The 144,179-nt window shown below is 45.4% G+C and overlaps 1 protein-coding gene across 5 annotated transcripts; it reads left to right on the top strand.

The window, feature by feature from the left end:
• Positions 1 to 42,329: 42,329 nt before the first annotated feature.
• Positions 42,330 to 108,437, top strand: LOC119177395 (oxytocin-neurophysin 1). Of its 5 annotated transcripts, none has more exons than XM_037428876.2 (4): positions 42,330 to 42,396; positions 54,960 to 55,073; positions 63,854 to 64,061; positions 108,143 to 108,326. In XM_037428876.2, exons 1-4 carry the CDS (start codon positions 42,373 to 42,375, stop codon positions 108,238 to 108,240), a joined length of 444 nt encoding a protein of 147 aa, XP_037284773.2. In that variant the 5' UTR covers positions 42,330 to 42,372; the 3' UTR covers positions 108,241 to 108,326. The 5 variants fall into 5 exon arrangements, 2 of the variants coding, with proteins under 2 accessions (XP_037284773.2, XP_075733157.1); XR_012886794.1 differs by lacking the exons at positions 42,330 to 42,396; positions 54,960 to 55,073; positions 63,854 to 64,061 and adding exons at positions 94,359 to 94,540; positions 98,951 to 99,780; positions 100,101 to 101,826; XR_012886795.1 differs by lacking the exons at positions 42,330 to 42,396; positions 54,960 to 55,073; positions 63,854 to 64,061 and adding exons at positions 94,359 to 94,540; positions 98,945 to 99,780; positions 100,101 to 101,826.
• Positions 108,438 to 144,179: the final 35,742 nt, after the last annotated feature.

The following is a 144,179-nucleotide window of genomic DNA, read 5'->3' as shown; positions in this document are numbered from 1 at the left end:
AATGGACCCCTGCGGAACACCTTGATTGGTAATCTTAATGTTAGAGTAAGAGCCACCTGTAAAGACCACATTTTTTCGGTTAAACAGGTAACTTTTCAGAAAATTTAAAGCTGGTCCAGTAATACCATAAGAATCTAACTTATTGAAAAGAATGGAGTGATTGAGCGTGTCAAAGGCTTTAGTTAAATCCAAAAAGACTGAACCCGAGAAGTTACCAGTATCAATGGAATGTTTGATGAAGTCTGTCAAAGAAAGCAGAGCAAGGTTAGTGGAGCTTCCATGACGAAAACCAAACTGGGAAGGTTTTATAACATTAAATTTCGAAAGGTAAGAACTAAGACGCTTTACAAACAGTTGTTCAATTAGTTTACTTAATGATGGAAGAATAGAGATAGGCCTATAATTTTTAATATCATCTTTATCGCCTTTCTTGAAAATTGGTATAATTTTTGCACGCTTTAATGAGTCAGGAAAAGAACCTTTAGAAAAAATGAGATTGATTATATGGGTTAAGGGCTGAGAAATTATATGAGCCACCATCTTTAAATGGTGTGCACAAATGTTATCCAGACCGGGAGAAGTATTTTTAAGATTACGAATAGCTGATACTATTTCGTCAGAGGAAGAGGGAAAGAGAAAAAATGAGTGAGGTAAGCGCGGCAAACTAGGTGAAGGAACATTTTTTGAGGAATTGGATGACGAACAAAAATACTCAGAAAACGCATTAGCAATGTCGTCAGAGTGACAATAAGTAGCGTTATGGTGAGTGATTTTCGTTATGGGCGAGTTAATTGTAGGCGAATTCAAGAATTCATTGAGCAGTTTCCACTGTTTTTTATGATTATTTTTGTTCTTTATAAATTCCTCATTATAATAGCGTTTCTTGGCAAGTTTTAGCAAAGAGTTAAGAGTATTACAGTAACTTTTATAGCGAAGTGCCAAGGCGATATTAAAGGGTTGTCTCTTAACTTTCCTATAGAGGTTATCCTTCTTTCTGAGACTGGTTAATAAGGCAGATGTCATCCAAGGGCTTTGAGGCTCTTGGTATTTCTTGTTATAAGCAATAGTGTGAGTACTAGAAGAAACAGCTTCTGAGAATAAAGAAGAAAATGTATCAACCGCTGATTGTGGATCAGCTTGCGAGCTAACTTTGGACCAGTCACAGTTTGAAATTGCACTGATGAAATTGTCTTTGTCAAATCGCAGTGCAGTAAAAATTGTGTTGATTTGAGTTATAGGGCTATCAAATGTGATGAAGATGGGATAATGATCGGTAATATCGACATCAACCACCCCGGACACTCTAGGATTAAAGTTACAAAAAGCATGATCCAAAAGAGTGTTAGAGCCACGTGGGTTGGATCTAGTGTACGAATCGATGAGGCACGTTAACCCGTACCCTAGAAGGCAATCATTATAGGCACTTGTAGTTCTTGAATGAGAATCTAATAGGTTAATGTTGATATCGCCTACCAACAATACATTTTTGTTCTCCATTGATAGAGTGTTCAGGACAGTCTCAAGAGCCGATAAGAACTGGATAAATGAGGAGGAAGGTGAGCGATAGATGCAAGCGAGTATTAAATTTTTTTGATTATGAGTAACCTGTGGCTGTTCAATTTCTATCCAAACTGATTCGCAATAGGGGATGGTAATATGAAGGTCCAATCTGCGAATATAATTAATGCCAGAAGAAATGAAAATGGCTGAGCCACCATAGTTGTCAGATGCACGATGACAGTATTCAGATTTGTACGACGTAAAACCATATAGATTAGCATCCACATCGGAAAGCCAGGTTTCTGATATACATATAAATGAAAAAGAGTGTCTGGTAGAGTGAATGAAACTATTAATGTTGTCGTGATTCCTTCGCAAGCTACGTGCATTGAAATGAACTAGAGAGCGTTGATTGTCAGATAGAAACGAAATAAATTCTTCAGCAGAAAAGGACATGATTGACAAGTACTCGTCAAGGACAAAAAAAAAAATTAGAAAAAGAGAGAGAGAGAGAGAATTGTCCCTAGAATCGAATAACACGCGACTTAGTAGAAAAGATGGCAGTCTCAGGTGATGGCATAGAGTTTCTTAAAATCAACTAGAGGCGACTCTGTCGCTGCAATCGTTCAGCGACCATGGGAATGATGCGTACACACACTTGCCCAGTCTTCGTACTTGCTGATGACAAATCGTACTTTTGGGTTCGTTTACTGCTGTGTTTCGGTTTTGTTTTGAAGCAAACAAAGAAGTCATTTAAAGTTCGTGTCTCGATTTAAAATTGTTAGCCTAAAGGAAAAAGGTGGTCAAGCGCAACCACTGAACGTTTGCTGATTTTGTTTCGGGAGAAAACAACTCCAAGCCAAACGAACACACACGGAGCCAAAAGCAGGCCAGGAGTACGAAAATTACACAAATGTGTGTACTACCCATCATTCGCATGCTCGCTGAAGCGTTGCGCGTTGCAGTTCCCTCAGACACTAGCGCCACAGTTTGCTTTAGTGTATATTAGGAAATTCTATGGGTGCTGGTAAACGGAAGAAATCTCCCCGCGGTCTCACGTGACAGCAGTTGGCAAATGCTGACGCAGCGGCAGCTTAGGAGAGGTCGGGGGAAAGAAAGAAGAGAGGAGGCGCGTGGTTAACCACGTACGTCGCTACTTTGCGAAGTTCCAGGGCCTTTAGTCGAACCACGGAGGAAGAAAACGTAGGAGGCCCTGAATCACTCGTTGTGAAGCCGCAATGAAGCCGGAAGTCGGATATATTGACTGGGCAAATTTTCCTCTCTTGTTTACACCCGAATGTAAAGCAGAAGGCACGAATGGCTCGGAAAGTACGTGAGCTGCGCAGCGCGCGTGTCGTGACGATCCCAAACTAATGAAACGGGGCTCAACACTCTGCGCCAGCGCGACACCTTTAGCGAAATCATTTCGTCCAAGTATTAACAGTGAGTAACAGCTCACCGACAACGAAGCAAGTACAAGAGAACCCGCGCTAGATGCACTGACAGCGGCAAGTGTTTTCACGTCATTATTTTAGCAACTGTGCAGACAACAAGATCGGTCGTGCGCCTTCTGCGGTTGCATTACGCCACGCATCCGACGCAGCGTCCGGCCACTGTGTCCGTGTTCCGCGTGAAACTCACCGTCGTCAGCATTCTGCGACCGTGGTGACTTTGAGCATGGTGCAAGTGACACTTGAACACGGTTGCTGTTACGTTGAGATTACATGCAATGCTGGGGGAGAGTATACGAAACGGAACAGAAAAGGTGTTTTAATACGCACATGCAAGTTGTCACTGTACACACACAACACGAAACTACGTATGTGCACATGGTCCTCATCGTTTTGCTGGGCTCAACAGCGTCGTCTGTTGTCACAAGCAGGAGCACTGCCCAACCGTCCCTGACCTGCAAGGCATTCGTCGTCATTCCGCTTCGTCATGGGGCCCAACGCAACTTCACTGAACACTAATTGCTTCATCCACGTCATCCGCCACACGACACATGGATATGCACTCGCTCTACGCACTGTTGAAACCCCGTGATGGACAAAAGTATTTGTAAACATTGCTAAGAGTACAGTAACTGCCAGTGTTCTCCTGGCATCCGTGCTCTGCGCCGCGTTATTGCCAGGAGAACAATAACGCGGCACACAGCGTGTTCTCCTGGCAATAACGCGGCGCAGAACACGGATATTGTCCGCCACGGCTCAGTACGAGACCAGGGGAGGCACACATGCCGCCGCCAGCCGCGGCCACTCACTGCTAAACCAGCTCCGCTGCGCAACACGTAACCATAGCAACGCCGCCATTGTGCCCAGTGAATATGGTCGCCATGATGTCGTTTCCGCCACACTTTTCACGTAGCGCGCCGGCTGGGCATGCCCTCTGCTACCTTTCCTTCCTCCGTGAGTCAGACGATGTCACGGCTCCAGCGTCGGCAGCGCCGTCCACACCTCCACTGCGCATGCTCTCGTCTTTGGCCACGTCTCGTGCCAACTGTCGCTTTCCTTCCCCTCTCTCGCCACAGTACGCTGACATAGACAGCGTCTGCTAGTAAAAAAAGAAAAGAAAGAGAACTGCCCGTGCTGCAAAATCATTAACTGGCCACCCCATATAGGCATTGGATCGTGCATTCGTAATTATGTCAAGGATGCCTTTACTTCACTTTCGCTTGACTCGAGTAGGTGCGATGGAAGTAACAGTACCCTCAACCAGTGGTTCGGCACAACCCAACATCAGCGTCCAACCAATCATTGAAGGGTACGTTTCTCCTTCATTCAATAAATGAGGATAATTCGAAGTAGTTTTATGGCCTCCCAAATGTGCCTACAAATCACCGAATGGGCTCGTTTTCGTCGTGACACCTGTCAAACAAAATGCGTTAAGGAGACTTCTTCCCCTACATGGCATTTATGTAGTGTCGTTTCCTGGTGCTGCTGCAAGTAACATTGTGGTAGGACACCTGCTTGCCACGTGAATAGGTCGGGTTCGATCCTCACAGGGGCCGAAAATTTTATTCTATATTTTATTTGCTCCTTTCTTGATTTTTCGCTCACCGACAATTTTTCGCTCATAACCAATGGTGCCGACGCTGACGGCGAAATTTCTGCGGCACGAGCTCCCTAACGCTATCGCGTTACTAAAGAAGAAATAACAGTTAAACATTCCCAAACCATAGCCGTTTTACGCAACATTCACACGATACCCCTAGCACTATGTGCCGCATTTACTAGAGTTCCCATCATGGGAAGATGCGGGCGGCTTTGTCTTTCTTTTTTCAGCGCTTAGTGTCCTATTGCTTCTCCATTGCCCTCCTTTCCTTCATTGCATGCAATCAGAATGCGCTCGTGCCTTTTTTAAGGTCCGCTGGCTGTTTGGGCGATGCGGCCATTTGTAAAATTTTCTTCCTTATTCTTCTTTTTAAATTTTAATTGGGTTTTTTGAAGAGGCGTAAGGAAGAGCGAACTTGATTCGCACAAATATAATCAGCTATTTTATTGTGCGTTTTGTATGAAAAAAAAGAGACATGCACGTAGTCACAAAGTGTCAGTCTATAAAAGCAGCTTCAACTTACAACTGACATACGGACATAGTGAGCGAACGTGGAAGCCAAAATATCCAAACCAGTGCGGAATTTATCAACAATGGCGAGTACAACAAGCCATATTTGACTTAATAACGTTTATTAGGACGGCACGAATAGTTTTCTTTGAGAACTTGGGTACCAAACGAAACTGAAGTTAAGAAGCATCCACGGAGAGGCTAGAAACGATCAGAAGTTTTTCGAGAAAAAACGTGAGTGTTTCGAGAAGTTGACTTCCCTTCGTCAGAGCAACAGCGTTGCCTTGACAAAGAAAAGTCCACTTGTCAGAACGTTGGCTCCATCCACATTCTCTATAATAATTATTGGAAACATTTAGTCCATTGTGTACCTGAGTCACACTATCAGAAGTAAAGGCTCGCGAATTTTCGAGCCATGGCTACAAAAATTTCATGAGCACTACGCAGCCTATAATTACATGACGTCATTTCATCTACGCGCCGAAAGTAAGAGAGCCTAGCCAGCTCGAGTTCAAGTCTTTAAATGAACGCATTTTCTCGACAGAAGCTTGACTGCCGTCTTCACCAATCAGTCAAAAGACACTCCGCCCCGTCGCGGTGGTCTAGTGGCTAAGGTACTCGGCTGCTGACCCGCAGGTCACGGGTTCGAATCCCGGCTGCGGCGGCGGCATTTCTGATGGTAGCGAAAATGTTGTAGGCCCGTGTGCTCAGATTTGGGAGCACGTTAAAGAACCCCAGGTGGTCGAAATTTCCGGAGCCCCCCACTACGGCGTCTCTCATAATCATATGGTGGTTTTGGGACGTTAAACCCGACACATCATCATAAGACACTGCACCAGGCCCCGGAAACTCATAGCTAGTTCTGGTTTCAAGGAACATGAAAGCTAGTAGCGGTTCCCAGACATTTCAAGATTCAATTAAACTGAGTGAGGCTGATGTGAATGTTCGTATTTATTGCCTTTCACGAGATTTTACAAATAAAGAAAGTTGATATATACCCCTGTAAAGAACTTGTCTTAATTTTGTTGATATGTTTTTTCTTAATCCTTATTTTGTGAATTTTAAATCAGGCGAACGTGGGAAGTGACTGACTTGCGTTCGTAGCACTTGCCTCCGCTCCTTTTCACCCTTCACTCAGCAATATTAAAAGTTGGATCGCGCTCAGTCATTTCGCTTGGTTTGCGTGTCAACTATGAGAAGATGAATACAGTTGTGGCGGGCAGAGAACGAAAGCCACTGTGAGCTACACGGAACTACCATAGAGTAAGAGAAAATTAAGAGTGGTCACTATGGCCTAAAGCGGCGGCGCTATACGCATATAGACGTCGACCGTATAAGATGGCAACACACCACTCACTGCTTTCAAGGAAACGTGCGTACTAGTTATCTACTACAATATCTTTTGCTATTTGCTGAGATTCAATTATTTCGTCCAACGTGTTGTGGACCTCCAACTGCAGCAATCTTTCCTTGCTGGTGAACGAAGGGAGATTTGAAGCTGAATTGTAGGCCTTAAACAAGATTTCGTACTGTGCTGTTCCGCACGAAGTTTTTTTGGGCTTTTCACTTCGCGTATTATTTTCGTAGATTGAGTCACACTAAAAAGAAATCAAAGAAACAACTGTTTCGAATGCTGACCAGCACTTTTGTGAGAAAAACGTTTAATGGCTCAACAAAGTGAGTCACCGCTCACGTTGATAGGTTTTCTTTGTGCCGGTACGCGTATTTTGATTCAATGCATCAGTGAGAATTTCTGAAAGTGCAGTTGTGCTTAGTATCGTTATGTATGGCGTACGAACGCAATAAGAGAGAAGTGGTGAATCTAGAAAAAAGTGTTTGTTAACGAAAACTAGAACGTATTTCAGCAAACACTCTTGCCTCGTTAACAGCTTGCATATGGCACCTAAAATTGCTTTGTTTGTGCTGCAGCAACTGGTTGTGACTGTTTTTCGCGAAATAATGACGTGAGTGACTAGATGAATATTTGGGTAACGACTACAAAGAAAACTAGCCAACATTTTTATTTTCTTCGTTCGGTTTATGCTTGTTATGACTTGCAGAGCAAGGACATAGCCCTGCAAGAGACAGTCGTCAGTGACCTCTGCTAACACGGTCCGCGTTCTCCAGCAACGCAACAGGCGTCCGTGTGCGCCACATCAAACGCGCATCGGCGTCACTGAGACGCGCAGGCGGCGTCGGGCAAGGAGCACGTGCACGGACGAGGGCATTAAAAGAGCGTCGCGTGTTCGCTCAGTGCTCTCTCCCTGGCTCTCGCTCTGGCCTGTCGTGCCATGTAAAGGCGCGTCTGCTCGCCTAGTTTGCCAAGTATTGTAAATATGTAAATAAATCGTCTGTCCTTTGTGTGAGCAAGAAGACTCGCAAGAGTTACTCCTTCCCCGGGACATGGGTGACTGTTTGTAGCCCACTCCTCGGTCTTATCAACTGGTGGCAGCGGCGGAATGCAGTTGGATCTGGTTGTCTTTTTTCATGGTGCCGATGCTGGTGAGTGCTCATTTAACGTAGAGATTCCACCGGGTGTCTTGGTTAGATTGTGATGTCTTTCCAAAAGGGTAGATTGGTTGCTGCTTTGTGAAGGCAGTGTTTATTGAGGTACCTTCACAGCAGCTTGAGAAACGGAAGTCTGCACTGGGTGACCATGGAGTTGGATAAGTTAAAAAAAACGGATTTTGTAATTTTGTGTGACGAGCTAGGTATTGAGGTGGCGAGGATACACAGGAAGCCGCATTTATTACAGGCTATTGAAGATTTCGGTGTCGATGAGCAGAGGCTTTGCGATGGTTGGGAGCGCGTACAGGCCAGGCGTAAGGAAGCCGAACTACTAGAGCGGCTTGCGCTTGAGAGACAGACCGCCAGGCGGAAAGAGGAATCTGCAGCTCATGGAAGTGAAATGGAGCGATTGAGGTTTGAGCAGCGCAGTCTCCTGGCGAAACGTGCGGTGGTCAGGCCACAGTAAACGAAGAGATTCTAGATAGAACCGGCACGATAAACTTGAAGGCGCAGCTGGGCTAGCTGGTGAGTGCAGCGCCCGTTGCCAGTCGTGGTTCACAGGTGGCCCAAGCGTGTCAGAATGTCAAGATAACTTGGTCGTAAATGAAGGGTTTTTTTTTTTGGCTTGGGACAGATGCAGTATCTCCGACTGAGCAGGAAGAGTGTGCAGACCCACTCGTCGAACCAGAAACCCAGCCGGAGGTGCTATCATCATTAGATAGCAACGTGCATAGGCAGGATTGCCGTAATGAAACATCAAGTGGTAAAGACAGTCCCGTGGGTATCGTTGAGAAGTTTTAGTGAGAAATAAATCTGTTGGACATATAGCTCTATAAAAAGCAGTGATGAAATGGCAAAACGTAGCGTAGCAGGTAATAAGAACTTGCCAGTGCGCAGCTTCTTAAGCGGTGTGAAGGCCGATTCATTTCCAGTGGTGTCTCTGGTTGCATCGGGCACTTCCTCAAAGATCATGAGTGTGTTAACTTTTAATCCAGAGGAAAGTGTTCGCATGCAAGTAGGGGTTGGTCGGCCGCTCCGGTCCCCATGCATCCGAAAACCAACATTTCCGTTTGAACACCTTACCTACAAAGTCGATAGAGATCTCGAAAAGCATCAGGGGGTTTCCCTGTGGAAATTCACACATGCGTTTAAGAGATGTAGTTTCGTTTCCTGTACAGGCTCTGGTCGGCATTCGGAAGTTTTCCCTCGCATGGTTTGGGACGCAAACACTTAAGGGTCATCTGGTCACCACCGCACCGTAGGCTTCCATGTGCCAAAACTCTAGTATGGAGCCCAGAAATAACTTCACACCTGGTAATCTTCGGGAAAGCGAGGGCTTCTCGGCATCGGTATTAGGTTTGAGTGCATTGCTTTCCGCTTAAGCCAAAGTGCAGTTACGCCTACTCGCCCCACAGCTGATCAAGGAGGGCACGATGAACCAGACTGTGAACTGCGGCCTTTCTGTTTGTCCTCGGGCCATGGGCTGTGTTCCAACTCTTAGCACGAATGGACAGTCTACGCAGACTGCTTAGAAGACAGCACTGAGCCCACGCTGTCTGAGAATCGGAACACCTCTGGACGGCTTTTAAGCGACAATGCGCCACCTCATGTCGAAAAGAAAAAGCTAAAATAAGCAACCGTAACAGTTGTATCTTCTCGCTTATTTTGTGTGTAGAGCAAAAACAAATAAATGTTACTCACATTGAGCGTCTGAGAAAGCGTCTGCTTGCACGCAGACGACCATTCCGGCGAGATTTGATCTATCTGAGCGATTCGCAGAGCCGCCATTTTGTTTAGACAGCAAGGTAGCCTGCATCGTATTTGTCTACGATGCGGTCTTCTCGGAGCTGTCTACTTTGCCGGCTACGTGAGAATTGGAATGGGACTTAAAATGGCCGCCGTCCATTTAGTTGTCTATTTAGCCGTCTACGGTGAGTACTGGAACACACCCATGGTCGAGCAAGGAACAGCTAGGCAGCAGTGACCGGGCCGGTGCAGCTGTGGAGCTGCATGCCGGAACCCAGTGAGCTAGGGTGTGTGGTGGATTGTGGGGAGTTATAAATGCGATTGTTGAACGACGGGCTTTGTGCTGTGCTATGTGAAGGTGTGCTAGGTGGTGTGCGTATATGAGTTGTGGTTGATAGTCAGTGCGACGCCCGAAATACGCACAAGGACCACGTACAAGGATCACTTCAGGGAGCAGCGGTACTCCAACCCTTACGTGACCTCTTCGGGTGGCAGACGAGCTGTTATGACTGGGAGAGCAAGGACATAGCCCTGAAAGAGACAGTCATCGGTGAGCTCTGCTAACGCGGTCCGCGTCCTCCAGCAAAGCGAGGGGTGTCCGTGTGCGCCACATCGAACGCGCATCGGCGTCGCTGAGACGCGCAGTCAGCGTCGTACAAGCAGCGCGTGCACGGACGAGGGTATGAAAAGTGCGTCGCGTGTTGGCTCAGTGCTCTCCCTCTGACCTTCGCTTGGGCCTGTCATGCTATGTAAAGGCACGTCTGCTGGCAAAGTTTGCCAAGTATTGTAAATATGTAAATAAATCATCTGCCCTTTGTGTGAGCAAGAAGCCTCGCAAGAGTTCCTCCTTTCCCGGCGCCTGCGTGACTGCCTGTAGCCCGCTTCTCGGTCTCATCATGCCGGAATAAAGTGTTGCGGCAATGCTGCATTGTTGCGTGGACAATGTATGTGTAGTTGCGCGCACCTATTGAAGTTTTACTATTTTCTGTGTCTTCTCACAATGTTGCCTATAGGTTTATTTCTTGTGTGTAATTTTCACTCACAATATGCCAGCTGTATTACTGCGCCTTGCAGTGAAATAAACCTATCTCTTCGTGCCCGCGTTCATCAAACATTAACAAAGTGGGCATGTGCATACTCAAAATGTCACTTCAAAGTAAAAAAGTAAAAAATATTGCTCCTATAACAATTTTCATATTTCAATAGAAATGAATGCATATATATACACACAGTGGCATCGTGTGCTTGGCGCCCTGGTGGTGCAGCTTACCTGAAGATAATCGATGATGAAACGAGATAAAATAAATTACGGCCTCAGAGACGAGCAAGCAGATATATGCAGTCTCGGAGGCTGTGTAATATTCCTATTCGCTAGGAGATAGCCTTTGAGACATCGTTTACTGTGGCCACTCATCTCTTAGGGTACGAAAGTTCCCAATGACCGTTTGGAGCACAGTGAACCCAAATCAGCCGCTGGGGCCTATGAGAGTGCCCCCTTTTAATATTTTGTATATTGCTCTATGAAGCTAAGCCGAACAAGTCAACCATGCATTCGTCGAAGATGGCTTATTCAGGCAACACATGCTTTCCGCGGCTCTGCTGTGTGTTAAACCAGGGATTTCTAGTTCCGCGTAGGTTCTTCAACGTTTCCTAAAGGCAACGGGTGAGCACAAAAATTCAGACCCATTATTTGAGCAGGTATTGAGCATTATTTGAGCATTATTTTGCACGAGTACATATGAGTAAACCAAGTTCTCTGCAAGCCTAACTGGACTGACAGAAGTGCAGTGTCGCTTGACTAATTGGTGAAGATGGCAACCAAGCTCCTGTCGAGAAAATGCGTTTATCTAAAGGCTTAAAGTCGAGTTGGCTATACTCTCTTGCTTTTAGCGTGTAGTTCAAATGACGTCAAGTGATTATAGGCTGCTTATTCCTCATGGAATTCTTGTAGCTGTGGTTTGCTGATTTGTGACTCTACTTCTTATAGTGTGACCCAAGTGCAAGTGATAGACTAAATGCTTCTAAAATATATTACAAAGATTATAGATGGAGCCAACGTTTTGACAACTGAACTTTTCTTCGTCAAGGCCACGCTATTGCTTTGACGAAGAGAAGTCCACTTGCTTACACGCTGTTTCTCGCGACGTTCTTTCTCAAAAAACTTGTCATCGCTTCAAGCCTCTCCCTGCCTCAGAGCTTCAGTCTCGTTTGGTACTCAAATTCGGGAAGAAACATATGCGCGCTGTCATAATAAACGTGATTAGGGAACTGATTGAGTCTGAAGGGTCACTGTTCTCGCTTTCGCTGTTACTGTGCTGCGCCTTCCACGCAAGCCGGGCATTTTAGGGACGAAGCTCTTTAAAGCAGCGCCTGTTCGTCCCTCGTCGTAGTACGTAACATGTCTTACGCTTTGACCTGCAAGGTGGTGCCGGTGGGAGATTTCTCCTGTGCATTGTTGAGCAAGGAAGAATTCGCAGCATGCGCGTTAACTACAAGCCGAATTCTCCTGTCTTTCATTCCCCATTAGCAGCCATTGGCATGTACATAGAGCACTATATCTGACAAGAAAGGGTTGCTACGTTATACTCGCTGGGCGTAACCTCCTTGGTTTTAGAAAGGTTTAGCGAGCGTTGGACCGCATTGCCATGAATACAGTTAACTAGTATATACCATGAACTCGAGGTGGTTAAAGGTGGGAAGTAGACACGAAGCGCAAGCCGTAAGAAAGTGTGCGCGTGCCACCTCTCGTTTAGTCCTTGGAATGTCCGCTGAATGGAGGTGCTTCTATATGTGGAATATTTGATGAAAAGATGCGAAATGGTGGTACTTGGAGTGTTGACTAGATGGACGAACGGACACACAGACGGATGCATGGATGGACGCACGGATGGCTGCACTGACGGATGGATGCATGGACGAACGCAGGAACGGACGCACGGATGGATGTGCAGACGCACGAACAGACGCACACACGGACGGGCGGATGGACGCCAGGACGGTCACACAGAAGGACGCATGGACGGACGGATGCTTCGCCCCACTCTCCATCATACACCCCGTGGATATGCTGCCTTTTTTTCTAATCCAGTTATTTAACTGTAACCGGCAGGCGAATCGATTGCTATGCGTTCACCAGAGGGCAGAATGAAGAAAGAATTGGCGATTCTGTGGTGATAGAATAAACTGCCAAAGAAAGCCAGGTTTACTTTAAAAAAAATTAATCAGTGCGCCCAGAAAACTCATCGGTGGTGGTGGCAGCGGCGGCGTGCCGATCAGTTGGCGTCGGCGGCGTAGCGAAAACTGTCGGCGGCGGCGCGCCGAAGTCTCGGCGCACACCTCTATTACGGAATGCGGAATAGAAATATGCTATACGGCCACAGTGTTGCCAACCTGCGGAGCTAATTTTACTCTCTCTGGACTAAAAAAATTCCTAGATTTTCCTATATTTTTATAAAGAGCGGTTTTTCCAAGACTAATGTGTTTGTGCTGTGTAAAATGATTTCAGAGTTCGCTTTTATGATATAATGGTGCATTCGTTTCAAAATATTCACAAAAATCACCGCGCTGAAGGTGAAAAAAATGTAGTAGTACAAATTGAAAAGCTCTAAACAACATTTAATTCCACAGAATCACAAACGTAAGCGGTCATCAAAATGGGGGGGGGGGACTGAATGAACTGAAATGAAGTGGAGGAGAGGAGAGCGCTGACACAGCGTTGGGGGCGCAGACCGGCCCTATCGCCCCTTGGCACCCCTCGGAACCGCTACTGGGCATGGTACAGCGCTTTTGGGTGAGTGTAGAGGGGTTGTAAAAAAGAAAAAGTGGAAAAAGGAACGAAAACGAGGTTGTGGGTGGGAGGTCCCGCCGTCGATCTGCTTGCTTTACGTGGAAGAGAAAATTTTTCCTAGATGTTGACAAATTTCTCTTTTTTCCCTAAGTACAACCAAAATTTTCTAGATATAGAAAAATTTTCCTCAAGTTGGTAGTACTGCGCAGCACTCTCGTTACAGTGTACTTGAAGGGGGCAGTGAAATAAAGGCCAAACCACGGTACGGCCACACGCCCGGTTCCACTCCGTTTTTTCTGGACCGTTTCGGTTTTCAGCCGGTCTGAAGACGGAGGCTGTTCACGGTGGGGCCTCATGAGCGGAATGCATGAGCACGCTGATTGGCCAACGCGATGTTCGTGAAGTGCTGGCAACCGTTCGGCGAAACAGAGGTGTTCGGTGGCGACTATAATCAGCAGACGACACAAAACGTGTACTTTTGCCCTTGCGGGTTCCATTTAAACGAAGTACGTGCACTGTTACGTTCTGTTCTGCAGCGGCATGAGTTGCATGGTTGCGGTCATGGTCGCTAGAAACTCTACAGAGGGGCCTTAACCTGCGTGATTCTTGATATTCGCTTAAGCTGCCGTATCTATCATGTGATCAGCCCATCTGCACTAGGTGCGTTCTGCTTGACATCGCCGTGCTTGAACGTGCTCGCGCTTAAGCTTGTTAGAACAGCACGTTCCCGCAAACGTTTCAAACCAGATTATTCAGGTAGGCACGCTGACGACGATCAGGCCATCGATCTCTAGGTTACAGACATGTAGGTCGAGAAAGACAGACACAAATCTTTCTTTGACACAATTCTTTGACACCAAGGTCAGAGTGTGAAGAAAACAGCATGCTGTACTGTTCATGTTTATTTCAAACCACATGTACATAGTTCTTCGCAATGTGCACATTGTAACAGATGTCGATCGATGTGATACTAAATGAGCACTGAAAACACCAAGGGAGGTGACGAATCACCCGTTTCTTTTATTTTTACACGAGCCAACTATGTAATCAATAAAGGGGAATTCAAAGGGCTTGTTTTTCTGTTTAACTCAACCTTAATGAAAACCAGAAGATAAGTAAGCCGATAAAGGTATGGGGAATGTTAACTGTACTGTTTTAAGTGTATCGTAGCCAATGTGATATAGATGTACATAACAACAAAGTGGACGAAAGGCAAGTTCCACTGACAAGCACCAAACCTGCAACCTTCAAATGATGCACCTCGTGCTCTACCGTAGCTCAAGTTGTATAGCATTGCCCACATTATCCAAAGGTGGCAGGTTCAATCCCTGTTGGGGGCAAGTTGTCTTCTTATACACTTTGCTTTATGTACATACATATCACAATTATACATTTACAACGGTGCTATTTAGGTCCCCCGTACCTTTCCGTAGCTTCACTATTTTGTGGTTTTCATTATATTGCATAAGTGAAACTGAAAATTTTGCAAGAAGAATGCACCAGCACCCGAATGATTTCATGAAGCGCAATGCAAGCTTGATTGCCACAACAGATAATCACTTGAACACTAACTGTGTCTGAATAAAATAATCAGAGAGTCATCACATCTTACTAAATTATCATGTCCAGCCACTAATAATGCAAATGAACGATGACAAATTGAATTCTACACATTCAACAAATACCTCTTTAATTAGATGGTTTTTACAACTATACATGTTACTTCAATTGTTTATATTTGGTATCATATTTTCACCAAGCATACAACTACGATGTCATTTTGTCTTCCCTTGGTGTTTTTATGCATATAATTGCGACGCTATACATGGTAATGCTATCTTTTGTACAAGTGTACGTATTAATGATTGGTATTTTCCTTGTGTAGTTACCTCATAAACTATTTTTCTTTTTGCTAGTACGTACAGTTATTTGCTTTTGCTGGTACATATCCCTGTATTGTTCCTAAATTGGTTGGTGCAAGCTTTTACCCCATCTCCTGTTTTTCATTACTGCAGTTGATTCAGTGAAAAGTAAGCAGCAACGGACTTACTAGGTGTCAATAAACAAATTTTGCAACTCCATATGACACACTGATTGTGAAATTTCGAAATGATATGAGGATTGGTTATGTCACCAAAATAAATATAGTTTTCCTTCACATCCATCTACGAATATTCAGTCAAACTAATTCAACCTCTGCAGTTCCAGACTATATGCAAGAAAGAGAAAAACTACATTATTGAAATAAGGACTGTTCGGTTACTATGGAAGGAGCCAGGGCCAGGGGAGAGTTGAGCCGGTTCTGAGACCCTCTACAGCTTCTTCATGCTTGAACTTTTTGGGTTGCACTAAAGTATTTACATGCCTTCACATCAGCCACCAGTGGCTAAAGTTAGCCGTTCACCACATAAACACTGCCCAAAAAAATTCTAGGGTTTAGCCATTGATCGAGCCCCTTTTGCAGGGCCCTGTTGGCTATTGCTGCTGAACGGTTGCCAATTGGTTTCCAATTACAGATTGCAAAGCCACATCTCCCGTTGCCATATGTCGGGCCTCTTGTTAAATGATCGCAAGACGACTCTTGCCGGAAGCTGCGTGCACAGGTAGTTAAAAGTATTGTCTCACTATCCCGTATCAGTTAAGGAGGAGTTTGGATCCTACTGGCTTCTGCGCAGGGCAACTGTTCAGGCTTGTTGCTATTTTGTGTACACGTAAGAGTTCATGGGATGAGGTCCACATGGATTCTTGCTCCTAGATCAGGTGGCTTGTGTGTTGTTCTATTTTCACATACCTAAGGCATTGAATGGTAACATAGTCACATCAAGACGGAGGGCCGTGCTGAGTCAATTTCTCGTGCTGAGTCAATTTCACAGATCGGTTCCCATTGGCTATAGCTCACTTGCATACCCCTGCTTTGGTGCACTAAATCCTGCTGTGTCGGCCAAACCAGCACACCTATCTGCGAGTGCTTTACTGAATTAGTAGAAATGCAATATAGTGCATGTCATCAAGTCACACTACTCATGCACTAGTATTTACTAATTTATTCCTTAGTTCGTTGCCTGCGTTGCACCCGAGGGTATTGCAGAACGAGAGTTTCAGCAAAGTAACGTGTGCACTGCAAAAGACAGTGCATACAATCTCAGCCTTACGAATCCAAAGACATTGCTTGTGGAACAAAGTAAATGGTCCAAACGTTATGTGTCCATTCTGAAAAAAAAAACATGTAGCATAGAAATGGTAATAAACACAAAATACACTCAGATACATTGTTGATTACGGTAGTGGATGCTCATAAAATACATAAATATTCTGCCATGGGATCATCTCCAGATATTTTAGGGTAAACAAAATATGAGTGACATGTAGCTCGCACAACTTCAATCAGCAGTTTTTCTATTGATTGAGAGCATGAAAGCACAACTAATTTGGCTAAGCCATGGTCAGATGAGTTTGTTGGCTTTAACGTGATGAAAGCGATGAAAGCTTTCACCTTTTTTTAGTTAACAATCGTAGTAGGTTGAGACAATCCTCAAAGCATGAAGTTATCGACCTCTTTTAATTGCATGGCCATTTCAAAATGAGTCTTATAACAAAGAAAAAAAAACATGGAAATAAATTATGTGGGCACTTAGGCGGCTGGGGTAGTTTTCTAATTTACAACTCATTTCTTGGAGCGTAGCTATGTATACTAACTGGCAAGTATGTTCAGTCACACTCATTCAAAAGGCATGAGTCAGTATGAGCGCATGAAGAGTGAGTAAGTGTGAGCGAGTACTCACAAGGGGGAGTAAGCATGATGGAAATTAAATTAAAATATTTTCATTCTGTAATATGGAAAATAATGCGATGAAAATTTGTCTTCATAGCAAATACTATTAAAAATTTTGATCCCAAGCGGACTTAACAGCGATTAACAGGGCACTGTGTGAGCACAGGAACACCCACATGAGCTGACAAGCTCCTGCACTGATATTTTAGGTCCACAATATACTCAACAATTTGGTGCTATGAAGTATGAAGTTCAGCCTCATGACATGATGCAATTGTAGCCGCGCTAAACATGGCTTGAAGTCTTTTATGTATTGAAGCTTAAACCTTACTGTGTGTGCTGATGGACTATGGGCATCACTTTGGCACCTGCTTTTTAAATTCATATGATTGCATGCATTCACAATTTCACATTGCTCGTAGCACTTGGAGTATGTTTTTTCGGAGTTGGTTACTAACACGTGCACTAATTCTTTGTGTTTACTGTTATTGCGTTCACTAAATCCTTACTGTTGCACGCTTTCACTCGTAGGAAGCCATACATTCATGTACCACAACATTCTTAAACGTTGTCCATCATTTTATCACTCACTGTAACAGAGACGAGCTGAGCTCATCAACATAGTTATACGTCTCATACAGAAAACGAGTAGGGCTCATCCACAATGAACGAAGTGTTTGGGATTCCACATTAAGCTACTCTGAATAAGTTATCCTAGTTTTTTGTGGCTCAGTTTAAACAAACAGTGCAATGAAAAACTTTAAATACGCTCAAAGCATGTATTTTGATAAAGATAGGAAAGAATTATGGCAACTGCAAATTAAAAATAGCTGCAGCTCTGTTTAGAAAAAGAGGGCAAAGAAAACGCATCATTGCCTGAGCATTGTGAAATGTCGAAGTTCACTTCTGCTCAGAGTGTGGCTCCAACTACACAAAAAAGCCTGTTTTTTCTAAATTTTATAATTTAGATTATCACCGCTTTTTAACGTGTACCAGCAGTGAATGCTGGTAGATGTAAACAAACCCCCACAGGCTTTATTCACATTCTCAATGGTCCCCTGCACAGTCTTTTTAAAATTTCAGTTGGACAATTTCTGCGCTGAAGGCCGGAGACGTTAAGGCACTTTCTGTGGTGCAATGGAGTGAAATCAATCCTCTGCACATTCACAAAAAATTTCCTTGTTGTATAAAGACACATAGAATAAAATATTGAAATAAAAAAGCAGTATTTTTTTATCGCTTCCAGCAAGACGTGTGGTTGAAAAAGGGGTGATACCAATTACAAGCATGATAAAAATAGCACAGTATATAACCAAACACTTAAGTAGTGCTGAAATGTACAGTGACTTATTATAGAAAACCTAGAATAATTGTTTGCTATATCAGACTCTTTGATAACTGTACTCATCACCATAACGTGGGTGTCTGGGTAGCTTAGCAGGCCAAACTTTGTGCTGCTAAGCACGAGGAAAGAGTTTTGATTCCTGGTGATGCTGCCCGCATTTTGATAGGAGCGCAGAGCAAGATCACCAGTGTATTATTGTGAGCAGTATGAGAGAGAACCCGAGTGAATAGGAATGGCTGTCGCCGCACTATGCTTCATTATCACATTAAATTCACAAGCAGCTAGTGATACAATCAGCTGCTGTTTTGTATCAGCACTAACAAGGTAGCAGTAGCAACGCTTAGTAGAACCATGGTGCCCTTTGTTAAAAACAGTGAACATAGCGCACGCTAAAAGAACAGAAAAACGAGGGATGAAGCATGGCACGAGGATCTTTGTGCTTTTTCACTGGAATAAATGACAGAGTTGAGATGCACTGCTTGATCTCTCCAGGTCTATTCGTCCAGGAAGCTCGTTCATCTACGAATGAAGTCTTCAGATTTTACACCCTTTCCAGTGTTTCCATCAGCTGCTGCCATGAACCATGCAACAGTGTGTTCAAGGCTATTCGCCATGCACCTCCGTATTCCCTGCCAAAAGTGCTCAAAATAGTATTATTTTAGGTTGATATTATAGAACACGAGAAGATTAATCCGTAATATCTCTTTAAAGTATGTAGTAAACATACTATGCCTTTTGCGCATAATGTCCAGGATGATATGCTTCTTTAATGGGCTTAGATTTGTCCGGCAAAGACATCGAATATACTTTACAAGTTCGGATGCTGCATTATTTGCAATGAGAACCTAATGAAAGTATAAAACTTCCATGAAACGACCGTCTAGTTTGGGCTCCTCTATGAATATGATCATCCGAACACAGCTGATCCTGTTATCAAAATAAGGGTAGTAGCCCAGCTATTCAAGTTACTTATTTGGATGCTTACACATACATAGCTTTCTACCAGAACATAAAGATAAGTAAAACATCAAAATCAACTTTACAGTCCTCACCAAATATGTGTTCACTAGTAATCTGCTCTCACGAATGCCTGTTCTGAAAACGCATGCATTTAGACACCGGCAAGAACCGAGAAATTATGATTCTTTAGTGTGTAAAATGTTCCAGTCTCAACAAACCATGTGCATGCATATCGTCCAGTTGCATAACGTCCTCGTATAAAAAATGAAGGCACCCAAGATTCAAATGAAAGCACCCCTACAAGTAGTGTATAGACCTGTCAGCATATGCAAATTAAGCCACTTTGTAGTTGCACCTCACCAAAAGATGCGCTTGAAGCCCACAGGTAACTATGTGAAAGATGCAAATAAATCCAGCTTTTATAGTTTGATCAAGAAGAACACATGACTGATTACCTGCATGGTTGAATTAGCAATGCAAACACATTGCACGATGCACAACACACAAAACAGCGCCTAAAGCTGCTGCAACCCACTGCAGGTATATACGCCAAAGGACACTATTGGTCCTTCAAAATCTATGGCGTCACCTTAGAGCAAAACAAAGAGCAAAATAGCTCAGAAACACTAAAACATGCATGACAGTGATGAAGAGGCAATGAAACTAATGCTGTTCACTCTGGACACCGAATGCAGCAATCCAATACGTTCCACGTGTGTGTTCAATGAGCATGAGTCATATGTAGATTTCACCTGCTTGGTATTACTTGAGAAGTTAACAATGGCGTGAAACACACACAATCAACAGCACCTGACACTCACGTACAAAGCACACTTTGTGCCTTTCCATGGATGATATTACATCCAAAACCTATCACTACATTGCTCTTTTTCGATGAATAATTCCACAAATGCTGATTAACTCTCGTACTAAAAACACAATAACACCCATATTAGCTTCTTTTATGAAGATGGCAATTAGGCCTCAGCTCATGCTCCGTTACTTTATGTATGCGTCATGTTTCAAGTCGAACACACTTGAAGACATCTATTGTCAGTGCCATTTTCTCAGCCTGTTAGCGACAGCGCAAAAATAGCTCATGGGAATATTTTACTGGCATGAGTAGTTTCAGGACACGGTATTCAGCACCAGGTGCAAACAAAATTGGTAATCAAAACGTACTAGAAGGGGCCTCCAGGAAAACTGTTTGCTTAATATGGGTCAATTTTTGTTTGCAATAAATAAAAGGCTCATGGCAAAAAAGATATGCCAATAACAATAGAATGAGAAAAAGCCAATCTGCGAGGTACTGCAAAGCTACAATTTCGGCAACTCGGTTGGCTTTTGTAATTATCATCATAACTGCCATGAAAGTCTGACACAAGCTGTTGTGACAGTTGTACGTTAACATATCTATATTGAACACACAATTTCGGTTAGTTATACATTCTTTTTCTTTATAAGCATATAACCTTCGAATATAATGTGGAAATGTGTAGGGAACGGCAGCATTTCTTTTTCAGTTGACTATCGATGAGCTTTCTTTGTGGTTGGGAACATGAAGAACACTTTCGCATCACGACTTCTCTTATGTGGAATTTTCTGTGCGTATTATTTCCACACGTTAGACATAAACGCTACCTGAAGTTATCATTTATGACTCCAACATTCTTTCACGTATCTAATACAGCACTGTATGAAAGCAAAGCGTGCAAGTTCGGAAAGAACTTGAAGCAACCATACGCCAGCTAGACAGCAAGTTCAAGTTTGATTAAATTCCTGATTAATTGATTGATTGATTTATATGTGAGGTTTAACGTCTCAAAACCCCATATGATTTCGAGAGACGCCGTAGTGGAGGGCTCCTGAAATTTCGACCACTTGGGGTTCTTTAACGTGCGCCAAAATTTGAGCACACGGGCCTCAATCATTTTTGTCTTCACCGAAAATGCCACCGCCGCGGCCGGGATGCGATCCCGCGACCTGCGGATCAGCAGCCGAGTACCTAGCCACTAGACAACTGCGGCGGGGCTGATGAAATTCCTGTATCAAGATGCCAGATACACAATAAATCTGCACTGACAACACCTATTCACGGCACATTTCAGAGCACACACACGCCGCAAATAACTTGTGCGTCCAGCACTACCGCAGAACATCGCAGGCCTATACTCCGACCGGTATCTGGTGAGCAAGCTTAGTCAACTAGGGACACGATAGATCACTTCGGGCACGACGGGGTCACCGCAGCATATTGCCAGCGGCAAAGCAGCGCACATGCCGCAGAACCTGTCGAATGACGGTGATAAAGTTTAAGACCGTAGATTGTGTCATCGCCCAGCACTCCTAACACACACACACACACACACACACACACACACATACACACACACGCACACACACACCCACACTCACACACACACACACACACACACACACACACACACACACACACACACACACACACACACGTTAAAGAGCACCAGGTGGTCGAAATGTCCGGAGCCCTCCACTACGGCATCTCTCATAATCATATGGCGGTTTTGAGACGTTAAACCTTACATATCAATCAATCAAAAAAAAGACCCACAGAGTATATATATATATATATATATATATATATATACATATATATATATATATATATATATATAATGAGATATAACAGACAGTAATGCCAAGGAATGTACAGGGGAAGTTATTAACATTAATGGAATGTAAATAAGAAGAAAGAAAAGTGGATGAAAAAATTACCAACTGTAAGCAGGAATCGAACCTACGACCTTCGAATTACGCGTTCGATGCTCTAACCACTGAGCTATTACAGCGGCACTCCCTCCACCCACTTTTTTGGGTTTATCTGTGAATTTAGAAGTAGGAGCGACAGTCAGCGCCATCTATAAGCCAAACAACGAGTGTGAAAACACTCTTATGCGCATGTTTGGCGTCACGTAGCACGTGAACTTTATTATGAGCGGGCAGCTGATTAATTGTCCCTCTTATACAACCTAAACACACCAAGTCTGCCAGTACGAGACCCTCGTTCAATGAAAATAAGGGAAAGAAGTGTATACCTAAGGGCTCGTTTTTCCGTGTTTTTAACACAATAATAATGAGATATAACAGACAGTAATGCCAAGGAATGTACAGGGGAAGTTATTAACATTAATGGAATGTAAATAAGAAGAAAGAAAAGTGGATGAAAAAATTACCAACTGTAAGCAGGAATCGAACCTACGACCTTCGACCTTCGAATTACGCGTTCGAACGCGTAATTCGAAGGTCGTAGGTTCGATTCCTGCTTACAGTTGGTAATTTTTTCATCCACTTTTCTTTCTTCTTATTTACATTCCATTAATGTTAATAACTTCCCCTGTACATTCCTTGGCATTACTGTCTGTTATATCTCATTATTATTGTGTTAAAAACACGGAAAAACGAGCCCTTAGGTATACACTTCTTTCCCTTATATATATATATATATATATATATATATATTCTAACTTAGTCCTCTGCACGTATTTATTATGCCTGCAAGACGACAGTCACGTCCGAGGCACAGAACAGACTAAAGCGCTATCTCCATTAGTCCACTAACAATAAAGATGAGGAACGCTATGTGATGACGGTTATGTAAAGATAATGAAGAAGCGTGTTGCAAATGCCCACACTACATAATTCCCCGCGCAGGAGAGCAGCCATCCTGACCGCAACACGTCACTGCCACATTAACAATATCCATGTTATACCCAGCTACTATATATAAACAGTTGTTTTTTCTATCTTATCGACCTTGGTTTTATACACTGTGGATGGTAATCGTAGAAGCAATTGTTGCACCATTGCATGTTAAACTGACAGACGTTCCTTGCATCGGTTATGAAAGATGTTTTTCACGATATATAGGCTGATCATAGAAAAATTTTGCCTAACGATATAATAAACTAGCTTCTGCAGAGGCATTTAGAGCAGATAAATATAAAAAAATATTATAGCTATAGATGCCTCACATTCTGAAGAAAAATACGCCATCGGTGTCGTTTCCGAGACTTTCAGTTGTTCAATCTCATTAAACCTTTCCGATTTCTTATCAGTTTCTTCGGCGGAATGGCATTGCGCAAGCTCAGCCCATCAACCTCAAGAGGAGCCGCAGTTACAGATGTTTTTTTGTGTGTACGGCTTTCGCTAAAATTAGCTGCTCTAATTTATCACGTGACTTTGGGACGTAAAACCATATATGTTACTATTATTATTTTCAATTATCACGGACTTTTAATTTTCTGTTGCCTACCCCCACAATTCTAATCAGAATAATCTAGGTATTGGGCTACAATGTGACAAAAATCAACGAAAAGGACGAAATCGTGAACGCTCCGTCGAAAGGCGCTCTCAGTAGACCGATATTCTCAATTATGCTAACAGCCCTCATGATTCGTGACAAATTGAAAACGCGAGAAAAAACTTCACACTGTAATGTCATTAATCCTTCACGTATACAAGTATTGGCACCTCTTGTTTCCTTGGCGTAGGACTTTCTGTTCAACACTAAAAGCGGTATAGTGACGTTCATGTAATTACGCTGTCGCGTTTCAAAATCGAACTATTATACGCACAGAGCTGGCCTATCTCTTTTCCCTCTTTGCTAGTTTCGTAAAAAGGGCGAAACAACTGAAAATTATCCTTTATCATGCATCTGCTTCAATTTGCTGAGGGGAAACATTCTGAAGGTGGTGTTTAATCGAATCAGATTGGATTTCGTCTTTTCAAACATTCTATCCTTGGGAGCCCCTCATTCATCGTCATTGTCACTGAGAGCTCCGTTCCACGGTATAGAATTTTTTTATTGAATCAGGGTCGTGTTGACCTGAAGTATCTAAAGTAGCGTCATTATATTAGTTTAAATATTGCATAGTTCATTAGTCATGCAATATTATGTGCTCACCTTTTCTTATATATAATTAGTTTCTTGGTCAGTGCAGAAAAGTGGGCGTGAGCCATACATATAGGTAATCATCTCATCATCAGAAGGTGCAACGGCCCCACATGAAAACAAAATACACAGGAGTTATGATGATAAGAAACAATAGCAAAAGTAAAAGTGGCTCCGTCCCCCACTTATGTACACCTAGGGAAGAAGGGACCAGTAAGAGTGTAAGCACCGCTCGGCGCAGGCAGCACCAGAATGTGTGGCCAGTTTTGCGATTGTTATATATTGTTCTGCTTAGGATTACACGCTGGACACGAGTAGTCAAGCTTGTTCTCTAACTTACGTGAGCACTAAAATTTACACTGGAAAGTTTGATCACTGATGTATAGAGGACTTTTCATTAGATATATGGGCAGTGCCACTTCTTGCGATTAAGAATGTTTTTGTGTGTGAGCTTCGGGACGCGTATTACAGATAAGAGAAAAAAGCGTCAAGTGCACCGAGCCAATCGTATGATATACCTCCACTGTAGCGCTGTTCGTTTAGTTGTTCAATCTACAAAATTACTCTGGTTGAAAAAAATATTAGGGGTTTCATATACCGAAACCAACATATGGTTATGAGAGATGCCACTGGAAGGTTGTGGAAATTTCGATGACCTGGTTGTGCTGAGTGTGCACTGAAGTCTACGTATAGTATGTCGCGTCCACCGAAATCACCGCGGCCGACATTCGATGACATTTGAGACAGCACTCGAGTACCACTGCCACTACACCATCACGACAACGGTGAAGTTGTCAACTGAATATGGTCGCATCAAAACCTGTTCAGAGAGAGACTGCAAGCGCTGATTGTGAACCATAGACCGTAATTTTTTTCATTATATGTTCGGGCGCAAATTCATCCTAGCAACATATATAAACGTAGATGACTTCGAAGTACACTCTAAAGCAAAAACGTGTTAAAAGGGTGTGTGGTTCGTCCTTTTGGGGACTAATGAGTCTGCCACAACCATTAATTGTTTTAAGGACTAACGGCACCGGGTCTAACAGTTAGTCCCCACAGACGAGCTCAAGGGACTAACATTTAGTCCTCACATTTACACCTTAGTGAGTAACCGTTAGTCCCACAATTCACCGCAACGCACTAACATTTAGTCCTCACATTTGCACCTTATAGGGCAACCGTAATCCCCTCATTTACACCTTACCGGGCAACCGTTAGTCCTCTGAGTTGCACCTCGCTGGACAAATGGTTGATCCACTCAAATACTCCAATCGGATGAACTTTTTATCCTCAGTTCAAACATTGTTTTTTGTTTATTTTCCACCAAGCCTAATACTTTTTTCGCCTGTTTTTCTGCGCAGTGAGCAACAAATTGCGCAGAAAAGAACAAGCAGTAAAGTAGTTCGCCACCTATGAACTGCTTTCGCAGTCACGGCCACAACGAAAGACAAAAGTGAGACATCGAAATCTTTTATTTTTCTACATACACATGAAGTTTCCCCATTCTTTTAAGTGAATACATGGTGAAGTGTACAAGTCAAGTCTCGGTGTAACATCTTGTTCACTCCTTGTGGAGCTCTTCCGACGGAAGCAATAGATGACAGGCATCGCAGACGCCAGCGCACGCAGCCTTCTGCCTGTTGTGTTCCCATGGCTTCACATACAATATTATAGTAAAAATAGTTAAACACACGTGGCAGAAGATGAAGATGTGCGCATATGAGAAGTACGTGCACGTTAACATAAAACATGCGTGTAAAATATGACACACAAATAACTTTACCTTCAGATCTCGCACAATCCTTCTGAAGCTGCTCTGACGAAAGAGATGGATGACAGGCATCGCAGACGCCAGCGCACACAGTCTTTAGCACCATGTGCGCCCAAGGCTGCACAATAAGTATATTAAATAGTGAGTCAGACGTGACAGAGGATGAGCACGAATGCATATGAGAAGTACGTGCAAGGTGAAATAAAAACTTACGTGAGATATGACATGCTAATAATTTCATCGTGATGTCACCCATTGTTAGACTCATTTTGATCCCTGTAGCGCGACAGCTTAGGAGCGGCGGCCGCAGCCACAGCTCCGTGAACCACCGTGCCGCCAATAAGTCGGCGAGTCCTAATTGAGCGACGTCGTTCAGCTCGAGCAAGCAAACACGGCGCTGAACGCGTAGTGCCTGCCGCCAGCGAACTTCAAACAGGATAGCGAGCGTACGCTTGGCCGCTGCCACGAACAGCGCCGAGCTGGTTTAAGGCTAGCACCGAAGAAATCGATGGTAATGCAGCCCTTTTCCACAAACTCTAGCAAGTGCAGCGCGCAAACGCGAGTCCGCCGCCTCGGCCAACGGACGACACCGATCCGCTTGCGACCGACTGACGGGAAAGCCGACTGTAATTGCGCCCAATTTTCACTGAGTTCTGACGCTAGCGAAAGCCCCTTCAGCCCGTGCTGGTGCACTTACAGCGCGTGACATACTACAACAAGCTCATTACGAGAACCCGCAACGTGTTTCTGACGGCTCCCAACACAGCGACGAGGTCTCAGTTCAATATCGGGAGCCGCAGCTCATCGCGGCGGCGAAGACAGGCGAGCACTCGATGAGCGAGTGTACGGGAGGCCGATGGCAATGACGGCCAATTTCCAGGTGGTCGCAAAGCACAGGCCAACTGCAGACGCCCAAGCTGACCTTCGCGGTGCATTTCGTGCGTGCGATATACAACACGACCAAGCCCGTTGCCGGCAAGCACGATCCGTATCACACACGCGACAAGTAGAGTAGAATAAAGAATGATAACCCACTTGCTTAAGAATCCGGCGCTGATTTCTGCCTTGAGGCGGACTGAAGTATATATCGTTTAGGCCTGCTGTCTTCTCGGCCGCCATATCGGCCTTCTCAACTGTTGCTGTTTTGTGTTGGTCGTGACTATCTTGAAGCCAGAGATATACAGCGTGGCGTGGTGACGTGTCGAGACTTGCTTCAGACTTCATGGGTGCAGAGAAACGTAGAAGCAGCAGCCCACGCTCATCCAAGCGTACACACAAGCACCACGTCGTAATTCCTAGATCGTCGAATCCAGGCGACCGTGGTCGAATACTCCGAGCGCGACGCAACGCGAACCGTCGCCAGCAAAATGCGAGGAAAGACTGAGCCAGCAGAGGAGGAGAAGGACGGCTAGTCACCTTGGCCACGCTTTTCGCACTGCGTGTCATCTCCGGGCGGTTCATCCCTTTGGAGCGTGTTTGGAGACTAAGTGGTTCGCGTGGCACGCTTTCCTCTGTTGTTGCTCCTCAACGGTCTATCCGTTCATCGCGCGCGCCTATTGGGGTCCGTTACTCCCTTTTCGGGTAATTTTGCCTTAGAGTGTAATTACTCAAGTATACAGTTTGTCCGGTTGATTATCGCGCTACAAGAATGTGATTTTGACGTGCTTCATCCCGCCATGGTGTCGATTAATATCACCGTTGCCATCTCCCGCAACCCTTTCGTGTCATGAAAACAACAAGTAAATCGCATACGTTTCACCGATTATGTATTCTAGAAGGCCAACATCTGAACAAATAGTTGGCGCCAATCATTACCTGCCTAACGACAGCAGCTACAAACCCGATGTTTGCAATACGCTACCATGCACATAGATACCATACCGCCATGAATAGGTGCACTCTAAGGCAAAATTACCCGAAAAAAGAGTAATGGAGCCCAATAGGCGTGTGCGATGAACAGATAGACCGTTGAGGAGCAACCACAGAGGGATCCGTGCGGCACGAAACCACTTAGTCTCTACTCGTATGAACCACCCAGGCATTGCCGGCACGACGAAAAGCGTTGCCAAGGTGGCCAGCCCTCTTCTCCGTGGTGCTTGTGTGTGCTTGTGTGTACGCCTGGATGAGCGTGGGCTGCTGCTTTAGCGTTTCGCTGCACCCATTAAGTCTGGAGCAAGCCTCGACAGGTCACCACGCCACGCTGTATATCTCTGACTTCAAGATAGTCACGACCAACACACGACAGCAACAGTTGGGAAGGCCCACATGGCGACCGAAAAAAACAACAGGCCTCTCGGATATATTCTTCAGTCCGACTCAGGGCAGACAACAGTGCTGGATTCTAAGGCAAGTAGGTTATCATTCTTTATTCTACTCTACTTGTCGCGTGTGCGATACGGATCGCGTTTGCCGGTAACGGGCTCGGTCATGTTGTATATGGCACGCTCGAAATGCATCGCGAAGGTCAGCTTCGGCGTCTTCAGTTCGGCTGTGCTTCAGTCCGCCATTGCCGTCGGCCTCCCGTATGCTCGCTCATCGAGTGCTCGCCTGTCTTCGCCGCCGTGATGAGCTCCGTATTGACGATATTGGGTTGAGACCTCGTCGCTGTGTTGGGAGTCGTCGAAAGCACGTTGCGGGTTCTCGTAAAGAGCTTGGTTGTAGTGTGTCGCGCGCTATAAGTGCACCAGCACGGGCTGGCGGGGTTTTCGCTAGCGTCGGAACTCACTGAAAATCGGTCGCCATTACAGTCGGTCGCAAGCAGCTCGGCGCCGTCCGCTGGCCACGGCGGCGGACTCGTGTTTGCGCGCTGCACTCGCTCGAGTTTGTGGAAAAGGGCCGCATTACCGTCGATTTCTTCGGCGCTAGCTCCAAACCAGCTCCGCGCTGTTCGTGGCGGCGGCGAAGCGTACGCTCGCTTTCCTGTTCGAAGTTCGCTGGCGGCAGTCACTCCACGTGCAACGCCGTGTTTGGCCTCGCGTTCGCTTGCTCGAGCTGAACGACATCGCTCACTTAGGACTCGCCGACTCGTTAGCGGCACGGTGGTTCGCGGAGTTGTGACTGCGGCCGCCGCTCCTAAGCTGTTGCGCTACGGGGATCGAAATGAGTCTTTGACGATGTGTGACATCGCGGTGAAATTATTAGCATGTCTTATCTCACACATGATTTTATTTCACCTTACACGTATTTCTCATATGCATTTGTATTCATCCTCTGTCACGTGTGACTCACTATTTTACATACTTATGGTGCAGCCGTGGACACACACCATGCTGAAGACTGTGCGCTGGCGTCTGCGATGCCCGTCATCCATCTCTTTCGTCAGAGCAGCTTCAGAAGGACTGTGCGAGATGTGAAGGTAAAGTTATTTGTGTGTCATGTTTTAACGCTTGTTTTTATATTAACGTGCACGTACTTGTCTTGTCTTGTCTTGTCTCCTAGATCTTGGCTCATACCCACATGGGGGATTGGCCACACTGTACCTCTTGATAGATCATTTTTTTACAACGCTTGCTAAAAAAATAAAGAGAAATTAGATAGAAACAATAATAATGTTCTTTTGAAAAAACGTGAAAAAATTGCAGAAGAATACGATAAACCAGAATATATAAAACAAATGAACAAGAATGAGGAAGGGGAAGAAAGAATTAGATATATCTGGCAGTACCACTAGCAGCGTATCCTTCCGGTTGCCTGAATGAATTTATGTAGCGCTGACAGAATAGCACTGTGGCCCACACCCAACTGACTGGCTTCAAACGATAATAGGGTGGATGTATTGACTGGCAATCTGAGCATACCAATCGGTCTTTCAAGAATTATTCGGCGCAGTGAGGCGAAGCGGCGGCATGTGAGAAGAAAGTGATCTATTGTTTCCGGTTCATTGCAAACTACACATAGGTTAGTTAATGAAAATCCTAATTTGTTTAGATAAAAATTTAACAGAGGAACTCTACAGCGAAAGCTTGTGAGGGTCACCTCACATTGACGGGAAAGGCATTTTGCGGTGTTCCATGTGAATTGCAAGTGCCGAAATTCTTCAGATTGTAGAATTTCGTACTTGTCATATGCGTGCATCTTCATCTTCTTTGACATGCACCTGACTATTTTACTATATTGTACTTGCAGCCATGGGAACACAACAAGCAGGAGGCTGCGTGCGCTGGCGTCTGCAATGCCTGTCTATCGTTTCCGTCGGAGGAGCTCCCCAAGGTGTGACCAAATTTGTCAACGAGACTGGACTTGTACACTTCACCGTGAATTCACTTAACAGAATAAAGAAACTTCATGTGTATGTAGAAAAATAAAAGATTTCTATGTGTCTTTTCTTTCTTTCGTTGTTGCCGTGACTGCGAAAGCAGTTACACATAGGTGGCTAACTACTTTTTCGCGTGTTCATTTCTGCGGAATTTGTTGCTCACTGCGCAGAAAAACAGGCGAAAAAGTATTAGGCGTGGCGAAAAATAAACAAAAAACAATGTTTGAACTGGGGACAAAAAGTTCATTCGATAGGAGTATTTGAGTGGATCAATCGTTTGTCCGGTAAGGTGCAACTGTGAGGACTAACGGTTGCCCGGTAAGGTGTAAATGTGGAGACTGACGATTGCTCTCATCATCATCATCATCATCATCATCATCATCAGCCTGACTACGTCCACTGCAGGACAAAGGCCTCTCCCATGTTCCGCCAGTTAACCCGGTCCTGTGCTTGCTGCTGCCAATTTATACCCGCAGATTTCTTAATCTCATCTGCCCACCTAACCTTCTGTATCGCCCTAACCCGCTTGTCTTCTCTTGGAAGCCAGTTAGTTACCCTTAACGACCAGCCGTTATCCTGTCTACGCGCTACATGTCCGGACCATGTCCATTTCTTCTTTTTGATTTCAGCTATGATATCCTTAACCCCCGTTTGTTCCCTAATCCACTCTGCTCTCTTCTTGTCTCTTAAGGTTACACCTACCATTTTTCTTTCCATTGCTCGCAGGGTCACCCTCGATTTAAGCTGAACCCTCTTTGTAAGTCTCCAGGTTTCTGCTCCGTAGCTAAGTACCGGCAAGATACAGCTGTTATATACATTCCTCTTGAGGGATAGTGGCAATCTACCTGTCATAATTTGAGAGTGCTTGCCAAATGTGCCCCACCGCATTCTTATTCTTCTAGTTACTTCAATCTCGTGGTTCGGTTCCGCGGTTATTACCTGCCCTAAGTAGACATAGTCTTTTACAACTTGAAGTGCACTATTACCTATCTCGAAGCGCTGCTCTTTTCCGAGGTTGTTGTACATTACTTTCGTTTTCTGCAGATTGATTTTAAGGCCCACCTTTCTGCTCTCCTTGTCTGACTCCGTAATCATGAGTTGCAATTCGTCCCCTGAGTTAGTCAGCAATGCAATGTCATTGGCGAAGCGCAGGTTACTAAGGTACTCTCCATTAACTCTTATCCTTAACTGTTCCCATTCTAGGCTTCTGAAAACTTCCTGTAAGCACGCGTGTAAATAGCATTGGGGAGATTGTGTCCCCCTGCCTTACACCCTTCTTGATTGGTATTCTGTTGCTTTCTTTATGAAGCACTATCGTAGCAGTTGATCCCCTGTAGATTTCTTCCAGAATGTTTATATATACTTCATCGACACCCTGATTCCGCAGTGTCTGCATGACGACTGATATTTCTACTGAATCAAACGCCTTCTCGTAAGCTATGAAGGCTATGTATAGTGGTTGGTTATATTGTAAGACAGTAGCAGCGTTGGAGTCTCGACGGAGTTTATTAGGCCGAATCGCCTGATCAACCTTTCGAACGAAGACGAGGTTTTTCGTGATGATGATTATACACAGATGAAGAAGATGAAGGTCAAACTTTGTCAATATTGTGCTTACACTAATTTCTCCCTCGCGCGGAAGCGTTTAATTAGGCCGCTGTTTATGACGGTGGTGTACGGCGCACGAATGGTTTTAAGCGCGACACGTGAACAACCTCCGTGCCACGAAAACGGCTGTAGGAAGGCATGACAACAGGGGTTACTCGATAGTTAACAGGAGACGTCTGCTCGACTATAGCGTAGGGGCCGATGAAACGTCAGTGAAACTTATCACACATGCCGGGAACCCGCGTTGGGTCCACAACAGTACTTCGTCTCCAGTATTGAAGTGAACTACGCGGTGGACACCATCGCAGCGAGTCTTCCGCTCTTGTTGGCTTGCCTGTGTATTGAGGTGGGCGCGTCGGCGACAATCGGCCAGGCGAGAGATTAAGTGCTCCCTCGATGACGATGACGAGTTCACAGGACGTCAAAAAAAGGAAATGTCGAGCGGAGATGTTGGTTGACGGCCATAGACGAGAAAGAATGGGGAATAGCCCGTGGTGCGCTGCGTAGCGGTATTGTACGCAAAAGTCACGAATGGCAGGATGGTATCCCAGTTGCTGTGGTCGGCGTTGGTATACATAGATATCATGTCGGTCAAAGTTCGATGGAAGCGCTCTGTGAGGCCGTTAGTCTGGGGATGGTAGCAGGATGTCGTCTTATGAATCGTATTACATGCGTGTGGGACTTGATCGAGTAGTTTCGAGAGAAACGCCTTACCGCGATCACTCAATAAGATGCGTGGTGCATCAGGTCTTGGAAAGATTGCCTCCAGAAATAATGTGGCAATGTCCTCTGCTGATCCTGAAGGAAGTGCAGCTGTTTCGGCGCACCTTGTTAAGTGATCAACTGCTGTGACAATCCAGCGCTTGCCGCTAGCTGATATTGGTAGCGGTCCGTAGAGGACAATGCTAATGACATCGAAGGGAGCGTCAGGACACGGAAGAGGTTGTAGAAGACCGGCCGGAAAGGAAGTGGGGCACTTGCGGCGTTGGCATAGCGAGCATGATGCAACATATCGCGCTACGCAATTAGAAAGGTCAGGCCAGGCAAAACGACTGCGGATGCGTTCATAGGTTTTTGAAAACCGAGATGACCAGCCTTGTAGTCATCGTGAAACGCCTCCAAAATCTGCGCCCTTAGAGAACGAGGAGCAACAGGAACCCAGCGCTGTCCTTCGGGGTGGAAGACAAAGTGGTAAAGGATTGAGTTTTCAGTCTTGAAGTTCCGCAGCTGTCGATGGGCGCGAGCGTTGGGAGGACGAGAGGAGCCTTGAAGGCGGTGCATTATAGAGCGACAGTAAGTGTCGCTGCGTTGGTGGGATGCAAACGTCTCGTTGTTGAAGGTAGAAAGAAAATCGACAGCGGCGAGTGAATGAACTGACGGAGATACTTTGATGGGTTGACTCACAGTTGGCGACAGGCCAGGAGTGCCTGATGAGGATTGTAGAGGACAGCGGCTAAGGGCATCGGCATCGTTGTGTTTCTTGCCGAATTTGTAGATAACGTCAAACTCGTATTCTTGGAGACGAAGTATCTAGCGACCGAGACGTCCAGACAAGTTCTTTTACGTCGACAGCCAGCACAAAGCGTGGTGGTCAGTGACGACTGTAAAGTGGTGGCCGTGAAGATATGGTCGAAACTTCTGGATGGTCCAGAAAACGGCGAGACACTCCTGCTTGGTGATGGTGTAGTTTTTCTCTGCTGCTGTGAGGGTGCGACTTGCGTATGCGAGCACACGTTCATCATAACGCTCTGTTCGTTGCAGAAGTACAGCGCCGAGTTCGTGCCCACTGGCATCAGTATGGAGGAGAGTGGGTGCGGCGTTATCGAAATTACAAAGCACTGGCTCAGACGTGAGTGCACGTTTCAAGGTGTCAAAAGCCATTTGGCACTCGTCCGACCATACGTATGACGCTTCCGAAGAAAGGAGTTAGGGAAGTGGCGCAGCAATGGTGGCAAAGTCTCGTATAAAGCGCCGGAAGTACGACGCAAGGCCAAGAAAGCTTCGGAGCTCTTTGACGCGTTGAGCCACCGAGAAGTGAAGAACGGCGGTAATCTTGTCGTGATCAAGCCGGATTCCATCTTTGCTGACGAGATGTCCGAGTACTTTAATACTTTTGCTAGCAGAGTGGCACTTCTTGGTGTTGAGTTGATGGCCAGCAGCTGCGAGATACGTCAGAACCTCATCTAGGCGCTGCAAGTGCTTTTCGAAGGTTGAAGAAAATATGACGATGTCGTCAAGGTAACATAAGCATGTTTTCCACTTAAGGCCCCGCATTACAGTGCCTATCAGTCGTTCAACCGTTGCTGGTGCATTGCAGAGGCCGAAAGGCCTGATGTTAAATTCGTAAAGTCCGTTGGGTGTGGCAAAGGCCGTTTTTTCCTTGTCATTCTCGTGCATTGGAATTCGCCAATAACCGGAGCGCAGGTCAAGGCTCGAAAAATATTCTGCTCCTTGTAAGGAATCTAAGGCATCATCAATGCGAGGCAAGGGGTATACGTCTTTTCTGGTTACATTGTTTGATGCGTGGTAGTCAACGCAGAATCGCACCGAACCGTCTTTTTTTCTTACGAGAACGACAGGTGACGACCAAGGGCTTGAGGATGGGCGGATGATGTTTTGCTTGAGCATATCAGCAACGTGCTTGTCGATGATCTCGCGTTCGCTGGAAGAAACACGGTATGATCGACGACGGACAATAGAAGTTCCGTCGGTGTGTATGCGATGAGCCAACGCAGAAGTCTGGCTCAGAGCAGTGGAATGTACGTCGAAAGATAATTTATGCTTAGACAACAACGCCAGTAGTTCGTCTGCTTGCGGGGGAGTGAGATCCGTGCTGATGGCATTGACCAGAGCCGTAGTAGGTGGAGCATCTGTTGGTATTGAACGTGATTCCACCAGACTGGCATCCGAAGCCACTACAGCGATAGGTTGTGTGTCCACGCTGGAAACTACAACAGTGCCCTTGGTCAGCAGAATCGGCTCATTGGTGATATTCAGCACTGCGAGAAATGCGGTGCCGTTGGAGAAGCGGACAAGACTCAATGAAGGGCAATCCCTCTCGATAGACAACGGGCTGATGGACTGACTAGGACGTTACCGTGGTCAATGGAGTCAGACATAACCGTGATAACGTGCTCGTGGTTAGGTGGTACAAGGAAGTCATTGGCTGTTCGAAGCCGGTCACGTGATAATTTCGGGGAAATATCATCCGTCTCTCGCATATGTATGAGTCGTTGTCGACAAGAAATGGAAGCAGCAGCATCAGAAAGTCCCATCCTAAAATAAGCATAAAAGCACAAGAAGCCAGCACAGCAAACTGAATATGATGCCTGATCCCATCAATGAAAACTCTAACGGTGCACTGTGCTGATGGCCGTATCTGCGAGTCATTTGCGCTACGTAAGAGAGTGCCAGTATAAGGTGTGGTAACCTTACGTAGACGAGTACACAAATCTGCAAGAATAACAGAAATAGCAGCCCCCGTGTCCACCAATGCCTGAACTGATACCCCTTCCGCATACACTAATAACAAGTTGGCTGGGCCCTCTGGAGGTCTTGGTGTTTGTTCGAGCGATGCAGCTTTCCCTCCAAAAACTGCACCAGCTAGTTTTCCGAGTGGTAGTCAGAAGTAGGTACAGTCTGTCTCAGAGGAGATGTTGAGTGTCGTAGAGGTGAAGGGGACCGGCGGCGTCCGGGATAGCAGGGGCGAGGTGCGGCGAGTGGAGAAGTCGGAGAGAAGGAACATGTCGTAGGGCGTCGCTGGTACTGGTTGGGGGATGGCTCCGACTCCCTTTCGTAAACATCGTAGCCACGGCGTTCGTCCTGTTGGCGCTTGCGGCAAAATCGTGAAATATGGCTCCGAATGCCACAATAGTAACATATTGGGCGAGGTGAGCGCCAGGGGGCGTAGTGTGCTGGAGCTGTCACAGGAGCTGGTACTGGTGCTGCGACAGGCGAGTGTGGTGCAAATGTTGCTACGTTGGACTGCGCAGGAACAGGATGCGCGTGCTGAAGCAAGGCAGGTTGCATGGCAGCGACTTGCGCATACGTCATGGGTGGTGTTGGTGGCGCCGTAGTGTTCGATAGGAGAGCGCCAGCAATAGATGAGAGCTCCTCTTTGATGATGTGGCACAGACCAGCGGATTGAGAGTGAGGCCGAGGGGTGGGTGCACATGACAACCCTTGCGTTTGAAGTTTCTCGTGAATCAGAGTGCGAATCAGCGCGCGCAAATCCGCATCCGAGGAAGGCCGGCTGTCACTGGCGTCTGGGTAGTCTGGGTGCAATCGTATGGCTTGACGTTCATCAAGATGCTGACATGTCGTGATGACGTCCTCAACGGTGGTGGGGTTTTTAACAGCCAGAGCGTTAAACGCGACATGGCCTATCCCTTTGATGATGTGGCGAACACGATCAGCTTCTGTCATCGCCGAGTTCACGCGGTGGCGAAGGGCAAGGACATCTTCAATGTACGAAGTGTATGTCACCCCGAGAAGTTGGGCACACCCATTGAGCTTTCGTTTCGACACTTCGGAATAGATGTTCGGTTTTCCAAAAATCCTACGGACTTGTTGAGCAAAAGTAGGCCAATCCGGGAAGCTGCTCTCGTAGTTAAAAAACCACGTTTTCGCAACATCGGACGATAGAAGGCGATGTGACGAAGTTTTCGAGGCTCATCCCATTGGTTATAAACACTGGGCATGTCGTATTCTTTTAGCAATACCTCGACGTCGTCGTGTGGAAGACGAGAGGAGATGGGTGGGTCGCGCTGCCGGGCGTTGACGATCCACGCAGGAATGATTTGTTGGATAGGGATGCTGGATGTTCCGGGTAGTGGTTCTCGAGCCATGACAGCGGACGGGGGAAGCAAGCGGCGACCCGAACGAAGCTCCAGGGGAACGTGACGTCGGAGAGGACTTGGGGATCGAAGCACCTCCACCACTCTGTAAGACAGCAGCAGCGTTGGAGTCTCGACGGCGTTTATTAGGCCGAATCGCCTGATCAACCCTTCAAACGAAGACGACGTTTTTCGTGATGATGATTATACACAGATGAAGAAGAAGGTCCAACGTTGTCAATATTGTGCTTACAATATTTTTACAATATTTGCTTACAATATTTGCTTGCAATAATTTCTATTACCTGATTGATAGTATGAATGTGGTCGATTGTTCAGTAGCCTGTTCGAAATCCTGCTTGTTCCTTAGGTTGATTGAATTCTAATGTTTTCTTTACTATGTTAGCAATGTAAATTTACCTTTGTAAATAGCTTGTATACTACAGAGAGCAAGCTAATCGGCCTGTAATTCTTCAAGTCCTTGTCATCTTCTTTCTTATGTATTAAGATGATGTTAGCGTTCTTCCAAAACTCTGGTACCCTTCCCGTCAGGAGACACCTCGTAAACAGGGTGGCTAGTTTTTCTAACACAATTTGTACTCCATCTTTCAGCAGATCTGATGTTACCTGATCCTCACCAGCAGCTTTGCCTCTTTGCATGCTCTCCAAAGCTTTTCTGACTTCTTCTATCATCACTGGTGGGGTGTCATCTGGGTTACTGCTAGTTCTTATAGTATTAAAGTCGTGGTTGTCCCGGCTACTGTACAGATCTCTGTAAAACTCCACCGCTATTTTAACTATCCAATCCATATTGGTAGTTATTTTGCCTTCTTTGTCCCTTAGTGCATACATACGAATTTTGCCTATCCCAAGTTTCCTCTTCACTGCTTTGACGCTTCCTCCGTTTTTCAGAGCGTGTCCAATTCTCTCTATGTTATACCTTCTTACATCAGATACCTTACGCCTATTAATCAGCTTTGAAAGCTCTGCCAGTTCTATTCTGTCTTTTGTACTTGAGACTTTCATGATTTGATGCTTCTTAATGGCCCCACCATGGTGGTCTAGTGGCTAAGGTACTCGGCTGCTGACCCGCAGGTCGCGGGATCGAATCCCGGCTGCGGCGGCTGCATTGCCGATGGAGGCGGAAATGTTGTAGGCCCGTGCGCTCAGATTTGGGTGCACGTTAAAGAACCCCAGGTGGTCAAAATTTCCGGAGCCCTCCACTACGGCGTCTCTCATAATCATATGGTGGTTTTGGGACGTTAAACCCCACAAATCAATCAATCATGCTTCTTAATGAGATTCTTCGTTTCCTGGGAAAGCTTGCCAGTGTCCTGTCTAACTACCCTGCCTCCAGCTTCCACTGCACACTCCGTAATGATACTCGTCAGATTATCATTCATTGTATCTATGCTAAGGTTGGTTTCCTCACTAAGAGCCGAGTACCTGTTCTGAAGCGAGACTCTGAATTCCTGTACTTTCCCTCTCAGTGCTAGCTCATTGATAGGCTCCTTGCGTATCAGTTTCTGTCGTTCCTTCCTCAAATCTAGGCGAATTCGAGACCGTACAATTCTATGGTCACTGCATTGTACCTTGCCAACCACTTCCACGTCCTTCACGATGCCTGGGTGTGCACTCATTATAAAGTCTATTTCGTTTTTATTTTCGCCATTAGGGCTCCTCCATGTCCACTTGCGGTTTCCTCGTTTTCGGTAGAAGGTATTCAAAATCCGTAAATTATTGCGTTCTGCGAATTTAGCTCTCCTCTGGCGTTTCTAGTACCGATACCATAATCTCCTACTGCCTGGTCTCTCGCCTGCTTCTTCCCTACCTTTGCATTAAAGTCTCCCATCAGTATTGTATACTGTGTTTTTACGTTACTCACTGCCGATTCCACGTCTTCATAAAAGCTTTCAACTGAAGCGTCATCAAGGCTGGATGTAAGCGCGTAAGCCTGTACCACCTTCATCTTGTATCTCTTATTCAGTTTAATTACAATACCTACCACCCTTTCATTAATGCTATAGTCTTCCTCTATGTTGCCAGCTATGTTTCTGTGAATTAGGAACCCCACTCACAGTTCTCTTCTGTCAGCCAAGCCCCGATGCAAAGGACATGCCCATTCTGTTGCACCGTATAGGCTTCATCTGTCCTCCTAACCTCCTTGAGCCCTATTATGTCCCATTTAACACCGTCCAGCTCCTCGAAAAGTACAGCTAGACTTCCCTCACTAGATAAGGTTCTAGCGTTAAACTTTGCAAAGTTCAGGTTTCAATGGCGGCCTGTTCGTATCCAGAGATTCTTAGCACACTCTGCTGCGTTGCAGATCTGACCGCCGCCGTGGTCAGTTGCTTCGCAGCTGCTGGGGACTAAGGGCCGTGAGTTATTTGACGTATGCATGTGAGAGGTAGTGGCCAGATACTGCACCAGGGTGGCCAATCCTTCTCTGGTGAGGGAGTGCGTTTCCGGCGGTGGTTACCGGTGAGGCCGCACCCCAGGCCTCGTAATGCAGTTCTATCACCACGCGGATTTTTTCTTTATCCGGTTGGGAACTGCGAGGCACCGGGATTTGAACCACGGACCTTTTGCTTGCGAGGCGGATCCTCTAACCACTATGCCATCACTGCGGTCTACAGTTGCTATACAAGGTGCAAATAGGAGGACTAAATGTCAGTCCTTTCGGGTGAACTGTGGGACTAACGGTCACTTACTAAGGTGTAAATGCGTGGACTTAATGTTAGTCTCTTGAGGGGACTAACTGTTATACCCGGTGCCGTTAGTCCTTAAAAGAATAATGGTTTCGGCAGCCCCATTAGTCCCCAAAAGGACGTACCACACACTCTTTTAACACCATTTTGCCTTAGAGTGTGGTGCTATCATTCCTCGGAGGAACGATATAACTCCTAGCCGTTCCGAAATGTTTTTGTACAGAAATGCTATCAGCAGTTGATAATCACTCCGACAGAGGACACATCGGTCGATGGTGCATGCTCGATGAGCCACAAGAACGCTTCAGAAGGCTGAAGATGCAAAGCACGCCAATGCAAGCTGTGTTCGGTTATGTCGCCTGCTGCGAAGCGTATACGCGTCAACAATTTAAGCGACTTCCGGAGCGCGCGTCATGCTGGGCTGTCAGCATCTGTTCTGATGATACCCGATCAGATGTTCTTGAGGTTGGCAGTATCTACATAAATTAGGCCGTTAACTACTCTCCCTCCTCAGCTGAAAACCACTACATCATTGTATACCAGACTGTGCGTCCAGATATGTGGAAGTGGTAGCCATACATTCCCTCAACGACGTTCATTTTATCAATTTACTGAAACTCAGATTTGATTAGAGACGTCGTTTGCCGATAGCATTTATATCTGATCACTATCTATCTGATCTGAACAACATTCCGTCACAATAAACGACACCTAAACCTTTACAAAGATGAGTGCCGCAACACTTCGAATACGCGTTTCATCCGCAGGCAAACGACCTTACCAAGTAAACTAAAAAATACCCAGGGAAGAGTCGCTTCGTATGCTAAAGTAAAGCACAAAAGGAAAGGCGACTGAAATGTCCACCCGCTGGCAGCTGGCATTGCGGTTAACACATCACTGCAAACGTCTACTTGTGTAATGTCGTACATATAAATGTATACGAAAATCTGTACATATAGAAAGCGCTTCTCAGGCTGGATACTCCTGTTAGTGTCACATTTAGATTCACCTTAAAGAACCCTAGGTGGTGGAAATTTTCCGGAGCCTTCTACTATACAGCATACGTAATAACCATGCTATGATTGCGAGGCGTTACACCCCAAGTATTAATATTAATGTTAGGACAGCCGCAGAGGAGAAAGACGCACGTACGAAATGTGGGGTTTTATTATCTTGGCGGGGGGAGGGGGGCAAGTCTTCGTCCGCATAGAAGTACTACATTTTACCGGCTCTATATATTAGTAAGTAAATGTACACCAAGTGCTGTGCACAATCAGAATATATGCGCATCAAGAACAATTTAGCGGTGCATGGTGGACAGAATACTCCACGGCAAATCACAACAGAATAAGAAGTTCGCATTGTATACCGTCTGGTTGTTCTTTTGCTGCTCTAAAACGCTTTATTACTCATATTAACGAGATTTCTTTTCTGACATCAAGATTGCCTAAAGAAAATTTGCGATCAAGTGCCACGCATTGGCCTGGATCAGTGGTAGAATACGGGGCTGGCACGCAGTGGACCCTGGTTCGAGCCCCACTCAATACCAATGACCTATCCCTCGGATTGAGTTGTTTTTTTTAATATTTCGTGTAATGTGGTCACGGACACCGGCGATGGCAGCGTACAACTACGGCGCCACGCCTAACCCTATAGTTGTAACCTCCCTCTCATAATAGATTTCGCTGTAAAATCATCGAACAAACTGTTTTAAGTTCAGTGCTGTGGGTGCTTCCTTCGTGCATCGCCGTTCTTATGTGTACCGGGTTTCACTATGTGCAAATGCCATCACAAAATGAGACCAGCGCCTTACATACAGAAACACTATCACAAATATAATCACATTGTCAATGCAAACATTATCATGAAATCAAACCAGTGCTTACACAGATGAGGAAAAAAAGAAGGAAAAAAAAGAGTAATGTGAGAGCCTATACCTAGCTTTCATAATGTTTAAGGCGATATAACGTTGATGATTTTAAAAACTGTGAATTATGAACGCTAAACCACATACCTTATGAATGATTTTTTATTTACTTTAAAAACGCCGGAGGGATGTTACGTAAGGTGTGGTTATGCAACAAAAAAATACATTATTTGTCGACACACACAAAAATATCTTATTTCTTCAATGAGAGAAGGTGAGGTAGCGACGGAAGTGATGAGGTGGGGAATGTTGGCTGTGCAATCGATTTTCTTCAATATTTCCGAACGAAACCGGAAATATAAGCGAATGTCACGGAAAGAAAACATCATTTCAATGAAAGCACACCGAGTACACGTCCAGCATCCGCACATACAAAGAACGAGATGGGGGCATATGCAAGCGCAGCAGTTCCTAGATTGTTTTTGTTCATTTTTTTTCTGCAGCAGAACGCGGACGGCTGGATTCGCGTTCCTCTCTTTATTTATTAAAAAGAAAAGAAAAGTGCGGAAAAGCGGCAGTGCTACTTCCCACGATGTCCGCACTTTCGCAGCGTCTTCATACGTCAGCTGCGTGAGAGGGTGGCGATGCTAGCCGCAACCGAAGAAGAAATAGATCATTACGAGCAGTGCAATTGAAGCGCTGAATTCCATTTGGCGATAAAACTCAACGACGGGCCAAATACACCCCCGCGAGATACGGGGCGAAGAAAAAAACGAACGAACGGAGGAGTCTCGGCATTTGCAGTGAAAACGCTCGCGGTCCTAATCCGGGGACCCCGAGCACCGCGCTCAGTGGGGGATAAGCGGCGCGAAATGTCGCGGCAAACAAATCAATCACCTAAGAAGCATGGCCAACCGGTGCTGAGTGGGAGGGCGAATTCAATTTTTCACTGTGACGATTCGCGAAGCAAAGAAACTTAGTTGTCACCAGTCGTGAACAGGGAAAAAATGAAAAAGAAGGAAGCCCGCTGTGGCGACTGAAAGGGGGTGGCTGGTACGCGTTTCTTAAACGCTTGTCACTTCCACCGGGTCCGATTCAGTCTTCCTCGCCTGATGGATGCTCGCGATGGGATTTGCGACCAAGGCGGCCTATAAAGGGGCCACACTAGCCTCTTCGGCCTGCCGAAAAGGAACGTCCTCTACTGGTGAAAGGACTCATGGAACGACGTCGGTACCTTAAGGTAAGAGCAACGGTTGCCGTGCAACAGGTGGTCCTCGGAGTGCAAAGGAACAAGTTAACAAGGCGCCGTATGTGACGCTTCGCCGGGAAGTCATTATGGTAGCTAATTGTTTTTATATAAAGCTCAGCAGTTGCACCACACAGTGCTATCGCTATTGTTTTAGACAGTGCATCGCACAAGGCCATTATACTTTAGACCACCAACTACAACATCACTATGAAATTTAAATGGGTGAAACAGCGATCGAATGATAATTTTATTGAGATAAATATTTACAAAATCGGTCCGAGTCATGTGTGTTCTGAGGGAAGCGTAGCTGCTCAGAAGCTCCAAGCATGCATGAAGTGCTAACAATGAACGGCTATGGGTATTGTAGGGGCGCAGTGCGAAAGACGGCAGAAAAAAAAGGTACGCAAATGGGCATGCACCCGTAGCGTGGTTTGTGTGCCTTTTTCAGTATTTGTGTTTCACGCTGCTCCCTATCAGTATGTTCAACAAACTATGCGGCAGGTTTGCCCTTAAAGTCTGTGGCACATATCCAAGAGAATGGTATTGAGGTAATCAGAGGTATTTAATCAAATTTGATTTTTTATTTGTTCATCATCATAGATACCCAACGTACAGCCTACAGCAATAGCCATTTAGTCAGTGTCTATACGCATTTATGACGATTCCGAAACGTCCATGCAGTAATGGAGGCCAAAACTCTTGTGATCAAAGCTTTGAAGTATATTTATGCACGGTCGATATCAGCACTGCATTGCATGTCAAGACGAAAATGTGGCCCGTAAGAAGGACTTTCTAACGTTTGTGGCCAGGAGGGAAATGTGATCACGCAAAAAAAAGGGGGGGGGGGGGAAGTGTTGGACCAGAACAACCCTGCCCTCCCATTTCTAACAGCTATGTTTTCAAATCTAAACTCCACCATCTCCACTGGGTAGATCTCAAATTTACAACGTTAATGACCGTAGTCATAACATAAACAGCTGTACGTATTTTGTATATGTATCACTTCGTCTTTTCTTCAGCCATCATCATCAAAGAAAAAACTAATTACCGAGCTATTAAGGTTGTAATTCATACCATTGGTAAATTAAAAATAAACGACTAAGCCGCATCTTCGACTCCTAACAGCGAAATGGTCGCGTACACGCTTGTCAGAACGAAGTCTTAAGCATGGTGGTCTAGAGTAAACATGGGTGAAGATGCCCAATACCTACTTTTAGGGTTTTTGTTTGTTTTTCTTTTAGCTAAAGATAATCAGCGCCTTTGAAGCTATCTATAGCTACTTGCCCACTGGCCAAAATGAAACTGTGAGCAACGAGTGGTGCCGACAAAGTGATTTCCCGCCACAAAGGGGGGAAAGATTTTAACGGCATGATTGCCGTTTTGATCCTAACAATAGAAAGCGTCCGCCACGGTCGCGTAGCAATTACGTTGCTCGGCTGCTATAACCGCGAAGTGTCATGGACTCGATCCCGGCCTTGGCGGTCGCATTTCGGGGAAAGCGAAATGGAAGACGCCCGTGAAGTGCGTCATTTCAGTGCACATTAAAGAACTACAGATGGGCGAATCTTCCGAAGTCGCCCACTATATACGACGTTCCTCATATGATTTTCAGACGTAAAACCCGATATGTTACTATGAACACTTGAAAAAAAAAAACTTAACACTTACCTACCATCTGCATTTAGCTCATCTCTCCGGTATGCGTATAACCCAAAATGTTTTTTTTTGGGGGGGGGGTAATTATACTTTCTTTATGTATGTTCGCTGCTGACCCGGAGGTCGCGGGTTCAAATCCCGGCTGCGGCTGCTGCATTTCCGATGGAGGCGGAAATGTCGTAGGCCCGTGTACTCAGATTTGGGTGCACGTTAAACAACCCCAGGTGGTCAAAATTTCCGGAGCCCTCCACTACGGCGTCTCTCATAATCATATGGTGGTTTTGGGACGTTAAACCCCACAAATCTATCTAATCTATCTATGTATGTTCGCGTGTACATTTTTATGTGTGTCACACGCCAAACTGAGAGATCGCAGGGGGCTTCAACACCCGTAACTTTCCGGTTACTCTAGTGCTCCAGAATATACGTAAAGTGTGCATCGGTCGAACTTGCAAGATAATACTGACTATCCAAGCAACACTCGAGGAAAACAAGTCCGCGTCTCGAGACGTCGGCTCGAAACAACGCCTGTTTACGGATTTTACGTCAGCTTCTAATAAAGTAATTCTTGTCTTCTGACAAGCTTTCTTTTATAACATTTTCTGTCTCAAGCATTTATTTGAGCACTTATTTGTTTCATGTACAAAGTCTAAGATATGAACCAAAATCTCTAGTCTTAAAAGATCGGCGGGACAGGGGTTTTCTCCTCCACAGTATGTTTGGCAGCAGACAGTTCACACATGACCTCCCAAAAATAGATTTTATGGACGCAGGGAATGTATACACTTTGAAAACCAGGCTTATGGTACACAAACAACATACTTTTTGCAGCGAATGCCTTCAACAAAGTACTTTTTTTTGTTTTTTATTTGTTTTTGTTACTTTCACGTGGCTCGTTGTTTACAAATGCTTTAAAAACCCACTCAACCTGTGTTTAGTGGCCAGTAGAGGATAAAATATTCTGCGGTTATCTCAATCCAACAAAGCGAAACTATCACATCCACTTTTCAGCAGGGTTTGATGCTGTTGCGCGTCGTCGACCTATGCCTGTGCGTCGCCTTTGATGGGATGTGCGCTGTCCGCAACCATCTTCAATGCTCAGGCGTGGACAGTGTAGATGCAAGGCTCTAAGAGCCTTCTACAGCAAAATATGTTATGAGATCAAAACTCGGGTGACGCGCGGTGCCTTAGTTGTCTGCCACCGCCGGCGTCTGTAACCACTATCACGAAATAAGAAGACAAACCTAGTAACAAGGACACAGTGGGGCTCGAACCCGCGTCCACTGCGTGCCAGCCCAGTATTCTACCACTGAGCCCCACCAGTGCTTGGGACTTGTTCGCAAACTTGCTTTAGGCAGGCTTGAAGTCGGCAAAGGAATCGCGGGAATATGAGTAATAATGCGTTTCATCACAGCAAAAAAAAAAAAAACAACGAGGCATCACACAATGCAAATAGCGTAACCAGTGGGTCGTCTAATGCTCCAACCCATTACAAAAGCTTGTTCTTGTTGCCCTATAGACTGTGGCGCATGCTCACTTCAGGCATAATTCCTCATCGTCGTCAGCCACTGCATGAACAATTGGCACAAAACTCTTTGCAAGTGTTTAGCGGATACAACGCTTCTCAGAAGAATGGGGGAAAATAGCATAGTGAATGCCGGCGATGGCGTGGCGGCGATGGCGTAGTGGTTAGTGCCTCCGCCTCGCATGCAAGAGGTCCGTGGTTCAAATCCCGGTGCCACGCAGTTCCCAACCGGATAAAAAAATTTCCGCGTGTTGATGGAACTGCATAAAGAGGCCTGGGGTGCGGCATCACCGGTAACCACCGCCGGGAACGCACTCCCTCACCAGAGAAGGATTGGCCACCCTGGTGCAGTATCTGACCACTACCTCCCACATGCTTACGTCAAATAACTCACGGCCCTCAGTCCCCAGCAGCTACGAAGCAACTGACCACGGTGGCGGTCAGATCTGCAACGCAGCAGAGGGTTCTAAGAATCTCTGGATCCGGACAGGCCGCCATTGGAACCTGAAATTTGCAAAGTTTAACGCTAGAACCTTATCTAGTGAGGGAAGTCTAGCTGTACTGTTAGAGGAGCTGGAGAGTGTTAAATGGGACATAATAGGGCTCAAGGAGGTTAGGAGGACAGATGAGGCCTATACGGTGCTACAGAATGGGCACGTCCTTTGCTATCGGGGCTTGGCAGACAGAAGAGAACTGGGAGTGGGGTTCATAATTCACAGAAACATAGCTGGCAACATAGAGGAATACTATAGCATTAATGAAAGGGTGGTAGGTATCGTAATTAAACTGAATAAAAGATACAAGATGAAGATAGTACAGGCTTACGCGCCTACATCCAGCCATGATGACGCTTCAGTTGAAAGCTTCTATGAAGACGTGGAATCGGCAATGAATAAGGTAAAAACACAGTATACTATAGTGATGGGCGACTTTAATGCAAAGGTAGGGAAGAAGCAGGCTGGAGACCAGGCAGTAGGAGATTATGGCATCGGTACTAGAAACGCCAGAGGAGAGCTACTAGTAGAATTCGCAGAACGCAATAATTTACGGCTTTTGAATACCTTCTACCGAAAACGAGAAAACCGCAAGTGGACATGGAGGAGCCCTAATGGCGAAAATAAGAACGAAATAGACTTTATAATGAGTGCACACCCAGGAATCGTGCAGGATGTGGAAGTGGTTGGCAAAGTACGATGCAGTGACCATAGAATGGTACGGTCTCGAATTCGCCTAGACTTGAAGAAAGAACGACAGAAACTGATACGCAAGGAGCCTATCAATGAGCTAGCACTGAGAGGGAAAGTACAGGAATTCAGAGTGTCGCTGCAGAACAGGTACTCGGCTCTTAGTGAGGAAACCAACCTTAGCGTAGATACAATGAATGATAATCTGACGAGTATTATTACGGAGTGTGCAGTGGAACTTGGAGGCAGGGTAGTTAGACAGGACACTGGCAAGCTTTCCCTGGAAACGAAGAACCTAATTAAGAAGCGTCAAATCATGAAAGTGTCAAGTACAACAGACAAAATAGAACTGGCAGAGCTTTCGAAGTTGATAAATAGACGTAAGGTATGCGATGTAAGAAGGTATAACATGGAGAGAATTGAACACGCTCTGAAAAACGGAGGAAGCGCCAAAGCAGTGAAGAGGAAACTTGGGCTAGGCAAAAGTCGGATGTATGCACTAAGGGACAAAGAAGGCAAAATAACTACCAATATGGATAGGACAGTTAAAATAACGGAAGAGTTTTACAGAGATCTGTACAGTAGCGGAGACAACCACAACCTTAATACTATAAGAACTAGCAGCAACCCAGATGACACCCCACCAGTAATGATAGAAGAAGTCAGAAAAACCTTGGAGAGCATGCAAAGAGGCAAAGCTGCTGGTGAGCATCAGGTAACATCAGATCTGCTGAAAGATGGAGGACAGATTGTGTTAGAAAAACTAGCCACCCTGTTTACGAGGTGTCTCCTGACAGGAAGAGTACCAGAGTCTTGGAAGAACGCTAACATCATCTTATTACATAAGAAAGGAGATGACAAGGACTTGAAGAATTACAGGCCGATCAGCTTGCTCTCTGTAGTATACAAGCTATTTACAAAGGTAATTGCTAACAGAGTAAAGAAAACATTAGAATTCAATCAACCAAAGGAACAAGCAGGATTTCGAACAGGCTACTCAACAATTGACCACATTTATACTATCAACCAGGTGATAGAGAAATCCTCAGAGTATAACCAACCACTATACATAGCCTTCATAGATTACCAGAAGGCGTTTGATTCAGTAGAACTATCAGCTATCATGCAGACACTGCGGAATCAGGGCGTAGATGAAGTATATGTAAACATTCTGGAAGAAATCTACAGGGGATCAACTGCTACCATAGTGCCTCATAAAGAAAGCAAGAGAATACCAATCAAGAAGGGTGTAAGGCAGGGGGACACTACCTCCCCAATGCTATTTACCGCGTGCTTACAGGAGGTTTTCAGTAGCCTAGAATGGGAGCAGTTAGGGATAAGAGTTAATGGAGAATACCTTAGTAACCTGCGCTTCGCCGATGACATTGCATTGCTGAGTAACTCAGGGGACGAATTGCAACTCATGATTAGGGAGTTGAACAGGGACAGCAGAAAGGTGGGTCTTTCAATTAATCTGTAGAAAACGAAAGTAATGTACAACAACCTCGGAAAGGAGCAGCGCTTCGAGATAGGTAATAGTGCACTTGAAGTTGTAAAAGACTATGTCTACTTAGGGCAGGTAATAACCGCAGAGCCGAACAACGAGATTGAAGTAACTAGAAGAATAAGAATGGGGTGGAGCACATTCGGCAAGCACTCTCAAGTTATGACAGGTAGATTGCCACTATCCCTCAAGAGGAAGGTATATAACAGCTGTATCTTGCCAGTACTTAGCTACGGAGCAGAAACCTGGAGACTTACAAAGAGGGTTCAGCTTAAATTGAGGACGACGCAGCGAGCAGTGGAAAGAAAAATGGTAGGTGTAACCTTAAGAGACAAGAAGAGAGCAGAGTGGATTAGGGGACAAACGGGGGTTAAGGATATCATAGTTGAAATAAAGAAGAGGAAATGGACGTGGGCCGGGCATGTAGCGCGTAGACAGGATAACCGCTGGTCATTAAGGGTAACTAACTGGATTCCCAGAGAAGGAAAGCGGGTTAGGGGGAGACAGAAGGTTAGGTGGGCAGATGAGATTAAGAAGTTTGCGGGTATAAATTGGCAGCAGCATGCACAGGACCGGGTTAACTGGCGGAACATTGGAGAGGCCTTTGTCCTGCAGTGGACGTAGTCAGGCTGATGATGATGATGATGATGATGATGATGATGATGATGATGATGAATGCCGGCCTACTACCTTAAAATTTTCATTTTTAATGCCGTGGTGGGTATCAAGAAAGTGTACTTGCAGAAGTTACCCAATGAGTGTTTAGAAAAGGTTCTGAAAGGCCGCTCTTCTGGCTCTCAATGTGACTGTGCTGCGCCTTCCACGCAGGCCTGGCGTTTTTCTTTTTTCTTCTCTAGTGCTGCCTGAGTTGACTGCAGGGTTCAATGAAATTCTGCCCAGTTCCCGAACCACCCGTGCCCAGACTGCTTAGAGAAGCGGTGAGATATTTACCGGTACACGCGCCCCTTTACAAGCGCAGAGTTGTCGTTGGACGCGCGGCTTCAAGGATAAACACGCAGGGATAATTTTTATTTAACAAAACTCTGGAAGAACACCGAGTGCGCGTGAGGATACCGACTTGTGGGAAAGGGTGTTGCTCTTTATACGCACAATTGTTTCCTAATGTATGTGGCAAACACTTGGTGCAACCAAGTCACAGTTTGCTATTCACAGCGCAGTCGGTTGCTTCATGACCGGCAAGCGATCGGCGAAAAGCGGTGCTGTGATCTACCCTTTGTTGAACCATTGTTAGCGACCGCTTGGTGTCATAACAGCTGGATGTAAAAAAAAGAGTAACCAAAACTATAAGCTGAGATTTCTTAGTGTCACGTGTCTTGGTCATAAGTAACGCAGCGCTGGTTCTGACATTGATCTGATATGTGGGGTTTAACGTCCCAAAACCACCATATGATTATGAGAGACGCCGTAGTGGAGGGCTCCGGAAGTTTCAACCACCTGGGGTTCTTTAACGTGCACCCAAATCTGAGCACACGGGCCTACAACATTTCCGCCTCCATCGGAAATGCAGCCGCCGCAGCCGGGATTCCATCCCGCGACCTGCGGGTGAGCAGCCGAGTACCTTAGCCACTATACCACCACGGCGGGGCCTGGTTCTGACATTAGACAGAAAGAATAAAGAGAAAGGCGGGGAGGTTAACCAGGGCTGAGCCCCGGTGGGGTACCCTGCACTGGGGAAGGGGAGAGTGGGCAGGAAAGTTATAGAGGTTCTGACATGTGTCATTATATAACCTTCGTGCCCTGACACCATGATGGCCTACCAAAAATAATAATGCTAACAAAAATTAGGGGACCCTTAAACTTCGCGTTTAAAAGCTTAACACGATAACGAAATCTGGCCCCTAGTGCACCCTTCAGCCGCTAAGTGCATACTTATTCATGTTTAGTTACATACACACGCACGCACACAAACACGCACACAGTATATTGGACCAGCGCGCGCTATTATCCCCGAATAGGCTAGTTTTCGTCGTGACACCTGTCGAACAAAATGCGTTAAAGGGGCCCTGAAACACTTTTTCAAGTAACCATGGAATGAATTCACTAGAAGAGCTTATTGCCTCACGAATTCAACGCCGCAAAAGTTTTTCTCTGAATCCGTCCAGTGGGAGTGGGTTTACAAAGGTTTGGCGCATGCTGCAATTGCATAATCTCTTCTCTTGTCCCGATGAAAGCGCTGGAAGCTAAGCAGGGAGGGGTAGCAGAGCAAAAAACCTACCACGCCTGGTGACCTTGAGCACTTGTTTTTCTTCAAATGTGCGGCTTTTTCAGTGCGATCGCGCGTGCCCACATGGACAAGTAGCGGCCTTTCGCGGATATCTCGGTAACTTGATTTTTTGATCACAGACACACAGACGATTTTTCGCTCACAACCTATGGGTCCGACGTGGCGGCGGATTTTCGGCGACACTAGCTCTTTAACGCTATTGCGTTAAAAAGTGAATGACATTGTTTGGAAGCTACGCTTTCGCACTTACAAATCGCATGCCTGTTATAGCGTCATCCATTGGCAGATTTGGAGCACTTCCGGTAATACTTTCTTCTTTCTGCTCCACGAGGAGCAAGTTTGTTCCATTGGCACATTGAGAGTGCGGCCTATTTGTTCCAGTGGCAGATCCGCGGCTGCTTCGTCGTGAGATCCACTTCATGGAGCAACTTTTTCTGATCCGCGAAAATCAGCGGATTCGAACGCAAGTCGCAAGCACCTTGCGCCTTGAAACGGTGCCAATTTTGGGCGTGCCAAGGGACGCTGGTCCCATCAGTTGCGCTTCGTGTCGGAGCTCACCTTTTGCCAGCGTAACGTCCCTGCGCCGATCATGCCCGCTCATGCAAGAAGAGAGACGCGTGCATCGCGTTCCATTCTGACACTGCCCTTTGCTCCAGAGGGACCATGTGTGTTCCATTGGTGGATTCCGTCTTGTTGCCCTTCACCCCCCTCCGCCAGAGTAGAGGGCTTCGGCGCGGAGTTCGTCAGCCACTCCGAATCCTGGAATCGATGACATCATTAGACTTTTTGTGCAATTGACAATTTTTGAAGACACGTGCTCGAAGACATCCTTATAACGGATGTCAGACTCTTCGTGCAGTGTAACGGACATCGCTATAGCTTCATTTAAATGACCGATGATAGGCGTTGTAAATATGCTAACTTTGACAAAGGTTAAGATTGTTACACCCACAGTTAACTGCCACTCTTATACAATAAATAGTGAGAAACACCACGCGAATATTGATACTTACTTACTTGTTATAGGTACACTGGCCCTGCGAACGAGCCGCACTAGCCTGTTCACGCAGCACCCATTTACAACGAAGAAAAAGAAACCGCGAAATATAGACTAAATGATTATCTTAACAGAAGGGGGCAGAGACAGATTTTCGCGCGAGCATCTTTGCTCGCCTTAAAAAATATGTATCGAGTTACCCTAATAATAACAATACCCGGGCTTTAACGTCCCAAAACTACGATATGATTATGAGGCATGCTGCAGTTGAGGGCTCTTAAAATTTGAACAACCTGGTAATCTTTGACGTTCACTGGCATATGCACAGTGCACAGGCCTCTGGAATTTCGCCTTCACCGAAATTATCTCTAGTTATCCTACCCTTGCAGGTGACATAAAACGCTCTCATAAATCTTTTTTGCTGTTCACATGCTTTGAACTTTCTAATTCGCACAGCACACACACAGGTGTGACAACGTACAGGTTTTCGCGCAACATCTGTTTCTGTTCAAATGGGTGTTGGTGGCTTCTCCTCGCAAAGGATGGAACTATGAGCCATCTTCTTGAATTGACACTTAGCTTACTTCTAAGGACGCCTGCATCATTGAGAGAGACCTCTCTTGGCACTTTTATGTGACCCAGTACGGAAAACGGTGCATTTCAATAATTTCCGCCAGGGGCGTAGCCACGGGGTGATACCCAGGCCCATGCATGCCCCCCCCCCCCTCCTTTCCAAAGCTTTTGCCATGGCGTACAGAACACAATATGATACTCGACCAGACCTCCTGCCCGGCCCCCTTCAGATTGAGGCGATGCCTTCTCTCCACCCCCCCTTTCCCGAAAACATTTTCTGCCAATGCCCCTTATTTCCATTCAGCCTAACTTTCGAAAAACTCGTTTTTATGCTATGAAACCTAAGTGATGTTAGTGTAATATATTTATTAAATGTACAGGGCCCTCTTCTTTCGTCCTATTTTAACATGGAAGCCGCTTAGACGCGCCATAAAAACTTTGGTCTGTAAAAAAATTGTCATTTATGGGCAAGCGCCACAGAAATTATCGTTGGTCCACTAAAAATGAAGAAGGGCGGAAACACCAATTAAGATTTATATACAGACGTAACCAGTAATCGGGAAAAAAAGCTTTGATAAACCATTGGTATTAACCGAGTGACAAATACGCATTTAAGCTTTGCCGAAGCATCCGTACGGAGTGATTAAGCGGCGCGTACAGCAAGAGAATACTAGGGAACGGCAAAGACAATGGCGGCTGCAGAACACCATGAAGCGATGAATGCCGTAAATAAGGACGACGTGCCCATATATTAATGGGAGGCGCGAATGCTCGATTTCGGCTTGTGATGGCGGGTAGTGAATGGTCGTCTCCTGACAGGGTCCCGCAGCAGGCAGCAACCGCGGGTCGTGCCCCGCGGGTCCCTTGCGGTGAGTCAAACATCAGCGACGCCTTCTAAGAGTTACCTTGTATTTTTAGGTTGATTTAGTGTGTTGCAACATTGTATAAGGTAGTTTTAGTGCGCCACTACTGACGTATGTGATTCGTCTGGCGTTACAGTCGACGTAAAAGTAGTAGGATAAATGTACACGATGTTTTGGTTTGCCCGATCTTGCCTACTGTCTTCGTGAGTTTCGAGGGTGACGTTCTCATTGAGAGACTGCACGAGCTCCAGTTTCTGTTTTGGTATCGTGTCGTGCCGATGACTGTTCATGGTTTAACTGGAACCTCTCTGCGCTGAACTTTGAAACAACTTAGCATCGGCTAGCTTAGCAGTTACCTCGAAGCAACCAGATTAAACTTCAGAATCGTCTCGCTTCACAGTTTCAAGCTTTTCGCGACTTAATGCAAGCTTCGTCTTATTTTCTTTCATGTACAGCTTCCCGTACTGTTTTAAAATTAGGTGCAAAACGAAATTCGGGCATTTCCGGTTCTTAAACAATAGGCTATCAGGATTTACCTCAGCTTTCAACAGTGACAGCTATTCAAATCGGTTAGGATCACCGACTACAAACACACACTTTGGTGAGGCGTTGAGAGTACAGTTCGCTTAGTGAGCAAAGCAAAACAGCAAGGCTGTTTGCAGTCTGTGATTCCGAAGCTCTTCAATCAATGAGCTGCACTGTTCACACGTACGATGTGTTCGAGACTAGTAGCTGATTTGTGCGTGCTTTGACGGACTGATGCCACCACATCCCACTTCACTGGCTGTATTGGGGGCAACGAACCCTTTGATGACACTTCTTGGTCTGTCCTTGTACAGCGATAGGGAGTACACTGGCCCTGCGTACAAATTTACTTGCGCACCGCTCACTTAAACATCGATATGTGCGAACAAGCCTGCTTCACAGAATTGGTGACTTGTCATTACATAATAATTGTTAAGGTGTTACGTCTCAAAAACCCTATATATTTATGAGGTACGTCGCTGTGGAGGGCTTAGAAAATTTTTACCATCTGGTGTTGTTCAACGTGTACTGACATCACAAAGTACACGGTCATTCCAAGCAATTGGAGACATCTGGAGCTGGCGCCATCTCTCGGCGGTGGGAATGGTAGCCTGTCATAACAGAACGGGAAAAAGACAAGAAAAATCATTTATCTTGAAAAAATCTACTTATCAAAAATGACTCCGAGATATATGTAGCAGATACCCACTGGTACATTTTGATAGAATTGCAGTATCGCACTACAAAGTATGTGGCTACGCAGGACAATCGAACACTGCCCATAGAAACACATGGGGCCCCATTGCTAATTATTAAACTTTCCGGAAAACCTCGCGATTTGTAGTGCGGCATTGTAACTTTCCCAGACTCTTCAAATAAGTCTGTGGTGCATAGAACGGGGAGACGTTTCCTGATAACAAGCTTTGTTCGTGAAATCTTACTTTTCCCGCCTATTTCCTAATCAGTTACTGCAAGCCACCGTGACCGACGACAGATGACGCTATTCATGCAGATGATCCCAAGTTCTGGTCATGTCCTTTATCATTTCGTGTCCTTCGAAATGTGACCGCTACAGCCGGAATTAGTTCCTGTGACCTTTGGGTCAGCAGTCGAGTGCCATAGCTGCTAGACCACCGCGGCGGGCTGAGTTTTCGACTTCAGTGTTGGAAGGGGTGCCACAACGCTGCTTGTAACTGTGGTCTCGGGAAGACGCCCGAACATACTTTTCGTGGTCTGTCTTGGTGCATTGCAGCGAGACAATTGCTTTCGACTACGCTAGCTCATACTGATGACCGGCTGTTGTTAGCACAAGTAACTCTAGCCTACTGACCTCATGAGCAAACGAATGCATCGTTGCAATACTTATGCACAACAAACAAGCGAGATTAGCACTGCAAACGGCAACCTCTTCCCGAAACCACCTTATAACAGCTGCTGTTGATGTATCTGTTTTGAGATTATGTAGCGGGGGTTTCCACGCAGATGACACCTCTGAACTTCCTTATGCTGGGCTTGGTGGGCATGACCAGCGCCTGTTTCATAACAAATTGCCCTCCAGGAGGCAAGCGGTCTTCAGAACCGGCCGCCGTCCGAATGGTGAGTCGGTGATCCTACGGACGAAACACAAAGAGGGCCCACCGTATTTATATTTTGAAAGGAATTTTATATACATCTGTACGCTGGCAACCCATCACTTTATTGCAGAAATAAGCTTAATTAGGTGTATGCACGATTGACAGGTATACGGCAGATAAACCAGTGATGATGACTTTACAGCTTGGGATATGCACTAACTTTATATATATGTTGTTGATCGCAGAGACCAGATGTGACAACTTCGCTACCCTAAATTAGTTAAGGAACTGTGACCGCAGCGTTGTCGGTCTGATTCTCTCGAATTCATCTCACGCCTCTTGTGGCTGTCATTTGTTCATGAGTGCTGCCTTCAAATAAGAAGGCGATTACATTCGCCCTGGTGGTAACCGGTGAACACGGAAGCAATCTCTCACCCTCGAATCTACAACATGAAAAAATAAAACTTCACCTCCATCCCCGGTATGCCTGTATTAACCCTCATTATGCTGCTAAACGTATTCGTTAGGGATGATGCCGCAATGAAATAATTCTAACCGCTCTTCTCAAGGCATCTCTACGTCAACTGAATTTTAAGCCAATTTCGAAGTACGACGATGCATGAACTCTCACATTAAGCTTTAAGAATGAACACACTTTTTGGCATCTTCCTTCTATTTTAGAACTGCATGAGCAACGTACCCAAAGACGTTTATGCAAGAATTTGACAGTTTGACAATATGCGACTCTATATTGCCATTTTTTACTTGAATAGTACAGTGCCGAAGGTGGCGTTTTCGTGTACTTTCATAGCTGCAGTCGGATCTAACTGTGGCGTGTAATGAGGGACAGTGTTGGAACATGGCTCAATTTATTGAAAACGTCGTAGCAGGCAAACGATCACAAGGAGACATCAGTTGTGTCTGCCTTAGCAGCAATAATAGATGGGAAGTTGTGGATAAGACATCGTAAGTAAGAACATGGACAAAAAAAATATGGAGCTTTCGATGGTTGTAGTTTTCGGGAGCAGACTGACGGCGCACTTTTTGCCGGGTAAAGTGACAATCGTTTAGGTTTGGTTGTAGGTTAGCAGCAGTAAAAAGCAGTCGTGTCAAATGCGTCGTATACATATATGTGGCGAAATCAGGAGCATACAGCGATACGTTGTCCAAGTAACCCGAACCTGTTGTCTGTAGTTCTGGCCACGCCGTATATGATTCATCATTATTTCGAAGTTGAGTGCACCGTTGCACAGGTCACAAAGAGCACAACTAAACTCGTATAAGCCAACGGAAGTAATAACCGCAGTTGTGGCGCGATTGACCCCCGCCGTGGGCATTTGCCAGTATCCAATCGCGAGTCCGAAAATAAGAACTGCTTGCCTCTAAAGGGGTCAAATGCACCGGCGATCTGAGATGAAATCAATCTACCACAGAGGATGATAATGAATGCAAATAAAATCAATCCGCTCATTTTTAATTGTGAAGTATTTCTTAGCTCACCAAGGAAACTACGAGCGTCTTTTTAATAAATGTCGGTCTATATAGCCGCCATCGCCTAGGTGTCCTCGGGACCACCTCCTCGACTTGGAAGAGACCAAGATTGGTAAAGAAGGGCATGCCGCGTATGACTCTCTGCTCATGACATGAGTAAGGTGAAAATCCTGCCGCGTGCATTATGAAACACTATATCCTCCAGCGACATGTGACCCAAACCCGCATACCACGGGCCGAAGTACACGCCAGAAGTTATTGACAGATCATATTTGCTAATGGCAGCGTATATTTGGGAGGCCAACAACGGCGAGAACAGACATTGATAATTTAACCGCAAGAACCCAAAAGAAGGAAAAATACATCTGGCATGAGCTGCGGCGCTGACTCAACGTATATAAAAAGAATAAAAATCGGAATCTTTGCAAACATCGAACCCTGGATTACACGTGGCAGCAAAATATTCCACCACAGAGCCATGCTAGGTCTTGAAAATGCTTTGAAAAACGATGCTATAGGTATGCCATGTCGCTGTAATCTTGATTATGGCTGTAGTGCTGGTTAATAATATAACAACGTATTAACATTACATGTGTACTCCTATAATTCAGGTGTCATGTCGGATTAATGTTAGTTGTGGTTTCAGTGTGCTGGTGTCGCATCACGCAGTACCAATTTTGGTGTATACATCAAGCTAGCGAACAGGCGCGAGCACACCATGAGCGTGGCAAGTGTGGGCCCATTCCATGTTTGTAAACACAAGTAGGCCAAAGTCGACATTATGGATAAAATTATAGCGACGTCCGCACGTAACTTCCACCATAACTTAGAAGTGTGGCAGCTTTGGCTAGTTGGTATAGCATGACGATAGTTATAGCGCGAGAACAAAACGACGACACAGAGACTTTCGTGTCCTTCTTGTCTCTGTGTCGTCGTTTTGTTCTCGCGCTATAAACTATCGTCATTCCGCCATAAGCGCTGAGGGCTGTGATGGGTGCTAAAAAAAACGACGTTGTGAGACGCCATAAGCATTGTGAAAGCCATAAGCGCTGAGGGCGGTGATGTGCGCCAACAAACAAAACTAAGTTGTGAGACGCGACTCGCATCCAACCGCGACGCAGCTCGTCGGCATACCGTTTTTTTTTCTTGTTGCTTGACTAATAACACAACATGCACCATTGAAAACCCAGCAGAAACTGCGGTAGGCAGAGCGTCTTTTGCATACCAAGACAGTGCCACCGCATTTTCGTGACGTAAGTCCGGTGGAATTTGTCTATACATCAGGCAATACAGGACATGCAACTCATGATTTTCATGTAACCACCTGTCGTTTACGTTCGTCAAACGAATGTATCTCGTCACAGCGATGCTGCTATGTATAAATTTATGAAACGACCATGCACGAGCGCCCCAAGGCACTAGTGAGGCGAGCGAGCAGGACCATTTATGCGGCAAAATCTATAGAACTGCTCCGATACAGGTTATTGCTTCAATTCGAGCTATAAAAGAGCAAGCAAGGCTTTAAGTAAGATCTTGCTAGGCTTCCGAGCTTTCGTTATAAGTGTGACGTCCTGCTTACTAAATACAGCTAGTGCACATTTTCACAAGCTGAAGCAATATGCCTATGTGGGTGGTGAAATAGGGCCAATCTCATGACCCTTTGGACTGCAAGTGCATTCAGTGATTCAGTACAGTGCTGTACCGCAAAGGTGTGCACTACTTCCGGTGAGTCATGATTCTCTATAAAATTGAGGTGACTTGTACAGACGAGTGTCCGTAATTAACGGCGCTAGCAACCTGTCCTTTCAAGTGTGCGCATATAATTTTCTATAGCTTGAGGACGAGTGTCGCACCTTCGCATGTTAGTTCTCCACGTGTCAGGCAGCTATAGAATGCCCCCAGCTTGTGCAGAATTCCGCGTTCCCACATGTGCTCAGCATCAGGAAAAAAAAAGGCTCTTTAATGCCACGAGCGCATTTATTAAGCAAAGCCGCGTTACGCAAAACACAAGGATTCTATGCCAGCTATTCCAATGCTTATTTCAAAGTGCTCCGTGCACAAGGGATCGCAGCTGCATGAGCACGTGCACACATGCATCGTTGCCTTTGTTTTTTACGGCTGGCACAAGTCAATAGGTTCAGTAGGTGTGTCGCAGAAACGTTTGCGGAGTTTGTCATTTGTTCTTTGCGCTGCGTGCTTATCGCGGAGAATCGCACCACCGTCCTCTTACACTTGATAGCTAAATTGGCGTAATTGTTGCCAAGGCTTAATTGACGGTGCCTGACGAAGTACACTGAGAAAGTCGATGGACGACATCCCACTTCAAGACAAAAACAGAAAAAAAGAGAAAAAGCCAAGGAGGCTGTCCCTTCTATTTTGCAACACGGTGTCCTCGTTCAGGGACGCGACTTACGTTTGTCATTTTTAAGTACCAGGAAGGGATCACAAGCTTCGAGAATATGAGAACTTAAGCGTTCTTGTTGCTTGAACTAGTTTACACCATTTCTGGCTGAAATATTGTGCTACGTAAAGTAAGGGCAGTGCCGTGTTTAACAAAATGTTGGACGTTGGGTGTTACGACACGAATTTCAACTCACACATTTTTTGCCCTTTTTAGGAATTCTCGCTGCCCGCAGATAACTTCCACATGTACTTTGAGACGGTCTTTGAATTCGGTTTATGAAGAAATAAAGCATGATTGACTGTACAATAATTGGTAATCGTTTGCGTCGCCATTATACAAATTGCTGTTGAATACACAGAAAATTTTAAACATTTCCAGATGCCTTGAATTCTGTCCCCAGAACCTTGGCAACAAATTAGGCTATGTAAATTTCATGCAGTTATAGACAGTCCATAATAACGCGTGTCGCAAAAAGATACGTAAGCGACTTTTCAGCACTTGGCAGAAAGTACGTTCAACTTCTAAGAATTTGAAGGTGCTTAAACGTGGAAAATAACTTTTTTTAAACATGCTGTGTGCACGCATTACTTTTTTCAGTGGCTCATGATCAAATAAAATAGCGCTAGTTCCTTATGTGGGGGATTACAGATCACTTTCATATGCACAACGACTGCGCAGAAAGATTGCTCGCTTTACCTCACACAAAAAACACTTTCTGATAGTTCCGCCTTCGCTAAATGAACAGAAAACAAGAAGCAAGCAGCATCTACAGCTCCAAGGCCGATGTGATGTAACCCCACGCATCTGGCATTGCAATGCACGAAAGAGCTGCAGCGCGTCTCACTGCTTTAAAGGCAGTTTCTCGCAGACCTAGTATGCGCCTATGCTTCAGTCAGGACCGCAAAAAAAAAAAGAAAAGAAAACGAAATGGCGTGCGCAGAATGCACGAATACTTGTGCGTAGGAGGTACTCGCATTTTAAAACAGTGATGGGAAGGCGACTCGCTGGCACAGCTCGTGTGTCGATCTCCAACCGGCCGGGAGGTGGAAAACGCCGGTGCATGTACAATCAGCGCGAGGGTGTAGCTTTACGCGCGGCAACCGCCAAGAGAGGCCAGGCGAGGACGTGGCTCTCATCCAAGGCCAGACGGGGGCCTGATTATAGCCGCCGCTCTTATCCGGCGCTCATTGATTCCCAAGCAATGTTTTCGTTGTCCTGGCATTGGCGAGTGCGTTGCTCCGGCAGGTAAAAAAGAAGCTCAAAGAGCCAAGCTTCTTCAACTCAACCCTCCCCCAAAAAAGGTTTCCCTGAAAAAATCGGGACGCCATGTCGTATAGAGTACATACGTGGGCCGTTCTTATCTCGCCGTAGTACTTTTACAGTTTTTTTTAAAGCGGAACCGCAAACGGCGGTGATCTCCCAAGGACGTGCTTGCAGCCTTCCTCTCGTCTGCTTATCGCGTCCAGCTTACAGTATGCTGCTGGAGTTTTTGTGCTATTGGGCAAGCGACCGCACAGATTCACCTCAAGGCAGTTGCCGTGAGTATTGAGGAGTATACAAGAATTATCGTGGCGTTACGTTGGGCTAACGTTCAAGCTGCTGCACGCCAGTCTTGCTTGAAGTCCCTTCATGGTGGATGCTTACCGGACGTTAATATCTTCAGACGTGTTGCGCGTCATGCTTGGGAGATATAATGGCGATGACAACACTACGATATTTCATTCCTAAGAGTTTAGCCAAACACTACGACCCGATGAAAAGGAGAATTCTCGACGTGTTTTAGCATCATTGCGTCAGGTGTCGATATCCTATTTCCCAATTCCTATAGCGTAGAACATACCTGTACACGCATTTCTTCGGCTTCGACATGTGGTGAATGCGAAATCACGCGATTGAATAGAAGTATATGCGCAATGCCTCGCGAGAATGAAAGAGTGCCGCCTACCCTGTAAAAGAAATAATAATTAGGGGAGTCGGTATATGCACTGCCTAGTGTCTTTGTGCACGCTTGAGGGGTCCTTTATTTAAATAAATGCAGAATCCGTCAGTTTCCTCGGCTCTTGTTGCATAATGCAGGCATACATTGATGACTGGTTACTCATCGTCCTGAGCTCACACATAATCAGCGAGTGCAATGCCATTATCTTCCACAGTGTTTGAGAAGATTCGAGCAACTAAAACACACAAAATACGCAATTTCCTGGCTTTTACTTGGAACATTATTTCCTTTGGACGTGATGAAACACAAGGGCACCAAATAAATAAATAAATAAACAGGCAAAGAAAACAAACAAATATATTTTAAAGGGCCGTCAGAGCTATAGATAACGCAAGTATCCGTGGCAGAATGAAACTAGAGATTAGATCACGTTAGCATAACTAAGAATTGGGCAAGTATTGTAAGTTTCATCTGTGGTGAAAGCGGTGGAAGGACAAGGACATAACGAGTGACGTGGCCACCTGACACGCTTTTTCCTTACATTTTGTCGTCTTACCGACACCGTTATCCTAAATTAGATCGTACAGTTCTAGCGAGCACTGCAGAGACCAGAATTGAATGCTTCTGTTCAAATAATAAACACAATCGAATAATATGATCTATTTTTATTTATTTAAAGATAATGTCAACGCTTTCTCGAGTGTCATTGTAAGGGGCAGAAAAATAAATATGCTGTACTACCTTCACAAAGGGTAGATATGGAGAAATATTTATGAAAAAAAAAATACAGTAGTGAACGCACGAGTAAACCCAACATCGCATTCGCAAGAAACACATCGAACGCTGAGCAGTACATACATTCTCTTTAAAAACACGGTGGAGTAAGCAGGGAATTTTTGTCACGACGAGAGACGGCATATTATTTTAGCGCTCAATTAACCCAGGAATAAATTAGTAACAGAGGAGGCCTGGTCCATAGAAATAAACTTGGATGAATCTAGTGTGTTTCTTTTGTTCGAATCACTCCTTCTTTATAAAAATTTACTTGTCTACTCAATAAACAAACGACAAAAATAGAGGCATATTCCTAGATTTATGTGAATCATGCAGATTTAACGCCTGAGTAAGGAAATCAACCCTTGTGTAAAACGCTCCTCAATTTTTTTATTCTGCTTGTTGTATCCATTAGCACCCCTTTGTGAATTCTTACGCAACTACATATGTACCGACCATTTCATTCTGGTGTAAGCAACAAGACTTGTATCTCTTCTTTCAATTTTTTCCTCATAAAAATGACTTATGGAGCACTAAAAAATCATTATATAGGGTGGGGATGTCGCTCTAAATTGCGCATTATTGTGACGTCCAGTTGCCTGAACTATTTACAACAGTTTTTCCCCTGCCCCTGACTTTTTGTACAGTAAAGATGGGGAAGCCGGTTACTTCTTAGTTGCCTGTAAGTCTCGTAAGTAAGACAATTAGCGACGAAAAACTTCACAGGACTGTCGTATACCAGGTGCATCTTTATTCTTTACGTTATGACTCTTTTAGTGTGTAGGGTACTATAGAGCGATGCACCCGCTGTCTTCGATTGTAGACAAACTATTCCGTGATACAAAAACACTTTCTCGCTGCTAGCACCTACTTTGAAACGATCAAATAACGAGACTGGTAATTAACTTATTTAGTGCGAACTTGAAGACAGGTTTTTATGATATGGGAAAGTCGTAGAACATCATAATTCATATAGTTATATCAATGGTGGTGCGCGAAAAATACAATAGCACAAAAGAAAGAAAAACAAACAAAGCGCACGCTAACAACTGAGACTTTATTGCAACAACATACATATATAAGCGGTTACACGAACACGCATTGAAGAAACAGTTAGATGAGCAGACAAAGATGGTATTAATGAGGCTCATCAGGGAAAGCTATAGCTCAGCGGTGAGTAACGCGACCGAGGGTATCGCGACACACGCATCACCTGCTTTGTTCATAAAACACACTTCTTCAATTTCACGCGCTACCCAATCTCTAAATTTATATTTCACTGTCGTATCCTTTGCCGAACAAGGGAGCGCAGCCGCGTTCACTACAATTCAAAGAAAGGTTGGAGCACATTTGTCTCTTTAGCGAAGCTTTCTCCAACATAACGCTTCCCACACGAAAGCGGAATGTCATGCGCCACCACAACAATGGCGCATTCAAGCTCTTTGACCTTTCGTCATTCCTCGAAATCGACATCTCTGCCGCGCAAACGTTGCCTGAGTGGTTGCCAAACGCAAGCGTTATGTTGAGCAAACCGAGCGTTGTGTAATTAATAGACTAATAATGGAGAAACGCTGTAATCGGTAATTTGATCTGCGCAAAAGGCGCGTCGGCACTTAGGCGTCTGGCGACAATGATCCTAGCCTTTTAGTTGGTGGTCTCGTTAATACGAGGATAAACTCTACTGTTCTCGTTGCATGTTCAGGCTCATAATAAGAGTATAATATAATCTGAAAGATCCCCAGATGTTGTTTGCACCAGCCAGTGGGTATACGTGTAATGGACCGGTTATATAAAAATATGAAACTAAGCGCACGTGGCAATATTACTGAATAAATGTCCGTTGTCCCTACTTAAAATATTACGTTTATTCAAGCAGTGATGCCAGAATTTATGCTGAAATTTACCGGGAAGTTCAAACTTTAAAGCAAAAACAAACGACACGAACGTGCGAAAATCACCGACCAGAAATAAACGCAAGGCGCTTGACGTCACGGAAATGAGCAATTGCACCTGTCCAAAATATATCTGGGTGGTACAGCGCCGGCTGTGGGTGGAGCTTGAATTTATTCTTAGGTTGTAACTATAGCTCGAATTCACACTTTGGTGAAACACTTTTTGTGCGTGCATTACTTTAGAATACGCACTTCCAGGTGTTACTTGGTATGAATAACTGAACAAGGCTTCCCTTTGCAAGTGTCCCCGGTGCGGTCCCGGAGGTCGCGGAGTGTGCTACAGCGCGGACGTGTGCTGCACGAACAGCGCTTGCGTGATCAACGACCCGCTGCTGGCGCTGCCGTGCCGTGCCGAGAGCCTGCACAGCCACGCCTGCCAGGTGCCCGGAAAGCGCTGCGGAGCCGTCGCACAGGGACGATGCGCCATGCGGGGATTCTGCTGTGGTGCAGGTACGCGCCGCCCTTTTTTTCTTCGCAGTGGATTATCCAGCATGAGTTCTGCTTCCGAGCAATTGATCCGCAGGGGGAAAAACAACGAAAAAAAAAGTCACAGCTTTGCCGCAAAGGCGAAGCCATGAACGCGATAGCAACAAATCGGAAGGTCACGCGAAGAATGGAAGCAGATCGAAACGTGCCCCGCGTTGCTTACGCACAAATGGCGCACGAAACGTACTCACGAGTACAGCACTGCACGGGCAAATTTTTTCGGCCCGAGCCCGGCCCGCCCCGAAAACTTCATGCTACGGCCCGCTTAAGCCTGGTCCACTGTTTTTAAATACGGCCAGTACCCGGCAACGGCCCGAAAGGCCTGGGCCCGGCCCGTTTCAGTCAATTATGCCTTGAGCATTCATGAAGCACTGTCCGATATTCGGTAACTGTGACAATGTTTGCCACAAACAAGATATTTTCTAAAGTGTCTTGAGAACTTTTTTGAGTGTCAGGAATTTATTTTGTGTATTTTTAGGTAATCACTCCCGTTACGCTTCTGGGAAATAATTGCAGGGTAATTAAAATGTAATTGGGATGTATCGTGTACGCAGTGCGAACCACAAAATCTTGTTTTGTTTTCATTTCAGAGAATGACTACAAAATACAATGCAACCATAAATTGGAAAAAAAGTCAGACATTTGTAGATTGAGTTTACATATTCTGCATGGAAGCCGCGCTTATCGAGTAAATTTAACAAGTCTCTTGCAAACGTCATTTATTACACCATGCAATTAAAAAACACGCTTCAAATAAGTCTGAGAGGACCACCATGGGGCAGAAACTCCCTATACCTCTCAGATATTCGCTCTCGGCAGAGACAGCACCACTCTTACCACTGGCGGTTGCCTGGCAGCCGACTAGAAATGAACCATGAACAGAAAATTTCTTTCATGATGTCACTGGTGGCGTCCCTAAAATTGAGGAAAAAGGACGAAAAAATGAGAGGAGGAAGGTCGGCGCGGAAGTCCTACATTCTCCACTTCGCGTGCACGCGCAATGCGCTCGTGCCTTTTTTTCAGGTGCACTGGCCACTTTGCCATAGCGACCTTAAAATTTTGTTATTTTTTAAATCTTGTTTGTGTTTTCTGAATAGGTGAAAGTTAAGCTGACTAATTTCTCATGAAGATGAAACTCGTTTGGCACCAATAGAAAAAACTTTTTATTGCACGTTTGTATAAAAAAAGACAAACTTTGAGTGAAAGTGTCAATTCATAAAATCAGCTTTAATTAACAATTGACATACCAACATAATGAGCAAACGTTGAACCCAGAATACCAGAACCAACAACGTATCAGCAATCGCGAGTACGACACGTCGTATTTGACTCAATTCACGTTTTTTCACGATGGTGCGCATATTTTCTTTGCAATTATGCAGCTTGCGAAACTGCACGACGCAAGCAGGTTGGTTTTCTGCAGACGCCAAGGAAAGATAAGCTAAGAGCGTGCAACCTGTATACATTAAATCTTTTACATAAGTAGGGGCTTATGCTTCCATTTTTCATGTGTCTTACTTATCCGTTAATATCCAAAAAAAACGGCAGAAATTTTGGGAAGAAGTCAGAAGGGATGCAAAACTCCTGAACTCCGCGTGCCGCAGGAGCCGTCGCACATTTATCCGGTAAAAAGTGCCAATGCACCGCTGCCTATACACCCGCGCTCCCCTGTTTCAAGGTGTACAGCAGCAAATCAAAATTATAATCATGAGCTTCCTTATACTGAACTCTTACTTCCCCCGTGGAAGTGCTTGCACGTTTTTGAGCGCCGTGAGAACACTTGCGCTTCGACATATGAGGATGCTTATGAATTACTGTCGAAATACAGAAAACACATTGTCCATGAAAATAAGCAAAAACTTGTTCTATATGATGGGCAATATAGTAAATCCTCAACAATTTTTTGGGTATTTACCAAAAGCTAAATATTTGCAACTGCTCTGCTAGCACAAAAAATTGCGAGCACTTCTATCAATTGGCGTGCCTGTCATAAGACTCACGTCGAATCTCGCAGTTAAGGAGCATCAACAACTGCTCTTGAGATATTCATGACTCACGAGTCGCGTAATACGCCGGCGGAAAAAGGCTTGGCGAGCATGTGTGTGTATATGAATGCTCGAAATTTTCACCTAGTTAGCAGCGCGCACATATTATATACACTATTATAACATTAGCAGCGTACCGTTGCTGTTGCAGCAGTACCACCTGGCAATCTTTCCTTATACAGCATGAAAATAATAGTGAAAACATATATTACGTGTTTATTAAAAAAACGTTTAGCATACCGACGGAGCCAAATGCACGACGTCATGTGCAAGCTGGAGTGCATGCTAATGCTCTCCACCTGGTCTAAATTAGCCGAAGCCCTCTGCTACGCGCTATGTGAGGTGCCGGATAATGAACGGCACATAGGCGGCGTGCTCCTGCGTACTGAATAAAATCCTGTCTATAGGGAGTCCAGCAATAAAAATGCCCGTGACAACCGCGCGGCACGAAGTCACGGATACAGCCGGTGAGAGCAGGCACAAGAAGAAAAAAAAAGAAAAAAAAGGGGAGAGCCGCCGCCTCCGTCGCGCTAGCTTGCCGCCAGGAGCCGGCATCAACTTACGCAGAACCGTTCAGCCACAAGCGTGAGCACACACACAAAAAAAGAATCCCCCCCCCCCTGCCGTCGCCACGCCAGCTGGGCGCCCAGCGTCCGCGTCACGTTCACCACCGCCTGCATGCCGTGGCATTTGTGCATCGCCGTTTTCTCCCGCTGTCTTGTGATGGTCATTTTTCTACAAGGTTGTTTGAGAAGGAAACATTTCCCAGTGCTATATGGCACACCTTATTCAAGATATCATACATCTCTCTGCATTTGGGCATGCACTGCGATGTGGAGACTCATTGGTACTCTTTTGACTTCAATAAAAAAAGCACAAACTACTTTCCGTACATCAATTGTCGAGGTATGACACTGTGTCATGCGTTAAATAAAAGTACTAGTGCATGCACGACAGCTTTCTGATATACTGGCCTATGTATGATGATGCTCATGTTCTACCAAACAAGTTGAACTGATGATTGTAGGAAAGCATGGCAAAAAAGAAACAAACCGAGGGACACGAGACAGAAAAATATCAAAATTGAAAATCTATTGGTCGACCTTTGATTAGTCGTTGCGTAATTTGATGATGAACATCAAGTACAGAAGTCAGAAGTCAGGTGCAGAAGTCAGTAGGAGAGCCTTGCCGCAGTGGTCTAGTGGTTAAGGTACTTGGCTGCTGACCCGCAGGTCGCGGCGAATCGCGGTTGCGGCGGTTGCATTTCCGATGAAGGCGGAAATGTTGTAGGCCCGTGTGCTCAGATTTGGGTGCACATTAAAGAACTCCAGGTGGTCGAAATTTCCGGAGCCCTCCACTGCGGCGTCTCTAATAATCATATGGTGGTTTTTGGACGTTAAACACCACACATCAATCAATCAATCGAAGTCGGGGGGAGAGCTATGTCACCGACATTTGCTCACCCTTTTGAATATCAAGTACAGTTCTCGTGTTTCAGCATGGATTTGTAACAGTGAACCACGACCAAGACAACCAGTGTACCTCTGTGGAGATAATGTACCAGCTATAAAAATTCCCATTTTCTAAAGAGCAACTGCTAGCAGTAAGAATTAATATTTTGAGGTTCGTTCTGCACCATTTCTTGACCCCAACTTTATACCGACGTTCGCAAAAGAGATGTGCAGAGGCATTATTTATTTGGAGGGAGACCGACCTGTCCGTCGCTAATTTGTGTACGTCATACTTTACCTTGGCGCGCGTTTCGGCATTGACTTGAACAGCGATGTGACGCTGAATAAAGGTAAGAGTAGCCACTCCCCATAAATAGGATCAGTTAAAGACTGAAAATGAGTAAAAAGCACTCTATATAGAGAAATAATACGCATAAATTATACTTGCGGAAATAAGTAATCGTTGAAATGCTAAAAAGGTGCTGCTGCCCCAGTGTGCAGCTCGTGGCAGTTCGTGCGTACGAAATGCAAATGTTAGAGTAGGCAAGCTAAAATACCCATGCAACGTTTACGTGCGAAAGCGCATTGTCTTCAAAGAGCTGAGAATAGGCTGCTGTCACTGACACGCGTGTACCTCCCGACACAAATCAGCCAAATTTCTCACAGCTCACGCACGTGCGATAAACATACGCAGGTTTTGAGAGCCGAACACAGCCTGGTCTGCGAATTTCGGTGAGCGTAACACTCGCAGTTCACGAGGAAGCACTAACACGACGCACAAACACACGTTAATCGTTCTTGCGGAATGGCGCACCACGAACCGAAGTCGGAACCGAAAGCGCTCACCGTGGTTGTCTCGAATTTATGAAGCCCTACAAACTGTTCGCTGATTAAATGCATGTACATGGCACAAAAACAGTTCAAGGTTCTGAAGATGGTTTGAAAAAACCCACTTGGTAGATATATATCCCGCAAAAAGACTCGTTGTCATGCGGTGGCGCTGTGGTGCAATAGGTAAGAGATCTGCTTCACGTGCATGCGGTCCTGAGTTCGATTCCAGGGCTGCGCCTTGCATGTTAATCTCGCAAATATAGGTGCTTGTAATACTAATGGTTTTATAATTATCTGTAGTCGTAATATACACTGCATTCTCGGCGAGAAACCGCTGTGAAAAACGTAAAATAATACATTTTTTTCACCACCGCATCAGGGCCGGGCCGCCTACGGAAAGTCGCGTCTCCTAGTATCTTGCTAGGAAAAATTTGACCTAAAATCCCGGCTATTCTGAAGGCCACTTCAAATCGGGCCGGTTTCTCTGCAAGACGGCTACGGAGCCGCCAAGAAGCGCCGATAATTTGACTTGATTTCCTGCCTGCGGGCGTGTATTCAAGCCAGGATTTGACTAAGAGTGTATGGCATCTTACGCAACATGGACCGTTTCGGGCTGTTAAGCCCCACAAAACAATTAAGCCAAACAGCGTGGCACGCCATTAGATTGATATAGACGTCAGACTGTGCTAAGGCCGCGCTGCTAAAAACGCCGCCACCACCCTTACAAAAATCCTATATATGGACTTATATAAAAATCCCCATATATGGCTACATCAGGAATTGGGCATATCTGGCCCATATATGGAATCCCCATATATGGGCCGTATATAACCTGATATGTCCAAATCCTGATATAGCCATATATGGGCCTTATATCCCCATATATGGGTGTTGCTGTATATGGCCATATATGGCTATATATAGAAGCATCCATATAAGGTCTTATATGGATGCTTTCATATATGGCCTTATATGGATACCTTTATATAAAGCCATTCAAATGATTCATCTATATTAGTTCAGCTTGTGTCACCGGCAAAAAATATAGCTGCTCAAATCATTCTTCAGCTAGAAATATACCTGTTTGTTGAAAGGTCTGCATGCAGTCACTATCATCTCCAAAACAAAGGCAGTACATCCCCTGAACATTCTTGTTCAATTAAGTTATCCTCAATATATCTCAAGTTATTCTCAACAACTATTTGCTAGAATGTAACTTGGCATCATATCTAAAGCTTGTGTGGGCACATGTCACTGTTAGTCCACTTTTCCTGAAGAGATACATTCTTTGTGCTTAAATATATTGCTTACTTATCGACACTTTTTTATTTATCTATTTATTTCATTACCCACAGCAGCAATTGGCATTACATTGAGGAAGCATTTACGAAAAGTAGAATACAAAAAATACATAGCCAATCAAATAATCAAAGTCACCTGAATCACAATCTGCAAGAGAAATTCATATATAAATCGGAACATGTTCTAACATATAAATCGGAACAATTCTAACATGAAATAAAACAAATATTTGGGAGTGTAGAGGCAATGCTAGAAGGCAGCTGGTTCCATCTTGTAATTTTTTTTGGTAAAAAATCATTTTGAAACACGTCAGTCTTGCATGCGGTTATTCTTATCTTGAACCTATGGTCAACACGGTCTGAGACATAGTACGGTGCAAGTAAATATTCCGCTTTATCGATTCCGACTTGACAAAAATAAATAGCATAAAAGAACCTAATTTGAGTTTCGCAAAGATATCTTTCACAGTGTGTTATGTTTAAAACTTTTCTCGTGTGTCAATGGAGCGTCCATAGTCAGTCAAAACGAAATATTGACTTGCTATTGACCGTATGAACTGCGTGTGCATTGAATAACTTAAATGAGTTGATAATCAACTTTTAAGGAGTTCGGTCGAAAGTGATTGGTATGCAAGCTTGTTATGTACAAGTATTGTGACTAATGACCTATAGAACGACTGCTAAAACTGGTGTCTATAGGTCTTTGTGTGCGTGGGAACGGAGGCATTTAACAATATTTCTTGCCAACGGGACACTAAAAATGTACTTTGTAAATGTAATCCACTTTCCATATTGCCAATAATGCATCATTATTGTAACAGTGGTAAAGAGCTCATTCTGCAAAAATTCCGGTGTAGGCATCGGTGGCTCTCCGTGAAAAATCGTCTTGTCAATGATCAAAAATTGAGAGAATGCAAATAAAACAAATATTATAAATTTTCGGATATGAGTGATGATCGAAATCATGCAGGCAATTTGCATGGCATGCAAGTGCTCTACCACACAGCTATGCTTCTGCTTGGAAATAAAGCATTAATAACTTCCTCTTGTAAATGCAAGGAAAATAACTGTCATGCTTAACAAATACATGTATCCTGCATACAGGTTTCACAACACATTTAATATCGCAGCTATATTGCATGATACAAGCGTGCATTGTCATCAAGCATCACAACACGTTATTACCAACGTGACTTCGCGGTCTAAAGACAGCCAACCATTACAAAAGGCACACTGGTTACTGCACGTATTCCCTCACGACTGCGTAGTGGGTGCATAAAGTTCTAAAACATTTTACACACATTATATTGAGAAGCACGTTCTGCTGGGCGAGTTGGTACTTCATCTTAACTTAGTTGCGCGAAAAAATTTGAAGTGTGAAAGGAAGACACCTGGACACAGCGCACACTAACAACTGAAACTTCATTGGAGAAAACAGACATATGTATGCGGTTACGACAACACGTGAGGTGGAAAAAAATGATTAGATGAGCAGACATCTGATCATTTTCTTTCACAGTGTGCACATCGTGTGATGGACGGCACTGCGATGTCATGTGGGAAGTATTATTTAGAATTTATTTATATAATTGTAGATCACAAAGATCCTCTAAAGGAATTAACAACCATTCTCTAACCAATCATCATATTGTTGAGAGTGTGGCTGCGCGCCCTTGTTTGGAATACGGTAGTTAAAGCTAGATTTAGTGACACGGTATAGCGCGGGAAATTGGAGCGGCGTATTTCATAAACAAAGCTGGGGATTCATGTGTCACGTAACTCTCACTTATGTTGCTTGCTACTGAGGTAGCTTTCCTGGAAGCGCATCATTTATACAATCGGTCTGCTCATCTAATCCTTTTCTTTCACCGCACGTGTTCTTGTAACCGCATATATACGTATGTCTGTTTTCTGCAACAATGTTTCAGTTGTCAGTGTGTGCTGCATCTAGGTGTGTTACTTTTGTATTTTAATTTTTTCGCGCAACTCAGTAATTACATAATATTTCTTGTTCTTTAAACTGTGTTACCCGTTTTTTACACAAAATGCCCCTATTGGAAAAATTGCCATGGTGGATACTGGAAAACATGGTGGGCGTAGTGGAAATAATAGTGGGCATGGTGGAAATAATAGTGGGCATGGTGGAAATTATGATAGCTATGGTGGGACGTAGTGGAAAATATGGTGGTTATGCCGGGACATATTGGGTGGCATGGTGTACAGATGATGGGTAAAGTGGAAATGATGGTGGAAAGCAGAGGCTAGATAGTGGGCAATAATGGGACACTCTGCCCACCATTGCGATAATGCTGGGAAGCCCTAAGCATATGGTGGGTGGTGCTTATTATGGTGGGCTACATGGTGTACCAAGCTGAGAAACTCTTCCCACCATTGCGATAATGCTGGGAAGCACTAAGCAGATGATGGGTGCTGCTTGTTATGGTGGGCCACATGGTGTACCAAGCTGAGAAGCTTTGCCCACCATCGCGATAATGCAGGGAAGCAGTAAGCAGATGATGGGTGGGCTTATAATGGCGGGCAAATTATATAGTGTACCAAGCTGGGATCTGTACACTACATGTTCTACCATCATGATTTCCACCAAAGGTTAGGCCTACTGACCGAGCCCGTACAATTGTGTTATCCGTGCTTCCGGGTTTCAGAATACACGATTACGACGATTAAGTATGACAATACAGCGCAGCCATATGGCATCAATTAACCTAAATGAAGCATTTTTCATTGTGTATGCTGTTCGCTCAAGAAGCAACAAACATCGATGCGACGCGATTAAAGCACTCCCAGAGAACGTAATTTAGTGTCTTCTCACCGACAGCCGCCGGTCGCACTCGCCGGCACTTCTCTAGCTTTTGTACGAGAACTCAGACGTGGCAATTCGTGTGCTTGGTGAACCATTATGATAGCGTAATGTTTCCGGTACACTGCATTCGTTTTGGCCAAGCCGTTATGTAGTTGTTGCTTTAGCGAAAGAGCAACAGCATTGCGCTGGCACGACCGCCCTCTACATTGCGCGAAAAGCATCCCAATACTCACTCAAATAAATCAGGCGGGCGTATCTATGAAATGAGCCTAGAAGCGTCATAAAGCGTGAGCAGATGTCGCCCTTTAGAACGAGCGCGAAACGGATATTAAACGTGGCAGACCCCGCCGGTAAACTGTTGCTGCTCCCCAGTCCACTTGGTTTTTTTTTTCTTTAAGTTGTGAATTGTAAAAAAAAATAGCACTAGTGCCAATAACATAGTGGCAATCGTTACAGGGCGCAGTTGCTTGTGTTTAATAAATGTGCAATTTTTAGTAGCAGCTGTAGATCTTGTCTATGTTGTGTAGACGACAAACATCTTAAGTTGAACCTTAAGTTTGTACGCCAACTAAGTATTTAACACGCTACCATCGTCATGTTGGTGTGGCGCAGTGGTTAGCGTCTTCGAATGGGAATCCGCAGGTTGCACGTTCGATCCTCCGTGGCGCCTAGTTTTTTTTTTTTTTTTTACGGGACGAGTGTTTTTTTATACCGTTTTTATAGAATTCTTTTTTATTTTTTTGTGGCAGCTCGTCACGGTGATTCTGACGTCAATTTGCGCTCAAGTGTTGCCGGCACTGCAGCACCCACCATACCCACCATGCGCCATGGTGGGTGTTTCCCACCATTCACCCACTACATTAATCCACTATAATGGTGGGTGGTGGTTTCCACCATGCCCACCATTCGTTTTTTTCCGATAGGGGCAGCCATGTGCGAAACCTTCATTGAGACACTTTCAACCTTCTCAATTACGCAGTACTATTCCACAATTAAATTTGTTCAAGTAGCATCATGCAATAAAGAGTACACACTAAGTGATTGAATTGCACACAAGAAACATGATCGATACTGCTATCACGTTCAACTGTGAAAAACGGAGCTTAACGGTCCCCCAGTTTTTTCACACAGTAGCAAGCCCTAATGCATCATACCAGTTTATTTGTCGGCTTGCGTAAAAATATCTACAGTGCTCACGGATTAAAACGTGACATCACATTATTTTGTGTAACTATGTATGCGGGTATGCGCAGTTCCTCAAGATAACCACGCGATGTTGCGACATCAGTAACGATAATGTCGCCTGTGATGTACGCATTCCAGTCAAATTTACACTTATATCACCCTGATTGTAGATGGCGGAAACGAAATTACGGGCTATTCTTAAGTTTTTCCGTTTGGATCCGTGACATTGCACCCTGTTTTGAAGAATCAAACTAGCAACAAAATTTTAACTGCGTGTCCTTATCAAAACACACGTAAATATAAAAACAAGTGGAACGTAGACGAAGAAAGATAAATTCAAACGCAAGACAAATTCAAACGTGGGCTCATAAATCTCATGACACCCTTGGAGTTGGAGATATGCAACTCTTTTTTATTTGTAATTGCGCAAGTTGTAATTTATCCTTGGTTATTCCTCAAGCGTTAAAATGAGAAAAATACAACACAAGTATATTTACATCAATATACTTATGAAAAGTACAATAGCACAAAACTAACATTTTCCTGACGTAGATTTTTTGATTAAATAGAGCACTGTCTGGATCAAGTGAAAAAAAAAGAAAGCGTTGTCATAACGCTTAAACAAAACAGCCTAATGACGTAACCACGATTAGCATAAAGTTATTTGCTCAGCAAGCATGCAATGTGGTATGTTTTCGAGTTATCATAATATTTATGAACAACGTGCGAAGGTAATGAAAATGATGAACTTACCCCAACATTTAACCGAGACTTGTCTTTCAAGGAGCCTGTTAATCCTGATAACCTAGTCACACCTTAAAGCCACCACGTCCATTCGTACTGCTTTAGGAAGAAGTTTTGAAGCAACGCTTGCCCGCAAGCGTGGGTATCCATTTTCTTCTCGCACGAAAAGTTGACGATCGCCAATCCAGCAGCGTACAGACGCACACGCACACAAAAACACTTCCACGTCCGTCCACAATTTCGCCACGTACAGCGAAGTAGATTCCTGAGAGCTGCGCGATTATCTTGTGTAAATTGGAGCAGTAGTTGAACACGAAATAAGAGCAAAAGGAATGAAAATTAACAAACTCGATCAGCACGGCACCCATGACTCCAGCGAGCAAAAAAAAAACAACAATGACGCGGACGGATACAGTGCACGTAGTCTTGACAATGAATATTGCAATAGACACTACATTACTCCTTGAGATCAATGATTTACGCACTTTTCACTAGAACTAAATTTTCCTGAGCTTATTGGCGAACGACGTTTCATTTTTTAACTATTATTGACGCAATGTTATTACCATACGACTGAATGTTTGTGCAAACTATTTTCTTCGTCGTTACTTGAAATGGGCCGCGGCACTCTCTTTCCTGCTCTGTCCACAGACTGGTGTAAGCCACGGCAGGGCTTCACGGTGCCTACGTGCGCTCCTTCGAACAACTTTCTCCGAATTGTCCACCCATCCGATGGGCGCCCTTTTTTGTATTTTTTTTTACTGTGCGCACCCCTTGCAACCTAGCAGTCAGGCGAGTTTTTTCGAACAATGGACTTCAACTTCCTTCCGCGGGCCCAGAAAGCTGCACGTGCAAGACCTTTGAGACAGAGATTCCGTGGAGCTGAAATCGCTGCTTCGTGTACGCTGGCTACGAAGACGCGTTTCAGCCGAATTTTCATCTTATTTCGCAAGCATTTATAATGATAATAATAATATTCAATCAACCAATAATCAATCAATCATTTTTTAACCTACCCAAGAACAACCATAGGGTCTTTCATGCTGGCGCGCGCGAAAAGAAAACAAAAACAAACAATACATTACAGACTGTCCACAGAAATGCAAATCAATAAAAAGAGCAAAGACGAGCAGTCGAAAAGAAATCAACGCACAATGAAAACAACAAATAAAAGAGTAGATATTCATGGAATGGGACTGAAAAATAATGTAGAATATACATAACCGTGCCGAAGGCTTCCTGAAAGACGGAAAAGGGAAGAATCTGTGCATGTGCAAAGCTACGTTAGGACAGGGCAGCCCTCACTGACAAAAAGAAAATGACTGTAGACTATGAAAAACATAACGAATTAAGAAAGTTGACGTTAGATAGACTCAGTATTCTGTAAAGGATAGAGTGTTGAAAGAAGCTGGCAGGTACATGCAACGGTCGATTCTCTCTCGATAACTTACGTGGAGTTTCAAAATTATTACAACCGAGAAGGGCAGAATATCTCACCCTGAACTAGCTTGTAAAGAAATAACAGCTCAGCGCGATTTTGCCGGCCGTTAACTGATGGCAAATATAATATTCTAGCAGTGTTGAAAGGATTCTAGTGAAACGATGAGGGTAAATGCTTATGAAATTTTTCTGGACTCACTCAGTGGCGCTACTGCTGGATTTAGCAGGGCCATTCCAAATCAAATATGCATATGTACTCAAGTTGACGACGACATATCGCGGTGTACAATTTGTAGAAGGCTGTAGGAGAACCGGATTCTCGCGAGATGTTGAGCTAACAGGAAGAGAATGAAGGCCTCGCATGGCAGCACATCTAATGCAAGTAGAAAAATTCAGCATGCTATCAAAAAGAACACCAAGATAACTGATCTCATAAAACTTACATAACGACACAGTATGACAGCATATGAATTCGCTGTTGGACGTTTTGCGAAATACAACAACAACAACAACACATTAATAATAATAATAATAATAATAATAATAATAATAATAATAATAATAATAATAATAATAATACACTCATATCATTCTGACATGTCCGAAGATATCTAGCCACATTGAATGAAATGCCAGTGTCCGGGTGCCCATGAATCTCTATACGCGAGTGTACACTTGTCAGTTTGGTGGGTATGTACCGGCATACATATCTTATAAGTGCACTACCGTGTTGGCGTTGAAAGGATATGTTCGCAAGCAGTTTGAATCGTTACGCGCCTGCACAGCAAGGGGCTGTTTACATAATGTAGAGTTTGGCTTAGGTATCACGCCAGCCCGCAAAAAATATGTCATACTAATTGTATTCACAAGGCAATGTTTAGGCTAATCCTGATGATGGCACGTGCGCTTTAGTGACCTCGACCAAGTAATGACACACCGACACAAAATAGAAGTTTTGTGAATTCGGCAGCCTACGTTAAATGTTGCTATACAGCTTCAGCATTTCATTACATTGTCCATTAAATATGTATCACGTGTGAGTCAGCTGCACCTTTTTTAACGTACATGTCTATGACGTGAGATTTATTTGACGCTTGCAAACATTACAGTAAATTAATTGTTCACTTGTGCAATCATTAAATTTTCGATAAGTTTACTATGTGTACAGCCAAGAACATTATACGTAGCCAAAGGAAACGCAAGATGTATTTTTGCAATAAATTAGTACAACTTCCATCTTGAATGTAATCATAATGGTGCCTGGAAGTTTCATTCATGTAAGTTCTTTTTGTTTTTGAAAATACTCCCTTAAACATTGCATGCGCATGCAATTATAGTAAATGGCTGCTGAAAGCAATCGCAGATGAGGGGTCAACAGGATTAATAGAAATCTTGTTATATGAAGGGAGCATATAGCCATCAAAACTTTCAAATAATCAGGAATTTTGTCCACCGATGTGGAAGCTAAAAGCGCATTGAAATTACTATTTCTTGCTGCCACTTTAAACAATGCATTAATGTGAACAATATAAGTTGCATGCATTTTGTCTTTACATAATACTATATAGGATTGCTCTATAATAATAGCGAGGTTCGGAAGCTTCAATACGTTTTGTGACTTGACACGATTCCTTCCTCGTAAAACATGTCTGCTCTTGTATACATTATTTATGTCGTATTAATTGCAACTTATTGTTTCAAACCTAAATGCCATGAAAAATGTACCAGTTAAATTACACGAATGCATGCATATATGCATTCAACTGAGTTGCAACTATCACGTACACAAAGCTGACCTGAAATTTCGGTTTTTTTGCATGGTAGAAACAACATATATATTTAATACTCCTATTGTTATGAAAAATAAGCAGGTCAGCTTTGTGTACAAATTGTTATATATTACAATTCGTATAAAAGTGTGATCACGGTGCTAAATATATACGTGGTTCATCCCAAATAAGAGAGCACTTCCACATATAAGGATCCACTTGATATGTTATATATGGTGTGGCCGTGCCTTATTTGGCCGGATTTGACTCCTTATAGGGGCCAACCGCGTCATATATGGCCGTATATAACCCCATACATAAACCGACTCCGCCAGATATACATCCATATATGCTTATATGTGGCCACATATGCTGCCATATATGCCTATATATGGCCACATATGCTGCCATATATGCTTATATATGGCCAGATATAACTTATATATGGGCCATGTATGGCGTTTCCGTAAGGGCAGCGCCGACATTGCCGCGCCAGCCATACATGTGTAATGCACAGAGAGGGAACGTCCACAAGCGAACGTGCATAGGCCCTTCTATTCTGTTCGTCTTTAAGCGCCGTTTCCTGAAAATCATGCCTTGACCTGGCAAGCTTCTTGTTTCAATCCAACCTCGCTTCATGAAAGTAGGAAGCTCATCAGAACGAAATGCGGGCACAATGAAAAAGATGTTTTGTTTATGTCGGCGTGCTGCAACTGGCAATTGTACTGCAAGCGAGCATCGTACGACATCGAGTTCGAGGAGAGCACTCCGACGTGCGTTCTGCAATGCCTAAATGCGTTAAACTTGAGCATACACAGGATGCCAAAGTGAAGAAGTGCGTACACGGACCATCTATGCTGTCAGTGGTACGAAGCTCTCTTTTTTCGGCACGAATGGCCCTTGTGATTTTCGCTTTGCAGTTGCATTCTCCATCGATTTCTCGCTTCCTCTGCATTTAACTGTTTTATTACACCTGCTCGAATGCTCTGGTGATGGTCGCCTTCCGTTCGTATACACTGCAAATCAGGATACATCTGTGTCCACTTTCTCAGTGTACAACGGAAGGCAAAACCGATGCCTCCGAGATAGCTCCGGTGGTCGCGACTATTTTGCGATATACCTGTATGACGCACGTGTTCGCAATTCTTAGTTAAAGGCGTGACTCAGTGCCTTCAAAGCCGTTCGTGCGCAATGCTGTGTGGTGGCGACAACTTCAGATTATCAGTGGTTGCGACGTGTGTGACGCCCGAACCACCGGGCATCACCTGTCTACGGTTGTACGTCACGCACCGCGGTCAGAGGGTCTGTTAAGCTTCATAATAAAAGTTACCATGGTTCTCCGTCAAGACTACTAAAAAAAACAATAACAGGAAACCCACAGTAAAATACTTATACTTAAGCGAAAGGTTGTGGAGAACGCGAGTAATTCGCTTTTCCAACATGTTCGCAACGGCATTTATTTAGCACTCTCGCCATTCTGCTTTGAAAAAGCTGCGGAAATCAGAAAAACTGGAGTCATTTACGTCCGTGGCAATTCAAAACGCAACAGTAACACAAAACAAGGTCTTTTTTCGTGGAGCGCGGAGCTGTTGCGTCTGCTCTTGTTTTCGCCTTCGTTCAGGCGAGTGAACCAGCAAGCACTTCAAGGTCGTTCGACAACACGTCAGACTAGCGGAGAGAAATTCGTAGCTCTTATTTCTGAGTGTTCAATGCACAAATACATATACTATTCACCTCAATCATTGGTTCGTACGCTGTAGTTGCGTACCTGGTTGTGCAGCAAACTGTGCAAGGAAGTCGGGCTTTGCACTACTCAAAACTGCGTCGACAGGTGGCGCTGCGTGTCGCAATATTCCAGAGTCTGACGTCTATATAAGGTGTTTCAAGAAATGGGTCCAATAATATTGAAAACTACACAAAGGAGGCATCTGCATTATATCTTCGGAATTCTTTTTACTTTGGCAGAATGCATCTTCAGATGAGTAAAAACAATAATTATGGCCGTAAATATAGAAATTAAAACGATTGACTTTTAACGCTCGAAATCGCTGGTCGAGTGTAATGGGCAAATTAAAGTACTTCCTGCGAGTATCCTATAGTCATTTTGAAATTTCCGAAACGCGGCAAGTGGTAATCACCACGGAGCAATGAAAGCTGGATAATTAGGCTGGCTAAACCGAAACCGACGCGCCAAACAGCGCATATACAATTCACTTTGAAAACAGTTCAATAAAACGTTATAATTTTTAAACTTTGTGAATAGTTCATTTTTTCATTTCTCTAATTATTGCCGTTATTGTTATTCGTACACATCTGAAAATGCCTTCTGCCAAAGTAAAGGGAACACTGCACGTAACATGCAGATGTCTCCTTTCTGTAGTTTTTTAAAAAATATTGGACCCATTTCTTGAAACACACTGTATATGAGAAACGGGCTTCATACGAATCTGACTCAGGCCCGGGCTTGACCCGAGCCCGAAGCTCATGGGCTCGAGCCCGGCACGTGGGCCGAGCCGGGCCCATGCAGTGCTCTATTCACAGGTATGGATGAATACGAATAAGCATCTCGGTTGTTACTTCACTCTGTCTCAAAAGTACGCGCTTTTCGCAAACGGAGCCTGTGCAACGGTTGCAGTGACCTTTGTGTGCCCGGTAATTACAACAGAATCTTTGCGGTGAAAACCTAAGGCCAGCCAAGACGTACGATCCTCCCCACCACGAGATAAGGATGTGCGAGTGAGCGTGCAGCCCCTCTTCTCGCGGGGCAAAGTACGCGTGCGAGATGAGAGTGCGCGCCGTGGCGTAGTGACAATGTGGCATGCTGAAAACAGGATAGTTTCCCCCCCCCCCTTGAGATGGCAGTCACAAGCGGTAAGTGGTAGATATAAATAGCTTGCCGTTCGAAAGTTGAAGCAGGTGCGCCTTCGTGGCTGAATGGTTGACGCCTCCCAATCACGTTCGAGAGGTCCGACGTTCCATTCCGCCCACCGGAGTCTTTTTCTGGATCATTTTTCTTTTTTGCGTTTTCACATATATAGATACGCATACATACAAGGTTAGTGACGGTGACGCCCACATCGGCGCTGACGCTGGCGGCAAAAATCAAGCTGAGAGTGTCCATATAATTGCAAATGGAATGAAAATAAAAAAAAATACAAGCGTAATACCACGTACGCCCTCGGTCTACTAAAGCTGGAAATTTTTCTTGCAGCTTGTGAGTTGCTATTCAATCCTGTATCTAATAAAACAGAATAAATTAAATAAAGAAAGCACTACTAGTTTCCACTGTGATTTTGCATCAGAACAATTGGACGCTGCTTGCTATATTGACAGGCCGGGGTGTAATAGCATAGTGAGATGAAGTGCTTGACAGCTGACCACAAGGTCGCAGCATCATCCAATCTCGGCCGCGGTGGTTGTAATCTCGATGAAGGTGAAATTCTAGAGACTGGTGTGCTTGCGTTTAGGTGCTTTTAAAGAACCCAAGGTATAGTCAAACTTTCCGAAGCCCTCCAGTACGACTGTTGTCATACCATGGTTTTGACCCGCGAAATTCCCAGAAGTATGTTTTATTGTACTTTCGGGAGTCCTAAGACCTTTCCCACATAGTCAGAGCGGCTACCGCATTCATATGAAAAATGGTATCAAAATTCTGACAAACTTTGTGCGGGCTTCTAGAGTCATCTTTTTCTTGGTTATTGGTTTGATATGTAGGGTTTAACGTCCCAATATCACCAAGTGACTATGAAAGACACCGTAGTGCAGGTCTCCATAAATTTCGACCACCTGAGGTTCTTTACCGTGCATCCAAATCTGTGCACACGGGCCTACAACATTTTCGCCTTCATTGGAAATGCAGCCCCCGCCGCAGAAATTCGATACCGTGACCAGTGGGTCAGCAGCAGAGTACCTTAGCCACTAGGCCACCATGGCAGGGCTTTTGTTGGTTATCATCCTTTCAAAGTGACCGAGCCCTCCCTCAATGTATTGCTGACGCGGAAGACTAAATATACAACAGGTGTTCCGCATCTGGTAGCCGCCGTCACGGCCTATACGAGGTACTCAATAGGTCTTGGTGAACTACGTCTCCTGGCTTTTGGTTCATGATATGACTTACGGCATCTTTGAAAACGTGTCGTCGTCTGACAATATTCGACACGGGAATTCTTCGCCTGCGATCTTTTTTGCGCTTACGTTTCCGAGTGGCCTAGACTGAAAGAGAGCACCGCTGTGACCCAATTCAGTGAACGATGTCGGCGATGTGCGGCGGTCAAGGAGAAGTGGGTAGGTAGTGTGTTGGGCTGTTTATCTAAGCTGATTTGTTGTCCCTTGACCCGGAATGCATAGACAAAGGCCACAAAAACACTTGCCTTGTTTACCCAAGCTTATCGAAGTCCTGCCTGTTTCTTCGCGAAGTAAGTAAATAAAAATAAATAAAATTGGCTCATGGACGTATATAGGAACATACCTTAGGTACACGCGTGAGAGGTAATTCACATGAGGAACAAAGAAAGCACTATCAAAGACACTCGGCATTCCAAAACGAGTGAGTCGTTTCTTTATCGCCTTCACCTATACAGGTGCTGTCTCTTCCTCGCCCCTTATTTTTTCGTGAAACACGTGGACAATGACAGCACTGAGCATTGGGCCTATCAGAATTTCGCGCTTTTCGGTTACATGCTATTATCTCCGCTTGCGCCACAGACAGCACACACAACGAAGTGAAATCAGGTGGTCACGCACGATTGTCATGGCAGAACGGGCGTTCGACAGCATGGCGAAGCCGAGGTAAAGACAAGTCACAAGTGGTATTACGCACGTATGAACCAATCTGGAGTTAATTTAGTCATGACGCCACGTGAACAGATTTCCGACGTCACGTATTGAACCTAAAAGGCGGAAAACAACCAGAAAACCCCGCGCTCGTCCTCTGTATTTTCAGAGGTTGCCCAGTGGCCCATTAAACATATTGAACTCTTTTACACAACTTGAATGCAAATTCATTATATAACTTCGCATTTTACCTACAAAAAACCATTGAGGTTCCGGTGACAAATGTTTGTAAGCGAGCTAAGAACACCCAAAATTACTTTCACACCATTTCACTATCCCCCTGTGTGCCGAGGGGGTATAGCGATTGCTATGCACGGCTGCTTACGCGAGGGTCGCTGGATCAATCCCAGCCACGGCGGCGTCCCTCGATGGAGGCGAAACGGTAGAGGTCCGTGTATTGCGCGATGTCAGTGCACGTTAAAGGACACCAGATGGTCGAAATTTCCGAAGCCCTTCACTTCGGCGCCCCTCGCAATCATATATTTCAGGACATTAAACCTCCTATATATTATTATATCCCATAGTGCTATATCCCAAAGAAATCGACAGTATACCAATAAAGAAGTGTGCAACACAAGGGGATACGATCACTCTCCACTGCTATTTACCGCGTGCTTACAGAAAGTTTTTAGAGGTCTATAGAATAGGAATAGTTAGGGGTAACAGTTGATGGAGAATACCTTAGTAACCTTGGTTTCGCTGATGACATTGCTGAGTAACTCAAGGGGCGAGCTGCAATTCATGATTACTGAAATAGACAAGGAGAGCAGAGAGATAGGTCTTAAAATAATCTGAAGAAAACGAAAGTAATGTATAACACTCTCGGATGGGAACAGTGCTTCGAGATAGGTAGCAGTGCACTTGAATGCTGTAGAAGAGTACGTCTACTTCCGGCAGGTAGAAACTGCAGAACCGAGCACATTCGGCAAACATTCTCAACTTAAGGCTGGTAGATTTCCACTATCCTTTAAGAGGAAGGTATATAACAGCTGCATCTTGCCGGTACTTACTTACGGAGCAGAAACTTGGAGGCTTACAAATAGGGTTCAGTTTAAATTGAGTATATGATGCAGCGAGCGATGGAAAGGAAAATAAGAGGTGTAACCTTAAAAGACAAGAAGAGAGCATAGCGGGTCAGGGAACAAACCGGGGTTAAGTATATCATAGTTGAAATCAACAAGAGGAAATGGACATGGGCGGGGCACGTAGCTAGTAGGCAGCAAAACCGCTGGTCATTAAGGGTAACTGACTGGATTCCCAGAGAAGGCAAGCGGGTGAGGGGAGGGCAAATAGATAGGTGGGCCGATGAAATTAGGAAGTTTGCGGGTATAAAGTGGCAGCAGCAAGCACAGGACTGAGTTGGCTGGCGGAACATGGGAGAGGCCTTTGTGCTGCAGTGGGCGTGGTCAGGCTGCTGCTCATGATGACGATGATTTTATCACCATCCCAAGAAAAATATGCACACTATATTAAAGAAAACTGGAATGGGGCTCCTACAAAACAATACAATGTCTGTATGTTAGGAGGTTTTCTACCATCGACCCAGTCTCCCATTTTTTCGGTGGTATTCGATATCTTCACTGCTGCAGAGATGGTGGTATCAATTTATGGCCACGTAAGTGGAGGCAATTGACTGCATGAGCTTTCCGAAACATTCACGCTTCATGGGAGTGTCATGCGGAATGAGATCTTTAAGATTTGGAAATGATGACGCACTGACAGGTTACGGCCAGGTGGCCACACGTGACGCCTAAATTAAGATTTCTCTCGCCTAAGCAGCCCACTTCGATCTCATGAAGACAGATTTGGTATGTCGCTAAATTCTCACAGCAGGCTAGAAGAGCTCCGCAGGGGCGCCTACGTAAGTAGGCGTTTGGTGTGTAGCGACACCACGGACCCGAGCTGACGGGGGGGTTTCGACCCCCTCCCACGCCTAGCCGTGCGTGGCTTTGCCGTGTCCGGCGAAAAAGGGATCCTGGGGGTTGAGCCAATGCTGGGTGATTGGACCTTTAAGGCCCCCCAGTGGCGGCAACACACCCCTTTGGCCCCGGCTTCACGTAGACGGCACCCCCGGATTGACCCGCCCGGGGGAATCGGCAGTTGCCTTTTCCTGTCTCCACCTCACATCTTCGTCTTTTCTATCACTTTAAATCTTTCCTGTCCTCTACTCACTTCCATTGACTTCCGTGTTTCATGGCCGCAAGGGTTAACCCTGTGTGGCTATCCTACCTTGGATACACCATATTCGGTTATAGTGGTGGCGTACAGCTGGCGTCTGCAGGGCCTGTACTTACAGACCCTGCAGCGTCCCCTTGTAAGACTCCATGGTGGGTGGCTGGCACCGCTGCCGAAAGTAAACATTTACATATGGCTAGTTCCTTCGCCCAACTTCCTGATCGCCCTCAGAAACGAGGGCGCACCGATGAAGTCTTCCGGTTTTTTGGTCCCCAGAAAGTATCTTTTCCCCGATTCCACGTTATCCACGCTAACACACCCGGCAAATCAGTGCGAACACTTTCGCCTTTTCTAGTTTCAAAGTCTTTGACGGAAATCTTTGGCCCAGGATATAAAGCATCGAGAATGGCAAGTGGTGACCTCCTGTTGGAGCTCCGCGACCAGAAACAATATGAGAGACTGCCTAATCTAGTGAAATTTGGAGATACCAAAATAATAGTAACCCCACACCGAACCATGAACACCACCAGTGGCGTTGTTTCAGATGATAACCTGTTAGGGCTGACGGAGGCTGAACTCCTGGAGGGTTTCAGCGAAGAGAATGTCATCAACATGAAACGAGTTAGGATGAGGCGTGATGGCAAAGAAGTCCAGACTAAACACCTGATACTTACCTTCAATTCAAGTGTACTGCCTGACTCCGTTGAGGCTGGGTATATCAAGCTTTGAGTGAGGCCATATATACCAAACCCTCTCCGATGTTTCAAATGCCAGCGGTTCGGCCACAGTTCACAGAACTGCCAAGGCCGCCTAACTTGCGCGAAATGCAGTGCTGAAGAACACACATGAGATGCCTGTGAAAACTCTCTTCACTGTGCGAACTGTAATGGGGAGCATGCCGCATACTCACGGTCATTGCCCATGCTGGAAAAAGGAAAAGGAAATTGTCGCAATTAAAGTAAAACAAAACATTTCATTTAGAAAGGCACGAAGGCAGGTGTCCTGCCTATCGGAAATCAGCTTTGCCGAAGTGGCGCGTTAGGGGGCAGCGCCACGACGGCTCCCGGCGCCTCTCTGGCACACGCGTAGTGAGCCAGCGGTGACGCCATCCGCCCCCTCGGCGGTTGCAGCCAGTGCTACTCCGCCATCCAAGAAAGGCCCACCAACCTCCGGGCTGGGGGCCGCGAAGGTCTCGTCTTTTGAGGCGAGGCCCTCAAAACAAACGCAGCGCTCGCAAGAGCGCGTGTCCAGCGCCTCGCAAGAGGGAATGGACACAACACCGAGTGTGAGGGCGCAGCCAGCGCCTAAGGATCGAAGCGACTCTATCAACCGATCCAAAAAAGAAAAAACTCGAGTCACGGCCCCTGGAAAGGGTCCGTGAGGTAACTTTCCATCCTTAAGCACACAGAACAAAACACATCTAAAATGGACGCACAGATCTTACAGTGGAATGTGAGAGGACTTCTCCATAACCTCGATGATATTAGAGAACTTCTTAATAAACATACTCCAAAGGTGCTGTGTGTTCAGGAAACACATCTCAAGTCCACACAAACAAACTTCCTAAAGAATATGCCATCTTCCGCAAAGACCGTGACGACGCTGCCGCTTCGTCGGGCGGTGTCGCTATAATAGTTGATAAAGGTGTTGCCTGTAAGCAATTAAACCTCCGAACTTCTCTTGAGGCAGTTGCTGTCCGAGCAGTGCTGTTCGGGAAGCTACTAACAATTACCTCTATTTACATTCCCCCGTGCTGTCAACTTTCAAAGACACAGTTTCAAAGCTTCATTGATGAACTTCCTCCGCCAAATATAGTCGTTGGTGATCTAAATTCACATAATCCCCTATGGGGCGACTCCCGTTTAGATGCGCGAGGACGCCTAATAGAACACTTTCTGTTTTCGTCAGGTGCATGTCTACTAAACAAAAAAGAACCAACGTATTATAGCACTACACACAACACATACTCTTCTATAGACCTGAGTATTGTCTCGAGTACATTAATTTCATATCTGGAGTGGTTAGTTCTCAAGGACCCCTTTGGGAGTGACCCCTTCCCGATTATGTTGAAGTTAACAAAAGAAGATACATGCTTGCCTGACTTTCCTCGCTGGAACACCAAGTCAGCCAACTGGGAACTGTTTCGAGAAATTACATTTTTAGACGCAGATGAGATTGCTGATTTTAACATAGACGATGCTGTAGCATACCTAACAGGTTTTATTATTGACGCTGCAGTGAAATGTATCAAGCAAACTAACGGAATGACCAATAAACGTCGCATCCCATGGTGGAACGACGATTGTCGGAAAGCGCGCAATAAACAAAAGAGACTACTCCGAAATTACCCAACGGCTGAAAACCTCGTCAATTTCAAACAGGTTAAGTCCCAAGCCAGAAGAACGCGTCGTCTCGCAAAGAAAGAAAGTTGGAATACGTACATCTCCAGTATAAATTCTTACACCGACAAAACGAAGGTTTGGAATAGGGTAAACAAGTTAATGGGTCGGGAGTCACACCCCATACCCTTGATAAGTAGCCGAGGGGAGAGCCTGGAGGAGCAGGCGGACTGCCTAGACGAACACTTTGAATACGTCTCAAGTGCATCGCACTACACAGATACGGTCTTACGATTCAAAGAACGTGAAGAGCGGCAACTCCTTAAATATAAACGTCCATCCAGAGAGGCTTACAACTGCTGCTGACCCGCAGGGCGCGGGTTCGAATGCCGGCTGCGGCGGCTGCATTTCCGATGGAGGCGGAAATGTTGTAGGCCCGTGTGCTCAGATTTGGGTGCGCGTTAAAGAACCCCAGGTGGTCTAAATTTCCGGAGCCCTCCACTACGGCGTCTCTCATAATCATATAGTGGTTTTGGGACGTTAAACCCCACATATCAATCAATAAATCAATAAGGGAGGCTTACAACTGCCCCTTTTCATTAGCTGAACTTAAGGCATCTCTTGCGCAACAACTCGGCTCCAGGTGGCGATCGTATAATGTACGAAATGATCAAGTATCTTCACCCAGAAGCACTAAAAACACTCCTAATCCTCTTCAATACCATGTGGGAAGCTGGATATATTCCATTGTCATGGAAAGAAGCGATAGTCATCCCGGTACTTAAACAAGGCAAAGACCCGTCCTTGGCCGCCAGCTACAGGCCAATAGCGTTAACAAGCTGTTTATGCAAGCTATATGAGAAAATGTTAAACCGGCGCTTAACCCACTTCCTAGAAAGTAAATGTATACTAGACCCCCTTCAGTGTGGTTTCAGAGAGGGGAGGGCGACAATAGACCACCTTGTTCGCATAGAGACATATATCAGAGATGCATTTATTCATAGGCAGTTTGTACTTTCGGTATTCTTAGACCCGGAGAAAGTGTACGATACCACATGGCGATTCGGGATTCTACGTGATCTTGCCGCCATGGGCATCCATGGGAACATGTTAAACACAATTGAAAGCTATCTGTCTAATCGAACCTTTCGCGTAAATGTGGGAAATTCTCTCTCTAGATCATTTACCCAAGAGACTGGTGTTCCGCAAGGGGGCGTGCTTAGTTGCACACTCTTCCTTGTAAAAATGAACTTCCTGCAGTCAGTAATTCCAAGCGCGATGTTTTATTCCGTGTATATTGACGATATGCAGATGAGTTTCAAATCATGCAATTTATCTATCTGAGAACGACAAGTGCAGCTTGGAATGAATAAATTCTCTAAATGGACGGATGAGAATGGTTTTAAAATAAACACTCAGAAAAGTACTTGCGTACTCTTCTCCCACAAACGAGGGGTAATGCCACTACCAAATATTGCGATCAAGGGAGACCAACTCTCTGTGAGCAGCGAGCATAAATTCCTGGGAACCACTTTAGATTCTAAGCTCACGTTTATTCCCCATGTTAAACATGTAAAAATGAAATGTCTGAAAGCGATGAACCTCCTAAAGCTCCTATCACGTACAACATGGGGTAGTGATCGGAAGTGTCTCTTCAACTTGTACAAAAGCCTTGTCTGGTCGCGCCTTGATTATGCCTCCATAATTTATCATTCCGCCACGCCAAGTGCTTTGAAAATCCTAGACCCCGTTCACCATCTGGGTATCCGACTGGCAACCGTGCTTTCAGGACAAGTCCGATCCAGAGTCTCTATGTAGAGTCGAATCAGTGGTCACTTCACCTGCAGCGATCCTATAGAAGTTTCACTTATTTTATAAAGGTACGCGCAAACATAAAGCATCCTTCTTATTCAGCTATAAACGATATGACCGCTGCCACCCTCTACCATAATCGACCCGCAGCGAGAAAGCCGTTCTCTTTGCGCGTGAGAAGCTTAAGTGAGGAAATGGGTGTTCCGCTGCTAGAACTTTGTCCTATGCCCACAACAAAACATTTACCGCCGTGGCAGTGGCAGCTCATACATTGTGACACTTCATTTGCCGAGATCACTAAACACGCACCAGAAGCACGACGTGGCCCAAGCCAGAGATTGCTTCGCTTTACAACCGGACGAGGCGACCATCCCAGCCTCGACACCTTTGTCTGTCAACATTTGCTCAACCCTGTCAGCCTCGGAAAAACAGCGCCTACTAGAGCTGATACACCAGTTCAAAAATTGTTTTTCGTGCACGTCGAAAGTCAAGCAAACACCACTGACCCGGCACCGAATCATCATTGAAGAAAATACGAGACCGATCCGTCAAAACCCATACCGTGTGGCTCCGAAAGAACGTGAGGAGATCCAAAAGCAAGTTCAGAAGATGCTCCAAGATGACGTAATACAGCCTTCCAAGAGTCCCTGGGCATCCCCCGTGGTATTGGTTAAAAAGAAAGACGGCAGCTTGCGTTTCTGTATAGATTACCGCAAGTTAAACCAAGTAACGAAGAAAGACGTCTACCCACTGCCACGTATAGATGACTCTCTTGATCGGCTGCGGCATGCACGCTATTTCTCATCGATGGACCTGCGAAGTGGCTATTGGCAAATAGAGGTCGACGAGAGAGACCGTGAGAAAACTGCTTTCGTGACGCCCGACGGTCTTTATGAATTTAAAGTGCTTCCATTCGGGTTATGCTCAGCGCCAGCCACTTTTCAGCGTTTAATGGACACTGTGCTATCAGGACTTAAGTGGCAGACATGCTTGGTTTATCTAGACGACGTTGTCGTCTTCTCAGCTACATTCGAGGAACACCTAAGTCGATTATTCGCAGTTCTAGAAGCTATACGTTCGGCTGGCCTGACTTTAAAGCCAGAGAAGTGCCACTTCGGTTTCAACGAACTTTGCTTCTTAGGCCACGTGGTCAGCCACGAAGGTGTTCGACCTGACCCGGGCAAAATCGACGCTGTCGCAAAGTTTCCCGCACCGCATGACAAAAGAGCAGTGAGACGCTTCTTAGGCCTCTGCGCTTATTACCGACGATTCATCGCCAACTTTTCGTCTATTGCGGCGCCTCTGACGCGGCTCACACGAGAGGATGTCCCCTTTCTTTGGAGCGAAAAGGAACAAACAGCGTTCAACGAATTACGCCAACGCCTCCAAACACCTCCGGTTCTGGCGCACTTTGACCAGGAAGCGCCAACAGCACTTCACACCGACGCAAGCAATGTAGGCCTGGGCGCCATACTGATACAATGGCAAGATAACTCCGAGAAAGTGATAGCCTATGCCAGCAGAGCTCTTTCTCGCACGGAAGAGAACTACTCGACTACCGAGAAAGAGTGCCTCGCCGTGGTTTGGGCGGTTCTCAAATTTCGACCGTATCTGTACGGCCGCTCATTCAAGGTCGTCAGTGATCACCACTCGCTTTGCTGGCTCACTAACTTGAAAGACCCATCCGGCCGTTTAGCACGCTGGAGCCTTCGACTTCAGGAGTTTGATATGACCATTATTTATAAATCAGGGAAGAAGCACACCGACGCAGACTGTCTCTCGCGGTCACCCGTTGAGCCTGCCGCTATTAATGACGAGTCTATGGACGCCGCATTCTTGGGAGTCATCAACGCGGCCACTATCTCACAAGAGCAGCGCCGTGACCCTGACCTGCTTTCGCTTATCGATTTCTTAGAAGGACGACGGGAAGACGTGCCGCGAATTTTTGCGAGAGGAGTGCCATCTTTTTGTTTAAGGAACGACGTCCTATACAAGAAAAACTTCTCCCCCGCCGGCAGCTCATACTTGCTCGTCGTCCCTGCATCACTGCGAAAAGAAATTCTGGAAGCCTGCCATGATGAAGTCACCTCTGGTCATCTCGGTTACACTCGAACATTGTCCCGTCTGCAAAACAGTTACTACTGGCCTAACCTACCTGCTGCTGTGAAACATCACGTCCAAACATGTGCCGACTGTCAAAGACGCAAAGCACCACCCGGCAGGCCGGCAGGTTTATTACATTCCGTTCAAGTGCCAGCAAAGCCATTCGCCCAAATCGGAATGGATTTCCTCGGCCCATTTCCAACTTCTACCACAGGGAACAGATGGATCATTGTCGCCACTGATTACTTGTCTCGCTACGCAGAAACTAAAGCCATGCCGAGGGCCACAGCAGCAGAAGCGGCTCATTTCTTCATAGAAAACGTCGTCCTTCGGCATGGTGCTCCAACAGTTCTCATCACGGATAGAGGAACTGCGTTCGTGGCAGAACTTTTGGAGTCGGTTCTCAGGCTCAGTGGTACAGCTCACCGGAGAACAACGGCGTACCACCCACAAACGAACGGACTAACAGAGCGGCTTAATAAGACCCTCGCAGACATGCTCTGCATGTATGTCGACACAGAACACAAGAAATGGGACGAAATCTTGCCTTATGTGACCTTCGCCTATAATACTGCCCGGCAGGAAACTACCGGAATGACGCCGTTTAGTTTAATACACGGGCGCGAAGTCACTACAACGTTGGACGCTATGCTGCCGCACGAGTGTGACGACACTCACGCTGACGCCGAAGAATTTGGTCAGCGTGCCGAAGAAGCTCGACAGCTAGCCCGCGTGCGTATTTGTCACCAGCAACACAAAGATGCGAAACGGTACGACCTACGACATAAATTGGTAACCTACAAACCAGGCGACAAGGTATGGGTCTGGATCCCAATACGTCGACGCGGACTTTCAGAAAAGCTATTACGACGATACTTTGGCCCATATCGAGTCACCCGACGATTGAACGACATCAACTACGAAGTTATTCCCGACGGCGATTGCAGTTCCAGTCGCCGAAACTGCTCACCCGAAATCGTGCATGTCATCCGGATGAAACCCTACTTGTCCAGCTAACTCTCGTTTGTCCTGTGCGTGCCGGTGCATATGTGCGTTTTTATAAGTAGAGTGCCTTGGCTACGCATCGGGACGATGCCATTTTTGGAGGGAGGCAAATGTCACATGCGTCCCGCGAAAAAGACGAAGGCGACAGCGCATACGCGCATCTGCACGCTTTTATGCAGAACGCAACAACGAGAAAGATGAGGAACTCTCTCTCACGCGGTTAACAAAAAGACCGACCCGCTGCTGTTTTCTCAGCGTCTTCGAGTACGACCTCTCTCTTGACGTCGCGACAATATTAAAATGCATTTTCGACAACTCCAGTCCAACTACTCATGCGTAGAGTTTTATACTGACGCTTCTAAGTCGCATGCAGGGGTGGCTTATGCAGCCGTCGGACCATCCTTCTCGGAATCCGGTGTGCTGCACCCGGAAACAAGTATATTTACGGCTGAGGGTTATGCACTATTGTCGGCTGTGAAGCATATACGGAAATCAAACATACAAAAATCAATTATATTCACAGACTCGTTAGGCGTCGTAAATGCATTAAGATCCCTTTTCAGATTCAGAAATCCGGCACTAATTGAGCTGTATTCCGTTCCGTGTACAGCGTATATGTCCAACCAGCATGTTACTATTTGCTGGGTTCCTGGTCGTAGAAGCATCTAGGGCAATGTGTTAGCTGACCAAATGGCCACGTCAATTTATTGCGCGCTATTAACCCCACAGCTACTTTCCCTGCAACAGATCTAAAACCCTTCCTACGTAAGAAACTGCGAAACCACTGGCAACGCTTGTGGGACACAGAAATAAATAATAAGCTTCATTTGATTAAGCCGCGGTTGGGTTACTGGCCCTCCACTACGAGAACACGGCGAACTGATGTCCTATTCTGTCGACTCAGAATAGGACACACTTATGGTACCCATAGCTTTCTTCTGACTGGTGATGAACCTCCTACTTGTGGTAGATGTGCCAACAGGCTAACCGTCATCCACGTCCTCCTGGAGTGTCCGGAAGCTGAAAGTAAGAGAAAGAAATACTTTGCTTTAGCATACCGCTATAATCTTCTTTTACATCCGATTATGTTTCTCGGTGAAGAGCCGCTTTTTGATGCAAAATCAGTTTCAAGCTTTTTAAAGGATGTATTGAATGTTTTTAGCCCAAAATTGAATGTTATTAGCCCAACAGGTTTATAGCGCATCCTCTGTTCAGAGGATGCCACTGTGATAGCAGCTTTCAATGAGCCCAGGCCTCCATGCTCTTGTTTTAAGGGCTCTGTCGAGGCACTGGTGCTCCATGCCAAGTTTTTGTTTCACACACTTATCACTTTTAAACCATTTTATGTCTCCATAGCACACATCATTTGTCATTGCCATAATTTTACTATGTGTATATTTTTACCCACCTAGAGCGACTGTTTTTAGGCCCATTTACAGCCACGTCACATCTGTTTTATGTACTTTGCACATCGCACAGTTCATTATCATCGCTCTGGCGCTTTTTGGCCATATCTGACCCTTGCGCCAATAAACTCCACTAATCATCAGGCTAGAAAAGGGTGAATAAATGAGATGAATGACAAATTGCACGTGGTCGTCTTGATTTAGTCCCAATCTTTCTGGAAGTGTACTTTATTTCTCAGATTCGTTTATTTATGCAAAATGACCCGCCATGGTCGTCTAGTGGCTAAGGCACTCGGCTGCTGACCCACAGGTCGCGGGATTGAATCCCGGCGTGGCGGCCGCATTTTCGATGGAGGTGAAAATACTTGAGGCCCATGCGCTTACATTTAGGTGCATGATACAGAACCTCAGGTGGTCGAAATTTCCGGATCTCCCTACTACGGCGTCTCTCATAATCATGTGGTGTTTGGGAACGTTATTCACAAGCAATTATTATTAATTATGCAAATATTAAACACGTACTTGAAAGCATAACTAATACTCAAAGGCGGCGGATTGTGATTTCGCAATCAGAGCATTTCTTGGACTTCTGGTTATTATGGTAAAAAAAGAAGCTCTTGATGAATTCAGTGCTGTTACGCCTGCGAGTCCACACGGAACGTCAATGCCTCTGAAAAAGGCAATCTGTGTCAAGGCCAGCAATCGAGCCCGCCTGACGCGATCAAGTCAACGATGTCATCAAGCGGCAGCACCGGTCTGTCACGCAACGCACCACCGCGACCTCCCTCAGCCCGCGAGCCCGTTGAAGCAATCGGCGCCTTCGAGTCTGGCGAGTTTTACGCAATGCGTGGCAACATCCATCGTCCTTGGTGCAACCACGCGCAGCGGCGGGCCCCATTGGAGTATTCCGACATCACGGCCAGCGGCGCTTCTAGTTGGACATTTGGTAAATCAGAAAATCCACCCGGTGCCTATAAAAGAAGCCCTGCGGCGCATCGCAAGCAGTAGACCTATGTGTCAGTGAAGCCTCTCGTTGCTTCGAGTCCCTTCGCAGTCGGCGCGCCCGGTGTCCTTGGCAGCGGCGAGCGAGCTTCGTGGCGCCCATTGTAACCTCGTCAGCGGTGCGTCATCGTAACAGTGGTTGGCAGCTGCGGGATCGGCCGGCGTCCGCAACAGCGATGCTGTGAGTGCCTGATGTTTTCCCCTCAATTCACCAGACTACCTAGCACAGGTTGTAGTAGTTTAGAGAAGGGCTGTGTGAAGAATTAGAGTGAGCTTTGATCGTTTTAAGCCAAGTCGAAGTGTTTTGAAACCAAAGTTAATGCGGAGGGTGTAAACGCGGGAGTGTTAAAAATTGCTTGCGCGTCTTGCTAGTAGACTTATAGTGGGTACGGCAAGTAGATTCTTAACAGGGGCAAACAGGAAAAGGCTACTGTGAACTATGGAGAATCTTAAAGTGAAAAAAACACATGGAAATTTGTGACGAACTCGGCATTACTTTGGGCCGTGCGAAACAAAAGCAAGCGATCCTTGAGATCATGAAGGATGAAGGAGTGTCGGCTGGAGAAGTCGATGAGGCCTGGGTAGATATGAAAGCACGCCGCGAAGAAGCTGAAAAGGCGAGAACGTCGCGAGCGGGAGGAGGCCGAGAGACAGGAGCACCTCGAGTTGAAACGAATAGAATTGGCAATTCTACAGTGTTCGCAGGTGCCTAGCATAGCTTCTCCGACAGTTCAGGTCAGCGGTTATAGAATTCGGTACCAACTGCCACCGTTCGTAGTAGGCGAGAACATGGCGAAGTATTTCCTCAAGTTTGAACACGTCTGTGAAAGAAATGCTTTGGAGCGGTCTTTTTGGGCGCATAACCTGTTAGCTCTTCTTCCCGGCGAAGTGTCCGACGCGATAACTTGCTTGTCGAGGGAAGTGTTTGAGAGCTATGACGAGGTTAAGGAAGTGCTCTTGAGACGTTATAAGTTGTCACCCAAGGCTTTCAGGCAAAGGTTCCGGTATGCTAAAAAGGGGAATAAGTCACACGTTGACTTCACGTTTCGTCTTAAAGGCGATTTAATTGAATAGCTCAAGGGCGAATGTGTTTATGACGATCGCGATAAAGTGGTAGAATGCATTGTATTGGAGCAATTCTACCGCTGCATAGAGGAGGATGTCAAGCTTTGGCTGCAGGACAACCTTGGTGAAGTACAGCTAAACAAGGCAGCAGAGTTAGCTGAGGAGTATTATACCCACCGAAAGTTGCATAGAGGGGCAGTCCGCGTTGAAAAGGATTAAAGGAAAGAGGGCTTTTCAAAGAAACCTGATCAACGGAAACCCGCTCCGCACCATATTTTCAAGAAGAACCTGTCTATTATGAAGGACACTGTAGGGGGAAAAGCAAACGGAAATCGAGTGCGGCTCTTAAACAACGCACTGATACCACACGGGCGTTTGAATCACTGAAGTCGCTAATCTGCTACAACTACAAAAAGGAAGGACACATCGCGATAAACTGTAAGCAAAAGTTTGATTTCGCAACAATCCGAGAATCGGAAAAGAACATGCGGTTGTTAGAGCCGTATCTCCGAGAAATTAGTGTGAATAAGAAAACGTGTCGAGCACTTCGAGATTTAGCGGCAACCATGGACGTTGTCCATCCTTCGTTTATGTCTCCAGATGACTTTACAGCAAAATGCGCGTGGATCAGGCAAGTCGCTGAGGAGTAGAGTGCTTGCTTACCAATCGCTACGGTTGTTATTGAAGGCCCGTTCTGTAAGCTTCGCACCGAAGCGGCTGTGTCTGTCGCGCTTCCCGATCGTTTTTCTTATTTTTTTTTCTAATAACTCAGAGCAGCTTCTCAAAGAGCAGGGTAAATCGTTCTTCTCTAACTTATCGTACATGGCCCTCTCGCGACCGCAAGCGCGGAAGCTTTCGCAGGAGCTTGATCTTGTTCAATGTGGTGAAGCATCAAGTTCAAAAGCTACTGATCTATGTGACCTTGGCGGCGAGCCGACGGAACCTCAGACAGGAAATGCTCTATGTGTGTCATTTTAGCAGTCACTCGAGCGGCCCGTCGCCGAAGCGACTGGTGCGATATCCGTAGGCGGAGGAGACGACATGGCGCCATTGAGTCAGAGCGAGAAGAGTGGAACACTCTCGCCTGTAGCGGAAAGTTTGAGTGAGCTGTCGAGGGTTGATCGAGAAACGCTCATTAGAGAGCAGCGTGACGAATTCTCGATTTAAGCGCTAATGGAAAGCGTAAACTTGGGAAAAAAGAAAAAGAATGTTTCCTTTTTTGAGAAAGCAGGGCTCCTGTATCGGAGCTACGCAAATGCGCAAGGTCGCAAGTATGAGCAGCTCTTGGTGCCACAAAAGTATCGGCGCCAACTATTGGAACTGGCGCATGAACACGCATGGGCCGGGCATCTCGGCATAAAAAAGACCAAGGCTAGAGCTTCCCTTGAGTTTTATTGGCCGAAATGCTGGAAGGATATTGAAGAATTTGTACGGTCATGCGACACTTGTCAGAGAGCGGTGAAATCCATGGACAAGTGGAAGGCACCCATGAAGCTTGTGCCAATTATCACAGAACCTTTTCAGCGCCTACTAATTGATATCGTCGGGCCATTGCCATAGTCAAGGCAAGGTTGTCGGTACATCCTGACGGCCCTCTGTGTAGCCACAAAATTTCCGGAAGCGATACCACTGAAGGAGCTCAATTCCCTTTATGTCGTTGATTGCTATCTATATTTGCACGCGTCGGATTTCCTTCTGAAATTCAATGTGACAATGGTAGTGTCTTCACCAGGTGCCTTACGTCTACCTTTGTGCATAAATGTGGAATAAATGTAGTGCACAGCTCGATCCATCACCCGCTGTCTCATCCGGTAGGGCGTATGCATTCCATTCTGAAACAAATACTGAGAGCTCTTTGCTACGAGCACAAATGTGACTGGGAAGCGTGTATTCCTCCCGCTATGTTCCCATTGAGATCAGGCCCTCACGAGAGCCCTGGTTTTAGCCCTGAAGAGCTTGCGTATGGCAGGAGTTTGCGAATGCTACGCGAGTCCTTGGAAGGATTCGATGAGGACGCCCCCTAATGTAGTTGCGTATGTCCTAAACCTTCTTCAGAGGGTTAGAAAAACGAAAGATTTGTGGAAAGCCACATGAAGGCTACACAAGTTTTGTCGAAGGAGTACTACGACAAATCGGCGAAGAAGCGCGCTTTTGAAGCAGGTAGTGAAGTAATGCTGCTGCGGCCGTCCAAAAAGAACAAGCTTCAGGTTTATTGGGAAGGGCCCACCAAAGTAATATCGAAGCTTTCTGATACCAATCATCAAGTGAAATTAAGAAGGCGGCGGAACAAAATTTGCCACAGTAAGTTGATGAAGCCATATGTTCAACGTCAAGTGGTCATAAATCTGCTGTTCAATGCTTCAGAGGAAGAGGGAGCAGAATTTTTGAGTTCTAGTGATGTAATCGAAAGGGGATCGGAGGTAATCTTGGAGCAGTTGAACCTAGAGCCTAGGTTAAGTAAAGTCCAGAAAGAGGACCTGAGAAGGATTGTTTCTGAATTTGAAGACGTGTTTTCGGACCATCCCGGAAACACGACAGTGATGGAACATGATATCGAGCTAATTTGTGAGGAGCCAATCCGTAGCAAGCCGTATCGTTGTTCCCCTGTGCAAAAGCAGATCATGAAAGAGGATATCGCTAAAATGCTGGAGTTGGGAGTCATAGTACCGGGTGAGAGTGACTATACATCCCCTTTCATATTGTTTCAAGTGCCGGTTAAAGTATTATGGGACTCCGAAAAGGAAAACTCGTTTTGCCAGTGAAACCTGCCCTAAGCGAAAAGCCCATTATCATGGCACCCGATTTCCCTAAGAGATTTGTGATTCAATGCGACGCGAGTGATCGCGGCATGGGAGCTATATTGTGCCAGGCAGACAGTGCTGGTAACGGAAGGCCAGTTTTGTATTTAAGTCGAAAACTCAGCGGCAGGGAAGAGGCATACAGTACATCTGAAAAGGAATGCGCTTGCCTTGTGTGGGCCGTTCAAAAGCTAGCTTGTTATGTCTCCGGTTCGAGGTTTGTGGTCGAAACGGACCACTGTCCTCTAACCTGGTTAAATAACATGTCGCCTAAATGTGGCCGGTTACTCCGGTGGAGCATGATACTCCAACTGCACAACTTTAACGTTCGCTACAAAAAAGGAAAGCTAAACGCTAATGGAGACGCATTGAGCCGTGCGTTTTAGCTGGCACCTTCTCCACCTTTCGGTTTCTCGCTAGCGATTCGGGGCAAAGTTTTGTCCTCATCACGGCCTTAGCTGAGCGCTCTCGTCCACAGTGACCTCAAGGGGCCAACTTTATGTTCTATTCTATTTCGTTACGTTGGTGTACGTGTAAAAAATTTGGGTTCTCATTTGAAGAGTCTTGTGTCCCACATGTGCCTCTTGATGTAGAGGGAACGAAATTCCGGTAGACACGTAGCTAGGTATATGTTGTACTATACTTTGTCTGGTGTTCTGTCGGGTGACCGAGGGCACTTGCTTGTGTCGTGTGTTGTCTGTTGTCGAACCATTCTTGGCAAGTTGCAGAACCATCCACAAGTGCTGAGACCAAAAATCATCACAAGAGACGCGCGAAGCTGGCTGGCAAGTTGGGGCGACAAGCCAGGGGAGCTGGGATCCGTCCTTAAGAATGGAATGTGTTCACGGGACGGAGTCTGGAGCTGCATTCTACCCGTGGCCCTGGAGGCGATCCTGGAGGGACCTGGCGAACGAGCGCGCCCAACATCCGAGCCACGTGGAAGCAGCTCGTCTTTCCGGCGCATTGTTTGGTGGCGGGGGTGCGGTTACGCCAGCGAGTTCACACCAAACGTCAATGCCTCTGCAAAAGGCAATCTGTGTCAAGGCCAGCAATCGAGCCCGCCTGACGCGATCAACTCCACGACATCATCAAGCGGCGGCGCCGGTCTGTCACGCAACGCACCACGAGCTCCCTCAGCCTGCGAGCCCGTTGAAGCTATCGGCGCCTTCCAGTCTGGCGAGTCTTCCGCAATGCGTGGGAACGTCACTCGTCCTTGGCTGCAACCACGCACATCTATCGGCGCCTTCGAGTCTGGCGAGTCTTACGCAATGCGTGGCAACATCCCTCGTCCTTGGTGCAACCACGTGCAGCGGCGGGCCCCATTGGAGGATTCCGACATCACGGCCAGCGGCGCTTCTGGTTGGACATTTGGTTACTAAAAGGATCCACCCGGTGCCTATAAAAAAAGCCCTGCGGCACGTCACCAGCAGTAGACCTATGTGTCAGCGAAGCCTCTCGTCGCTTCGAGCTCCTTCGCAGTCGGCGCGCCCGGTGTCCTTGGCAGCGGCGAGTTTCGTGGCACCCATCGTAACCTCGTCGGCGGTGCGTCATCGTAACAGTGCGTAGAAAGTAGAAATATTTTTTGAAGATTCATATAGGAACCTTATTAGTTGTACCTATTTAAAGACTATACAGTGTAATAAGTCTAGGTCTCTAGGCACACGACTATGAATTCTTGTTTTAACCACTGCTCAATTGCTCTTCGTTAATCTTTCGTGACACCTAACAATAGCAGCTTATTGCCGCATACGTATTGCGCATCATTTATTACTTTGACGGCTCTCCGCATGCCCACTGGACTCGACCGAAGAGAAGCCACCCTTTTTCATCGCTTATGGCTAGGAGTGGCATTTACAAAATCTTACTCCTTTGTCATAGGAATGGCCGACAACGCTCTCTGCGATGCCTGTCATTGCGAAGAGACGCTACACCACATCCTGTGTGACTGTCCGTTGTATGAAATCCAGAGACAGTCACTGGCGTCCGCTTTTGCGCGCATCGACAACAGCCAAATGTCTGTGGACACTATTCTGTCAAGTGCCCGAGAGAAGACATTGCAACAGAAGGCGACGAAAGCTCTGTTGAAATTCCTACGCGACACCGACTTGAACAAGCGACTGTAACAGCAATGTCACACACCGCGAAAGACAAGACTGGACTATGACTGAGTGTGCGCACGTGTACTGCCGAATGTGCTGTTTCTCTCTTCCCTCTCTGCTCTCTTTCATCTCCCCCATCCCTCTCCCATGCACAGGGTAGCAAACCGGCTGCCTATAAGCTTTTTAACCTTCTTGCCTTTCTTTTCCCTCTATTTTCCTTTCTTCCTTCCTTATTGGTTGTGTCATTGTATTTCGGAACAGTAGTTTGTATTTTGACACGTGTTAGCATGGGCACTCCACAATATTCGAATTATAAAGAACAATAAACAAACGACTAGCATCACTTTCTACTACTATACAAGTTGGCAAACGGTAAGGGAAAGGTTACATAAATGAACAGAACGAAAAATAGAGTGACGAACGCTTCACCAGTGTTTGCAGATTAACCGTGCAAAAGTTGTCTGAAGCTCCTCAGTGCACATGTGTGTTACGATTGTTTGGCGTAAAGTTATGGCTGAACTGTATGGTTTCACTCAAGTCCTGCGTTACGTTAAAAAAATATCGGACACTCCCAGACACAAAATGATCCGATTTTAACCGGCTCCGTTTGTTACATGTGCTGTTATTCGCTTTTAAAGCAGCAATTACCAACCTGGCCAATTTGACACTCGTTAAGTCAGAGGCTGTTTTCGTTGAAAAACTGAATTGTATAGTTCGTCTATGGTAAGCTGCTTTCTCGGCGAGATTGGGCTTTAGGTGGCAGCACCGTCCCCGCGCAAGAGTGGATTGGCGGTTGGTGGTGCGTATACAAATGCACGCAGCGGCGCTTCGTTGAGTGCGGCCTGAGTCGATTGTCGACGGATAAAATGCGTTGACTACAGTTAACTGTTAATATCCACGCTATTCTCTACTGAATCGGTGCACGCGACGCCTATGCAATGTTAACAATACACACGAGTAAAGCACGTTCTGCCTTTCATATGGATGCTCGTCCTGGGAGACTCTCTTCACGCTTTCGCACTAAATCACGCCTTCGCTGTGTTGTTTGTACATTGTTAGCTTGTGTTTCACTTGCTACACGCTGCTGTAGCGTCACTGAACTAATTATTTAGGTCTTTGTCATCTGCATACTACAAAAAAGAGAGAAAAAAATATCAAAGCAGGAATATCTGTGCGATCAGTTCAGTGTCACCGTTCGCATTTTTTTTCTCTTATTCACTACAGCATGAAATGTGGGACAGTCGATAAGCCTAGTCAGGAAACCTTGGTGGCTGACGGCGCTTTTCGCTACACTGTGTTTACCACGTGTACGTGCATGTTCTGAACCAGTAAAAATCTTTTATAAGAGTTCAGTAGAAAACTTTCCTCCATGGATTACGTGCATGACAGTGCTAACAATGGCCTGGTTAATGGGACAAGCATGCTTTTTTTCAGACAAAAAATGGGCACTGTCTTCTGTCGGTCCCCAAAAATGCCACACAAACGCTGAAGACAATGTATAAGAGGTAAACTTTTCAGTGAAATTATTTGGCAATACATATAAGGCATGCACTCTGAAAGACTTTTAGACGTCTGGGCTCTTCAAAGCGATCGTAATCCGAGCACACGGTCGAGCACGGTATTTCTCCTTTAAGTGCAGCTTAGGTACCCATGTGTCACAGTTTTTGTGATAGTAATATTCCCATTTAGTGGTACCACGGCCAGATAAACACAACTAAGGCTCCTCGCATGATCGATAAACTACAGTGTCGTAGTTTTACACCTACCAACAGCGGGTAACTGCATAACTTAAAGCCTGTTTTTTTACAACTAAAGCGCCATAAAACGCTGTATTCAAAGGCCATTTTATAGTCCTCCTGTTTGGGAGGACGCCAAGAAAATTTAGTGAGAAAGCGGCAGCTACTCTGAAATTATTGGGGTGAATAAGGGTACGACGACAGTAAACAACACTCTGGAAAGTTGCACTTGCAGCTCTTATTACAATGCATTAGCAGCATTGCAATAGAACCCCATGTGGTTGAAATACCCGGAGCCCCCCACCATGGCGTCTCTCATAAACATATGGTGGTCTTCAGACGTTAAACCCCACATGAAATCAACCAATATGCTTTAAAATGCTTGAATAGGAAGACTGTTGGCCATGGGGTACGTGAAACCACAAAAGTATTAGCCGTCTAATCTGGCACCACTAATTTCTTATTCAATGGCGTAGACATGAATGCGAAGTGAAGAGCGCCTCGTTGCTACACGGCTTGACGTTTCAATGCGAGTGAAACTGTAAATGGAGGCATCCCTATTACCTGTGTAGCTCTGATCACCAAAGTTACTAACTGAAAAACTGTTAAAAAGTGTGTCAAAAATATAAAATGCCATCCCAATTCTTATAATAACATCTAAGTATATATTAGGATAATGAAATAAAAAATAAGTAGCAGTTTAAGCTGGTCTCGCCTTTCTCGTTATAGCATGAGCGTCTATTCAATTTAGCAGTCGGCGATATAAATGCTTACGGGCGTAGTAATCGACGCACTTGCGTCATCTTCGTGCCAAGTTATTCGCAATCAGGGGCTATAATTACGCCTTCAAAGTAGCAGCACCTGTTTCTTTATCCTCTCGCCGGTACTATGAAACTAGATGTGGCTTGTTTTCTCTTATAGCGTCTTTAACATAGTAACAGCTCCTGTGTTACCCATCTGCATAATTCAAAGAATCTTCATTGCGTTTATTGCGGCGGCATCTTACCGAGACGTGAAAGCTGGCGCACAGCTGTGTACACTGGAACTACCCGTTGTCGAGGAAGGCTGTTTAAGATCCCTCATTTGAAACTGCTGTTGTGGTGCCAAGTTCGTTCTTTTCACCTTTGGGGGGTGTCTTAATATCTGCGAGACTTTTTAACAGGCTCCGTGAAGACTCTGTTGCACGTTAGACGTTGCGAAGATGCGCCCTGATATTGACAAAATTGGACAATATAAAAAAAGTGAGTGAAAAAATTAGGGGGGAAGAGTTTGATACAGACGTAAACAAAATGCTGGACAGTACGATGACTTATTTCATAGTAATAATGTCTGAAGTTTCATGTCTTAAGGCCACGACATGATTATAAAAGACGCTGTTGCTCAGGGCTCCAGATATATTGACTATTTGGTGTTCTTTAACGCACGCTAACATCGCACAGACACGGCCGAGCTAGACTGCACCTGCGCGCACATCTTTCCTTAGAAGCGAGCGCGAAGGTGCAGTCTAGAACGGCCGTGGCACAGTACGTGATCCTCTGCCACTTCGCCTCCGCCGAAATTCGACTGCCACGGACGAACCTCCGGGCGAGCAGCCGAGCAGCGTAACTATACTGTTCCACCGAAGAGGGCAATTTAAGCTGCGAACATTTCATTCCCAGTCAAGTCAGCTTACTTGCTGCGGGTGCTCTCTCCGGCGCCTTTTTAAAAGACGATAGCCTTTCTTGGAGACCTTCGACACAAAGATTTAGGTCTGTCTGTCTGCTTGTCCACCCTTAACGGTACCCTAAACGGCACCAAAGTTACAGAGAAACATATTTACATAAAAAGCGGACACTCCCGTACGGCCCTGTGGCCCAGCTACTACGCTGCTTTGACCGCCACGAGTGGTTGGTAAGACCCGATAATGTCTTCAGCATAAACAAAATAACAAATTTTTGTTCTTTCCACGCTGGGATTTAACCCGTACCCTCTTGCTCTGCAAGCGAGTGTCTTTACTTCTAGGCTACACACCCATGCTTCCTTAGAGGAAATACATGTACAGTGCATCTAAACAACACGAATGTGCCTCCTTGTGCAAAACGAATGCAGAAAGACAACTCTTTCTAGTCATATTTTTCTGTTTTTGTTGTGAGGCATTGAATTTCCTTAGTGAGACATGATGAAGAGCGGATATAAAAAATAGCACAAATTAATAAAATTTCTTCTTTGCAAAAAATTAATGCTAAACTTGAGTATTCTATGTCCTCCTGAGGAGGCTGATACATGTCTTAAAAAAGGAGTAAAAGCGAGCGTGGGTGCGCCATCTAGCAGTCTGTAAGACCTTTTCTTGCTGGGCCGCGAAGTGGCTCAAGTGGCCACTTTTTAGATAGTATATTTCTCTGTGCCGAAGTGACCAGAAGATACTCCAAACGGCTTACCCCATGCGCAGCGCCCACGAATATTGCTCAAGGTTCAGCGTTCATATTTGTGCAATTGTCAATTAAAAGTAATTACTGCGCATATATGAGGCACCATAGCAACACGTCAGTATTATGTATGTGTATTTTTTACTAGAAAAGGCATACATCAGCAATTTTAAGGATCGTAGTCTTTATAACGCTGTGCTGGCCATTCAACGCTTGCACGAAACGGCAAGTGTTTCCAACGCTTTGCTAATACGACATGGTGGTGACACCTACTCGTCGCCTTGCGTTCTACCCCTTATCACCTCAGAGACGGGCGCACACGGTGCGCGCCCCGTTTTCTTGAATAGCTGCCAGATAGCGCTCACGTCTCACCTGTGACGTGTCTTGATGCGCTCGTACACCTCCGCTGCACGCTCGAGGCACTCTAACGCCGTGCCTCCAGAAAACCATTCACCGATTTTTTTGCGCAGGACATCAAATAAACGTTTTGTTCACTCTCTCCAGGCGCAAGACTATCGTCTTTCGACGACATTTGCGGTGTAACATGCAGATACGCGGCCAACTTTTTTAATAATGTTACTAGTTGCACTACAAATTTCTAAAGTGGTTATTCGCAGTGGTCAACTCTCAAGTCTAGAACAACGGTGAACATCGCGAGAGACATCTGCAGTTTGAACGGGCCACATCTGAGCATGCTTGTTTATGGCCGTGGCCGCGATGGCCGTTGTGGCCTTCAAAGCGCTTAAAAAAACAAAAGGAAATAAAAAGAAAATAAAGCAAAAATGAACAATGGCTTGTATCGCCAACTTTTATACTGTCAACTAGTCTCAGCTCGTGGTATCATATATTACCGAGAATGGTTCACTTCTTTATTTGCTTATTTTTTGTGTTCGCGTTAAATCGCTCAGAGTGCTTTCGACGGCCAAAATGGTTCCATCCGCCAAGATAAACAAGAATAAAAATGCCATGGGAGGGGTACGTATTGCTGGCACCATGCATGCTCACATGGAGTGTATTTACGACTACAGATATCGCTCGTTTAGTTCCAAGCACGACGCACCACCGTTGTAGACATCAGAATCGACCACTGTATACGTGCAACAATATCTGCCGGTTTCCGCTGCTGTTGGCTATTTGTGCACGGCAGCCGAAGTGTTTGACGTGGGCGGATTGCTATTCTCTTCCGTTTAACGTCATCTGTGCCACTAACACGACCGAAGTGACCACTCCGAGAAGCGTGCGCAAGCTTTCATTTCAAATAATAGCGACGCTACACGATTCGCAGATCAATGGCACGCAGTATGAGAGGGACAGCAAACCATGAATGGCGCACGACAGAAGACGCTCAGCTAGGCTCCTAGTGGATTGTGATGTAGAAGGAACAGGTATGCAACGTCACACAAGGATGAACAAGCACGAAATGAAACGCTACTTGCCAAAGGGCTCATCGGACTCTGGCGTTACGCTTGATCTTTAATGCATCATGCAGCAGTAAGGCTTCCGCATTCGAGTCGTCTTTGAGGTAGAATTAGAGACCTTTACTTTTTTTATTCTTACACCGTGGCCCCAAGCAGTGTAATATCGCAATAATAACAATGCTTCGTCTCTTTCGAAGCGTCTTTTTAATTTGCCTAGCACCATATACAGCTCTCGAAATGTAAACAATGTATTCATTTTTGGAATAATTGAGGTGGTGCAGGTATCGGCACTCCTGGTGATCTGCCAGATGTGTATTAGTCTGCGAAGTCTTCTGCAAGTGTTTGCAAATCTTTTTCTTGCTTCAAAGCGAGAGCTTAGAATGGTCTGTGAGAGTGGATATTTCCAGAAAGACTATGACTCTACACATTCATGTCGAGGGTGTAAATGGTGCTGAATTTTCACAGAAAACAGCCCACTGAAGTCAGCGTAGTTTTTTTTGTGCATGGCGATGAATGGCAGCGTTTATTCGTTATATTCAGCTTTTGCCGATGGGTTTACCCTTTTCCTCATGAGCTTCCGCTCCGCTTTTCTACGTGCTTCGCGCAGATTCTTTAACTTCAAGTCGGGAGCAGGGAAATGATCGGCCAATTTCAGTAACGATGTAGCCACTAGCTTACTTGGTGACATGTCTGAAACTGCTCACCAGAAGATTCATCCAGTGCTGTTCTGTACGTGTCCCAGCTAGTCACATTGCAGAAACGTCGACCAGTCACAGCTTCGTGCACATTTAGGATAATTGCATGACCTCACAGTTTTTCACACACTTAGTACAGTACAGAACGCTGTATCTCGCTAAATGACATCGTTCTTTGAGGTTTCACGATACCTGCATGCGCTTTCACGAGAATTGCATAATATAGCAGTTTCCACTTGTAACGGTACAAGACGCAGTATCTGGCTAGTTCACGCCATTATGTGTGCTTTCACAATATTTCACATATCGCAGTTGCGTACTCGGAACAAAACAATGCTGTCTGGTTAGTTGACGTCGTTTTGGCTGATTTCGCGACGCTACTAGCTTAACCTAACCTGACCTAACCTAACCTATGAAATCCGAAATCCAGTGATATTGGTGAATATGGGGAAATTGTCGCTGCCCATTCTGTCTGGGGCCGTTGCCGATGATACCAGAAGGTCCACGGAGTGTAGTGCAAGGTCTATCACACTCCATGAATCTGGTGACCTTAAAAATGTTGGTTTGTTGAGTGATATTTATGCTTCAATTCCTTGCTATCACAATCCTTTTTTCGCCCTTGCGGCTAAACGGCAATTTTTTGTTCATTCATCACATTCTTGCAGAAAGGCAGATTTATATGATTGATATGTGGGTTTTTAACTTTCCAAAACTACCATAGGACTATGAGAAACGCACGGTAGTGGAGGGCTCCGGAAATTTTGACCCCTTGGAGTTCTTAACCTCCACCCAAATCTGAGCACATGGGCCTAATGCACCATCGCCTCCATCGCAAATGCAGCCGCCAAAGCCGGGATTCAATCCCACGACCTACGGGTCAGCAGCCGAGTACCTTAGCCACTATAGACCACCGCGGTGGGGCATAGCAAAGAGGCAGGGGTTTGAGCAAGTGCGCTTTCCAAGCCTTTTTCACGTGCAGAATAATTTTTACATGTGTAAGGAAAGTGCTACGAGTAATTTATTCTCGTTCTACAATGCGAGCTTACTAGTTTACTTATTTTAAGAACTCCTGAAGTCGAATAATTATTGACAATGTGCTTCCTGTTTCGCAGGCTTACATGCTTTGGTCGTACCCGGCTGCTGACCCGCAGGTCACTGGTTCGAATCCCGGCTGCGGCGGCTGCATTTCCGATGGAGGCGGAAACGTTGTAGGCCCGTGTGCTCAGATTAGGGTGCACGTTAAAGAACCCCACGTGGTCGAAATTTCCGAAGCCCTCCACTAAGGCATCTCTCACAATCATAAGGTCGTCTTGGGACGTTAAACCCCACATATCAATCAGTTACATGCTTTGGTCATTTCTCATGAAGTTCAAAGACATCGTCAATATTATTAAACAGGCTTCGAAGCATTGTCAATACCTTATGAAAATTTGCAAGTTAAATGTACACTGATAACCATCAGCTGATATATAAGCAATGACAATTCACGTATCTACTGCAGATACGTTTCACGAAGGCAGTGCACGGCTGTGATTCTGGGCATATGCAACTCTTTTGTTTTTCGCAGACGGCTGCAGGAGAGACGAGTCTTGCTCAAATGACGCAAGTACCGACCAGTTTGGAACAAGCGTCGACATGCTGGAGTACGGTGTGTCTAGGAGGTAACCGACTGGCCCGTGCATCAGCTCAGCACCTAAGAACACTGGGGAGCGAACGAAGGGATCGAAAAATAAAAGCCACTTTGCCACGTCGTTCCCCTCGTTTTAACAAAAGCAACTTGCGTTGCGGTGATTTCTCGACAGTGATTGTGAACTGAAGTAACGGGTGATTCTGAAAATGCAATGGGGCGCCGGATTGGAATTGCTATTACATCCACCGGTGTATATCCTCTACGGACGTCTTGTCCCACTAACGCAATATAGATTCTAAGATCTTGGTGGAAAAACTATAAACAGTGGACCTGATGTTCTTGTCAAAGGACAATTCTTGTGGAACCATCTAGAAATTATATATATATATATATATATATATATATATATATATATATATATATATATATATATATATATATATATATATATATATATATATATATATATATATTGTGAAGAAGATGTGCCTGCAGCAAGCAGCATCGCCAACGCCCGGCTCTCTCAGCTCGTGCTTCGGTTCGTTGCTGTGCCGATCGCTGGACGGTTCTTCACACTGTCTCGTCGCTGTCTTTAACGGCTAATAAGCCTCCTCACATTTGGTGGAGGTGCGGGGTAGGTAGACGGGTGGTGGTCTCGTGAGTGAAGGGCACTAGGGAAAGTTGGCGGGCGACTTCCTCATGGACGAAGGCTCGAACTTGCTGAAGCAGCGGTGAATTGTCCGGCAGGGTGTCGAAACTGGACAGTGACTCACCACCATGCTGAGGCTGCCGAGTCAGAGTGCGTTGCTTCTTCAACTCGTCGTAGCTCTGACACAAGCTGACGACTTCGGAAACTGTGCTCGGATTTCTTGCCAAGAGCATTTGAAATGCGCCGTCGTCGATGCCCTTCAGGATGTTTTTGACCTTGTCAGATTCGGGCATGGCGTCATTCACACGTCGACAAAGGTCGACGACGTCCTCAATATAGCTGGTAAAGGTCTCGCCAGTCTGCTGAGAGCGGACGCGCAAGCGCTGTTCTGCCCTCTGCTTGCGGACAGCCGGCCGACCGAACACTTCAGCACATGACGTCTTGAAGACGCTCCATGTGGGGATGTTGTGTTTGTGGTTATTAAACCACAATTCGGCGACGCCAGTGAGATAAAATATCACGTGGCCCAGCTTGTTGGCTTCATCCCATTTATTGTTGGCGCTCACCAGTTCGTAGTGCTCGAGCCAGTCTTGGACGTCGGTCCCATCCGCACCGCTGAAGACCTTTGGCTCCCGTAGCCTAGGAAGGCCAGGGCAGTTGAACTGGAGCGAAGGCGTCGATGTAGTGGCGTTGGTAGTCATGACAGGTGGTAGCGTGCGGCTTCGCAGCTCCAGGGTGTAGCAACGGGGATTAAAAGCAACTTCCATCAAATGTTCGACCATCTCACAGTCCCTGGGCGTCTCCTGTCGTCCTGGTGCGTAAGAAAGACGGATCTATCCGATTTTGCGTAGACTATCGTCGTTTGAATAAGATAACCCGCAAGGACGTATATCCTTTGCCGCGCATTGATGACGCCATTGACACCCTTCACGAAGCGGAATTCTTCTCGTCGCTGGATTTTCCGTATGGCTACTGGCAACTTCCAATGGCTAAAGCCGATCGCCAAAAAACTGCATTTATTACACCTGACGGACTATACGAGTTTAACGTCATGCACTTTGGGCTTTGTAACGCGCCCGCCACGTTTGAACGACTTATGGATAATACGCTACGTGGCCTCAAGTGGAATATGTGCCTCTGCTACCTCGACGATGTCGTGGTTTTCTCGCACGACTTTCCTACGCACCTCCTTCGCCTCAGGCAGGTTTTGACTTGTCTGACCAACGCTTGCCTGCAGCTTAACCTGAAAAAATTCCGCTTCGCTGCACGCGAGCTCGTCATCCTAGGCCACATCGTGTCGAAGCACGGCGTATTACCTGACCCAGCAAAACTTCGAGCAGTCGCAGAATTTCCCAAGCCGACGACCATGAAGGAACTTCGCAGTTTTGTAGGCCTATGCTCATATTTCCGGCGCTTTGTTCGCAATTTTGCATCCATCATGTCACCATTAACCCAGCTTCTTCGCGGTGACGTGAACCTTTCCTTCTGGTCTCCTGCATGTGACGTTGTCTTCACTACTCTGCGCCGTCTGCTCACTTCCCACCTATTCTTCGCCACTTCGACCCGACGGCTCCCACCGAAGTGCACATCGACGCCAGCGGCGTCGGGCTAGGTGCTGTCCTCGCCCAACGAAAACCCGGCTATTCAGAATACGTTGTAGCCTACGCTAGCCGCACTCTGACGAAAGCCGAAACTAATTACAGCGTGACAGAAAAAGAGTGTTTGGCTCTGGTGTGGGCGCTTGGAAAGTTCCGGCCGTACTTATACGGCCACCCGTTCGATCTAGTAACTGATCACCACGCGCTTTGCTGGCTCTCCACGCTGAAAGACCCTTCTGGCCGCCTTGCGCGATGGGCACTCCGCATCCAGGAGTACGACATTCGCGTCGTGTACCGCTGTGGACGCAAACACTCTGACGCTGACGCCCTGTCCCGCTCACCTTTGCCACCAGATCCGACGTGCGGAAACACGTGCTTCCAGTACTTGTCATCGTTAAATCTTGGCTCAATTGCCACCGAACAATGTCGTGACCCGTGGATCGCATCTATTCTCGAATATCTATCCGGTACGCCCAACCTTCCGGTATCTCGATCCCTCCGACGTCAAGCTTTCCATTTTGCCATCCGCGATCAACTTCTCCATCGACGCAAATACTCTCCTGATGGCCGCCGGTGGCTACTGGTCATTCCACGCACTTTACGATCCCAGGTATGCGCTTCTCTTCACGACGATCCACAATGTGGCCACGCCGGGATGTTCAAAACATATGAACGCCTTCGCCATCGCTATTACTGGCGCGGCATGTACAATTTCGTACGCAAATTCGTGCAGTGCTGTCCTGACTGCCAGCGACGCAAATCAACACCGCTACGTGCTACTGGCAAATTGCAGCCACTTCCGTGCCCTGCCAAGCCTTTTGATTGCGTTGACGTTGACCTCTACGGCCCCCTTCCATTGACATCAGATGGCAATCGATGGATTATAGTGGCGGTCGACCATCTAACACGCTACGCCGAAACAGCCCCTTTACCGAGCGCTACCGCTCAGGATGTCGCCTCTTTCATTTTACGTCAATTTATCCTTCGACATGGCGCACCTCGAGAGCTCCTAAGTGACAGAGGCCGCACTTTTCTCTCCGAGGTCGTCGAAGCTCTGCTTTCGGAATGCCACGTCATTCATCGGAAAATGACAGCATACCACCCGCAGACTAATGGGCTAACGGAACGGTTTAAACGCACGCTGGGTGATATGCTCTCAATGTACTTGGCATCTAATCATAGCAACTGGGACCGTGTTCTCCCATACGTGACATTTGCATACAATACTGCAATACAAACAACCACGGGATTTTCACCTTTCTTTCTTCTTTATGGACGTGACCCTTCCCATACATTTGATACTCTACTTCCCTACCGTCCTGATGCTTCCGAATGTCCACCTATCTCCGATGCTGCTCGACAAGCCGAAGAGTGCCGCCAGCTCGCCCGTGCGTTCACCTCGGACGAGCAGCAACGCCAGAAAGAAAACCGTTGCACCTCTCTTCCGGATCCCAACTATGCCCCAGGGTCTCTCGTGTGGCTTGCCATCCCATACCAAACTCCGGGACTCTCATCCAAACTTGTCCCCCGGTACGATGGGCCTTACAACGTTTTAGAGAAAACCTCTCCGGTTAATTACCTATTTGAGCCAGTTTCCCGATCGGATGACATACGCCGGCGTGCACGTGACATCGTCCATGTTTCCCGCCTAAAACCGTATCATGAGCCTCTCCCTGAAACTTCTTAGGTCGCCAGGATGGCTCTTTTTTCAGCGGGGGCGATTGTGAAGAAGAAGATGTGCCTGCAGCAAGCAGCATCACCAACGCCCGGCTCTTTTGGCTCGTGCTTCGGTTCGTTGCTGTGCCGATTGATGGACGGTTCTTCACGCTGTCTCGTCGCTGTCTTTAACGGCTAATAAACCTCCTCACATTATATATATATATATATATATATATATATATATATATATATATATATATATATATATATATATATAAGACAGTAGCAGCGTTGGGGTCGTGACGGCGTTTATTAGGCCGAATCGCCTGATCAACGCTTCGAATGAAGAAGACGCTTTTGGTGTTGATGACTATATGCCGATAAAGAATATGAAGGTCAAACGCTGCGAATTCTGTGCTTACACTAATTTCCTCCGCGCGCGGAAGTGGCCACCATGGCCGCTGTTTATGAAGGTGGTGTACGTCACACGAATGGTTTTAAGCGCGACACGTGAACAACCTTCGTACCATGAAAACGGCCATCGGATGGCATGACAACAGGAGTTACTCGGTAGTTAACAGGAGACATCTGCTCGACTATAGCGTAGCGGCCGAAAAAACGTGAGTGAAACTTATCACACAGGCCGAGAACCCGCGTTGGGGTCCAGAACAGTACTTTGTCTCCAGTATTGAAGTGAACTACGCGGTAGACGACATCGTAGCGAGTCTTCCGCTCTTGCTGGCTTGCCTCTGTATTGAGGTGGGCGGGTCCGCGACAATCGGCCAAGGGAGAGATTAAGTGCTCACTCGATGACGATGACTAGTTCACAGGGGCGTCAAAAAAGGAGATGTCGAGCGGAGATGCCAGTTGACGGCCATAGACGAAAAAGAATGGGGAATAGCCCGTGGTGCGTGGCGTAGCGGTATTGTACACAAAATTCACGAATGGCATAATGGTATCCCACGTGGTGTGGTTGACGTTGATATACATAGATATCATATCGGTCAAAGTTCGATGGAAGCGCTCTGTGAGGCCGTTAGTCTGGGGATGGTAGCTGGAAGTCATCTTATGGATTGTATTACGTGCGTGGAGGACGTGTTCGAGTACTTTCGAGAGACACGCCTTGCCGCGTTTACTCAATAGGATGTGTGGTGCACCATGTCTCAAAAGGTTGCCTCCAGAAAAAAGTTGGCAATGTCGTTTGCCAATCCTGAAGGAAGTGCAGCTGTTTCGGCGTACCTTGTCAAGTGGTCAACTGCTGTGACAATCCAGCGCTTGCCGCTAGCTGATATTGGTAGCGGTCCGTAGAGATCAATGCCGATGACTTCGAAGGGAGCGTCAGGACACGGGAGAGGTTGTAGGAGACCGGCTGGGGAGGAAGTGAGTCGCTTGCGGCGTTGGCAGAGTGAGCATGACGCAACATATCCCGCTGCGCAGGTGGAAAGCCCAGGCCAGGCAAAACGACTGCGGATGCCTTCATAGATGTTTTGAAAACCGAGATGACCAGCCTTGCGGTTATCGTGAAACGCCTCCAAAATCTGCGCCCTTAGGGAACGAGGAGCGACAGGAACCCAGCGCTGTCCTTCGGGGTGGAAGACGAAGCGGTAAAGGATTGAGTTTTCAGTCTTGAAGTTGCGCAGCTGTCAGTGGGCGCGGGCATTGGGAGGACAAGAGGGGCCTTGAAGGCGCTCCATTACACAGCGACAGTAAGTCTCGCTGCGTTGGTGGGATCCAAACGTCTTGTTGCCGAAAGCAGAATGAAAGTCGACAGCGGCGATTGAATAAACTGACGGAGACGCTTTGATAGGTTCACTCACAGTTGCCGACAGGTCAGGAGTGCCTGATGAGGATGGTAAAGAACAGCGGCTAAGGGCATCGGCATCGTTGTGTTTCTTGCTGGATTTGTAGGTAACGTCTAACTCGTATTCTTGGAGACAAAGTACCCAGCGACCGAGACGTCGAGAGAAATTCTTCAACGTCGACAACCAGCAAAAACTTGGTGGTCAGTGACGACGGTAAAGTGGCGGCCGTGAAGATATGCTCGAAACTTCTGAATGGCCCAGACAACAGCGAGACACTCGTGCATAGTGATGGTGTAGTTTCTGTCTGCTGCTGTGAGGGTGCGACTAGCGTATGCGATCACACGTTCACCATAACGCTCTGTTCGTTGCAAAAGTGCAGCGCCGAGTCCATGTCCACTGGCACCAGTAGTGAGGATAGTGGGTGTGGCGTTATCTAAATGACAAAGCACTGGCTCAGACATGGGGGCACGTTTCAAGGTGTCAAAAGCCATTTGGCATTCGTCCAACCATACGCATGACGTTCCCGAAGAAAGGAGTTGGTGAAGTGGTGCAGCAATACGACGCAAGGCCAAGAAAGCTTCGGAGCTCTTTGGCGCGTTGAGGCACCGGGAAGTGAAGAACCGCGGTAATCTTGTCGGGATCAGGCCGGAATCCATCTTTGCTGACGAGATGTCCGAGTACTTGAATACTTTTGCTTGCAAAGTGGCACTTTTTGGCGTTGAGCTTAAGACCAGCAGCTGCGAGACACGTCACAACTTCATCTAGGTGCTGCAAGTGCTGATCGAATGTTGAAAAAAAAATTCCGCCATATCCACGAAGTGAATGATGATGAGTGGGCGAAGCTCCGGAGGTAAACCTGGTAAACCATGAATCCTCTGTACATTTTGCCCACTCGATTTTATTACATCGCTCCCCCTAGCGTACGTCGCCGCACTAAATCGAACGATTGCCTTCAACCAATGACACGCGCCATATGTGACATAATTCCTATTTTATAAGATCTCGCGTCTTTCATCAACTACAAGTACCGCTTTCTAGTTTATAACATCTTGCATCTTTTCATCATCGGCTACAAGTACCACCATCTAGTAAACACTACAAGAACTAAACGAGAGGTGGCTACATACAGGAGACGGTACCGCCATCTAGTGAACACTGCAAGAACTAAACTAGAGGTGGCTACATACAGGGGACGGTACCGCCATCTAGTGAACACTGCAAGAACTACACTAGAGGTGGCTACATACAGGCTACAGGGGACGCACAGCCCACGCCCTAAGGAGCTTCGCCCCTAAAAAATATGATCATGATGTCAAGGTAACATAAGCACGTTTTCCATTTGACGCCCCACAATACAGTGTCTACCATTCGTTCAAACGTTGCTGGCGCATATCAGAGGCCGAAAGGCATGACGTTAAGTTCGTAAAGTCCGTCGGGTGTGGCAAAGGCACTTTTTTTCTTGTCATCCTCGTGCATTAGAATTTGCCAATAACCGATGCGCAGGTGTCAAGACTCGAAAAATATTCCGCTCCTTGTAAGCAATCTAAGGCATCATCAATGCGAGGCAAGGGGTATACGTCTTTTATGGTTACTTTGTTCAATGCGCGGTAATCAACGCAGAATCGCACCGAGCCGTCTCTTTTTCGCGCGAGAACGACAGGTGACGACCAAGGGCTTGAGGAGGGGCAGATGATATTTTGCCTGAGCATATCAGCAACGTGCTTGTCGATGATCTCGCAAGAATGGTAAGTTGGGCTAGTTGGTACTGATCCATAAGGTATGTAACTGCGCAAAAAACTGACGGAAACAAGAAGGAGAGAAAAAGGACAGACAAGCGCAGACTATCAACTGACGCTTTATTGCAAGAACGAGGCAATATATATAATAGGCAGAAAAAAGCAAGAGGGGGCAAAGGGGGAGGAGAAAAAAACACGAGGGACCAAATCACCAAACTTAGGCACATCAAGCATAGCACACCCGTCATACAAAACCAAGATAGCTTAACTCCTTATCATGTATGGCCACAGAGGGAACACTAACACAAGACACAGATTTCTTGTGAATATGCGCAGCCTCAATAAGTTCGCGCACTCTTTGGTTCTTATGCCGGAACAACACAGAAGTATCACCGAACAGCGGAGCGCAGCCGCATTTCTTACAGTGGGCTGCCAGATGAAGGCCGGAGTGGCCTTTTAAAGAATTAAAATGTTCTCGAAGTCTAACATTTAGACAGCGACCTGTTTGTCCCACGTACACACGACCGCATGACAAGGGTATGGAGTAGACAACACCGGTGATACAAGATACATAATTATGAATATGACTAACATTGCATGTGTGTTGCTGGACATTTCGCTGTTTCGCGACTCGTCTATCTACTTTGGCACATAAAGTGGATAACTTGTTCCTGGCAGAAATAACCACTTGGACATCATATCTTGATGCAACCTTTTTCAGGCGGTGGGTAAAACCATGAATATAAGGAAGAACAGCAAAAATTTTATGCTGCGCCTTCTCATCCAGGTCACAACCATTACCTGGACCTCCTTTATACTTCTTAATCAACTTCTCGCAGACCTTTACCAATAAGTCCCGTGGATATCCTGCCTGTCTCAGTTTTTGCACCTGCCCAGAAAAACTGTTACCGACTAAATGAGTGCAGGATTTCTTCAGTGCAGATCTAAAACATGAGAGTGCAATGGCATTTTTAACCAGTTTCGTATGGCCGGATTTGTAGTTCAGCACAGGTTTTACGGACCTAGGGGCATAGCACCAACACACATGGGTGGGCGAGAACTGCAGCTGCAGATCCAAAAATTGGATACACTGGTCCTTTAGGTATTCTGAAGTAAACTTCAGGCCAAGACCACACTGCTCAAACCTCTTTAGAATACCTGCCGACATATCTTCAGTTCCCTTACGGAAAAACACAATGTAGTCATCGACATAACGAAAAACTCTGATTACAGAAGCCTGCAAGACCGGTTGGAGCGCCCGATCAACTCTACTTAGAAAAATATCACTTAAAACCGGTGCCACCCTAGACCCTATACAAACACCCTTCCTCTGCAGGTACACCTCACCTTGGAAAAAAATGAATAAAGACCCCAGGTAAAAGAACAAAAGTTCCGTGAAAGATTCAACTGACATACCACTTAAACCTATGAAGGCAGGTTCATCATTGTGATACGTAATGCATTCTTTCACTGCGGTCAAAAGGTGATTATGGGGTAGAGAATAAAACAGGTCCTCTACGTCAATGCTCACAGCGTCACAATCAACGGGGTTGTCATCACGTAGGAACTGGACAATCGTTTCCGAGTTAGGTGCAATGTACGGGTCGTCTATACATAGACGACCCGTACATTGCACCTAACTCGGAAACGATTGTCCAGTTCCTACGTGATGACAACCCCGTTGATTGTGACGCTGTGAGCATTGACGTAGAGGACCTGTTTTATTCTCTACCCCATAATCACCTTTTGACCGCAGTGAAAGAATGCATTACGTATCACAATGATGAACCTGCCTTCATAGGTTTAAGTGGTATGTCAGTTGAATCTTTCACGGAACTTTTGTTCTTTTACCTGGGGTCTTTATTCATTTTTTTCCAAGGTGAGGTGTACCTGCAGAGGAAGGGTGTTTGTATAGGGTCTAGGGTGGCACCGGTTTTAAGTGATATTTTTCTAAGTAGAGTTGATCGGGCGCTCCAACCGGTCTTGCAGGCTTCTGTAATCAGAGTTTTTCGTTATGTCGATGACTACATTGTGTTTTTCCGTAAGGGAACTGAAGATATGTCGGCAGGTATTCTAAAGAGGTTTGAGCAGTGTGGTCTTGGCCTGAAGTTTACTTCAGAATACCTAAAGGACCAGTGTATCCAATTTTTGGATCTGCAGCTGCAGTTCTCGCCCACCCATGTGTGTTGGTGCTATGCCCCTAGGTCCGTAAAACCTGTGCTGAACTACAAATCCGGCCATACGAAACTGGTTAAAAATGCCATTGCACTCTCATGTTTTAGATCTGCACTGAAGAAATCCTGCACTCATTTAGTCGGTAACAGTTTTTCTGGGCAGGTGCAAAAACTGAGACAGGCAGGATATCCACGGGACTTATTGGTAAAGGTCTGCGAGAAGTTGATTAAGAAGTATAAAGGAGGTCCAGGTAATGGTTGTGACCTGGATGAGAAGGCGCAGCATAAAATTTTTGCTGTTCTTCCTTATATTCATGGTTTTACCCACCGCCTGAAAAAGGTTGCATCAAGATATGATGTCCAAGTGGTTATTTCTGCCAGGAACAAGTTATCCACTTTATGTGCCAAAGTAGATAGACGAGTCGCGAAACAGCGAAATGTCCAGCAACACACATGCAATGTTAGTCATATTCATAATTATGTATCTTGTATCACCGGTGTTGTCTACTCCATACCCTTGTCATGCGGTCGTGTGTACGTGGGACAAACAGGTCGCTGTCTAAATGTTAGACTTCGAGAACATTTTAATTCTTTAAAAGGCCACTCCGGCCTTCATCTGGCAGCCCACTGTAAGAAATGCGGCTGCGCTCCGCTGTTCGGTGATACTTCTGTGTTGTTCCGGCATAAGAACCAAAGAGTGCGCGAACTTATTGAGGCTGCGCATATTCACAAGAAATCTGTGTCTTGTGTTAGTGTTCCCTCTGTGGCCATACATGATAAGGAGTTAAGCTATCTTGGTTTTGTATGACGGGTGTGCTATGCTTGATGTGCCTAAGTTTGGTGATTTGGTCCCTCGTGTTTTTTTCTCCTCCCCCTTTGCCCCCTCTTGCTTTTTTCTGCCTATTATATATATTGCCTCGTTCTTGCAATAAAGCGTCAGTTGATAGTCTGCGCTTGTCTGTCCTTTTTCTCTCCTTCTTGTTTCCGTCAGTTTTTTGCGCAGTTACATACCTTATGGATGATCTCGCGTTTGCTGGAAGAGACACGGTATGGTCGGCGGTGGAGAATAGAAGTTCCGTCACTGTGTAGGTGATGAGCCACCACAGAAGTCTGACTTAGAGCAGTGGAATGAACATCAAAAAAAAGATTTATGCTTGGACAACAACGCCAGTAGTTCGTCTGCTTGCGGGGGAGGGAGATTTGTGCTCATGGCAATGACGAGAGCCGTAGTAGGTGGAGCATATGTTGGCATTGAACGGGATTCCACCAGACAGGTAACCGAAGCCATTACAGAGATAAGTTTTGCGTCCACGCTGGAAACTACAACAGTGCCCTTGGTAAGCAGAATCGGCTCATTGGTGATAATCAGTACAGCGAGGAAGGCGGTGCCGTTGGAGAAGCGGACAAGACTCGACGAAAGTGCAATCCCTCTGGATGGACAACGGGCAGATGGAGTGACTAGGACGTCACCGTGGTCAATGGAGTCAGCCACAACAGTGATAACGTGCTCGTGGTTAGGTGGCACAAGAAAGTCTTTGGCTGTTCGTAGCCGTTTACGTGATGATTTCGGAGAGATATCATCCGTCTCTTGCATATATGTGAGTCGTTGTCGACGAGAGATAGAAGCAGCAGCCTCAGAAAAAAAGTCCTATTCTAAAATAAGCATAAAAGCACAAGAAGCCAACACGGCAAATTTAATATGGTGCCGGATCCCATCAACGAAAACTAACGGTGCACTGTGCTGATGGCCGTATCTGCGAGTCAGTTCTGCTACGTAGGAGAGTGCTAGCATAAGGTGCGGTAACCTTGTGTAGACGAGAACACAAATCCACATGGATAACAGAAAAAGCAGCCCCTGTGTCCACCAATGCTTGAACTCGTACCCCTTCAGCAGTCTAATGTCTGATCAGTCTGATGATCGTTTGTATTGTATGATTCAACAAATTAAAAAAATATATACACTATTAACATGTTGGCTGGGCCTTCTGGAGGTCTTGGTGTTTTTTCGAGCAATGCAGCTTTCCCTCCAAAAGCTGCACCAGCTAGTTTTTCGAGTGGTAGTCAAAAGTAGGTGCAGCTGGTCTCAGAGGAGATGATGAGCGTCGCAGTGGTGTCAGGGGACAGGCGGCGTCTGGGATAGTAGGGGCGAGGTGCGGTGAGTGGAGATGTCTGAGAGAAGGGGCGTGTCGTAGGGCGGCGCTGGTACTGGTACAGGGATGGCACTGAATACCTTTCGTAAACGTCGTAGCCATGGCGTTCATCCTGCTGACGTTTGCGGCCAAATCATGAAATATGTCCCGGAATGCCACAGTAGCAACATAATTGGCGAGTCGAACGCCTGGGGGCGTAGAGTGCTGGAGCTGTGACAAGAGCTGGTACTGGCGCTGGGACAGGCGAGTGTGGTGCAATTCTGCTAGGTTGAACTGCGCAGGAACGGGATGTGGGTGCTGAACCACGGCTGCTGGCATGGCAGCGACTTGCGCATACGTCATAAGTGGTGTTGGTGGCGTCGGAGTGTTGGATAGAAGAGCGCATACCATGAATTAGAGCTCCTCTTTGATGATGTCGCGCACACAAGCAGATGAAGAGTGAGGCAGAGGGGCAGGTGCACATGACAACCCTTGCACTTGAAGTTCCTCGCGAATCATGGTGCGAATGAGCGTGCGCAAATCCGCATCTGAGGAAGGCCGGCGGTCCCTGGCGTATGGGTGGTCTGGGTTCAATCGAATGGCTTGAAGTTCATCAAGATGTTGACATGTGGTGATGACGTCCACAATGGTGGTGGGGTTTTTAACAGCCAGAGCGTTAAACGTGACATGGCCTATCCCTTTGATGATGTGGCCAACACGATAAGCTTCTATAATTGCCGAGTTCACGCGGTGGCAAAAGGCAAGGATGTCTTAAGCAATGTACGAAGTGTACGTTTCCCCGGGACGTTGGGCATGCCCATCGAGCTTTCGTTTCGACACTTCAGAATGGATGTTCGGTTTCCCAAATATCCTACGGACTTGTTAAGAAAAAGTAGGCTAATCCGAGAAGCTCTCTCGGGGATAAAAAAAAAACACGTTTTCGCGATATCGGAGTAATCGGACACATAGAAGGTGTTTTGACGAAGTTTTTGAGGCTCATCCCATTGGTTATATATACTCGTCATGCAGTATTCTTTCAGGCATACCTCGACGTCGTCGCGTGGAAGACGAGAGAAGATGGGTGGGTCGCGTTGCCGGGCGTTGACAATCCACGCAGGAGTGGTTTGTTGGACAGGGTTGCTGGATGTTCCGGGCAGCGGTACTTCAGCCATGACAGTGGACGGGGGAAGCAAGCGGCGACCTGAACGAAGCTCCAGGGGAACGTGACGTCGAAGAGGACTTGGGGGTCGAAGCAGCCTCCACCGCTCTGTAAGACAGTAGCAGCGTTGGGGTCGCGACGGCGTTATTAGGCCGAATAGCTTGGTTAACGCTTCGAACGAAGACGACGTTTTTCGTGAATATCGTGATAAGACGATTTCGTAATAGGACGATTTCTTTACGCTTCTCAGCAAATCGTGATAAGATGCTTTCTTAAGAAGGCAACATACCGGCCGTCCGCACGAGTAAGTTTCACGCACAGCACAGCATTGCTCTCAGGTCTGAGAAGGAAATGATTGCAGGAGTGTACTACGAAAGAACAGTACCCATTCTGAGATGTGACAATAGACATAGAAGGGTGCAGTCACGTAGTTATTGACCAAGCAGCGCTATTACCAATTCACAGAACCCTAAGCTAAAACTGAAAAAAAAGGTTCTTCGATGATACGAAATGGCAAATGTGGCCACAGAGAACACGCTTTCGCTTCCAGTAAAACGAAGACCCCTCGCCCCCCGCCCCCCCCCAAAAAAAAAAATCGCGTCATAAATGTGTGTATTCAAAAAGAAAAAATTAATTAGTTGGTGATTTTTATTTAAATATTGATTGATTTGTGAGGTTTAACGTCCCAAAACCACCATATGATTATGAGAGACGCTATAGTGGAGGGCTCCGAAAATTTTGACCACCTGGGTTTCTTAACGTGCACCCAAATCTGAGCACACGGTCCTACATTTCGCTTCCACCGGAAATGCAGCCGCCGCCGCCGGGATTCAATCCCGCGACCTGCGGGTCAGCAGCCGAGTACCTTAGCCACGAGACCACCGCGGTGGGACATTTTATTTAAATATTGCGCTTGCTCTCAGGGTAAGCAGCATGGTGTGGCACTTAAAATTAGTGAAATCACCGAGAAAAATTGGTTAAAATTTATAGCACATTGTCAGGTTTCAATTTTGTGACGCAGCGCGAAATGCTGGCAGGCGAACTGTAGCCGCATGGATTCGCATGTTTCCACTGGTAAACCTGAAAAAGAAAAAAGGCAGGTAACAGTGCGGTCGGCACACCAATCGGCATCTTCCGTGACTTTTCCGGTTTCATTCGATAGCTACCGACCTTTGTTCACCGTGCTCCTGGGTTTGCAACCTTAGTGAGAGTTCAGAAGCCTGACAGGGCCCTTCAACACCAGGCCGTCCAGAGGGCCTACAAGGTGGCTGGTGAGGTTCTCACATAGGTGGAGCTACAGGAACGGCCCCCGCAAGGGGTGCCCAGAAGGGCCATAGCCAGAAATTTTTTTCGGGGGGGGGGGGGATTCACACAGACCCGACGGGTGGTGGCGCAGGCATCAGCTTTTCTCGGTGATGTTACGATCGGTGGTAGTTTAAACAGATGACGCAAATGTATATGAAGTCATGAGATTCCCCCACTCTTCATAAGCATGGTTGTGAAGAGATTAAGCAAAAGAACTGTAAGAATGACTGATTTGCTATGTCGAGTTTAACCTCCCAAAACCACCATATGATTAGCTTATAGTTGTGAAGAGATTAAGCAAAAGTACTGTAAGAGTTATAGGTTTGCTATGTGAAGTTTAACGTCCTAAAACCACCATATGACTATGAGAGACGCCATAGTAGAGGGATTCTCAAATTTAGACCGCCTGGAAGTTTTTAATGTGCACCCAAATCGGAGCACACCGGCCTACAGCATTTTCGCCTCTATCGAAAATGCAGCCGCTGCAGCAGGCATTCGATCCTGATACCTACGGGTTAGCAGCCGAGTACCTCAGCCACTAGACTTTGGTGGCGGGCAGTACTATAAGAAGTACTCTAAATACAGTAAACGACAGGCTCATTTACCGTTTGGAGCAACGGCCTCTCACCGCACCATTGAAATCACTAGTCTTCGAAAACGCATTATTGTGATTACCCCCCCCCCCCCCCCCGATAGAAGAAGACACCGTTAATCGTTAATATTTGTTAAGCGTAGATTGCCTAGGTCTCATCGGGGTGAACTTTGTTTCAACAGGTCAAAGAGGATTCCGCTTAAAACGAGGAATGAAAGGTATACGCAGCTTGCTTTTGTACAATCATAATTACAATTTGGTTTTGCTTACTTTGCTGAGCGAATTTCTTATGGTCGATGTCTGTGTCTTCATGCCAATGGAAATGATTTTTTACATTATTCTCTATATATATCAAGCCGCCCTGACGCAGTGGCCGGTACCTTTTAGTCAACATTGTTTTTTACTTTACTGCGTGCATCTAAGCTTGCTTGCAATACGCAATAAGTAATTTTTTTGTAAGATATGCTGCATGTTAGCCGCGACATTTTGCACACGTGATTTTTCGGGCAGACGTTTAGTTGCACTGTGACTATTGATAGCAATGAAGAACTCTAATCATAGAGGTTTTGTCCTGCAATCTGCGAGGGCAAGGTAATCATTGATGAGAAATGTTCACTTGGTCTCAATGAAAAGTGCACGTGTGACCAGACGAAACCTACTCACATAAAACTTGGTAGCTGCTCATAATACTAAAACACTTAAATACACGCAAAGAACGCGGTATGTTCTCGTTTTCTCTTTGTAGCTCTCTTCACTCGGCTCCCTGAACCGATAGCGCTGCGGCAAGGTGACTTCCGTTGTTTGCTAGCGTGCGACCGACTTTTCTCTTTACCCGAACAGATTCAAAACTGTAGAAAATATTTCACCAGGCGGCATACGTGCATTCATGTTTCCAGCACTTACAGCAGCGTGCCTCATATCACACAAAATCTTCAGTGATCGGTTCACCAGTGATGAAGAAATGAACTCCGGATTTGCTCAGAGCATAGTGCACCATAATTAATTTCTCAGAACGCGTGAACTCTGACGATAACTGCCAGCGCGTGCAACACGAGTTTTACGCTCTACTGTGCCCCGTCCATTCCTGTTCGTTGTCTGTTTCGGTGATTGTGATGCAAGTCGCTGGAATTTCACTATTGCCATCGTCTCTTTCACGTTCATTCACGTTAGTGGTATTTCATCACAATGCGACACAAACTACCAGCCTTTCATATTGGCGCAATCACACACGTGACACATCTCGCGCGCAGAGTATACAAGATACTGGGCGAGCGCGACCTTACCGGCACCTGAAAGGAAGCGGAGAAGATGTATACGCGAGAATCTTTCTACAAGGCATGAAAAGAGAGCTAGTGTTTAAAGCGAAACTATACCAGCCGACATGTATTGTCACTAAAGTTCTCATTTTTCGCATTCAGGGTCACTGCTTCAACATTGCTAGGCTAGTTGTTTCCTAGCAATGCGAAGTCACCGCCTTGAAATACGCTGCCTATACTCCGTTTTATACATCAGGTGCAACGCTCTGGAAACTATACAAGAAGCTCGGCCAGCAAAACGTATAACTTCGCGGTTTCGTGGTCGCTCGCATGACATGTGATAAGTGCCGGGGCACCCTCGCGTTTCTTTGTGCTCACCTTTGGCGCGACTGGCGAACAGAAAAAAGCGGGATGAGCATAAAAGAACGCGGCTACCTAATGACCCTGTGGTGTCCTAACCTGCACTGACATTGAGAGTCCAGGTGGCTGCCTAGTGACGTACCCCGAGTAAAGAGGCTGTATGTGACGTCACTTTAAGGCTAAGCTATACAGCCACATAACAACAGGCATTCAACGGTGTTTTTTGTTTGCAAGGCCCAAAATACATTCAATTACTTCTCGCCGTAATAACGGAAGGAAAACTTAATAATTGGTGGTAAGAGCGTTGACCTACTTTTTGTTGTGAACGCATCGACTGCAAGAAGCCTCGGTAGCTTCCTAAACGTTGCACATGATGTGTGAAACAGAGTATATACGAATTGCTTGCGTGTCCTGGGACAATCAGAGTCCTTCTATGAGACTCGATTGTCGTGCCGAAACGCCGTACAGTATAACGCTTGTTCATTATTTCCCGAAAAGCGACGCTGCTCCCAGTGTACACTTGACAACTGGCGAAAATGAGAATGCCGCTTGTCACAGGCAGGCAGCTTCATCGAAGTAACGTGCCAGTGGCTGGCGTGTAAGAGCTATTCAGGCTTTCAGTATTTCTGGCCTTTTTGGGACTATTTATAGACCACTTCAATGAGCGCTTTAATAGGCATCGGCACACTTTGAAGATGCTTTCTTCACTTCTGCCATAGAACATTTCCGAATATGCCACTCTTCACATTGCCGAGAAATTTACTGACATGTATACTCCAACATTTTCCTAACTTCAGCATTGCAAAGTGAGTTAGCAGTATAAGCTGCAAAATGGAAGTGAGAGAAGCGAGAAACGCTGTGCATGTCTGGGATGCAAGCGCTTGCCGATTGCCCAGAGGTATTGTTCCCGAACGTGCACCATCTTCTACAAACTCCGGCAACTTTGACGGTAAGCACAGCGGAAGCAGAACGCATTTTTTCTTCGCTGAAGCACCTAAAGTTGTACCTAAGAGCTTCAACAGATGAAGGATTGTTTGGCATCGCCTTCTGAACATCCACCGTGAAATACATGTCCGTTCGAAAGACATTCTTTCTGTTCTTTGATGGGAACGTAGTCAGCTTCAGCTGAAGGTGTGTTTAATATCAACCAAAGGCGCCAGCTCAATCAAGGATGGAAGTTAACTGAAGTTATTCTTGGATTGAGATGTTCTGAACAACAGTAAAAGCATATTTAATAATGATCAATTGATTGGGTTTAACACCTGATGTGTGACTTCAATGCCAAGGTACGGAATAAGGTGGCTTGAGACCAGGCAGTAGGAAATTATGACATCGGTATTATGAATGCCAGAGGGGCGCTATTAGTTGAATTCACAGAACGCAATTACTTACAGATCTTGAATACCTTATACAGAAAACGAGAGAACCGTAAGTGTACATGGAGGAATTCTAATGGCGAAAATGAGGACGAAATATACTTTATCCTCAGTGCACACCCAGGCATCTTGCAGGATGTGGAAGTGCTTGGCAATGTACGATGTAGTGACCATAGAATGGTAGTACGGTCTTGAATTTGCCTAGACATGAAGAAAGAACGACAGAAACTGATAAGCAAGAAGGCAATAAATGAGCTAGCACTAAGAGGGAAACTACAGGAATTCAGTCTCGCTTCAGAACAGGTGCTCGGCTCTTATCAAGGAAACCAGCCTTAGCGTAGATACAATGAATGATAATCTCACGAGTATCATTACGGAGTGTGCAGTGGCAGTTGGAGGCACAGTAGTTAGACAGGACACTGGCAAGCTTTCCCAGGAAACGAAGAATCTCATTAGGAAGCGTCAAAGCATGAAAGTCTCAAAAACAACAGACAAAATAGAACTGGTAGAGCTTTCAAAATTGATTATAGGCGTAAGGTATCCGATGTAAGAAGGTATAACCTGGGGAGAATCAACCACGCTCTGAAAAACGGAGGAAGCATCAAAGCAGTGAAGAGGAAACTTGGGATAGACAAAAATCGGATGTATGCACTAAGGGACAAAGAAGGCAAAATAACTACCAATATGGATAGGATAGTCAAATAAGTGGAGAAGTTTTACAGAGATCTGTATTGAAGCCGGGACAACCGCGACCTTAATTTAAAAACTAGCATGCCCAGATGGCATCCCACCACTAAGGAGACGTAGCGACTAAATTTACCCACTGGGCTAGACACTAAAGTCTGAAATCTGGATAAATAACCCATACGTGTTTTGGCGGCGTAGTCATGTTCAGCGGCATAATTTTTGACAAACGTCAAAACTGGTACGAGACAACTTCATGGTTCTTTTCACAGATGACGCCACCACCAAAAAAATGTTTGCAATATTTGTTATATGTTGAAAATCATTTGAGTCAAGCGCTGCTACGCGAAGTTAGTGAGCACTGGTAATTACAAAACATGACATAGTCCTGCTAATGTGAGATAATTGTGAATTAGCAATAAAAAAAGTGAATTTGCACAAACCTGACAAACAGAAAAATGAGCTAAATTCACTCTGTCTCACATTTTTCTAATTACCTTTTGACAATTTTCTCTACATAGAAGGGCTTGCTGCTTCAATATTGAAAATTTCAGGTTTTCGTCTTGGACAGTTTTTCCACCTCGTCAGTAATGATTTAACAAGTGGATCCATAAATTTGTGAATTCAAGCAGTTATTATTCATGAACTATTCGTCAGAACGCGAAACAACTTCGCATAGACATTGTGTACATTGTAGCCTGGAAACCCATTCAATATTGTTGTTCTACACAAAAAAGAAAAAAAAATTCACTCATAAACCTACATTGTTCTGCTCATTTTGATTGACGCCTACATGACTTTTTGACTGCTTTACTGGCTATATTTCTTCATAGAAACCTTGCATAATGCTTTATGAATAGGCTCAGGAAGTTTTATTTAGTTATGTTGAACAGTTTTGCCACACTTCCAGTGCATATGTGGCTTGTACAGCGAAAGCACTGGTCTTTGCTCGCACTTTTTTGAGTGCTATGCAAAACCACTTCAGACTAGGCGACAATACTAGCTCTCAGCTGAAAGTAGATAAAGAAAGCTTACTACTGCATTACAATTTACATCAATAGGCTGAGCGTATAAAGTCAGCAAACCATGAATAAAATGCAGAGTGGGTGCTGCCGGGGTGGGATCGCCACCTCAATAAATCATTTTGTTTCATTTCATTTATTTCATTTCATTTATATTACCCTCAATCGCACATAGCTTTACAGAGGGGACTGGGGTACAAAAAATAATAAACTATAAACAAGAGCAAAGATATTAACATCAAAATAATAAACATTACAATACATAAAAATTCGATGTTAGGCAATACACTGAATGTATGTGTAAGTATCAACAGAAACATGGGGGAAGCAGAGCACAATAATATATATGTACAATATACAGTTCACGCGTCATCACGTAAGTACTCCTGTATTGTAGAATGATTTGACATGGAAACCATGTCCGAGGGAAGGTGGTTCCAGTCGTTGGATGTGCGTGGGACGAAGGAATGATGAAAAGTGTTAGTGCGGCAGCTAATGACGTGTACCTTATGTTGATGATCTAAACGAGCTGAGTAATAGGCAGGAGTGGTAATGAACTGAGCTTTCAAAAGTGGATGATTGAATATCTTGTGAAAAAGTATGAGACGAGATGCTTTGCGACGTGATTCAAGTGGCTGTAGTGAAAGGCTGTGTTTCATTGACGTAACACTGCTAGTGCGATGGTAGTTAGATAGAATGAAGTGTGCTGCGTTATTCTGTACCATTTCAAGCGAGTGAGTCAAGTTCAGTTGAAAAGGATCCCAAATGGAGCATGCATATTCAAGTTTTGGACGAACTAGTGTTTGTTGGTACATGCTTACTTAAATCTAAAAAAACGCATACCATCGAGGAAGAAAATTGCGGACAGAAGAGAAAGGACGTCACCCGCAACTAACTTTATTCTCGGAAAATGAGGGAAATATATTATATAAGCGTAGCAACCTTGTGCACGCACATTGCCTCACATGCTAGTAAAAAAAAACACGCGATAAGATTGACAACAAAGGAATTATGACAAAAAAGCCACTAAATGAAAGCAGATTCTGAAGAATGAAGTTCCCCACCACGCAGAGCAACAGATGTAATACTAACATGTGTAACTCTCTTTTTTTATGTAGTGTGCTTCCATGATTTTGCCTGATAAGGTGTCATTACTCATTCAAAGGAAGGATACACTGAAAAACCTAGCCTCGCACTTGCAGGAACCAGAATGTGCAGGCATATGTGCCGGTGCATAAAGGCCAGAATTAGAGAGCAAGAACTTCCTGTAAAAAATAAACTTTCGGCATATTTGCCAGCATATTATGGTTTCTGCAAATGTGAGGCTAGGTTTTCCAGTGTATCCGTCCTTGGAAAGAGTAATGATACCTTGGCACGTGAAATTATGGAAGCATTCTACATTAACAAGAAGGGAGATACGCATGTTAGTGTTACATCTGTTGCTCTGCGTGATGGGGAATATTTGTTTCTTAGAATCGTTTTTTGTTTAGTGGCTTTTTTGTCATCAATCTTTTCTTGTCAATCTTATCGCGTGTTTTTTGATTAGCATGCGAGGCAATGTGCGTGCGCAAGGTTGCTACGCTTATATAATTCGCTGATTTTCCGAGAATAAAGTTAGTTGTGAGCGACGCCCTTTCTGTTCTGTCCTCAATTTTCTTCCCTGATGGTATGCATCCTTGTGTATTTCAGTAAGTACAGTGTAATTTTCCAATAATGAAACCCTTGCAACACAAATATATTTCTGTTCACCTGTTCATCTAGATATAGCAAGGGTAAGCTGTATACAGAAAAAATACAAGAAATAAAGGTATCAAATCATGCACCAGAATAAAAATATCAGAATAAGCGAAACGAAAAAGATGCAGCCTGACTGCTCGCATCTCTAAATCCCACCAAAAGACAATGCTCTTTCTCTTAAAGGTGCAACGATAGCATGCTTACACATGCGTCTGTTGACCTTACAATCTCCTCCACCTCTACTATCTCCCTGACCCTTTCACCTGGACTAAGTGCAAGAAACACAGTGTCTTCAAAAATGGGCCTAGCCCATCAACCCATGCAAGGATTCTAAGAAACCTTTAAACTGCTGTTTATAGACTGCAACGGTGCTCACAGACTGTATCATTATGTAAGGTTCCTGTCTAAGCCACTGACCCTTCTGCATGCCACAGAACAAAAGGAGCATTTAAGGGCTCAATTATCTTTCATAGACACAGCCTGAGCACTTACACAATATAATTGCATAGCGTTTTTTCTGTTCGAATAGGTAGTTAATGACACACTCATCGTGGACGGAACAGTTGGTTACCTAGAAAAAGGTTTTAAAGTGCTCAGTCACAATTTTGATTTCAGAGGGTGCTAAACAAGTGAGGTGGGACGTAATGTGGTTTTCATGCAAACATAGCTGGCTACATGAACACAAAACAGTATGGACGTGGTCACTGCACAGACAACTTCCTTCAATGAAGGCTTTCTGGGGGCAGCGATAATTGCCTCTGAGATGTAAATATGCATGGCCTATAAAAATGTGCACCAAAGCAAGGACATCTCCCTTTGTTCTCCCATGCAAGTCTGCCCCCTCTTCATTTGAAGAAGTCTGCTAGGAGAGCACTTGCAAGGGTTGTGGAAGCCAGCACAAACTTTTGACGTAGAAGGCAGTGGGTTGTTTAGACAGAAACCAAAAGTGTGTTCTGCAAGTAATGGTATGACAAGCACTGTAAGGTTGATTTCAGTGTGTTCCAGCATATATCACTTGATATTTTGAAGACAACAACCGTGCCCCCGCATATCTATCCGACAAGTTAACTTGACTGCAAAGGCTGCTCCGAGCAAATGCAATTGGAGGGACAAAAGATACAAAGATGCGGCACCATCTTCCAACTGAAATTTATTACAAAGCAGTGCAGATGTATATACAGTCCTTCAATGAAAACAGACAATCAGCCCATGAAAAACTTAGGAGACGTTATTAGCAGTTTTTTACTATACTACAGCAATTACGATAAAAATGTTAAGAAATTAAGGTGGACAAACACACTACTTTCCACCGACAAAGACTGAACCTACAACCTTCGGATGACGCATTCGATGCTCTTATTAATTAGCTAAAGTGGCGACTGTCTTCTTGTCGACATTATCGAATGTTTCCGAGCACGCAAACCTGAAAGTGTCAGTGGGCATGGTTCCTAGCACGTGATCTTGCTACTTGTTAATAGCTGACAATAAGCCCTCCTACAATACCTAATGGCATTAAGTCTACAGGAACGACACCCTCCCTATGAATGAACAAAAGGAAATTTTAGGGGCCTATTTTTCTTTGTTGAAAGGATTGTGTTCACCATGTCTTCAAAACATGTTGCACACTTCTGCCGGTGATCAGAGCTGCCGCCTTTTTAGTTCCTTCAAGAGGTGGATCTGCACAGGCAAGAAAGTACACTGCCTGTACTTCAACACTTTTTCATTACCTCCTTGAGTCTGCGAAAGACACTGTACCTGCAATGTACACAGTTGCCTTATTTCTTCTTGGGCCTTCGATGTGGCCAGCCACTCCTCTTCACACCTAGGATCCATCACATACATAAGCAAACTCACAGCTACCACAACACATCTTGAGTGAAACCCGCAATCTTAAAATGGGATGTTTACTCGGAGAAAGCATAATCCACCTTGTTTGAGATAAATCGATTGCCACAGAGCATTCTGCAAAGCCAAGTGCATGTTCTGCCTTTTAGCCACTTTTGAATACCGCGACACAAAAGCAGCAATGGCTTCCAAGCACAAGGTTCATACCACCAATATGAGTGTTATTCTCTGAGAAACCACCTTAAGTTCAAGAATTTAATCGTGCCTCATTCAAGAAGCAGCTACAATATTTCAAGAAGTTGGAGCACATCCCAAGAAAGCTTCAAAGTGGGCACGACATTCTACTCCCAGCCTATTTATTCTGCCTAGTGAAACACCAAAAAATCATCCACAAAGCAGGAGGATCCTACAGCACTAAAAGTCATCAACCTTTATTAATATTTTTTTTCAGTACAGGTCAAGCACAAGTCAATAAAAATCAATGCAATGATTAACCAAATATAAACAGCCTGCCAGCGCAAAGGATCTACTGCTCTGCGTGAAGAATGCTATCAAATTTCTTTGAGCAGTATCCTTCCCTGGAAAGTGTTGAATGTCACTGGCAGGTGTTTGGAAGTGTTTCTCACGCTGTTACCTGAGTCTAGCTTTCCTGGCTAGGTCATAAAGGTGTATTTGTAACGGCAGGGTAAGGGTATTAGTATTAAATCGAGCACTGTATCAATTCTTAGAGACCTGCACTTGACCAGTATTTAAACGAACAATAATAACAGATTGCTAGGTTTCAGTGATGTACACTCTCCTGCTATGTGGATAATTTTTTACTAATTAATTTGGTAGAATCTGTGGATTGCAAGTGGTTTGTCAAGCCCAGTATGAAGGTTTTGCAGCACAAGCTCTAGCATCTTGTGGCAACACATGAGATTCCCGAATGTTTCACAATAGAATCCCTGCGATCAACACAGCTTTTTACAAAATGGTGCACAAGTTGCCGGTATAAGTCTCGCCCATGGAAGCCACTGCTGCCTTTCTCATTGGGGCACACAAAAAGGGCCAAGAGGGCGGCCATGCACATGGCCTTGCAGAGTGCTCTGTGTGGATCACTTTAACACAAGGTGGTAGAAGCAATATTCAAGTAAGTGTCTAGACTTCATATTGCAGGTTTAACTCAAGACTAGTTGCCTCTAGCCAAAGATTTGCTTAGGCATGCGAGGTATCCTAGGCGTAGAAAGGAGCTACAGACCATTTGAAGGGCTGCAAGAAAAGAAGACGGCTGTCGCACTTAGCATGCACAGTGTTTCTCCCAAACTCTACTAGAAAATAGGAAAAAAGTGCTGAAGTTGAAGTAGTGTTTATGGCCCCCGAAACTTTCTGACCTACGCAGATTCATCGATCAGATGAAAAGAAGGAAACACTGCCGCACTCATCACAGGCAGAAGTATGTAACCTGTGTTAAAGGCATGACGTACACAGTCACTGACATGTAGCAGGAGCTACATGGGTCAGATGAGACGCTGTCTTAAGGATAGACTCCATGAAACCTTTATAGCATACAAACAACAACGGTGACAAGGCATTTCCGAATCTATAAGTGGGATTGTAGGTGTCTTTGAAGACAGCGTAGCACTTTCAAGTAGTATTTATCAGGGGATTATTATACTCTGTTAATTTTTAAACATTAAGTCATTCAGGTTAGGGTCAACATTTGAGTGGTTAGCATTCGAGTGTAGAGATTGGTTACACAATTATTAACAAAGTTGCGTTCATTTATTCACTTTTCAATGATTTGCCAGTGGTTAAAGCAAATGAATAGTTGAGCCGCACGTCCCCACGTCGATAGGGATACGCTTTACAGGCTGCGGTTGTTTCAACTGCCATAATAGAATCATACTTGTTCTCCTCACAGACTAATTGGAGTAAAATTACATTAATAATATTAAACGAAGACACTTGTACAAATATAGTAACGCTGACTTGAGCCAAACGCAGAAGGCCATGATAACAAACGCGACGGGAGAGTTTATGGCAAAACTGGTGGCCCGGGGAAACATAGTGAAACCGTTGTTGAAACAAACAAGGGGCTGCCACTCATTCAAAGGGCCAATTTTTTGTAGACCTAATCACACAAACCAACCTAACAATGATTCTGATAATAGAATAGTTGATATTATTTTTACTTTATTATGTGCATACATCGTATACACTATATAAATCGAGATATTGGAAGTGAATGTACGCAAAATTGACATTTTCATGACTTTTAATTGCATTCAGTAGATTGCATTGGTGTCACACGAGCACTTTCGCTCGTAGATTTGTAAGTGTGCAAGTTTAGGCTAGTTGGTATGACATGACGATAGTTATGGCGCGAGAACAGAACGACGACAGGTATGATTTCTTGATCGCGATCAACAATGATCGTTGCTAAGCGGTGCAAGTTAATCTGGATCGAGCTCGCCCGAAACGAGAGTCAAACCGCCATTTGGGAGCCAAATCACGATCAAAAGTGCCCGTGTGACACCGGCAGTGAATGTCACTTACGTCACAATTAGCGCGACGAAACATGCGATGGCAAAAAGGGCTACAAAAGAGAAGCCTGCAAACCCCGCAACTTACCCGATCATGAAGCGTGAGGAGTGGTCAGGTGGAAGCCGTTGCCGCCGCCGAACGCCTTGCTTAGTTGTACACAGATAGGAGGGGGCAACACAGAACACAAAGTCGATAAATGCCACCACGCAGACTCTATATAAACTAAAATTTCACATTGTTAACTACTGATGAAGGGACCGTGGCGGAACCCTCCATTATTTTGAGCGCGAAATGCTATCACGTGACTATAACAGCCCATGATGCAAAGCGGGACCTGATGACAATGTATAGCCTCCGAGACAAGTAAAACCAGTGCCAATCTTAAAGGCTGTTGCTTGTTTTATAACTATATATTTTAGATATTCTTCGTGCTAATCGTATTAATATTTGTAATCTTGACTGAATTTTTTGTTTCTGTGACATCTAATGAGCGCAACATTGAAAGCATCGTAAAAACGCATCATGCCGCAGGTCGCGGGATTGAATCCCGGCTGCAGCGGCTGCATTTCCAATGGAGGCGGAAATGTTGTAGGCCCGTGTGCTCAAATTTGGGTGCACGTTAAAGAACCCCAGGTGGTCGAAATTTCCGGAGCCCTCCACTACAGCGTCTCTCATAATCATGTGGTGGTTTTGGGACGTTAAACCCCACATATCAATCAATCAAAAACGCATCGTGAGGGTGCCAAATAATAAAGCAAGTTACAAGTGCGTAACTGAAACTTCAGTTGCCTTGTACAAGTCATAGCGTTGTCCTACGGATATTTTAGTGCGTACAGTAATTCAATCCTTTGCAAACAACTTTTGTCTCACTTTTTTATGCCGCCTTACCTGTCTTTTTTTTACTGTTACAAAACCACTTTAAAAATGAAGTTGAAATCGAAATTTGCGTAAATTTGATTTCAACTCACTTTTATCGCCATCATCATCGTAACACAGTAGCATGGTGCATCTTATTTTCGTGTGTGTTTTCGTGCGTGGAGCATCTTATTCTTGGTCAAAGGTGTCAAGTTAGGGCGGCTTAGTCAAGCGTGAGGAGTCATTCAAGTGTGACCGATAACGAAGACCTCTAGTGAAAAAAGCAGCGTCCCTCCACGCAACAGCTAAGTATCATTGTGAGCTCACTTGATGCGGATCTTCCTACACAAAAGAACGTCCACAGCAGAGAAATCTGAGCGCGTAAGTGCATGGTTGGCGAATTGTGGGCAAACTGGAGGCTGTTCACACAGCAATTTCAGCTTTATTTCACCGTTGCAAGTCAAGAAACTGTATCTAACGAATGAACCGTGATACTCCGACTTTCCATAGCCGACGGACCTGTTGCCCTTATCTACAACAGTTTAGACTTCGGGCCTCCAATTGAGGTTACTCCGCAACCAGAAATGAACACTTCATGCACACTCTACGCCGACACGCAACAAAGGGTATAGCCGCTGCACCCTTCGCTGCTTAAAGTGGCAAGCTAAATAACGTCTCGGCTCTTCTTCCACTGCCCCAATCCTAGAAGTGTGTGAACGTAACAATGAGCAGCAGCGCGACTAGATGACGAGACAACAGACCTCCCCAGGTATGAATCACTATTTGTGCGAACTAGCGACAATAGTCCACCATTGTCATGTGCAGAGCTCGCCAAGTTCACCAAGCAGCGGCAGCTCCCACACGACTTCCAGCTGAAATCAGCCTCCATCCTATTTAATAGTTGACAGTTTGATAAATGCACCTAAGCCTTCGTTGTGTTGTGGCCAACTAGAAAAACACTGCAGTTGACCAAATGTATTAGTCGTCCGGACAGCTGCCTAAACGTGGGGCTCCTTATGCATGCCCATCACGCTAGAACAGAAAGGAAAGCTCGCCTAACTGCTGACAGGTTGCCATACTTACTCTGTTGACAACAAAGATGTTGCTTAAAAAACCTACCCTGCACTAGCAGACTTAGTAGAAAAATATGGAATTAGTATGAAACTACTACAGAGCGAAAGCATCGAAGCTTCCTTTACTGAAGAAGACTCCATTAAGACTGCAACCTTTCACGCCTCGAATTCCATAGAAAAAGGTGGTGTGGGGCCAGTAACGGCCGAACTTACAGCATTGAAGTGCATGGTAGCATGTTAAAAAGGAGCACACCTGTGACATATGCCTCAGCCGTTTGTGTTGCGACCAATTAGAAAAACACTGCAGTTGACCAAATGTATCAGTCACCCAGACAGCTGCGTTAACCTGGTGCTACTTCTACATCTACTACATAGAAAGCTGCGTGAAGTCATGTGAATATGGAATGGCACCTTATTAGCAGCTTTGCTTCAGTTGTGTGCCTTCTCGCTCGACCTACTCGAGCAAGGGAATGGCGATCGGTAGGTGCATTTGTTCAAGTCGACATAAGCCTTACAGTCGAAGCGAAGCTGATGCCAGGCCGTTGACAAATGGCAAGAGGACTGCAGCGGTCTGGTGTTATTTGTGTGCTGCAGAGTGTGTTGTGCAGGCTTGGCATCTCCTTGTTGCCGTCTCCCAGATTTGCTGTTAGTGATATTGTTTGCAGATTACTGTGCCCTTTCACGATACTGCAATTTGTAGTTTAGGTTTTCTTACCAACTACACAGTGTTTTCAGCAGGCATGCTTTCTCTATGTTGGTGTCTACTGTGTTTGTTGTGAGTGATCGTCCTTCTGTATTAGTGTGGCATTTCGTCGCGGAGCAATTTGATGTGTATATTTGCTGGCAAACAGTGTGTTCTGCAGGCCTGGTGTTTGCTGTGTGTGCCGTGAATGATAAATTTGGCAGTGATAGCATAACACACTTTTTTACGATTGCTTAATTTTTGGCAGATGTTTACTTACACGCAGTTATTAGGAAGACATGAAATGCTTTCATGATAATGCGAGTTCCCAACAAAGATGTAAGAGCTGAGCACGTGAAATAGCTGCCCTATTGCATTTTTATCGGTCACAGGCATCTCCTGATACTTGAGTACTGCAAACAGTCGTCAAGGCAGTTTTGAACCAGAATGGGCACCCTTTTTTTGTCCGAAAGCTCAGCATGTCTATAAATTTATTGCGACTTCAGCCATCCCCCTAAAATTTCTACGATTGACCCGCCTCGTCGAACGTTTGTGACATTCTAGTGTGTGTGTGTGTGTGTGTGTGTGCGTGTGTGTGTGTGTGTGTGTGTGTGTGTGTGTGTGTGTGTGTGTGTGAGTGTGTGAGTGTGTGTGTGTTTTAGCTTCCTCCTGCTCTCTTTTCTCTCTCACTCCGTTTTACTTACCTTTCTGTCTCCCTTCCCAAGTGCAGGGTAGCAAACCAGATCCTTGCTTACCGGTGAACCTCCCTGCCTTTCTTCATACCATAACTCTCTCTCTCTCTTTCGACCTTGATTTTCTTTTATTACTATATCCAGTTACTGATTTTCCTGTTTGCATCTTTTTCTCAAATCATTGCATTGCTTTTTATGTTCCCCAAGAGTAAGGGCTCTGTGAAACAGCTGTTTTTCTAGCTCGATGGTTCCTATCGGTTCCACTTCCATAATTCTTGCCAATCGTAGGGTGTGTTGCGGCTGTTGCCTAGCATCATGCAAGAATGTAGGTTCCGTCTTAGTATATCTGTTTCTTGTGTGTTTAATCTGAAAGGACTCTTTAAAACATGATTGTGGTGATGCATCATAATGCAGGCACAGTTTGATTTAACTACTGATTGCTCACTTCATAATGTAATGTTTCCCATGTTATTTTTACAACCACACAGTAACGATAAAATAGACAGGTAATTTGTTCTTCAAGTCTGCATGCATATATGTTAAGATGAAGCCTGCCTACAGCAGGCTTTTTGTAGCCTGGAAATTTGGGGTACTAAAAGGCTTGCTCTTGCAGATATCTTTCTCACACATGAATTCACTGTGCTTAGTGTATCCAGTTGCAGACGTAAGAAGGCGACGCAATAGTCTCCACCATGTGATTGTGTTCTTGTGTTTCTTTTTTTTTTGCCAATGCAGTTACTCTGTGTGAAGAACGTAGGGTGCGGAGCTATAGAGGCCTAGTCAGGTGACTCATGGTGGTGTTTTTTTTTGTCTCCAGCACTACGGCAAATGCGTATTGTCAAACAAATAAATAAATAGGAACATTGAGTGCAACTGTGTAAAGAAATCATATTCATAGAAGGATTAGTGTGTGAAGAACAAAGGCTGAACTGTTGTCTGTATTGTTCATGCTTTTTCTATATCTTACTCAACCACACTAACTAGCCACTGTCAGCCAATAATCAAATGAGTACACGAAATAGAAAAAGTTTCCATGTGTGTTATTGGATGTTTCAGAAATTACGTTCTCCATGTTGTCTCTACGTTGGCTGTTAAACATGGGCTTCATTCTATATACAACGTTGATGCAATGTGATTATTTGATTGTTGTTGCCACATTAATACCATAACGTTAGGTCAACGTGATAACTTGAGTGTTGTTGCCTCGTTAAAACAACACGTTAGGACAACGTCATTATTTGAATGTTGCTGCAACACTAAAAGCACTGTGTTATGACAACGTAATACTTAAACGTGAGTGCAATATTATATTTTACCGTCTAACGTTGCCTCACCTTCGTTACATTCAAACCACGTTGACTCAACGTACTGCGTTACCTGGGTGTGCTTTTCTTGTTGTACGTCATGTCGCTAGTTGCAGAAATTGCTCAGTGTGCTCTTCTAGTCATGTGAATGTGAAAAAGAAAAAGAACAGATGAAGCGAATCAGTATATATAATGCGTCATATATTTTTTTCAGCTTTATTTTCCTTATTCTTGTTCCGTTTGCTACAGTACTGAACAATAAAACTTGTGCTCACCACAGCGGCTCACACTGCATTTCTCATTAAGGTACTTTAGGTTTATGACCACCATCTTTTTATTCATGAGTCTAAGTTGCATGATCAGTATTTTAGTAGGTCTTTCTAAGGCTGTGATTAGCCTGCACGTTTGCCCGTGTTGCACCTTCGTCACAGGAAAACACTTCGGAATGCCTTGAACTTCAGGGTATAGTAAAAATAAGTATAAATGTGTTGTACACTCACATACAAGCCGAGTTAGGTGTATAAACAGAATGTTCTGTCGCGCGTGTGTGTGTTTGTTACGATGTTAGCAGAATGTGTGAAGCTTAAATAGAAATGTTATTCTTAGGCTTGAGTATATCTTAGCACACGTACGAAGAGTCACACTGTAATGTGCTTGAACCTGGCCTATCAAACCTTGGAACTGTATTGCGTCTGGCTATTCACATTAAAACGAACCTTTTTCTATTGAAAGTTTATCGCAGCGATCGACTCAGGTGAGATCTGTTCCGGCGAGTACAAGTATGACAAGCGCTCGTCCTCGTCTCTTGTGTTACTTGTCGGAAGTTTTTTCGCTGAGATGTTCAACAAGTATGACCCTCGCTTGAGCATTAATCCCGTCGGCGAGCCAACTTAAAACACTCGCAGCTGGAATTCCTGCCGAAAGCCTCACAGAATAAAAGCCTTCAGTAAACATCGCGACACGCTTTTCCGTATGCAGACATTATTACCTTTAAAACGCCAAGCATTGATATTGTAATAGTAGCAGCGCTTAGTTTGTAAATCATATCAGCGCTTAGTGACGAAAATAAAATGTGTTTACGAAGTGGCAGAGAGGGGGGGGGATGTGGCACAAAAAAGTTTGGGTGGGGCTGAACCACCTGACAGACGTACCCTAACGTTGAAATCATGAGATGCATGCCATGTCAGTCATCACTACACGCCACGCTCTATGGTGCGCTAACGGTCGTTTCGCCAGCGTTACGTATACCCAATTCGGTATTACATGACGTGAGTGAATGGCGATGGTGTATGACTAGTGCAAACATAATAATCTTGAGATGCGCGTTATGTAAGAACATGACTACATTCTTCACTCATAGTGCCCTCGCGGTCGTTTCGCTAACGTCACGTGTATCAAGTTTGGTAATACGTGGCGTGTGTGGACGACGAAGATAAATGACACATCCAAGCACAATAATAATGGCATGCGTGTCATGTAATACATGATTACATGCTACACTCAAAGCACTCTCGTAGCCGTTTCTTTGGGTTATACTGAATTTGGTATCACAGGACGGGACTAGGCGGCGAAGGTAAATGGCACGTCCCAACATGATAATGATGATATGCGTGTCTTGTAAAACATGACTGCATGCTACACTCATAGCGCGCTCGCGGCAGTTTCGCTAGCTCCACATATACCAAATTCGGTATCACGTGACTTGAACCAACGACGAAGGTAAAAGAGACTTCCAAGTATCGTAATTATGACATGCGTGCCGTGTAAAACCTGGCTACATGCCACATTCATAGTGTGCTCACCTCCGTTTCGCTAGTGTCGCATATATCAGATTTAGTATTACGTGACATGAATGTTCGACGAACACAAATACCAGGCAGAAACATAATAATCATGAGTTAGAAGTGATGTATGGCATAATTTACGTCCGCTTCGTAACGTGGTGCTGATTTTAAAGTGACATATAGCAGCCTTCCTCATTCGTGCTTCGCATATCACCGATTCCCACTGTACGTGGGATCAGTGATTTTTTTTCTAAGTGGGACAAGATCGACAGTATGCTGGGTGTGGGCCGTTGCAGTTTGCACAATGCAGTGAACCACTACTGCAGTTATATAACGGGTGATCATAATCATCGCAATTTGCACACGTTTGGCAGCCTCGGCACCTCAGGGAATCATAGCCTATCTAAAGCACCCGCATTTTGCAGTAGCCAGTTCCAAGTGTAACACACTCGAGGAAAGTGTGATGACGCGATGCTTGTAGGAATGTATTTGTTGCCACGTTTTATTTCAATTCTCTGCACGCTTATTACCTGCTGTTTTTTCCGCCCATCGAACAGTTACTCCTCACCCAGCTTGAAAAGTTCAGCATCAGATACTACTCTTTTGCCCGGGTTCAACGACAAAAGTGGGGTCACAGAAACTTCCACGTTTCCAAATGCTACCATATTAGTCAGTTTGGCATGCTTGTCGCGAGCCTCCAGGAGGAGGCCATCGCTAGCCACTTTCGTGACAATGTAGCCAGGTCCTAGTGCATCTGTAAGAACTTTCGCAACGGTAAATGGTGAGATGGATCTCATATTGTTTTCAGCGTTGAAGCAATGAACAGCGTGGAAGTGTGGGAAAGTTTTCTTCTGTCTCTACTGGCCAGGTAGTTGCATGAATTCTTCGGTGCGATAATACAGCTACCGAACTATTTGAAGCACAGCGGCACGCTCTGATTAGTTGGCTCTCACTTTCAAGGACAGCCAACGAGGTCTACTTTGCACAAACGCCACGAAAGCGATAGCAGTTGATCCAGTTTTCAGAAACATACACCCGGCCCACAATGAAAGACGAAGAAAAGCGAGAGCCAAGGCCGTACTCACCAAAATCACGCGCAGCGATACGCACGTCCTCTTTTTTGTTGATTCAAGATATTGGAATTGAGGCGCCTACGCAGTTTCTGTGGTGGACGCCCAAGCCTTACTTATCAACGCAGCTATGGTATAGTTACGAACTCCACCCTTGAATCAGAGGAAATGGCCATTGCGAGAGCCCTTCGAAGCTGCACGGGAGCTTTTGTCATTTATTCGGACTCGAGAACAGCTATAAGAACTTTTTCGGCGGCGCTAGTCTCTTCGAAAGTAGCTACGGTTGTTAACAAGCTCTTCAACCACGAGAGGGGGGCAGAAAGTTTTCGGTTCTCACAGAGCACATGGTTTCCCGCTTACGTGAGCGACATTTCCAGATTTCCTGGCTGCAACCCAAACGAGCGGGCACACCAACTGGCGCGAGAACTCACAATCAACGTCAGTTTCTGTGGTGGACGCCCAAGCCTTACTTATCAACGCAGCTATGGTATAGTTACGAACTCCACCCTTGAATCAGAGGAAATGGCCATTGCGAGAGCCCTTCGAAGCTGCACGGGAGCTTTTGTCATTTATTCGGACTCGAGAACAGCTATAAGAACTTTTTCGGCGGCGCTAGTCTCTTCGAAAGTAGCTACGGTTGTTAACAAGCTCTTCAACCACGAGAGGGGGGCAGAAAGTTTTCGGTTCTCACAGAGCACATGGTTTCCCGCTTACGTGAGCGACATTTCCGGATTTCCTGGCTGCAACCCAAACGAGCGGGCACACCAACTGGCGCGAGAACTCACAATCAACGTCGGCGGTCCGCCCCCTCACTTCAATGCACCCTGCCGGAACCTCGACCACAAAAGCCCCCTCATGTCCTACGACGAACTCACCTTTCATCACAGGTTAGAACGTCGAACTTTTCCTTTTTCTCACACAAAGCTTAACAGGGCACAAGCAATCACTCACAGACAGCTGCGGACACGTATATACATCACACCGTTTCGATGGAGGCGAAAATGTTGAGGCCCGTGTGCTTAAATTTCGATGCACGTTAAAGAACCCCAGGGGGTCGAAATTTCTGGAACCCTCCACTACGGCAACTCTCATTATCATATGGTGGTTTTGGGACGTAAAACCTTACATATAAATCACTACATCACACTGACGGTAATAAGCAGAATCTGTCCTGACTTCTCTATTGTATGCCGACACTGTGGCCATGAATATAACAATTTCAACCACGTGCTCTGGCCGTGCCCCGTCAACCTGGGCACAGACTTTTTTGACCAGTCCTTTTGAAACTCCACCCTTCGAAGCTCAGAGCTCATCGCTCAGTTCAAAGCTGTCCAGAAGGCCCGGGACGTCACCGAAAGACTCTGTGTACCGACCCCGACCTGGGTGGAGCCAGCAGATAGATTAGCGGGGTTAAAGCTCTAAGCAGCCGGCGTCGGCTCAATTAAGCCCCAATATCCCTTTTTCCTCGGACATGGCAATACCACACATGGTAGGTGTGGCAAGGGTTCGAACACTCCCCCTCTCCTCTCATAGCCTCACTCAGGTCCGGGTGACGCCATTCAGCAAACGCCCCTACGAGGGATCTTGAATGCGAAGCATTTCTTCGCAAGCTCTGACAACTTTGACCGTATCTATCTATCTATCTATCTATCTATCTATCTATCTATCTATCTATCTATCTATTGTCATGACGCAGACACAGAAGAAGTCAGATATAGAAGAGCTCACTTGCCCCGCCACGGTGGTCTAGTGGCTAAGGTACTCGGCTGCTGATCCGCAGGTCGCGGGATCAAATCCCGGCTGTAGCGGCTGCACTTCCGATGGAGGCGGAAATGTTGTAGGCCCGTGTACTCAGATTTGGGTGCACGTTAAAGAACCCCAGGTGGTCGCAATTTCCGGAGCCCTCCACTACGGCGTCTCTCATAATCATATGGTGGTTTCGGGACGTTAAACCCCACAAATCAAATCAAGCAATCAGAAGAGCTCACTTTAAATAAATTTGCACGATGCTCTTCCTGGAGGGAGGTAAATGCCGTATAATAGGCAAACGTCACGCATGGTAGAACATCGTCCCAATTTTTATGATCCATGTCGATGTACATACTCAGCATATCGGCAATTGTCTTGTTGAGGTGTTCTGTTAAGACGCTGGTTTGTGGGTGGTAGGAGGTAGTTTTTCGATGCGCTTTTACACTGAGCTCAAGCACTGCCTTAAGGAGCATGGCCGTGAAAGCTGTACCTCTGTCCGTTATTATAATCCAAGGAGCACCATGTCTCAGAACGATATTTTCAATGAAAACTTATGCCGCTTCTACTGCGGTTCCGCTTGATAAAGCCTTTTTTTCTGCGTAGCGAGTAAGATAGTCGGTAGCGAAAATTACCCACTTGTTTCCAGTAGGCGAAGTCGGAATTGGTCCAAGGAGGTCCATTCAGATTTGTGCAAGAGACACGGTGGGCATTAAACTTGTTGCAACGGTCCGGCTGGTTTTAAAGGTGGTGATTTTCGTCATTGAAAATCGAGGCACGTGCGGACGTAATGCTTTACAGTGCCTGGAACCTTCGGCCAGTAGTGCTTCTGTTGGATTCGGGCCAATGTGTGCGTGTATCCGAGGTGGCCGGAGGTTGGCTCATCGTGTTATATAAGACACCACTGCGCAAGCAGAATGATGGCAGGCTCCTTGCAAATATCTTGGGAACGCTTGTAGACTGGCCGTTAAAAAATTAATAAGAGGAAGCAACTCGCTGTCTTCGTTCTGCTTAGACGAAATGGTGACCGTGTCGACCACTCCTAAAGACGCCATGTCATCCTCTTTTGAGACATCGTCTTTCTTCACAGGTGACCTGAATAACCAATCAGCATCAGAGTACGGCCATCCCGACTTATAGAGGACCATCATATCGAATT

This window comes from Rhipicephalus microplus, chromosome X (assembly GCF_043290135.1).
Source record: "Rhipicephalus microplus isolate Deutch F79 chromosome X, USDA_Rmic, whole genome shotgun sequence".
In the NCBI taxonomy this organism is placed as follows: domain Eukaryota; kingdom Metazoa; phylum Arthropoda; class Arachnida; order Ixodida; family Ixodidae; genus Rhipicephalus; species Rhipicephalus microplus.
The sequence above is the reverse complement of the archived record's forward strand: the minus strand, read 5'-3'. Positions and strand labels throughout refer to the sequence as shown.

Bases quoted from the DNA above. Each gene is read 5' to 3' on its own strand.
- LOC119177395 (XM_075877042.1), top strand. From the start codon at position 99,054: ATGGAATGTGTTCACGGGACGGAGTCTGGAGCTGCATTCTACCCGTGG. The intron at 99,765-108,142 runs GTGCGTCATCGT...TGTTTTTCGCAG, and splicing joins CCATCGTAACCTCGTCGGCG to ACGGCTGCAGGAGAGACGAG.